The sequence below is a fragment of the Lissotriton vulgaris genome, chromosome 3_1 (assembly GCF_964263255.1).
Source record: "Lissotriton vulgaris chromosome 3_1, aLisVul1.2, whole genome shotgun sequence".
Classification (NCBI taxonomy): Eukaryota; Metazoa; Chordata; class Amphibia; order Caudata; family Salamandridae; genus Lissotriton; species Lissotriton vulgaris.
The window spans coordinates 420,866,958-421,011,136 of record NC_141689.1 but is presented as its reverse complement, the minus strand read 5'-3'; positions in this window follow the sequence as shown (position 1 = coordinate 421,011,136).

Genomic DNA, 144,179 nt, shown 5'->3' with positions numbered 1-144,179 from the left:
CTGTGGTTTTCAGTGATGCTGTGGTAGCGCATAGTGATGTTGTGGTGCCCCTGAGTGATGCTGTGGTGGTGCTGAGTGATGCTGTGTTGATGCAATAGATAGATAGAGTGTAATTATGTGGCGTGTAACTATGTGGCACTGAGTGGTGTTTGGAGTGTATGTTGCATTGAGTGCAGTGTAATTATGTGACGTGTAACTATGTGACACTGAGTGGTATTTGGAGTGTATGTTGCATTGAGTGTAGTGTAATTATGTGGCGTGCAATTATGTGGCACTGAGTGGTATTTGGAGTGTATGTTGCATTGAGTGCAGTGTAATTATGTGGCATGTAATTATGTGGCACTGAGTGGTATTTGGAGTGTATGTTGCGTTGAGCGCAGTGTAAATATGTAGCATATAATTATGTGGAACTGAGTGGTATTGATTGGAGTGTATGTTGTATTCAGTAGAGTGTAATTATGTGGTGTGTAATTATGTGGCACTGAGTGGTATTATTTGGAGTGTATGTTGCATTGAGTGCAGTGTAATTATGTGGCGTGTAATTATGGGGCACTGAGAGGTATTTGGAGTGTATGTTGCATTGAGTGCAGTGTAATTATGTGGGGGGTAATTATGTGGCATGTAATTATGTGGCACTGAGTGGTATTTGGAGTGTATGTTGTATTCAGTAGAGTGTAATTATGTGGCATGTAATTATGTGGCACTGAGTGGTATTTGGAGTGTATGTTGCATTGAGTGCAGTGTAAATATGTGGCGTGTAACTATGTGGCACTAAGTGGTATTTGGAGCATATGTTGCATTGAGTGCAGTGTAATTATGTGGGGGGTAATTATGTGGCACTGAGTTGTATTTGGAGTGTATGTTGCATGGAGTGCAGTGTAATTATGTGGCACCGAGTGGTATTTGGAGTGTATGTAGCATTGAGTGCAGTGTAATTATGTGGAGTGTAATTATGTGGCAATGAGTGGTATTTGGAGTGTATGTTGCATTTAGTGCAGTGTAACTGTGTCGTGTGTAATTATGTGGCACTCAGTGGTATTGTTTGGAGTGTATGTTGCATTGTAATTATGTAGCATATAATTATGTGGCACTGAGTGGTATTGTGTGGAGTGTGTGTTGCATTCAGTAGAGTAATTATGTGGTGTGTAATTATGTGGCACTGAGTGGTATTTGGAGTGTATGTTGCATTGAGCGCAGTGTAATTATGTAGCATATAATTATGTGGCACTGAGTGGTATTGTGTGGAGTGTATGTTGTATTCAGTAGAGTGTAATTGTTTGTGAGGGTGCAGAGTGTGTGAGGGTGCGGAGAGTGTGAGGGTGCGGAGAGTATGAGGGTGCAGAGAGTGTGAGGGTGCAGAAAGTGTGAGGGTGCAGAGAGTGTGAGCGTGCGGAGAGTGTGAGGGTGCAGAGCGTGTGAGGGTGCGGAGTGTGTGAAGAGGGAGCTGTTTTGAGGGCACTGGAGAGGAAGAGCAATAGTAGGTGTTTCTAGTGGAGATAGTACAGAGGAAGAGGAGAACAGGACTTTGTACTAAGAGTACCTTGTTTAGGGAGGGTATCAAGGAGGACGAGTTTCCAGCAAGGCCGGACTGTTGTTTTACCGGAGGCTGGCATGGTGTTGGCTGTTTATGAGGCTAGTGGGGGGCCGATTTTATTACTGGGGGCCGGGCTGGCCACATTTCCTGGTTGTTTTTTTTCCTCAGTGCAGTGTTGTGAGGTATATTAGTATCCCTAGGATAGACCACCCTAGCCATTCACTAACACGGTATGGCCATGTGTGCCTATAAGCCGTTGTTCATGCCTCGAAGACAATGTACAGCTGAATCGATTAAAACGCACTGGTGTAGCACTAGCAATGTGTTTACACAGACACACTTGGACGCATTATCAAACACACAGCTACAGAGACACATACAGACACACAACACAAGCACACATACAGACACATAACGCACACATACAGACACATAACACAAACATACAGATACACAACGCACAAATACAGACACGGTACACATTCAGACACACAGAGACATACAGCACACAGACACACATGTGCAAGTGAGTCAGGACCCGAGAGCCGTGCACGCCCGGCAGTGCCCGTGTGTGCTTTTGACTGGCGCTGGCTCCACTGCATAGCGCTACAAAACAGCGTGAACTGGCGGAAATTACAGAAAGCTGCTTCTAAAAATACATACACCTGAGTCAATAACACGAAGGGCAGCATGCCGGGAATAGAGACACGAGTCCGGCTGATGGTAGGGACAGTCGGGGGCAACTTGTAGGCACACGCGCCCGCGGCGGGAGCATAGAGGTGTCTGGTAGTGCGGCAGCACTCCGCCTTTTATCATTCCAAGGACAGTTACAGGACTTCCTATGATGCCTTGCAAATAACAGCGGGCCAATGTAAGCGCTTAACAGACCTACCACGGGGCGGGAAGTGAGGTATAGGGCATTAAATAGAGACACAAGTCTGGCTGATGGTAGGGACAGTGGAGGGTGGCTTGTAGGCTTGTCTCGGTCTCTCCCTGTAGGTGTGCGAGTGCGAGACCGCGGGCTCTTTTAAGCAAAACACATGTGCATCAGAGTGTCCATGGTGGAGTGGAGGGAGGAGGTTGAACAGAGCAGCAAATGCTGTGGGAGGAGGAGGGGGAAGTGTTGCTGCCTGAGAGTGCACAAATCCGCCTGAACATCGCAAACAATCACAACTCCTGTCGTGACCTGCCCCCGAAGCATATGTCAGCGCAAGCAGGTAGCAGATGGCTTCGGAAGTGGGCAAGAGGAAGACGACGGGGCAGATGGCGACAGATGTAGCTAAAGGAAAATAAAATAAAACAAGCATAACACTTCAGACTGTTTCAGGCCCTCAAAGCTACATGAATGGCTTGGTAGGCCAGCATTACTTGTTTAAAAGTACATTTAATTAACAAACAACTGCACTTGTGCTGACACAGGCTCAGGGAACGCCGTTCTTTATATGACACAGTCTGAAGGGATACCCTCCTTAAGATGACACAAGCTGAGGGGACCCGTGCTTCAAATGACACAGTCTGAAGGGATGCCCTCCTTAAGATGACACAGTATGAAGGGACTCTGTGCTTAGCAGGACGCAGTCTGAAGGGAAGCCGCCCTTAAGATGACACAGACCGAGGGGAGGCTGAGTTTATGCTGACACAGGCTGAGGGGACGCCGTGCTTCAGATAACACAGGGTGGGGCAATGGGCAGGGGAAAGAGCTTGAGCACCATGGGGTGAATAGAGGGGAGCCTGACACAGGCTCAGTTGGCAGTTGGTGCTGACTGGAACACAAGCAAGGGGCGGCATAGGACACACGCTGGAAGGGAGAAGTAAAGGGGTTGAAAGAGATGGGGGGGGAGAGAGAAACTAATGAGGGCCAATGAGGTATGTGCAGGTTTAAGGGGCCAGGAGATGAGAACTATGTGAAATGGATAGAAAGGGGCATAGGCTGAGCTGCGCAGGTGGGATGGAGAGAGGATCTGGACAAGCGGGGGAAGAGGAGGCAAGCTGGATTCGAAATATTGTAAAGAAGGGTGCCAGGGTATGAGGTGCTGAACAAGACAAAGGGTGGCAACTTTCCATGATCATTTCCCGGGACACTTTGGGAGTGTGTAGATACTTTACCTTTGTAGAGACACTTTCCATGTGTAGAGGCATCAGAAGATGTTTTCTGGGGAGCTGTCTGGATTATGAGTCACAGAGCTCATTTATGGGGTTTAATTCCACCAGTCCGTTATACAAAACATTCCCTTTTAAGAGATATAACTTGGCCGTCTGTTGAGCTTTTGAGCTTATCAAGGGTGATTACTGTGCCACACTACATTTGAGTTCCAAGCTCTTTACCGCTAATGTAATTAAATCAGGGGGTGGGGGAGCGGATCCCTTTGAAGCACGGCCTCGCGGCCGTCAAAGAAGTAAACAGCAGGGATGTAATTAGGGGGGAGGAGAAGTCGCGCTGGGGTGAATGCCTGAGGCCAAATCCGGATCGTAAAAGTCAGCTTTGTGGATGGGCGGCTATAGGTCTCTCTGCGAGACCTAAAAATGGCTTAGTACTGCCTGATAAATATCATGCAGACTTCTGCGCCTGGGAACGTCACAAAAAGTCACATTCCGGCGGCGCATAAAAATGAGGCCCTTGGTGCCTACAGCTTGTCTCTGCTCATTTAACTGGGTGTAGTTGGTAGTTGGGCTTTGTGTATTTCACCTAGACAGCCACACAAAATGGAAGAGTAAGTATGACTGAGTGGGCTATCGTGACAGGATGGGACAGAAGACCTGTACCCAGCTTCACTTACAACTGAATAGGCTGCGTCTCTTGTCCCCACACAAAGGGCTGCCTGCCTCCTGTAGTTATTCTTAAGCCAGTGAGGACAGGGCATGACATCTGTGCACTTCAAAGGCTTGTCTTTGAAGTATCTCCCACTTCAAAAGCACTACTTGGTATAAATACTGGACCTCAAACACCAGCACTTCAGTACACATCTGGAGCTGTGGATATTCTGCCAGAAAGATGGACTGCTGTGCTGGAGAAGGACTGTCACTCTGCTGGACTACTTCTGTGGAAGAACTGCTGCCCTGCTGTGCTGTCCTGCCCTGCTGCCCTCCTTGCCTGGGTGATAAGGACTGGACCTGCATCTCTTGACCCCAGAACCCAGAGTGATTCCACAAGCTAGTTGGCTGGCCTCCTGATCTGAAGCCTCAGTGACATAACAGACTTTCAACAACCTTGAATCTGCACCTGAACTCTTCCATCTGTGAGTCTACCCTGCCAAGAGGTGCCATCCCGTCCTGGGCTCTTGGAAGTGGGCCAACGGTGCTTAACGTGGAACCAATGTAACTTCTCTGTGGAGCTATTTATCCTCGAGCCGTACCAAGTGACCCCAAGGACTAAATGCCTGGCCTTCAAAATGAAGCCTCAGGGACATTATAGGCTTCTAACAACCTTGCATCTGCACCTTCTATCTGTGAGTCTACACTGTCAAGTGGTGCCACACAAGCCCTCGACCCTTGGAAGAGGAAGTGCTTAGCAGCGGAACTGATACATCTTCTTTGCTGAGGGGGCCATCCTCTAGCAGCAGTGGTGCAAAGCCAGCGCCATGCTGTGGGGTATTTACAACGTGACGCATCTAGGGAGATGCGTCACGTTGTAAAGCCCTGCACCACATGTGGGCGTTCCGGCGCATGGGGGGAGAGGCGTTCCGGCACAGGAACGCCTCCTAAAAGTGGCTGAGTGAAATCTACAAGATTTCACTCAGTCACTTTTACGGCCATGCTGCGTCAAAACCCTGCGCCTGCTTGAAGCAGGTGTAAGGATTGACGCAGCACGTTAGGCATAGGGGCACCCGAGCCTTGCTGGAGCTGCATCGCGCTTGCGACGCAACTCCAGCAATGTGTCACCTTAACAGCAGCAGATCCGTCACGCATCTGTTTATTCTTGCCCCATGGTGCACCGCATTGTAAATGCGGCGCATCCATGGTGGCGCAAGAGGTGTCTGCCGTGACTCACAATAACTGGCGCATCCCTGCTGATATGCATGGATGCGCCAGTTATTGTAAATCTGCCCCATGGTATTTAATACTCTTTTGGGAAAAAATATGGCAATTCACAGATCTGATTGTCGCACACATTTGTTAGGTAACAGAACATAAAATAATGAAGTGTGCCTATTTATATCAAACATATACAAATTGACTTCATAGTGGAAGACTATCTCCCTTGACCTTAAAGCTGCACCAGCTGCCTTTTCAAACTCTTGAAGAGAGTGTATGACCTGAATGTCGGGTGGATGGGTCTCCCAGTATAGGGGGCTTTCAAGGCAAAGGATCCAGTAGTGTGGGCACGGCAAGATAGATTTGCAATTGATAGGCGTTTATGACTGGCGGATCTTAAATTTGGAGTCAGAAAGGGCGCTAGGGAGCAGACCTTCAGTCACTATGACCTGCAGGGTCTTGTTCAGGCGATGGCAGGGCCTTTCTATGGCAAAAAGGGATTCCAGGAAGAATGAAGGAAAAGATAAGTCTTTAAAAGTAGTAAAGGCTGGAAAAGAAACATTGACAGTGCCCAAATCTGATACCTAGAGCTAAGTGTAAAATCAATTCATGAGCAGTGAGAATGCATCCGGGGCTGAATATGTTGTAAATGTTAATGAGCTATTAAAAGAAAGGCCCAGGGCGCGGTTACCAAACACATCCTGATATCTCATGTATGACTCTGAAGACATGGCAGCATAAATAGGGCGTGGCTTCTAGAGAACATACCTGTACTAGTGTGTCTCTCCTCCACCTTCCTCCCTTCACACCTAACAGAGGAGTCACAATGAGCCCTCCGCACCCTCCCCCCCCAGTATCCCCTGCCGTCTCTAAAGCTCAGCCAGCCAAATAAAGACTGGTGCAGTCTCACCACCACCAGCTGTTGGCAGGGTTGTGTTTTCCTTCCTCACAACTCACTCTGCTGGTGTGTTTGGGCTGCATTCGGTAATCGGTCACATGGCCTTACGCTTGGCCTTCAGCAAATTCTGAACGTAAAATATCACCTTTCTCCGAAGAGGTACTTCGAGGGCGGCCATGTTTGCTCTGGGCCTAGGTGCGGCCTGCTGCTGGGACCTTCTTTCGCAACGTTTTATTTGAAGTGATTCATTTCTAATTATTACGCTATCACCAAATCTGATCCCCGCCACACAAACTGGCTTCTCGCTGCACTACATCAGCCCTTATGAATACACCTGCGGCATTTACCAATACCGATGTCGCTCCTATTTTGCCGAACAATATAAAGCAAATATTGGCGATTAACAGCCTTGGCTATTGTAGTTTGAACAGGTGCGTGGTACACGCTCGGCACCGCGGCCCTCTCCAGGAGAGCGAGCCAAAACAAACTGAAACTTTTCACCAACACGAACTTTTCCTTTTCTTAAGAAGGTAAATGTCAAATGCAAACAGCTAGAAGCCGCAGATCAGCCGTAAGTGAATGTGTAGAAAAGATGGAAGCCGTTGCAAAGCACTATCATGCAATGTATTTTTAGGGTGAACCAGAAAACATATTGGGGCATATTTACATGTTCTGGCGCATCTCTGCAAATCAGCAGGGATGCGCGAGAACAGATGCGTCATGCAATCCCCTCCTTCCGCCACCACAGATGCGCCGCATTTACAATGCGGCGCACCATGGTGCAAGGAAGGGAAGATGCGTGACGCATCTCGTGGCGTATGGGCGGCGCATTGCTGGAGTCGTGACGCAAGCGTGACGCAACTCGCACAGGGGCCCCCTCATACTCAACGTGGTGCGTCACTCCTTACGCCTGCTTCAAGCAGGCGTAAGGATTTGACGCAGCAGCATCGTAAAACTGACTCAGTGAAATCTCGTAGATTTCACTCCGTCAGTTTTACGGGGTTTTTCTGCGAGGGAACGCCCACATGAAACCTGACGCAGGTTTCATGTGGCGCAGAGCTTTACAACGTAACGCATCTGCCTAGATGCGCCACGTTTGTAAATAAGTCGCAACGTGGCGCATTGTTTACGCCGCCGCTGCGTCACAAAAGTGACGCAGCGGCGGCGTAAAAGTGTCGCAAGGGGCTTGTAAATCTGCCCCATTATGCTCATAAACAATTTAATGATAATACAGATCGTTTCTATAGAGTCAATCGGGGATATTCTAGAGCATGTCAGACAGTTCTACGGTTACAGTAACTATTGTAGACCATGTTGAACTCTGAAGGTTACAGAAGTTCAAATGAGGCGCCCATGTGGGCCGGTAAGCAGGACTTTCAGAGGCAAGGAAAATGTGGGCGGGTTCCTAAAACGGGGCATAGCCAGAGAAGTGTTACTATGAATTATTTCCAAGAGGAGTGGCTGATGTAATTAAAGACGTGGCTTACCATGTCAACTAAAACCAAGGGGCATATTAGCAAGGGCCAGATCGGTGCTTTATCTGCACTTTTTGCTGATAAAGCGGCGATTTTCTTATCGTCCAATTACCAAGCTGTCGCTAACAGCAGTTAGCAACAGCTTCCAGGCGATAGCGACCGGTTTGGGGCCCGCTTTGCATGTCAGCGATATTTATCGCTAATGACATGCAAAGTGGGCGTACCCAAACTGGTAGCGACTGAAAGCAGTCGCTAACACAGCTATCGCCTATTAGCAATACCCGAAACGCGATAAAATAACGCGCGCTAACCGCGATTAGCGCCAGGATTTTACACCTGGTAAAAACCTGACTTAGCTATAATGGTCAATGGGAGGTAGATTCTACGGCTAAGTCCCCACCTGCCTATTAGCGAGATTTTCCTTAGCGATAGGATTCTTATCGCGGGAAATTTCACGTTAAAGATGGGATTTGCTGCTATCGCTGGAATATTTATCGCGTGGGGATAAACGTTGGTAATACTGCGTTATCTCCGCAATTATAGGAAGTTGTTGCTAATATGCACCTATGTTCTTCACAAACGTGACACCAAGAAGTGTTTGGGTGCCTCTCTGTGAACTTTCTGCAATTGTATTTAGACACATCACACATTCTCTTCGACACCACTTTCCACTGTAGTCTCTGTGAGACACTTACACCCTTTCTCTACCCACATCTTTCGTAAATCCTCCACCTGCACATTTCACAACTCATCTCCACCCTCTTTTCACTCTCCCCACCCAGTGGGACATACTTCCTTGCAGGTCCTACACTTCACCATCTTCTCATAATAAACTGTAAACACATTTTTTTTTCCTCCTGGCAATATTAGTTCTCTTTGTACCCCATTCACACTTACTGGAACAGAACATGTCATCATTGTCAGTTCAAGATGCTGACCCACTATACAAAGCCCTGCACACCGAAGGACAAGCATACATCAACAACAGAATGACCTTCCACCAACTGACCAGACACATGCGATTCGCCTCTTTCTTCCTCACATACACCCCAGATCCACGAGCAACCAGCAGAAGATGCTCCTTCTGTCACCTGGTGGCCAAAGCCTGGAACGACCTTCCCCTGCACCTTAGGAATGCCACATCGCTCTGGGGATTCAGGAAAGGACTCAAAACCTGGCTATTCGAATGAACAGAGAACTGAAAAGCAGCTAACAACGCCAGTGTCTTGAGGCCCTCTCGGGTGATTTCCTGAATGATTGATTGTTCTGTACGCTCTGCAGAGGGGCCAGCGATTGGAAAAACATGCATTCTGAGCACCGTCTGACTCAATGATAGGTGGGAGTACCTCCAGTGCCTTTAACCTCAGAGCTCTCAATCCAGTTTGCATTAGACAGAATACAAAATTAACGCCTTGAATGCTCATGACGAGCTGAGCTCATCATTAGCCACGGCGCTCCGGTGCTCATGACCAGCTCAGCTCGTCATGAGCCGTGGAACGCTCACATGCGGGGATAATTCCCCTGCTGTGCTGAGCATTCCACGGGAACGGGTGCGGCAGTGACGAGCTGAGCTCGTCATGAGCACAGGAGCGCTGTGTCTCATGATGAGCTCAGCTCGTTATGAGCATGTGAGCGCTGTGCGCGCCCCCCCCGTGCCCCCCAGCACAGCGGGGGAATATCCCCCGCAGCGAAGGGGTTAATATTGTGCATGAAACGAATACAGAAAAACGGAACCCCGGAAAAAGCAAATACCCTTGTGAAAGTAAAGTTAGTAACATTTGAGAAGTAATCAGGAGCTTTTAAACGGACATTGTCTACCTTATGCTTTTTACCGTCATGGTTTGAAACAGATATTGTCCATGACATTCAATGCTTAATTTGTAAGAGAATAAGGGCCAGGGCTCTCGTCAGGGGGCCATTGCAGCTTGCACCACACATTGCCACTGCTGCCAATGACAGCAACACAACAATTAACCAACTATTCCAGGCCCCAAAGCAGTAAGAATTAGTTGGGTAGCAGATAATAGAAATTTTAACAGTATATTGAAATAATAATTAATTGTTTTTGTGCTCATCTCTAAATTAGACAGTGCCACCTTGTGGCAGACTGTCACCAGCACTGGTGTTAACAAATAAGTGCCAGTGCCGAGCACCGGAAACCACCAGCTCAAATAAAGCACTGATGAAATCATGTTAATTTCTTAAAGGTCAAAAGAAGTCAACTGCATCTCTCTCCTTGGCATGAGCAGGAAGGTCAAACATTGACACTGGGTGTTGCGTCACCTTAGAAGACAAGCAGTTGAAAATGTGGCACATTTTCGGCTCCTTCTCAACTCGGTCATCTAGCTGAGGATTTTTTTTGTGGCTATGATACCACTGTGTCCTTCATGTGCCAGCTCGATGATATGATGATTCCCAAACCTCTCAGTATTACGCCTTCTTGAGTAATGGCTAACACTTCCTGCACATTTTTGAACTTTAAAAAAATTTAGCATCATCGGCAAGAGAATGGGTACTTCTACTTCATGATTGTGCAGCAGTAAGTTGTTTAACAATGATCATGTCCTTATCAGCATTGGTGGCAGCAATGATTTGTTCCACTGATAGAGCCGCTGGTGTGCTGGATCTCATGATAAAGTTGAGATATAATTCAGCTGTATTCGATGTCGAACTGTGATGATGTAGCAGCAATCCTGAAAAGTAATCTGCTTGGTTTTGATTCTTCCCTGGTTTGTGCATAATCTCATAGTCGTACTCTTGCAATCTAAACTCGCCTCTAGATGTGAGGGGGCATCTTACCATTTGGATTCCCAATTATTGTGAGTAACACGTGGTGATCTGTGATGACAGTGAAAAGTTTTGCGTAGAGGAAAACATGAAAATGCCCTCAAGTCCACACCAAAGTCAGACTCTCCTTCTCAGGCTGAGAGTAGGCAAGTTCTATCTCAGACAGCCTCCGCATAGGCCACAATGCGTATCTGAGCATTCGGATGGCCATTGTCTCTAGCTCCACTGGGCTTGCATCAACCATTATTTCAGTATGTAAATTGAGGTCGAAGTAATCCATTTCAGTTGAATTTTCAATCGCGTGCTTATTGACTCTGAAAATCCTGTCACATTCTGGAGACAATTGAATTGGTACATTTTGCTTTGTCAAGTCTCTTAATGGGGTGCTCACTGTGGCAAAGTAATAACTGACCCTGCCTAGAAAGGATCGTCGCATAACAACATCTTTGGAACGGCAAGTGGATGATAGTGCTTGCACATTGTCTGGGTCTTGAGTCATTCCTCTATCAGAGAATATGTGTCCAAAAAACTTGAGTTTGGTTTTGTGGAACTCATACTTTGCAACATTCATAGTAAATAAATGTAAATCCATATTTGTAAAGCACAAACTACTCACCCTTACGGATCTCAAGGCGCTGGGGGCCGTCGTGGAAATTAAGTGAGCTATTTCCAAGAGTCACATGGTGCTGAGTTGAGCTGACACCGGAGATCAAACCGTGAACCCTGTGCTCCGAAGTCAGCTGCCCTGGCCTCTGCACCACACCTCTCCACCCTGAGACCAGAATCAACAAGTAACTGGTACACTTGGTTAAGGGCTTACTCATGTTCTTCTTGTGTTCTCCCAAAAAACAGTATGTTGTCATTGTAATTAAAAACATGCATAGCATGTGGTATAACTAAGCAAATAACATCCTGAAATATCCCAGCAGCCAAGGATACTCCAAAACTGTCTCTTATATCTGAACACACCAACATGAGTCGAACATATAACTACACAGTGGCAACCAGGGCACAAGTCATAGTTACTAGAGATAACTATAACTGGTGAATAATATGTCATTTTGTCACTGAAGTTTTCCCCTAACTATAATGTTACATTAACTTCTTTTTATTATATATATGTGAGCAAGGGCAAATGCCTGAAACGTGTCGGATCTAGTGGCTTTGTTGTAATAAAAGAACTCATGCCAAATCTGCACGTTGGAGTTGCGTGATCTTTCTTTTCACTAGCGTGAGCGGCTGTGGTGAAGATTGCACTTTTGTGGATATATATATATATATACATATACATACATATATATATATATATATATATATATATATATATATATATATATATATATATATATATATATATATACATATATATATCCAAACCGTTTGGAAAGGCTTTATTTTCTAAAAACAGCTCCGGTAGCGGCGAATGCATTTTGGCTTGCGCCTTCCTCAGCGCCCAACACCGGTCATACTGAACACAGTGAGTTCTTCCCTGCTGCCTCTTGAATAGCTGGCGTGGGTCCGCTCCTCCTCCTTGCATTGTTGCTCAACTGTTGTAGTTCATTATTAATGCTCTGAACTGCAACTCCCAAGATGCCCCATTTAAACAGCAGCGCAGGTCGGTGATAATGGGGGGAGAGTTGATGTAGGCAGATTGCACTGCAGCGGGACCCCAATGTAGCAGGACACTGTGACACACTCCACTGTCCCGAGATTACAAAGTCTCTCCTCAGGTCCCCTCGTACCACCACAACCCCCAGTGTAGAAAGTCCAAACTGCAGGGGCTAAATGCGGGGCGCCAGTTGCCACGAGAGAGGTGCAATACCTCTACTGCTCTCGTTCTCCTACTGCAGGGGCGAGTACCGGACACATTCCTTGAAAGAAAGTACCAAATTGCCGTGAGGCATGCCAGAAGAGGTCCGTACCCAATTGCGTGGCGGGGACTTCTGAAATGCGCTACTGGCCAGCGCAAAATTGTCTCCAAACAAATCTCCCTCTCAAAGAAGAAGCAGGAGCCCAGAGGAGACCGTTTGGAAAGGCTTTATTTTCTAAAAATAGCTCCGGTAGCGACGAATGCATTTCGGCTTGCGCCTTCCTCAGCGCCCAACAGCGGCCAAACTGAACACAGTGAGTTCTTCCCTGCTGCCTCTTGAATAGCTGGTGTGGGTCCGCTCCTCCCCCTTGCATTGTTGCTCACCTGTTGTAGTTCATTATTAATGCTCTGAACTGCAACTCCCAAGATTCCCCTTTTAAACAGCAGCGCAGGTCGGTGATAATGGGGGGAGAGCTGATGTAGGCAGATTGCACTGCAGCGGGATTCCAATGTAGCAGGACACTGTGACACACTCCACTGTCCCGAGATTACAAAGTCTCTCCTCAGGTCTCCTCGTACCGCCACAACCCCTAGTGTAGAAAGTCCAAAATGCAGGGGCTAAATGCTTGGAGCAAGTTGCCACGAGAGAGGTGCAATACCTCTACTGCTCTTGTTCTCCTACTGCAGGGGGGAGTACCGGACACATTCCTTGAAAGTACCAAATTGCCGTGAGGCATGCCAGAAGAGGTCCGGACCCAATTGCGTGGCGGGGACTTCTGAAATGCGCTACTGGCCAGCGCAATATATATATATATATATATATAAAGCATATAACTCTGGGAAGTTCTCAAGTTTAGTTGGAGCATCTCCTCCTGTATACAGCACCCTAAAACACCAGCAACACTCGGAATCTGCTCACCTCAAATGTCTGGTTTTCTAGCAAAGATTTTAAGCAAAGGATTACCGCACTGCCATCCATGGTGAACTAGAAAGAGACTGAGGGGCAGATTTATGTTAACTGGCGCATCCCGAGGGATGCGCCAGTTAAGGTGCGCCACAGTGCGCCACAGCTACGCCACCCATGGTGCACCGCATTTATAATGCGGAGCACCATGGTGCAAAAACGGCACAGATGCGTGACGCATCTGTGCCGGAAACGTGGCGCATTGCTGGAGTTGTGTCGCAAGCGCGACGCAGCTCCAGCAAGGCTCGGGGCGCCCCATTCTACTAATGCTGCATCAAGACCTACGCCTGCTTCAAGCAGGCGCAGGGTTTTGACGCAGCATTGCCCTGAAAGTGACTGAGTGAAATCTCATAGATTTCACTCAGCCACTTTCAGGAGGCGTTCCTGCGCAGGAACGCCCCCCCCCCCCCCCCCCCCCTGCGCAGGAACGCCTCCTTATGGCGCAGTGCTTTACAACGTGACACATCTCCTAGATGCGTCACGTTGTAAATAGGGAGCATTGTTTGCGCCGCAGTTGCGTCAAATAAAGTGACGCAATTGCGGTGCAAAGAGGCGCAACGGCCTCATAAATCTGCCCCAAAGTATTTTGCCATTTCTACAGCAAACTCTTTAAGGGTAGGATTAGCACACTGGCATCCATGCCAACCTGTAAAATTACAAAAGTCTGTTACCACTCTAGGCAAAGTATTACAGCTTTGGGTTGGTAAAATACCATCTAAGCCAACCTGGAATTAATAAAAACTACTCCCGACACATGTTTTGTTATCGTTATAGCTCGTCAGAGAAGTTTAGCTTTGTCCAGCTACAAGGGAGCACCCAGTATAAGTAAAACCTTTCAATCTTAGAGTGCTGCATTAATTGGGCAAAACAGAAGCAGAGAACGCTGGGTAGTTCCCATGCTTTGGTGTAGAGCAAGCAAGGATGAGCACAGTGCCATCCATGCCGAACTTTAAAATTACAAAAGCCTTTTACCACTCCAGGCACAGTATTACAGTTTTGGATTGGGAAGATACCATCCAAACCAACCAGGAATAAATAAAAGCAACCCTGGCAAATGTTTCACTATCAGAATAGCTCTTCAGAGATGTATAGCTTTGGCCAGACACAAGGGAGCACTCAGTAGAACAATACCCTTTCAGACTAAGAGTGCCACATACATTATGCAAAAAAGAAGAGAAAGCTTGGTAGTTCCCTTGTTTAGTTGGAGAGCAGCTCCTGTATAATGCACCCTACAACACCAGCGACACTCTGAATCTGCTCACCTCAAATGTCAAACCTTTTTAAGCATAGGGGGGCATATTATCAAGGGGGTTTATCTCCGCTTTTTTGGCTTTAAAAACCAAGAAAGCGGAGATAAAATTATCTCCCTATTACCAAGCTGTAGCTAACATCAGTTAGCGACAGCTAATAGGAGATAGCGACCATCTTGGGCCCCGCTTTGCATGTCAGTGATATTTATCACTAATGACATGCAAAGTGGGCGTGCCAAGATGTTAGCGACTGGAAACAGTCGCTAACATCGCTATCTCCTATTACCAACGTTTGGAGATATTCGCGCTAAGCGCGAATATCTCCAAAAGCTAACACCTGCCCTAAGCAGTTCTTAGCCATGTTATCCAATGGGAGGTGGATAACATGGCTAAGAGCATTTGCTCGATAATGCATGAATATCGCTGACTTTTCAGCGATATTCATGCATTGCAGCCGTTTTTTATCGCATTTGCGATAAACCTTGCTAATAGCAAGGTTTATCTGCGATAAAAATCGCCGATGTGCGGCGATAATTTTTGTCTCTAAACAAGTTAGAGACAAAAATTATCGCTAGTTGTTGGTAATATGCCCCACGATTAGCACAGTGCCGTTCAGGCAGAGCTAGAAAGGGACAAAGGGGCATATTACCAACAACTAGCGATAATTTTTGTCTCTAACTTGTTTAGAGACAAAAATTATCGCCGCACATCGGCGATTTTTATCGCAGATAAACCTTGCTATTAACAAGGTTTATCGCAAATGCGATAAAAAACGGCCGAAATGCATGAATATCGCTGAAAAGTCAGCGATATTCATGCATTATCGAGCAAATGCTCTTAGCCATGTTATCCACCTCCCATTGGATAACATGGCTACGAACTGCTCAGGGCAGGTGTTAGCTTTTGGAGATATTCGGGCTTAGCGCTAATATCTCCAAAAGTTGGTAATAGGAGATAGCGATGTTAGGGACTGTTTCCTGTCGCTAACATCTTGGCACGCCCACTTTGCATGTCATTAGTGATAAATATCACTGACATGCAAAGCAAGGCCCAAGATGGTCGCTATCTCCTATTAGCTGTCACTAACTGGTGTTAGCGACAGCTTGGTAATAGGGAGATAATTTTATCTCCGCTTTCTTGGCTTTTAAAGCCAAAAAAGCGGAGATAACCCCCCTTGATAATATGCCCCTAAAGTGTTTTGCCATTCCTATAGCAAAGTCTTTAAGCATAGTATTAGCACAGTGTCATCCATGCTGAGCTGTAAAATTACAAAAGCCTTTTACTGGTCGCCACTGGGTAGTTATAGTTAAGTCAGCATTTCCATAGGAAATGCCTTTTTTTGTTTTGCTTATATCTTTAGCATTGTTTGACTAACCAACACAATTTTTTTAAAAATGCTCTGTTTTGTCTAGTTTGTTCATGGAAAGTGTTGGGGTGATCCATCAAGCGGGGGCCAGAAAAAAGGAGGTTCCAAAACACAAAATCCCCATGAATTTTATATAGACTTTTTGTCAGAAGCTATTTTAAAAAAAAACTGCTAAAATGAGTTATACCAAATTTGGCAGAAACCTAGGGGCATATTATCACGGACTGGGGTTAAAATTATCGCCATTTTATCGGCAGGGAATTGCCGATAAATACCCAAAATTGGGTTTGATAATACGCCCTTGTTAATTCCCATAGAAGCCCATATTCTGATGTTAACATGGGCTTCCATGGGAATTAACAAGGGCGTATTATCAAGCCCATTATCGCCGTTTTATCGGCAGTTTCCTGCCGATAAAACAGCGATAATTTTAACACCGGTCCTTGATAATATGCCCCCTAGATCTTGATTCACAGGTGTTTTTTGTTATTTGGTGCAAATCCGTTCAGTAGCTTTTGAGAAAGAAAACAAGTAACTTACCTGTAACAGTAGTTCTCCAGTATTGGTATATTTTATAGATTCAGATGCTTGAAGCATTTCCTGTCCCTGATTTGGCAGCTTTGTAGTAGAATGATCAACGTCCCAAGGATAGAACATGTTATTTCATACAACATGCCATGAGTGATGCAATATGTGAGCTCATAAGCAGTGCATGGCAGGGGCGCAAGATATAGTTAGCTCTGCTGACTATAACTGGTGAATTTCTGTGATTATTTTAGTTGAAAAAATTAGTGTTATAAATGACATATTCCCCTAACTATAAAGTTACTTTAACATTTATTTTTTCAGTGAATTTTTAGTTTTTTTTTAACATAAAGTACTATTTTATTACAGGGGTTCGTCACAGGACCTGGCCTGTGGCAAGTCCTGTGACTAACCCACCCGGAATCAGACAACCACCCACAGGCAGCCAACACCCCACACTCGGCATGGCCTTTTGTCATGTGCAGCATAGTGTTGGACTCAGGGCATTGCTTGCAGCCAGACTCTGCAGCATACTTTCCGGAACAGCAGCCCCCTCTGGGGCCAGCCAACCCCACACTAGTCACAGCGTTTGATCGTGCATGTCATGGGGTTGCGTGAACGTATGCCCGTTCTTCCATGTGGCCCCTCGACATATGCCTTCCAAAGGCACACCTGCAACCAGAGCAATCATTCATAAAATGACCCAGGTAGAATGCACTTTAACTTTGTCTGTCAGGAGTCTTCCACCGTTGCAGTGACAGAGCTGGACAGCTGCTGCTTGGCTTGGAAACTGGTAAACCCTTACCTGGAGTCCCATATGCTACTAGAAGTTAGTCTGTCTTCCTAAAGTGTTTAGTTCCATGCAGGTAGAATTTCATGCATCTTTTAACGTCTAATGCATGTAATAATCTATCAGCTGCTGTTTGTGGATTCAGCAAGAATGTCCTCTGGGCAATAGGTTAATTTAGATGAAAATCCAATGGGACTTTGTGAATGAATCTGGTATTGGTTCTGAGAACCACACAAGCGTCCTTGAAATGTAGGAAAGGCTCTTTAATTGTGAAGGCTTGTATTTCACTAACCCTCCTTGCTGATGCAAGGGCCAACAAAAAGGCAATTTTCCATATTAAAAACACTATCTGTGCTTTGTGGTTTGGTTTGAATGGAGCCTTCATCTCTGTGGAAGCTCTGTGTTGAGCTGCCAAGATGGAGGAGGTGCTTTAATTGGAGGAAATACTCTGAAAGGCTTTTTAGAAACTGTTTACTCACCCTATTAGACCACAAGGATGGTGAACCAGTGGATTGTCTGTATCTAGAGATTGCTGCTAAAGGCACTTTAATGGAAGCATGGACCAAACCTGACTTTGCTAAAGATACGAAATATGGGAAAACTTGTTCTGGCAGTACAGGGACAGGGTGAATATTAGAATTCTGGCACCATAAACAGAAATTTGTCAATTTTTGTATATACGTTTTATTCGTGGTAACAGCCTTGGATTTTACAAGAATATCTCTACAGTCTTGAGGGATGTTCATGTTCCCAAACTACTCATTGAGTGCAGGAGCCAGGCTGATAAGTGTATGAAGGTTGGGTCCAGATGAAGTACCTGGTTGTGATTCGTTGTTAGTATCTGGGGCATAGGTTTCAGCTATGGGAGTCTTTTCCGATAGGAGTTACGGCTCAGTGTTGTCTGGACCACTTTAGAGCCATTGTCCTTCTTGATGATAAAAGAGGCTTTAGATGAGTTATTTAAGGTGATAAACTGGGCAGAGCGCAAGGAGACTCCCTTTATACGATGTGCTGTAGAAACCCTGAATGAAGAACCCTTCTTGAGAAGTGTTCTAGAGGGTGCTGTCGCTTGTTTAACTGAAGTTTAGTTCCGTTTAAATGATGTCGATAAGTTATTGAAGTGAACGTTTCATGGGCTTTACAGGCTATGTGTAGTATACTATACTGCTTTACTATTGTACCATGGGACTCTCATTTCGACGATCGGGAATGTTTCAAGCATGTGAATGTATGAAAGATCCAATACTGGAAAATTGGGGTTTAAAAATAATTGTATAGCTGGTTGGGTGAGCTCGAGGGACTCCAGCAAGAGTCCCAAGGGAGCACCAGTTAAAAAATAGAGCATTCTGATTGGCCCAGGACGCTTTTTTTTCCCTTGGGCTTTCTTGCTCCCAGGGAAGTCAGACTCTTGTGGAAGCGAGCGCTCTAATTGGCTGCCAGCAACATGTGTCTGGCAGCCATTACTTGACTTGGGGACTTAGTCCCCTGTTACGCATTTAAAAATAAAATAATATCAATAGGGGCAGGGTAGGGATAACCTGCCCGTCTAGGCCCTGTGGGGGAAGACAGAGGTGGTTGTCACCCGTAAGGGTATTCAGCAATGAGCAGGTGAGTGTAGGCATGTGGTGAAGCTGGGCCTGAAAACAGGCAGTCTCAATGGTACTTCAAGAAGACTAATTGAATAGAAACGATTCAGCTTTTTGCGGAGTTCAGGAAGTGAGGAGATGGCCCTGATGTGTTAGGGGGTGTTGTTCCAGGATTTGGCAGCTTCGTAGTAGAATGCTCGACCTCCTGTCGATAGAACATGTCATTTCATACAACATGCCATGAGTAATGTAATATGTGAGCTCATAAGCAGTGCATGGCAGTGGCGGAAGTTATAGTTAGCTCAAAATTTACAGAAATTCAACAGTTATAGTTAGCTCTGCTAACTATAACTGTTGAATTTCTGTCAATTTTTTTTTTGTAAAATTTTTATTTTGCAGTGAACAGAGAAACAAAAAATAAAACATACTACACCGGGAGCACAGATAATCCCACACAGTGGGAAATAGAACAAATCAGGTCTAAGGCAGCGATACAATGCTAAAAGAAGGATCAGGCAGCAGGTCCGCACATTCGCAGGGAAGGAGTAGCTGTAGAAAGTGCCCCATAGGAGCAGATGTTTTACGAAATCAAATAGTCCCTTCAAGCATGTCTACTGCCAGTCCAAGAGGCACAAAAAAGGCATCGTCCGCTGAGAGAGGGTGCCCCGGTTGCAGCACCAAAAAGAAAGAAACACAACACCCCTTACCCCCCCCCCTTACCCCCGTGACGGCGACACACACACCCCCATTCATCCAGCATGCACACTAAAATTGAAAGAGATGCAAAGTCCTCATTGATGCTGGGCACACCGCCGAGGGTAAACCAGTGGACAGAAAGGACACCAAGGGACCCCATATGTGCTGAAAGTTTTTGTAATTGCCAAGGAAGATGTCCGCCATTCTCTCCAGACTCAGAAGTCTCCACAGTCTCGCATGCCAAAGGGAAATCGCCGGTGCCTCCCTCCGTTTCCAAGCTGCCGCCAATGTAAGCTTGGCTGCACCCAAACAGAGCCATAGAATCTTCTTATCCGCGCGTGTCTGGTGCTCAAGCCCGGGGTCCCGTAGGCCCAGGAGTACGAAAGCCAAGGAGTTGTCAATAGGGTAACGCAAAATATCCTTGATCTGAGAGAGAATCTCATCCCAGAATGGTCTGATGATTGGGCAATCCCACCAAATGTGGCGGAAGTCCCCCAGAAGGCCGCAGCCCCTCCAGCACCTATCTAAGGTAGCCGGGTAGATGCGATGAAGCCGGGCCGGGACCATATACCACTGCATGAGAGTTTTAAATGTGCCTCCCTCAGATGAATCGAGTGATTGAATTGAGTCAAATCCCTCCACAGTGCCGACCACTCCCCATCGGTAATTTCCCTCCCCACCATTCCCTCCCACTGCTCCATATAACGCGGCCTAGGGGACAAAGCAGATTGAAGCAGCAGGCGGTAGAGGAAGGAGATGGCTCCTTTCATGGTGGACGTCTTCAGCAAGAAGGCCTCGAATTCGGAAGGAGGTCGCGTAGCTGCCTCCCGCACCCCTGGTGACGTGGCCCAATGTAGTAATTGGATATGCCTGTAGTTGTCAGTTTGCGGTACCTGGTAATCCCGCATGCAGTTAGCGAAGGTCAGAGGATCAGAGCCGTGAAACAGATGAAGCAGCGCCCTGCATCCACCTTCTCTCCACGCGTCAAAGGGCCCCTCGTCTAGCGCCGGCGGGAAGGCCGGGTTGAAGTGTATGGGAGTGAACGGAGATGGGAAGGTTGTCCACCTCTCATCGCCTACCAAAGTGTCCCACACTTTCAACGTAGTACTCGTGGGAGTACTGAGGTACGCATTCACTGGGCGATCTCTCTTCGGCTTCCAGGCCAAGTCCCAGATGGACCGACCCGCCACGCTACGGTCCATGTGTAGCCAGTGTTTCTCAGAGAACTGCTGCGACCATTCCACCATGACCCTCAATTGAGCAGCTTTATAATATAAGTGCAGGTCAGGGAGACCTACCCCGCCTTCAGATCGCAGCCGGCGCGGAGTGCGAACGACAGGCGCGCCCGACCCCCCTGCCAGACAAATTTCAGGATCATCGTTTTGAGTTGCCGAAAGAAAGAGCTTTCTAGTGGGATCGGCAGGGCTTGGAAGAGATACAAGTATTTGGGGAGGAGAACCATTTTAAGTGCGTGCACCCTACCTAACCAGGACAGGAATTTAGGCTTCCATCTCTCCAAGTCTTCCCGCGTCTTAGCCAGCAGGGGTGGGAAGTTGGCCGCGAACAATCTACCCACCGTGGGAGTCAGGTGGACTCCCAGATAGAGTATCGAGCCCGAGGCCCAAGCTAACGGCGTCAATGGCTTCACCTGAGCAACATCGGCCTGCGACAAGGTCAGATTCAGAATGTAAGATTTGCCATAGTTAACCTTGAAGCCTGCCACTCCCTCAAATTCAAGCAAGATATCCCTGACGCAGGGTAGGGAACCAGCAGGGTCAGCCACCGAGAGCAGGATGTCGTCCGCGAATAGAAAAATCTTGTGTTGCTCACCCGTGAACGGAATGCCCTTCACTCCCTCATGTTCCCTCACAGCCATTGCCAGGGGCTCAATGCTGAGCGCGAATAGCAAGGGAGAGAGGGGACACCCCTGCCTGGTGCCCCGCGAGTGTGGAAAAAAGGCCGACACATGGCCGTTCACCGTCACCCTCGAGCGTGGGCTACAAAAGTTCGCCTGTACAATAGTAATGAATTTATCAGAAAAGCCAAATGCGCGCAATGTGTGAAACAAAAAGCCCCAATCCACTCGATCGAAGGCCTTCTCTGCGGCTAGGCCAACCAGTACAGCCGGGATGCGGAACCTGTCAGCCTTTTCGATAAGGTGAACCACTCTACGGGTGTTGTCGTGAGTCTGGCGGCCCTTAATAAAGCCGGACTGGTCCGGGTGTATGATCGCCGGAAGTAGGTCCTGGAGACGGCTGGCCAGAATTGCCGAGTAAAGTTTTGCATCTATGTTAAGTAAGGCAATGGGGCGGAACGAAGCACATTGCTCCGGGTCCTTCCCCGGCTTCGGCAGGACCGTAATCACCGCCTCCGCCATAGTCCCTGCGTTCACTCCGGATGTTGCCATATCATTAAAAAGGGTAACCAGAAAGTCACACAACTCAGTCGCATACGTCTTGTAGAAGACCGCCGTGTACCCGTCCGGACCCGGGGCCTTATGTAATTTCAAATTTTTGATGGCGGAGAGCACCTCCTCCCGCGTGATCGGCGCCTCCAGCACGTTGTTCCATTCACTAGAGATCTGAGGTAGCGGCAAACGCCGTAGAAACTCCTGTTGCGACGCAGCGTCCAGGACGTCGCCCTTGTATAGATCTGCGTAAAAGCGCCCAAAAATGTCCGCCTTTACCCCGTCGCGATGGTGTAGCACTCCTGCGGAGTCTCTAATCCCCCCTATGTATTCCCTCTCCCTCCTGTCCCGCAATTGTCGCGCCAAGTGTCTGCCGATCTTGTTGCCGCAAGAGTATGATTGACGCCCCAGTCGCAGGAGAGTGAGCTCGGCCCTATTGGCATAGTGTGCCTTCAACTTGCCCCGTACCGCCGTCAACGGGCGGAGGGTCACTCTCGAGGGGTTACTTTTGTGTGCCCGCTCGAGCCCGAGTACCTCAGCCTCCAGGGCCTCCCGTTCCTTCCTCCTCAAAGTGTTAAGCTGCGAGTTGAGACCCAGGCACGTGCCCCTGATCGTTGCTTTAAAGGCGTCCCACGTGGTCGCCAGTGAAGTGTCCGACGGAGGATTGAGATCAAAGAATTCGCGGACAGCAAGGCGCAACGCCTGGTTAGAGACATCGTCCCTGACTACCGACGCCGGAAAATACCATTTCCGACACGTATTGTCAGGCGGCGACCAGCGAAGATTGAGCACCAAGAGACTGTGGTCCGACACCGAGATCGGAAGAATGGCGGCATCCAGCACGTTCCCACGGAGGGACTGGCTAAGGAAAATGTAATCCAAGCGGGAGTAGGAGTGATGCACGTGTGAAAAGAATGTATAGTCCTTCGTGGAAGGATGAAAAAAACGCCAGCCATCAACTAGTCCCAGCTCCCCCACCCCATGCTGCGTGGACCCAGAAAATACCCCTGTACCCGCCCTGTGTCCCCCTGAGCTGTCCAGATCCCTGTCCCACACCAAATTGAAATCCCCCAACATGAACAAGTGCCCTTCTGCAAAGTCGCCCACCCTCACCAACAGGTCCTGCAAATACTTATTCTGGCCAGCATTGGGCAAATACACCACCACAAAAGTGCACAATCGCCCTTGTATAAGACCTTTAACCATGAGCCACCGGCCCTCCTTGTCGTGACGAATCTCCACAGGTTGAAAATGCAATGCAGCTCTGAAGAGGAGTGCCACGCCTCTGTGCTTCGTAGCCGCAGAAGACCTATAAATAATGGGATAAGCCCTATGGCGGAGCCTCATCTCATCCTTTCGTGCCAAGTGTGTTTCTTGCAGGCCAACAACATCAAGGTGGTGGTCCACTACATACTTCAAAACCTTCTGCCGCTTCTGTGGCGAATTCATGCCCTTAACGTTCCACGTCCCTATACTAATCGGCATAGCAAAGATAACCCCCAGGAACCGCTCTCAGTACGCCAAGTGTCTCCCTCCCCACAGCCAGGCCGGCCCACACAATAGCAATAACCAGCTGTCGCCAGCCCATCCGTGCACCAACATCCACAACTCCAATGTACACGCACACCCGCATCCACACTTCAAACGTCCCCCCAGGCCAACCGTCACGGGTCCCCCCCCAACATCCCGAACACCCCAACTCCCATCCCCGCCCCAACCGAGGCTCAACCAAAAGCAAGAGCAGCAACAAAAAACGAAATTCAAAAACAGTACTCATCATGTCCAGAAGGCCGAAGTCCGTAGGAGGCCTCCCGTCCAGGAAGCAGGCCGGAGGGACCAATACACTATCCCCCATGGCCATAGTCGAGGGTGTCTCCTCCAAAAGTACTTTCATATCCCCCAACCAGAAGGCCCGAGCCCCTCCGGCGCCGATCCATCAAGATGAGGAGGTCATGCCGCTCCGGAGCTCTGCTGCGAGTCGGCTAATGTGGCCGACGCCACCGATGCCACAGCGCTGCCCCGCTCTTGTAAGCTGGTAGAGAGGTCCGGTCGCTGTCGGGCCGGCGAAGCACCCACCCTCTGCCAAGAAGATGAACGGTGACGCCTCCGGGATGGAGAAGCAGTTGCGGCCTGTGAGGACGGCACATCCTCCAGGCCCAGGAGTTCCTTTGCTGCTTGAAGCGTGCGGAGTTGAGCAAGGCGATTCTGCCACCGGAAGATGATCCTAAATGGATGACCCCAGGAATAGGCGATGCCCCTTTCTCTCAGGAACGTGGCCACCGGGCGGAACTCCCGTCGCTTCTGCAGGGTAGAGGCCGCCAGATCCTGGTACAGTTGGGGACGGTGGTCCCGGAATTGTAGCGACGTGAGTGTTCTGGCCTTGCGGAGGATTCGCTCCTTAAGCTGGAAATCATGGACGCACACAAGAATATTGGGGGGGGGGCCCCGCCGCGCCGGGGCAGCCCTACCCTGTGCACTCTGTCCATCTGAATCTCCTTCGTGTCCTCTTCGTCCAGTATTTGAAGGAATAATTCCTGGACATATCCCCGCAAGTCCCCCGCCTCACCGTCCCATGGTACCGCCCGTATACGGATGTTGTTTCTACGGGAACGGTTTTCCAAGTCCTCCGTGTGCAACTGCAGGTCTAGGTTTTGCACGGTGAGGCGAATGATGTCCTGCTGCAGCAGGTGCACGTCTGTGGCTACACTCAGGTCACGGTCCTCCAGGGACGCCACCCTCTTGCCCAGGCCGTGAACATCCCTTCGCACCTCCCGCAAATCGGAGGCTAATTGCGCCCGGAGCTCGGAGATGTCCTCTTTAATGGAAGCAAAGAGCTCAGTCATGAAGGCTTTCGTCGCCGGCGCGTCGTCATCTGACTGCTTCGAGGATCCACTAGCTCCAGGGGACGCCGGTTGCTGGGAAGATTTCAGGGCACTATCCTTTCCCTGGGCCCGTTTGCGTTGTGCATTAGACATGGCGGCTCACAATGTCCAGTCCAAGCGCCACGTGGCCAAGCGACCGCGGCGCTCGGCCCAGGCCAGGGCGGGCGTCCACAACCCGAGAACCAGACTCCGCACTATAGTCCGCAGCTGTGTCGAGCTCCACGGCAGTACGGCGATACGAGACACTGTCCTCCACGTGCACAGGCGAGCAAGAGTCCAATGGCGATCATGCGCCGGTGCTGTCGATGGCTCCCAAGCTCCCTCCGGACTCCGCGTGGCTCGGGTCTCGCCGGGATCCGCACTGTGGGGGGCTTTGAACGCCGAGCCCCGCGTTTCCGCACACCTTGCAGGCCAGGGGCTCCTAGCACAGCTGCCGCCAGACCTTCCGGCCCGTTGACACAGAGCGTCCCTCCACCGTCTGCTCAAGTCTGCGTCTCCAGACGGGACTTCAGAGGCTCCGCCCTCCTCCTGCGCCGGGCGCCGAGATCAGGAAAGGCCGGGGTCGCACAGGCCGCAGAGTGCAATCGATCCCAAGGGCAATCTCGGGGTCTCACCGCTCCAACGACCACACCAAAGTAGACCGCTACGTGAGGCAGACCTCCCCACCACTTTTGAAGCGGGTTCGCTCCCTCAGGATCGTGCTATTAGAAGCTTTGTCGGATCAGCGCCGGAGCGGCTCGAAAAGGCGTCCTACTCCGCCGCCATCTTGGCCACGCCCCGAATTTCTGTGAATTTTTGAGTTAAAAACATTAGTGTTGTCATTGACATATTCCCCTAACTATAAAGTTACTTTAACGTTTGTTTTTTTCAGTGAATTTCTAGTTTTTTTTTAACATAAATACTATTTTATTTCAGGGTTGGTCACAGCGCCTGGCCTGTGGCCAAGCCCTGTGACTAACCCACCCGGAATCAGACAACCACCCACTGGCAGCCAACACCCCATGCTCGGCACAGCCTTTTATCATGCGCAGCATAGTGTTGGACTCAGGGCATTGCTCGCAGCTAGGCCCTGCGGCATACTTCCGGGACTGCAGCCACCCCCCCCCCCGGGCCAGCCAACCCCACACCAGTCTCAGTGTTTGGTCGTGTGTGGCATGGGGTTAGCTAGGTCCTGCATCCTACTCCCCGCAGGCAACAATTCCCCTGCTGCGCACAGATAATGGCTGTTAACAGCGGGGGGGTTGGCAAAAGGGCTTCATCCAGACATGACGAGAACTGTATGTTCCCAGACAAGACATTATGTCTATGTGCTTCACAAGTCTCATTTGCCACAATTTGGAGTATGAAGTGGTATCCAAAACGGTGAACACCCTAAATATTGATTCCAAAATATAGACTGCCCAAAATATCGAATCAAAAATATAGAGAGCCCAAAATATCGAATTACTAAAATATAGACAGCCCAGAATATCAAATTTAGGGTATGAAATATCGAATTCCATAATATCTCATTTAATATATTGATTTCCATGATATCAAATTTTTTTACTGTTATGTATGGTAGTATATGTATTAATATTATGTATTAATTTTGTAATGTATGTTTAATTTTTTTAAAGTAATGAATGTTATGTAATTTAATTTTTGCGTAATTTAATTTGGTAGCGGGTTGTGGGTTTATAGGGGAATACGGTGGGAAGTAATTTAATTATAGTACATTAAATAGTAATTTTTATTTTTATCTATTGATAAGTGATTGATAATTAATTTTTAATTGGTAATTTTTTTTTTAATCTGTAATTATTTTTTTATTAATTGGTAACTAATTTTTATTAATTAATTCATTGATAATTATGTTAATTGTATTTATAGGGGAATAGGGTGGGAAGTGATTTAATTGTAATAACGTTAAAAATTATTTTTATTTATATGTATTGATAATTTTTAATTGGTAATTAATTGTTATTAATTAGTAACTAACTTTTATTAATTAGTAATTACTTTTTGTAATTGGCAATTAATGTTTTGAATTGGTAATTAATTTTTATTAATTGGTAATTATTTTTAATTCTTTTTTTAATTGATATTGATAATTAATTCAATGTTATTTTATTTTAATATTAAATCATTACTTACCCTACTGTTGCACTCTCTGGAGTGGGAATAGTAATTTTTACCCCTACACTATCCAACGCTTTCCCTACTGTTGCCCTCACTGGATTGGGAATAGTAATTTTTACCCTCCCGCTATCCAACGCTTTCCCTACTGTTGAACTCTCTGGAGTGGGAATAGTAATTTTTACCCCCCCCGCTATCCTACGCTTTCCCTACTGTTGCACTCTTTAGAGTTGGAATAGTAATTTTTACCCCTACGCTATCCAACGTTTTCCCTACTGTTGCACTCAATGGAGCGGGAATAGTCACTTTTACCCTCCCGCTATCCAACGCTTTCCCTACTGTTGCACTCTCTGGAGTGGGAATAGTAATTTTTACCCCCCCCACTATCCTACGCTTTCCCTACTATTGCACTCTTTAGAGTGGGAATAGTAATTTTTACCCCTCCGCTATCCAACGTTTTCCTTACTGTTGCACTCACTGGAGTGGAAATAGTAATTTTTACCCCTCCGCTATCCAACGCTTTTCCTACTGTTGCACTCTCTGGAGTGGGGTTAGTTCTTTTTACCCGTCCGTTATCAAGGCCTTTCCCTACTGTTGCGCTCTTTGGAGTGGGAATAGTAATTTTTACCCTTACCCTATCCAAAGCTTTCCCTACTTTTGCACTCACTGGAGTGGGAATAGTAATTTTTACCCTCTCGCTATCCAACAAATTCTCTACTTCTTTTTACATTACATTTATTATTTTTATATTTTAAGATTTTTTACATTATTTTAGGCATGTTTTATTTAATTGTTTTTAATATTTAATTAATTTTATATTATTTTTAGTATATTTAAAAATGTGGATATTTTAGTTAACGTAGGGGCATATTACCAACGTTTAGCGATATTTATCGCTAACGAATTTTTTAACGCTAAGCATCGCCGGAAATTATCGCAGAGATAACTTGCTATTAGCAAGGTTTATCTCAGAAGTGATAAAAATCCTCACGTTAACTGCCAATTGAGAGATTATCGATGGAAAACCAACGATAATCTTTCGAAGTTTGGCGTTAGCTTGATGATTGGGGCTCACAAACTTAGCCATGATATCCACCTTCCAAAGGATATCATGGCTAAGTCAGGAAAACACCAGGTGTAAAAAAAGCAGTGCTAACCGCGGTTAGCGCTGCCTTTTTTTATCACTAACAGGGTTAGCGAAATCCTTGATAATAGGTGAAATGTCGCTTAACAACATTTCTCCTATTATTTTTCTCTGGAATGCCCCCTTTGCATCTCATTAGAGATGCAAGGGGAAGCGTAGAGAAAAAGGGTGCTAACATGCGAATTTGCGTGTTAGCACCCTGTTGCTGATAGGGAGATAATTTTATCTCCGCTTTCTTGACTTTTAAAGACAAAAAAGCGGAGATAATTCCCTTGATAATATGCCCCTATATTTTTAGCAATCTATGAGGCATATTACCAAGCAATAGTGATAATTATCGCTATTGCTTGGTTAGAGACAAAAATTTACCGCTGGGCTGCGGCGATTTTTATCGCAGATAAACCTTGGTATTACCAAGGTTTATTGCAAATGCGATAAAAATCGGCCGCAATGCATGAATATTGCTGAAAAGTCAGCGATATTCATGCATTACCGAGCTAATGCTCTTAGCCATGTTATCCACCTCCCATTGGATAACATGGCTAAGAACTGCTCAGGGCAGGTGTTAGCTTTTGGAGATATTCGCGCTTAGCGCGAATATCTCCAAAAGTCGGTAATAGGAGATAGCGATGTTAGCGACTGTTTCCAGTCGCTAACATCTTGGCACGCCCACTTTGCATGTCATTAGTGATAAATATCACTGACATGCAAAGTGGGTCCCAAGATGGTTGCTATCTCCTACTAGCTGTCGCTAACTGGTGTTAGCGACAGCTAGGTAATAGGAAGATCCTTTTATCTCCGCTTTCTTGGCTTTTAAAGCCAAAAAAGCAGAGATAAACCCCCTTGATAATATGCCCGTATATTTTGGATTCGATATTTTAGTACTTACCTGTTTGTAGATAGGCATTCTATATTTTGTCCTTCGATATTTTGGAGTCGATATTTTTTGCATTCTAGAATTTGTCCTTCGATATTAAGTCACTGAACCCTTCTAAATTTGTTAGCCTTAGTCTTCCATAAATTGAATACAGGCAAGAAGAGAGTAAATACTAATATTATATATGTATGTAAATCACTGTAAACTGCGTGCTAATTCACAAATGCATTAGTCAATCAATCATTCATTCATTCAAGAGTGTCATCTTTACGGCACCCCATTTAGTGTTTTGAACTCATACATATAAATTCTTGAGTCACAGCCTATATGTGTTTGTATTGACATTCTGTTCGTTTTGGGCACAATTCAGAATGCTTGACACTGGAGCAAATTCGGTGATGGCCAAAGTACCTCAGAGACAGCCCACAAATATAAAATCTTATACGTTAAAATTTGCACTGGACTCAAGATGCTTGTGCAGTACACATACCTATTTTTATAATGTTCGGGGCAAATCTTAGCGAGTGACGTCAACTTCGTCTCATGTAATGTAGAAAATGTCCACCCAAAATCTCATTTGCTCCTAATGAAAACCAAGTAAACCCAGCATATATTTTGAACATTTCTCTGTACCATGTTTCTACCATTTTGTTTCTGCCAGACTTGTTTCTGGACCTTGGACTTTGTCACAAAGAAAGAATTTGGGGGCATATTACCAACAACTAGCGATAATTATCGCTATGTTGGCTTAGCGGCAATATTTTTATCGCCGAGCTGCGGCGATCTTTATCGCTTAAGAACCTTGCTATTATCAAGGTTTATCTCCTAAGCGCTAAAAATCGTCCGGAATGCATGAATATCGCTGAAAAGTCAACGATATTCATGCATTACCGAGCTAATTCTCTTATCCATGTTATCCAACTACCATTGGATAACATGGCTACGAACTTCTCATGGCAGGTGTTAGCTTTTGGAGATAATCGCGCTTAGCGCGAATATCTCCAAAAGTTGGTAATAGGAGATAGCCATGTTAGCGGCTGTTTCCAGTCGCTAACATCTTGACACGCCCACTTTGCATGTCATTAGTGAAAAATATCACTGACATGCAAAGCGGGGCCCAAGATGGTCGCTATCTCCTACTAGCTGTCGCTAACTGGTGTTAGCGACAGCTAGGTAATAGGGAGATAATTTTATCTCCGCCTTCTTGGCTTTTAAAGCCAAAAAAGGAGAGATAAACCCCCTTGATAATATGCCCCTTGGAGGCATGTCTGACAGGGTGGATTTCAACGTGGAACGTGAGAAACTGGCCTAGCTGTCAATGTTCCAATAGTTCAGTCCTCAGTGATAAATACACCAGACAGAGTAACCTTGGCTCACATTTGCTAGCTTGATTTGAGTAATAGTGGAACCTTTGTAGAAGACAGTGGGTACATAACTCATGGGGGTTACACAAACCATCTGGGCGTTTTTTAAGACTAATTTATGCTTCTGCACTCCAAAATCTGTAGCAGTGTAATGAACGCCCAAACACATGCATATATTCTCATTGAAGCATCGCTATATACCATGGCCCTTATTTATGAGGACTTGCGTCAGTTTTGCGCCTAGTTGCGTCCCTTTTTGTGACGCACCAGCGGCGTACAAAGTGCGCCTTGTTGCGCCATATTTAAAATGTGACGCATCTAGGTAGATGCGTCACTTTTTAAACCCCTGCGCCACATTATACCTGCGTCAGGTATAATGTATGCAGAGGGGGCGTTCCCCCGCAAAAAAGCCTCGTAATAGTGACGCAGTGAAATCTATGAGATTTCACTGCGTCACTTTTAGGAGGCTGTTGCGTCAAAATCTTGCGCCTGCCTCACAGCAGGCGTAAGACTGATGCAAGCCCTTTCACATGGGGCTTTCCCCATGTGAAAGGACGCATTGCTGGAGTTTCGTCACTTTTGTGACACACTCCATAAATGCGTCACTTTTGCGCTTACAGATGCGTCAGAAATAGTGACGTATCTGTAAGTCCTTGCGACATGATGCGTCATACATTAAATATGACGCATCATTAATGTCTCAAGGAGTGCGCAGTGAAAAGTGACGCATCGCTGTTTTCACGCAGCGATGCGTCACTTTTCATAAATGAGGCCCAATATGTTTTCCAGGTTGAGAAAAAAAGAGGAACATATTAAGATGAATGTGCTTTGTAACCCTGAAACGGTGGATTGTGTTAGTGGAAAATCAGCCGATGTATGGTTAGACATAACAGCAGGAGGCAAGACGTGACCTCTCGGTCATGGTTCGCATTTGAAGCCGAGTATTCCCAGGTCGGGCACTTCAAAGAAGTGTAGCCAAGTGTTTGTCTTCGAGCCCTGAGCTTCTGCACGCTCCAGCCTACGCCTTGTATTGATCCTTCCACCGCCCCCATTGCTATTTCTAGTCAAACACACCGCCATAAGTGCGGTTTGCATGCGTGCCTTGCAGACCACCACCCCATATTATGTACATAGTAGCCAGATATTGTTATAGATTACGAGCCCTAGACGGACGCAGGCTCGTGACAGCAGCACAAATAGAACGGCAGTCTATGGAAGTGGACTTTCTGTATTTGTTTAAGGAAAGGTGTAGGCTGATATTTGTAGTACCTCTGTGTGGGCACTGCTTCAGTTACTGCCATGATTGATTTATGTAACCCACAGATTTATCAAGAATAAGAAGTAAATAGATAGAACAGGGAAGTGAGGTAAAAATGTAGGTATAAAATAATGACTCGAAAAATCAGTAATTTTTATTTATTTTATTTATTTATTTGGAATTTTATATAGCGCGTAGTTACCCTCGGGCATCCCAGCGCTTATCCAGGCAGCAACAATAGCCACTGAGCCAAAACAGTCACATCACATAGGGAATAGATGAGTTTTCAAAAACCTTTTCAAGATAGTTAATTACAAAAGGTATAAATAATTTGTAGTGAAATGTTCAGATGTCAAAAATACGAATTCTTAAAGCAAAAATTATATCAAGAGCCAAGTTACACTTGGCCGAGGTGCTATTCAGCACTATCCCACGTACTGTATGTAGCCTTGCTTCATTTGCTTTATAAAAAAGATCGAAAAATGTATACATTGGTTTTTGATAGCACAAAAGAGCACTCTCCACCATAATAAAGGAAAACAGCAAACCCGCGCAATAGTCAATATGGTGATAAATTATCACAGGTTTCAAATTAGCACCACCTGGGACCTACAAGCAACTGTGAACTTTATTTTCATTTATTACTCTCATCTAAAGCATTTAATTAGTTAAATTATATTTTCAAGTATTATCACACATTTATTTATTTATTCGTTTATAATGGATGCCTTAAAGTTAGGATTTTTCTCAGTTTAGCCGGAGTAGTAAAGTTAGACTTTACTACTCCTAAACTGAGAAAAATCCTAACTTTAAGACTTTCGGTATTCACAGAAGGCATTTTACTTTACTTTACTTTAGGACTCCTAACTTCTGTGAATACTGAAATGAGTAAGTGCCTTCTGTGAATACCAAAATGGTAGTAAGTTAAAGATTTTGTCTTAAGTTAGTTCTGTGAATCGGACCCTAAAACAGTGTCCACTATAGAAATATAAATGATCAAGAAAAAATTTCAAATTGATAGGAGAGAGAAATATCATCCGGTTAATACTGCTTGAAAGAAGGTGGCATGGCTTACAACTCACCCACATTTGGCCGTAAACACTCGCCCTGGATAGTCTAAAACAAGCCCCCTTCCTCTCTCCTTCTTCTGCTTTGTTGGTTTGTGCTACAGATTGTGGCAACATTTCTGAGGTTCTGATGCTGAACATGGCCAGACTCCCTGCTGTTAGACAGTTTTAAAGACGAGAAATAAGTGTGGCATGGAGGCTATGCACCAAACAATGGCCCTTATTTATGAGGCCTTGCGTCAGTTTTGCGCCGCCGGTGCGTCACTTTTTGTGATGCACCAGCGGCGTAAAATATGCGCCTTGTTGCGCCATATTTAAAAAGTGACGCATCTAGGTAGATGCGTCACTTTTTAAACCCCTGCGCCACATTATACCTGCGTCAGGTATAATGTATGCAGAGGGGGCGTTCCCCCGCAAAAAGCCTCGTAATAGTGACGCAGTGAAATCTATGAGATTTCACTGCGTCACTTTTAGGATGCTGTTGCGTCAAAATCTTGCGCCTGCCTCACAGCAGGCGTAAGACTGGCGCAAGCCCTTTCACATGGGGCTTTCCCCATGTGAAAGGACGCATTACTGGAGTTGCATCACTTTTGTGACACAGTCCAGCAATGCGTCACTTTTGCGCTTACACATACGTCAGAAATATTGACGTATCTGTAAGTCCTTGCGACATGATGCGTCATACATTAAATATGACGCATTATTGGTGTCACAAGGAGTGCGCAGTGAAAAGTGACGCATCGCTGTTTTCACGCAGCGATGCGTCACTTCTCATAAATGAGGCCCAATGTTACTTTGAGAAAACATCACATTGGGCTAGGAGAAATTTCTCACTTGTAACTCCAGTTCTCCAGAATTGGAATCTTTCATAGATTGCCAGACGCAAATCATTCCTCATTATTATAGTGGGAATCCCTGATAATTTTAAAGTAGCAATAAGCAGTATTAAAATGACAATAGACCCAGAAATAGGTTTTGTTTAGTAGAACATTCACCATATTTGAAACAACCCAGGCATCAGTCAATGTCAAGGAAATCCTGAGCCCTCTACTCCCCCTAGAGGCCAACATAGCTCAGATTTCATACCACTAGTGTGGATCATACTAAGGGGCATTGTTGTACAGTGCTTTGCTCCTTCCTTGGGCTAGCACTCTAGATCTCTCCTTGTGTTCTGGGTTCTGGAGTTCTCCTTCGCCCTGTTGGCAGTTGGAGCTCTGGTTGGACGGGGAGCTGACCTACTATCTCTGTGCTGCATTAAAGCTTTCATACAGCTTACCTGTTCCTGTGGTCTGCATCTTATTTACATCATTTGGCGACTTGGGCTGGCGAGATGTCCGACCATCGCTACCTTCTGAATGCTGCAGCCTAAGATGACTTTACAGAGAAGTAGCGTATCAACTCCCTCAAGAATCCACGTGTGATACACAGCGTGAATGTGGAGCGTTTCCTCCGTCTTCTCAGTGACTGCGACATCGTGGGAGATAGTTTTATGGACTTTCTTGCCGATTTTCATGTTCGTAGCGCAGTGGGTGACGTCATCTCTACCAACGTCTGGAGACTTTGGTGAGTCACATAGCAACGCGTCTCCTAGCAACAGACCGTAAGCAGCTACATCACCAGCCTACGTCTTCGAACAACCCAAGCGGCAACGTCACCGGGGCCAACTTCCTTTGTCCGGTGAGTCGCTTAGCAACACTATGTCACTGAGCGCATCTCCTATGCGCGTAGATTCACGTTGTGGCTGAAGCGGAACGTCTGACGTGTAACGTACACGCACGACGCCGTCGGCCATTTTGGCAGCATTACTTGTTATTATCCATTGTTACCTTGGTTACACGCCGGGGAACAGAAGAGCATCGCGCACACGATTGGAAGCAGAAAAGCATCGCTCTGGCGGCAGCGTCACTGAAACACACGCTGCAGCGTCACTGAAACGCATAAGCAGCGTTTTTGAAATAACGCGCATAACGTTTCTGAAACTTATTTATGTGTATAGACTCTCGCTTTGGTCATTGTTGAAAATTTCCATAGAAACGCTCGTGATGGAGCATTAAGCATCAGCTCTTCGCCACAGATCTTCTCCTGTAATAAGAGTAAGCGTTTACCTTCAACTCATTTTACTCTACTGTTTGGTGTACTTATTTCACGTTAAACTGTTGGTAATCATTAAAAGACATGGCTCAATCGATCAATGTTGCCCTTCCTCCTGAATTTTTGTCAGAGCCAGGCAATCCTCCTATAGCGTGGGAGGACTGGATAGTCATGTTCTATAATTATATTGAAGCTCTGGACGGAGAAGATTATTCACCTAAACGAAAAAAAGCACTGTTAATGACCACATTGGGTAAAGAGGGACAGCGCTTGTTCAGATATTTACCACAAGTACTACCTGCAGGATCACAAGCTGATTTTGATGAGTTTAAAGACGCTGTAACAAGATTAGAAACTCGTTTTGGTAAAGAGGAAAATCTCATCCTTCAGAGATACAAATTTTATAAAAATAAACAATTGGCTGAAGAGAGCATTGATGAGTTTGTAGCAAGACTGCGCGAGTTGTCTATCAAATGTAACTTTGGCCAGATGGCGGACGAATTAATTAGAGACCAATTAGTTGTCCAAGCCAACAATAGAAAAGTACAAGAACGTTTGTGGGCGGCGAAGAATCCAACGTTGAAAGATGCCATAGAACTTGCCAAAGTCGTGGAAGAAAGCGAAAAGTGTATGAGAGAACTACAAAAAAGGGGTTTGGAAACCAAAGTGGCTGAAATCTCTCTTAAGGGTACTTTTAGCGAAAATAGTGACGATGAAACCGCTGCCATTGCAATTGTTAGAAAGAAAGGCTATATTCTTCAGAAAAAGAATATACAACAGACATCTTTTAGTAAGAATAATCAAAAGATGTGTTCGAGGTGTGGTAGTTTTTCTCATTCTTCGGATGGGAAATTTTGTTTCGCAAACAACAAAGAGTGTCTACGTTGTGGTAAGACGGGACACTTTGCTAAAGTGTGTAGGAATAAGAATAATTCAAAAGCTACAGTTGTTAATGAATGTGATGATTTGAGACGTGATGTTAACAAAATCTTAGTCCTGACTGACACTGTGTGCGCGTGTGATAACCAGAGGGGTAATCCTTTTAAAGATGATTTTGTTATTGATGGGAAAGTCGTTACACTCATGGTTGATACCGGTTCCAAGTGGACCATAATTCCCACTTCATTGATGAAGAATGTGTGGGGAGAAAGAGCTTTGAAGACGTGCAACATTTTCCCGTCTGGTTACCAGGGTGAGAGGATTAACATGCTAGGTTTCTTTGAAGCTGAAATTGATTTCAAAGGCAGATCAGCTTATGGGAAAATATATATATCAGCAGATGGACCAGCAATCTTAGGCCGTCATCACCAATATGATCTGCACATTGTAGTAGATCCCAGGTCTGATAACCCTGTTTCCATTGTTGAGACCTCATCCTTGGAGGATATTTTGGCCAGATATAAAAATGTGTTTAGGGACCAGTTGGGTGAGCTTATCGGCTACTCTCATCGCATAATTCTTAAGGAGGGCAGTTCACCTGTGCAACACAAAGTAAGAAGGGTGCCCTTTGCTTTACGAGATGAAGTTAAGGCTACCCTTGAGGAAATGCTCCAAGGAGGTATCATTGAACCCATCGAAGCATCTCCTTGGATTTCGCCTGTCGTGATCTCGCAGAAACCGGACAACAAGATCAGGTTCTGTGTGGATCTTCGTTCCCTTAATAAGTGTGTTGTAGCCGACGTGTTTCCCCTACCAAACATCGGTGAATTGGTGTCAACCCTTAGAGGGGCAAGGTTCTTTAGTAAGTTGGACCTTAAACACGCCTACCATCAAATTTGTCTTGATGATAACTCAAAGCATTTAACTGCCTTTATCACCAGTGAAGGCACATTCCAATTCACTAGACTACCTTTTGGGCTAGTCTCAGCCGCTAGCGTATTCCGGAGACTTGTCTCTGAAGTTTTTAAGGGTCTTGATAAGGTGCTGTATTTTCAAGACGATATCTTGATTTATGGTAGTTCTCTACAGGAACACAACAAAATCTTACAAGATGTGTTACTTAGGGTAGATGAGGCTGGTTTAACTTTAAGAAAAGAGAAGTGTACCTTCCTATTGAAAGAGATAGAGTATTTAGGATTTTGTTTGTCAGAAGAAGGCATTAAACCCAAAAAGAACTTAATTGAAGCCATTGAGCTAGCACCCTCCCCAGTTGATAAGGATCAACTTCGGTCCTTTATGGGCTTGATCGAGTTTTACTCGAAATTTGTAAGGGATTTCTCTTCCAAGACTGCTTCCCTGAGATCCTTACTTAAAAAAGGTGTCAAGTTTTGTTGGACCACTGAACATGAATCCTGTTTTAAATTGATCAAAAGGGAACTCAAATCTGCAAATGTCCTCACCCCTTTTGACACTACTCGGTCCTCCATCCTGATGGTGGACGCCAGTGCCATTGGCCTGGGTGCAGTTCTCTTACAGAGACATGGTAGCGTTGAAAAAACAATTGCATTCGCGTCTAGGCCTTTGTCCACCTCTGAGTCAAACTACTCGGTAATAGAGCGTGAGGCTCTTGCCGCAGTCTGGGGAACGAGTTACTTTCGAACCTACTTGTGGGGTTACAAGTTTGTTTTACGTACCGACCACAAACCCCTTGTAAACGTTCTAGCTCCTGGTGGGGCTGGTAAGGGTTCCCCAAGGTTGGCGAGACTGGCTTCTCGTTTGCAGGACTATCAGTGCGAGATTGAATTTGTTCATGGGTGGAAGAATATCCAAGCGGATTGTCTGTCTAGGCTCCCTATTCCTTCCACTGGTTGTGGTTCTGAGATCAAGTCCGATGATCTTGCGGTTGCTGTAATGGAGGATGTCTTGTTGGTGGGTGGTGGTACATTTTCCCGTGATGAATGGTCCAAGGGCATGGAGGAGGATCTGACTTTGAAGGCTGTTATCAGTCTTGTTTCTAATGGTACAAGGAGGGAAAGTACTGTTAGTCCTTCCGTCAGACCCTTCATGAAAATTTTGGATGAACTTTCTTTAGAGGGAAAAGACGTTTTGATGCGAGGTGATCGTTTTGTTCCCCCTGATCTATTAAGAAGGAGAATTCTAGACTTGGCCCATGAGGGACACTTGGGTCAAAGTCTCACGCAACGCCGTGTCAAACAGAACTTTTGGTGGCCCTCTATTGATAACGATGCAGTAGATTGCGTTTTGAAGTGTAGTTTCTGTAGGGAGGGCGAGAAGCGCCTCAAAATTTTGGGCTCTCAGTCCACACATAAAATTGTCTTTGAGAATACTCCCTGGCATAGTGTCTGCATAGACTTCATAGGCCCCATGAGTGAGCTTCCTACAGATCACCGTTTTGCAATCGTTCTTATTGATTGTTTTTCAAAGTGGCTGTGTGTACAATTTGTAAAAGAGATCACTACTGATGCCACCATTAAGTTTTTGAAGGGCATTTTTATCAACGAAGGGTATCCTTCTGTCCTCATTTCAGACAATGGGACTCAACTCACGTCCTCGAAAATGACTTCTTTTGTTAATGATTGTGGCATCAGGCATCAGAAGACTAGTCTTTACAACCCACAGGGTAATGGCCTTTGTGAAAGGGTGAATCGCCTCATTAAGGGCGTGATTCAGATGTTTGTAGAGTCTGGCTGCTTTTCTGATGAGCGTGTCCAGGAACTGGTCTGGGCTTATCGCTCCACACCCCATAGGACTGGTGAAAAGTCTCCTTTTGAACTAATGCGTGGTCGCACACCAGTAAGTAAATTGACCCCTGCTTGGTTGAAGGGCTCTGGCAACGATATCCCCTTAATTCATGACGGCGCCCCCTTGCCCATCTCTGTGGGTGACCTGGTTAAGGTTAAGCCGGGCAGACTTGCTAAGGGTCTTAGCAAGTTTAGGGGTCCCTACAGAGTCAAGAAGGTTTTCCCTCACTTCATTGTTTTGGCCAATGGTGAAAGTTGGAATTACCGGAGGGTAGCACTCTACCAGAAACGTAAAGATTCTTCTTCTGATGACCTGTTTCCTGCCCAGGTGGATGGCTGTAATGGTTATTTACTGTCCTCTGGTGGTCCTTCTTCTCCCATCCCCTTGCCAGCTGGACGGGGGGAGGTGGGTGGTGGCGATGCCTCCACTTCTTTATGTACTTATCATAGTAGTTCTGTGGTTGATTCCGCTCCTACCTCTCTTGTTCCTCCTTCTGTACCTCGTACTCCTGCTTCTTCTTCCTCTTCCTTAGTTGATGTCTGTTTGAGGAGCCCTCGCTCCCGTCGCCCACCCATGTACTTGAATGACTATGTGCATTAGTGTTTCTTTCCTTTTTCCTGTGTTTTCTTTCCTTGCAAGGAGGGGAGATATGTTGTACAGTGCTTTGCTTCTTCCTTGGGCTAGCACTCTAGATCTCTCCTTGTGTTCTGGGTTCTGGAGTTCTCCTTCGCCCTGTTGGCAGTTGGAGCTCTGGTTGGACGGGGAGCTGACCTACTATCTCTGTGCTACATTAAAGCTTTCATACAGCTTACCTGTTCCTGTGGTCTGCATCTTATTTACATCAGGCTTATTCTCAAGGGCCGTGTTATTGGCACTTCATCGCAGTCAAAGTGGCGATAAATTTATCGCCCCATTCACAAGCGGCTGCTGACAGCCCATATCACCAGTTTACCTGCAATAGCAGCCGCTAAAAACAGCGCCACAGATGACCCTGGCAACTAACGCTAATGAGATGCAGAGTAGTTGTTCCTGTGCAAAAAGCCGCAACAACACCACACCGCAAAATTCTCAACAACCAGCCAGATCGATGATAAGAACCCAAAACAGGCGATAAGGCACGTTAGGAGCCGAAATTAACACCTGCTCTGACCTGGTGTAAAGCCGGATGACAGCCTGCACCAGAAAAGAGAGCCCAGCCCAGAGCCACAACTGAAGGCAAAAAGAAGCCATGGAGCTACTGATCATGCAGCTCGGAGCCTCAACAGGGCCACAACACCCACAGCCTCTGGTACCTTCCACCCGACAACTGCCAGAGTTGGAGGAGTCCCACAGCCAGCAATATCAAAGTTCCTCAAACCTGTCCTGGATGCCATTATCAGCTTAGTATCCCAGTACATATACTTCCCCCACACTGTGCAGGAACAGTTAGACACCAAGCAATGCTTCTACGCCATAGCTGGCTTCCCGCACGTGTTGCGGGCAATTGACTTCACACATGTCCTACTTGTGTCCCCTGCTGACACTGCACACAATTACCGCAACAGAAAGCACACGCATTCCATCAATGTGCAGGAAATAGTGGACTACCGGGGACTCTTCACCAATGTCGTCGCCAACTACCCGGGCGTACAACAGTACAGCATAGGGGTGTGGCTCCTCCACATATGGATCTGGGCGTGGTTAAGTTCAGGCCTTGCCAAAGCAGTTACTCATGCGTGTGTTTCTGTTGTAGTGTTTGTGCCACCCGTCCTGCAATGGACGATGTTATTATGTGGCATGCCCCCGAGTACCGGCTCGGCCGAAGGAGTACATGAGGGAGGGCATGCCCGCTCTGAGTCAAGGATCACACATGACAACTGTTGTGTGTGTTGCTATTAACCGCATCCCAAGTTCTGCCAACCATGAACTCTACATCTGTGTCAGCCCGGTCCTCACCATGGGCCTACACACACACACAGGCCAAGAGGCAGTACAATTTGGCCCACAAATGCACCAGGGGCATCGTGGAGTGCACGTTTGGAATGCTGAAGTCACATTTCAGGTGCCTGGACATCACAGGTAGAAGGCTCCTGTACAGCCCAGACATTGTGTGCAAGATGATTGTTGCATGTTGTGTATTGCACAACATATGTGTACGCAGCAATGCTCCATAGATACGAGTGCCAGAGGCACCGAACGATGATGATGTAGATGTGGCAGATGGACCACACCCCACTGCAGCCGCAGCAGGAATAGCCGATAGCAACACCATCATTGGCAATTTCTTCTCATGTTGACGTCACATTGTGATGGTCCTTAGCAATCATGGGACAGTATAATGAAATACCACAGGCACAGTATGTGCAAATAAATACATTCCAAGACACATTTCCTGCATGAATGTTCCTCTCTGTACAGGCACTTCACTCAGACAAGTGTGGGTGCGACATATAGTGCTGGCAATCTTGGGAATTGCTTAAAACAAACTAGGTTGCGGTCGCAATCCTCATTCAAAAAAGTTTAGTAATTGTAAGGTAGTACTCCTTCTTGAGTGCTGTTGAGTATCACCTCCTGATCCTGAGGTGTATACTGTAAATTTTGCGAACGCGTCCTCCAACAAGGAAAGGACGTACTCAATTAACACTCCTTGCGAACGTGTCACTTCTCTAAAATATTCATTAACTTAGTAATTTTCAAAAATGATTTATTCATCATATATTTCGATGGTATAATTTTAATCAATTTCATTCTTCATATGATTCATCTCATATGTACATGAAGAGTAACTGTAATCATCCAAATTCACAGAAACTCCAGGGACCCCAATGCATTTCGGGCACTGCCCTTCATCAGGGGACAATTCCTGCAAACTCGCAGTGAAAGCCGCCGTGTTTCACTTCGAAATAGCTTCATCATATGAAGAATGCAATGCAACGTGTAAAGGGGATCCCCGTAAGGAGAGAGGGTGTTGTGTCAATAGACCAACACTCAAGAATACAAACACTTTCAACAACTGAAACAAAACACCAAGAAAAACCGCAGAGTAGTCTTTCTCGGAGGGTACTGTTATTTATTTACAATACCTCACACTATTATTTTGCAAAAGATTTTTTTTTGTATATAACAAATAACGATAATGAATGGCCCAAAGAGAAAAAAAAAAAAAAAGGGGGTGAGGAAGGGAAGGGAAGTGCTCGAGGGAGTGTAAGGAATAAATGAACACAGTTGGAGATATAAGTGGACAATACTCAAATTAGCAAAACAATCAACAGTATTACAAATTATGAAAGGCCAAACATTCAAGGCATCAAATAATTCAATATTTCAAAAGGTAACTTTCAACGGACACACAGTCAGTACAGAGCTGTCGAGGATAGGTGCCGGAAGTATTAGAAAGAAACAGCGTCGACGTTTCGACCCCTATGTGTGGGCTGAATTCAGTCCTTAAGTGGGGTCTTCATCAGGACAGAAGTGAGGGAAGTCGGGGGGCAATCCATGGGTTTGTGGCTCAACAGAGCTCACGACGTGGAACAGCGGAAGACTGTGCGTGAGTCACCAGTCGATCGCGAGAGGAGTGGAACTCAGAAAAACTTAGCTCACAACAAGGAGGCAGTTAAATTTTCAAGGTAAAATTACGACCAATAACATCAGAAGCTGCAGACGTCTGGCTGGGTGTCAAACCCTGCATAAATCTTCGCTCACAGCAAGGAAGCAGTTCAATTTTCAAAGAAAAACTACGACCAGTATCATCAGAAGCTGCAGACGTCTGGCGCGGTGTCAAACCCTGCATAAATCTTCACACGAAGGAAAGAGACCAATTACTTTTCAGAGTCGGGTGAGGCCCTAGAACCGAGCATGCAGTGTAATCCGTTGGCTCCAGTTCAAGCAGCGGAGCATTAATCGCTCGTCTGCTCGACAGTCCTTCGTACAGAGACTCCGTGCGAACTGCTACGCGGAGCTGTTGAGGGGCGGGGCCATAAGGCAATACATTGATTTTTTTTTTCTCTTTGGGGCACTCATTATCGTTATTTGTTATATACAAAAAACATATTTTGCAAAATAATAGTGTGAGGTATTGTAAATAAATAACAGTACCCTCCGAGAAAGACTACTCTGCGGTTTTTCTTGGTGTTTTGTTTCAGTTGTTGAAAGTGTTTGTATTCTTGAGTGTTGGTCTATTGACACAACACCCTCTCTCCTTACGGGGATCCCCTTTACACGTACCAGATACCGCCCAGGTCCCCGTGACTATTTGGGTAAAACCCCCCTTTTTGTAATGTTCATTATCGTTTGGACATGGACATGGCACGTCTGTGTGCAGGGGGTGTTGATTGTCCCTCTGCAATGTGAGGAGGAGTAGGCCTGGGTAGTAAATTCCGTTCCGCACCCGGGATTAGCGGAATTGGGCTATTTTGCGGAATTGCCAAAATTTCCCCGATACGCGGCTTCGAGGATTTTTTTGCTTGTTTGCACTTTTAAAATGTGTGTTTGCGAGATATTTCTCCCCGAGCGTGCAAACAGCGGTTGCGAACAGGAACGGGCGGAACAAGCAATTCCATGTGTTCGCTGAAATTTTGCGCGCTTGCAGGGATTTTATACTGTTTTGCGGAGCTTTGCGGAGCTTTGCGTAGCGCGACTATGCAAATTCCTCCCACCCCTATGCGGTTCCACAGTGTGGTCCAAGTATATTTCCGCATTTGCTCAGGTTACATACAGAATGCATGTCAATGTACTTTGCGGCTGTTTGTGGGGAGATGCCTATCTGATGCGGGACAATGGTAATTCGTTCTACGTCACGGCAGTGGGGTTGTGCTCGTACATTGTCGTCTCAGCATTTTTTTACTCTGCTTTTATGGAGCATTTTCCCCCATGACGCGTGGGAATAGCAGGCCTTTTGCTGCTTATCTGTGATGTTTGTATCACAATTGGCCTCATCGCTACTATTTTTGTGTTGATGTTTCACACTTTTTCAGCGTCGCGTTGGTTTAACGCAGACATTTGATGCTTTCACGTAGGCCTATCGCATGGTACCGCCGTGTTGTGAATACGCCGTTAACATAGCGTTATTTTCCAGCGATAGGCTGCGATATACAATGTTGCATTAAGCTCAATTTGCAGTAATTATCACACGTTCTTGAGAATATCCCCCTAAGTGTACTTGGTGACTCTGACTGGAAAGGAGGTAGGGTTGTTTGTGAACTGGAATTACAAGTAAGTAACTCATTTCTTCACCAGCCCTGTATTCTTTATACATTCACATGCTTAAATTATGATAAAAAGCAGTATATCTAATTTCAAAATAAGTTGCCTAGGATTGCTTAGCCCACTAACTGGTTAGCTACTGCATGCAAGTCCAGGAAGTAGCGAGTGTTGAATGTATACTTGCTTTTCCAAGTAATTGCTCTACAGATATCCAGCGAAGAGTGCAGCTGTCGTGGACACACGTTTGATAAAATGCGCCTTCATATTACCACCATGGGATCTTTTGCTTTCTTGATGTGGAAAGTAATTCAGGCTGAGAGCCCTCCGCAAAATCTCCTGCTTGGACAGAGAGTGGGCCCTGAACAGAACCGAAAGAAATGAGTACTTGGCCAGATGAAACTATGGGGCATATTATCAAGGGGGTTTATCTCCGCTTCTTTGGCTTTAAAAGCCAAGAAAGCGGAGATAAAATTATCTCTCTATTACCTAGCTGTTGCTAACACCAGTTAGCGACAGCTAGTAGGAGCTAGCGACCATCTTGGGCCCCACTTTGCATGTCAGTGATATTTATCACTAATGACATGCAAAGTGGGCGTGCCAAGATGTTAGCGACTGGAAACAGTCGCTAACATCGCTATCTCCTATTACCAACTTTTGGAGATATTCGCGCTAAGCCCGAATATCTCCAAAAGCTAACACCTGCCCTGAGCAGTTCTTAGCCATGTTATCCAATGGGAGGTGGATAACATGGCTAAGAGAATTAGCTCGGTAATGCATGAATATCGCTGACTTTTCAGCGATATTCATGCATTGCGGACGATTTTTATCGCATTTGCGATAAACCTTGGGTATACCAAGGTTTATTTGCGATAAAAATCGCTGCAGCTCTGCGGTAAATTTTTGTCTCTAACCAAGCAATAGCGATAATTATCGCTATTGCTTGGTAATATGCCCCCCTATCTTTAGGTCTGCCCATATGATATTTGATGCATTTGTTTACTTCTAGTGAGTGCAGTGTGCTTCATTCGACATCGTAGGGTGCAGGAAGGAAAAATTAAGACTAACAGATTTGTTCAAAAATAAGTCCAAGGGTTCTTTGAGCATGATCTTTGGGTCGGTCCACAAAGTGACATTGTCTTTTATGAAATGCAACTATGGTTCTCTGGTTGTACCAAGGCCAATGTCAAGCAGAACCTAAGTTGTGGGACCATTATTTAATCTAAACATGATGCACCATCAAAGGCATCTCTTGTTTTTTTTTTGAATCCTTATGGTTCACATCTCAGTCCCAATCATATTTGTTTCAATTCAAGTGTTCTATTGTTCCTTTCAAAGCTCGGGGTCAGGATGTTCCTGTAAGTATCTTGGAAGAACAGACTTCCTTGCAGAAACACAGTCTCACTCTGTCATTAGATTACAGTGTGTCCTTCAAAGTTATTCCAAGTTGTATAAGGCTAAAGCATTCAACAACTTAACAAATAAGGCACCATGTTGATCTTCTGTCCTTCCACAGTTTTCCAAAATTGTAGCCAAGCGAAAGGCATACTGACTATCAGTATAAATGTCTACCATTAGTACTTTACTTAATTCAAGTGCTCTAGACAATTCAATAATCTTGCCAGCTTGTGCAGAACATTATGATATTTTACATCTCCAGTCTCAAGGGTAGTAATGGCTTATGCTACTGTTACTCTACAGTCTGATAGTTTGAAGTAAGAGCCATCTACCCACAGGGCTCTGTCTCTTTGCTGTAATGGGGTATAATTTCGATCTACTCTTCCTCTAGTTTGTTCCTCTGTTATGAATACACAGGGGCTGATTACAATGTCAGGTGGAGTTTCCTCCGCCCGACATCGTCTCGGTCAAGGGACCGACCGACACCTGGTCGGCGGTCCCAACCGACTAATTAGGATGCGACCAAACAGTGGGGCATATTACCAAGCAATAGCGATAATTATCGCTATTGCTTGGTTAGAGACAAAAATTTACTGCAGCGCTGCGGCGATTTTGACCGCAAATAAACCTTGGTATTACCAAGGTTTAACGCAAATGCGGTAAAAATCGCCGCAAAGCATGAATATCGCTGAAAAGTCAGCGATATTCATGCATTAGCGAGCTAATGCTCTTAGCCATGTTATCCACCTCCCATTGGATAACGTGGCTAAGAACTGCTCAGGGCAGGTGTTAGCTTTTGGAGATATTCCCGCTTAGCGCGAATATCTCCAAAAGTTGGTAATAGGAGATAGCGATGTTAGCGACTGTTTTCAGTCGCTACCATCTTGGCACGCCCACTTTGCATCTCATTAGTGATAAATATCACTGACATGCAAAGTGGGGCCCAAGATGGTCGCTATCTCCTACTAGCTGTTGCTAACTGGTGTTAGCGACAGCTAGGTAATAGGGCGATAATTTTATCTCCGCTTTCTTGGCTTTTAAAGCCAAAAAAGCGGAGATAAACCCCCTTGATAATATGCCCCACTGTTCGGTCGCATTCCTATACTTTATAATGGGAGCATGTATTCCGGCTATAAGCAGCCAGAATGCATGCTACCATTGTAAAAAACTGGTGCCTGACACTGGGTACAGGGATCAACAGGGGTTATCATGATGCCTCCTCATCCTCCAACCAGACGCCGTGCACCCAAGGGGGCCCTGCTGGGGCCCACAAAGTCGAATTCTGACACCCTTTCAGTGTCAGAAAGGCCGGCACAGAAAGGCTGCCGAAACCCAATATCGTAATCCCTAGGGCAGAAAGGGCCTCCCTTGGGATTACTGTCAGCATTCTGACTGGCGGACCAGCTCTTCGAGCCCGTCAGAAGCCAGTCGGAATGACAATTTGTATTCCTTTACGACTGCCTCCATCGTAATGAGGCGGTCAAAAAGGAATCCGACCAGCATATTACGATGCGGTCGGACAGGCTCCGACCAATGGTTTGAGCCTTTTCCGTCTGCATCATAATTGGCCCCACAGTTGCATGGAAATTCACAGTCAGATGTTGCCATTGGTATCAGTATGGCATAGACTGAATAGTGGCAACCAGGCTGGAGGGGTTGGGGTGAGGCAGGCATCACTTGCATCGGATGCCTCTCCCCCTTTTCCGCTAGCATGATGTTGTGAAACTTAGATGTTTTTTAAGAAAGATAGGGGTTGGGCAGAAAACAGGAGGGGTTGGGGGGAAGTCACAATTTGCCACATTAATTTTTTGCTTTATTGGTAAATATCTGCATGGAAAGAGGTTCTTCAATCTCATTCTGGTCCCTCTTGTTATGGGGAGCCTCTTTCAACTTCTGAAATAAATTATAATTATGCATACAACACTGTCACAATTCAGTAGCCATATCTAAAATGAGACAATTAAGTGCAACGGCTGTCATGGAGGACCGGAAATAAGAACCATCATATTTCTGAGGCCAGACAAGACCATGTGTCACACAGTGTTGATAGCCAGATACAACACTACATCAATTCTTCACAAGTATGAAGTATAGATGTAAAGAATATGCACTAGAAGTGTCTGGACTTTGAAAAGACCCACAGCCTTGGTATAGTTAACACAACAACCCTTTGGACACTGCTTGCAAAACACATTTTTCTACACTCAGTTACCATGCGAGCCCTTGGCAATGCACTGTCAGCGAAGCCTCTTGACCTGCGAGGTTTCGTGGGAAAACTTTCTGTCCTGTGCTACTCGCATTAAATGTTTCTACATCAAAATCATAAAAGCATGTCACTGTTTTACAGCCTCTCATGTGATCACATAACTTATTTACAACGTGGTGCCCTTCTACTTGCCAAAGTCTATACCCCCTATTATTGCAACATAAACATATACAACCTTCTTGTGCTCTGACAATCCCCTATGTGGTGACAACCTAAAATAAGAGCATACAGACAATAGCAACTATGTGGCCACTTCACATATTTACATCTTCATCCTATTGTAGGAGCATGTAAAACACTAATGGGCAAATTATCAAGAACGGCGTTAAAAATTATCGCTGGTTTAGCGGCAGAAAACTGCCGCTAAAGCAGCGATAATAGGCTTTACCTTGATGTGGCAAATGCCATTCAGTCAATTTCATATGATCCTGGTCAGTCCAGTGTCTTGGGGTCAGGCTGATTGGTCCCTTGAACTGCGGTACTTCTGTTCGGTTGGACTAGCCATTGTGGATCTCAGCAGTGCCTCCATTTGTAAAAGAATAATGGGGCATATTACCAAGGGCATTATCGCCGCATTAGCGGGACTTTTTCCTGCTAATGCGGCGATAATTGTATCGCCCTATTACCAAGCTGTCGCTAACACCAGTTAGCGACAGCTTGTAGGCGATAGCGGGCATTTAGGGGCCCACTTTGCATGTCAGCGATATTTATCGCTAATGATATGCAAAGTGGGCGTGCCAAGATGTTAGCGACTGAAAACAGTCTCTAACATCTCTAACTCCTACTAACAAGTTTTGCAAATATTTGCGCTAAGCGCGAATATCTCCAAAAGCTAACGCCTACTAAAAGCAGTTCTTAGCCATGTTATCCAATGGAAGGTGGATAACATGGCTAAGAGCATTGTCACGATAATGCATGACTATCGCTGATTTTTCAGCGATATTCATGCATTTCGCAGGATTTTTACTGCTTTTGAGATAAACCTTGATAATATCAAGGTATCTCAGCGGTAAAAATCCTCGGTGCTCAGTGATATTTTTTTCCCGCTAACCAAGCAATAGCGATAATTATCGCTATTGCTTGCCAAGCATTGCTATTGCTTGGTAATATGCCCCAATGTCTTTCCTAAAGAAATAAAAAATGCACAAGTTCAAGGTACAATTGTAGATATTTATTTGTAAGTTCGAATCGAGAGTCACGGAAAGACCAGTTCCCAAGTAAGGCTGCCTTTCGTAAAAATTCCTATGTCATATATACATTCTTGATTACATAAGTTAATATTACACAAGCTGACTCAATACCAAACCCAGACAGTGCGTGCAAGGTTCAAACTTATTGGCACAACATGCTCATCCCGGGACATCAGTTAAAACATCTACCTGACAGTACACATGAGTCACACAGATAACAGAAGAACAAGAGATGAGGGGGCATATTACCAAGCAATAGCGATAATTATCTGTGAGTATAAAAAGCCCTGAGTATACTTACTATAAGAAAGTGGTCTTTCACTCCCTGCTGGTGTGCATACATGTTTGCACACAAAAAGTACTACTGAGAAGCTACATATATACACCTTTTAGTTATTTTTTAAAATTTACCTCTAGAATATAGATTCATGTATAGTAAATGGTGAATTTGAACAGTACAATTAAATGTTCATTTTTAATGCATAAAGATGAACTACACCCTAAGATTGTGCGAAGTGGCATTTGCTGTTACAGAGTACACAAGAGTATTACTGTCCAAGAAACCCTGGAAAAAATGATGGCTGTAACTAATTGAAAGGGGAGTGACTGTACATCTTAGAGACGGAGGATCAACTTGCTTACTTAATTGAAATAATTTTCTTGCTGATGACCCAGTTAAATGCATACAGAAATATATCTACAAAAGGGTGGAAAGGACCATCACAACTCATTATTACATGAACTTAGGTGACGGGCACCGTTGTCTGCTTCGTATTTCGATGGGTTGTGGTAGCGAATCCTTGTTATTGATCGCTCGAGGCACCAGTATGTCAAGGTCTCCTGTCTTCCGGTTGCATAATATTAGTGTAACAAATGGTATACGTGCACAGAATTCAGCATGGATTTATTTGCATTATACAGAATGTGCACCTTGTGTCGGCGGACAAGCAACACCGTGACATTAACAAAGAAATCCGCTCACTTTGAAGTCAGAGAAAGAGAAGTAAATAGACACTCTAGGAAAACTGTGCCTGACATTTGTGTGACAAGATAATAACAAGATTTACAGGTCTGTTTACAGAAACAGAACTCTTAAAAGAATATTGAAAGAGACAACAAAAACCGAAAAAGCGAGTGAAAAAAAGCGCACTTGTGTGAAGCTCTCAAAACAAATTAACAAAGTAGGTCCTAAAATGGTCATAAAGTGGGAGCAGTGGATGGATTCTAGTACTTGGTCCATGCTGGCAGGGAGAGCTAAACACAAGAAGAGGCATGACTCATGCATGCCATGAACAAATGAGGGGAAAGAATATGAGAGCGATGATGGAGGCAGCTAATTGGAAGCCTTTGGGCAGGCTGAAGCTCACATATTGAATACAACAGTCTCTCTGAGACAGCACATTTCCTGTCTAGCCAGGACCTAACAAATGGTACTTCATTTAACAAATAAAATGACCAAAACAACAAAAATCCAAGAAGTAGAACTGGAGATATGAATTTTTAAAGAATAAACTGTAAAATAGCGCTTAGAAGTAATATTCGCTTACTTGCGATATCTGCTCATGTTGGATCAGGACAAAGTCAAAAGCTCAGGCCAATGGCAATGGAGTGCATGCCAAATACAGGGCCCAGTGAGGCCCGTTGAACAAAAGTACATTGATCCTAGTTTCTTCAATGTTGAAGATGTGGGCTGCAGCCAAAGCAATGCGTCGGTATCAATTCATGCAGTGAGAGCAATGCACCGGTCCTGAACTACACAGCAGCAACAATACATCTTCTCCGATGAGCTAAGAGATGCGATTTGGAGTTTTGTGTTCATCGTCAAAGATGCCATTGATGGAGATGTGGTGACCTTGTGCAGTGGTGGTTAAGAATGCGATGCATCCCGGCCAATTGGTGCAGGGAGGGCAATACACCAGTTCTGGTCTTGCAACAGAAGCAATGCGCTGGCTCCGTTCCACACAACAGGAGCATTGCGCCACTTCCAAGATATGCAACACAGTGATGCATCAATTCTGGTCCATGCAACGCTGCTTATGCACCGGTTTGACAGGTGATGCAAGTGTTTTGCTGAAGCAAGCACCTTAGGCATCACTTCCAAGGTTCCAGGACTGGTGTGCCAGTACTTGACTGGGAAGCCTCATAGATGGCAGAGTCCAGGTGCAGAATCAGGTAAGTTCGAAGTCTTTTATGTCCCTGAGACTTCAGTTTAGGAGGCCAGACAGTTAGCCCTTCGAGTCACTGTGGGTTCAAATGATGCATGTCCTGTCCTTCTCACCCAGCCAGGGGAGCACTAGACAGCAGGGCAGCACAGCAAGGCAGGAGTCCAGCAGAGAAGCAGTCGTTTAGCAGCACAGCAATCCTTCTTGCTGGTAGAGTCCTCACAGGTCCTGAAGTGTACTGAAGTCATGGTTTCAGAGGTCCAGTACTTACACCCAGTTAGGCCTTTGAAGTGGGGTAAACTTTAAAGACGGGTGTTTGGAGTGCACAGAGGTCCTTCTACCCTGCCCTGGCTCCAGACTCACTACAGAGGGGAATGCCGTCATTTGTATGGGGACAGGACATAGCCTACTCAGCTGTAATTGAGGTTGGGTCAAGCTCCTCCTACACATCCTCCCAGGATGGTCCATCAAGTCCCAACTCAGCTCCCTTTGTGTGTGGCTGTCAAGAGGGAATACACAAAGCCCAGATGTCACCCACCCCAGACTGATCAGAGACAGTAGCAGCTACCAAAGGGCTAAAGTAAGAAAATGGTAACTTTCTAAAGGGGCATTTCCCGAATTGTCACTTCACAATAAGTTAGGATTTTAAATTAGGATTACAGAGACACTAGACTTGAAAGTCTCATTTCTTCCCAATTGGAAATTACACTTATAATGTATAATAAGGTTATGCCAATGTTATCCTATGGGAGAGATAGACCTTGCAGTAGCGAAAAACGACTCTGGGAGTTTTTTACTACCAGGACATATAAAATCTTGAAAGTACATGTCCTGCCTTTAAAGCAGATTGTTTCCCTGCTCTCTGGGTTGTCCAGGGCCTTACCTTAGGTGTGACATATGTATAACAAGCATTTGGAATGCAATCAGTCTCACCTTTGGGACCGTATATGTATTTAGCTGTGCACCACATTAACCTGGTTGCTGAAACATCTACTGTTCTTTAACATGGAGGGAAAGTAAGCACCAAACTGCTGGACATGCCAGGTATGGGAACACACAGAGAGAGATATTGCCTTCAGTTGGAAATGGTATAGTCCAAAGCTCTATTTTTAATATAAAATCAGGGCCTTCGGTGGTGATATCACTGAAAATAAGATTTGATAAAAATATTATTATCTTCGGGTGCTTGTGGAAGACAATTTCTATGGACTGTAATCTAGAGAATGCTAAAGTGATTCTGGTATTTTACTGACCTCTGCTAGTCATTTTCTATTAAGAAAGTTAAATAGATACAGTTGCCAGAAAAATTAAATAAAAATAAAGTCCCTCAGCAGAAAGCAATTCTGGCAGTTTACTGACCTCTACTGGTCGTTTTCTATCGAGACAATTAAATAGAAGCAGTTGAACAAGCAGAAAGCAATTCTGGTATTTTACTGACCTCTACTGGTCGTTTTCCATCAAGACAGTTAAATAGAGGCAGTTGAACAGAAAAAAGTCCCTAAGCAGAAGCAGACAAGTCCTAGGGTTGATCTCCAGAGCCCACAAAATACATACACATACAAGTATATACTAAAGTATATACAAGAGGTCTCAAATGCTCGACCTAAAAAAACACAAATCATGTCAGTAAATAAACAGAGTTATTTTGTAGGTGTGTGCATGAGTAGTGCACTCCCCTACAAAATGACATGGGCAACAGCAACAAAGCCTTTTTTTATTCTTTAGCCAGGTTGCACAGCATCATGGATGATGTGCAGCAGTATTAAAAAACCCATGGCAGAGTCAACAGGCCCCAAATGTTAGACCTATTGGCTTTGCCAGTACTTGTTTGGTACGGCATTTGAGAAAGCTTTATTTGGGTCACCAGATTATTGTTAGTCCCACAAAATCAAACATAATATACATACATAGAGGATCTTTTGGTTATCGGTCTTCACTGATTGGTCTGTTAACTTGTCACTCACATTTTGCATATTTTCCCTATTGATTCCCTTCACCTTGAGTGCACAAAGCCATTCTTTGCATCCTCCTAAAAATAGCTCCTTTTGCTTTATTTGCAAAGCTGATTTGGTGTGCTTTTTATTTTATTAATTTTTATATGAACTTTAAACAACAACTATGTATTTTGCTAGCATTCTTTTTGAAAGTTTATGTTATAAAATATTTAACATTCTTTCATTGTGCTTCTAGCGATCTTAGGGGCATATTAGCAAGGGCACTATCGCCACTTTAGCTGGACTTTTTCCCAAGTAAAGCAGCGATAATTTTATCGCCCTATTAGCAAGCTGTCGCTAACAGCAGTTAGCGACAGCATCCAGGCGATAGCGACCGGTTTGGGGCCCACTTTGCATGTCAGCGACATTTATCGCTAATGACATGCAAAGAGGGTGTACCCAACCTGTTAGCGACTGAAAGCAGTCGCTAACACAGCTATCACCTATTAGCAAGGCAGGCTGTGCGATTAAAAAGTTGCGCTAAGCGCGATTATCGCCAGAACCTAACGCCTGCTCAGACCATGACTTAACCTGTATATCCAATGGGAGGTGGATATTCAGGTTAAGTCCTTATTAGAGTTAATGCCTGAATATCGCTGGATTTCCAGAGATATTCACGCATTGAGCCGCTATCACCGGATATTTTATCGCATTAGAGATAAACGTTGCTAATAGCATGTTATCTCTGCGATAATATCCGGCGATAGACAGCGATAAAAAAAAAATTCTAAGCGCATTTAGCAATAAATATCGCTATTTGTTGCTAATATGCCCCTTAGTACTTTGTTAGATGGTGATTTATTCTTGTCTCTTTCACAAATAATAATAAAGCGCATGGCACAGCTGAAAGGCTTCTTATTTAAAAAAACATTATAGGTAAAAGAAACGTACTGTTAAATGCTTTTTAAATGTAAACTTTGTATTATAAGCAGAAGGTGGCATTGTTCACATGACAACATATTTTCATGTTTCATTTTTTTGGTGTGGTATATGCTTGTAATATAAATAAAAAAATATCCTTCCCACAAACTGGCCAAGGCCAGACCTATTGGCTTTGCAAACGCTTGTTTTCAAAATGGCCTCCTGATCACTAAGCAATTATGGCACTTACAAATAAGATTGAATTATGACGTGAAAAATAACTTTTGTTTTATGTTTCATCTTTATTTCGGGATTCAACGGGATATATACTGCAAGAGGACAGGGTTTTTCCAAGGGTGCCATGGGCACTAATCCAAGCTAAAACTATGCAAAATTCAAGCAAAAAATTATCCGTGCCCTTCGTTAAGTAGAAACAACCCTGATCTGTGCCCCCCACGCCCTAGGCCTGGGCCTTGTTGTCATTGAACATAATGCACTTATACTAATTTCTCCACTAAAAAGAGAACAAACAATTGCACTAAGCACTCCACTTGAAGGTATTCATCGTCCCATGTCCCCCTGGCACATCCAATATTTTATATATCAAGCTGTCTTGACCTGAAATGTCGGTTGGCAAAAATAGCATATTGCACTCTTCTTAAAATATGATCATTTTCTGTCATGGTCATGGATGTTCCATTCTCCCCGGGTACATTACCCTCTAACTCTGTACACAGGGTACAGATAGCCAGGTATAAGTGGGCGGCACGTTTGAAGGTCAGTGTGGGTCTTCTAAAAGGTGCTTAAAGTAATAAGCGCCTTGGACCTGTCAATAAAGAGGCTTATTTTCAAAACTTACTACCCGGTTTTTCTTAAACCCCTATTAAAATTGTTGGGATACCCGAGATGTTCAGAGGCCCTGCATCATTTGCAACTATTGAAGACCCCAGGTATCTGCTGCAGGGTTCATTTCTTAACCCCTTCGATGCTCATGACGAGCTCAGCTCGTCATGAGGTACACCTCTTGTACACTCATGCACGAGCTGAGCTCGTCATGAACAATGGGAATAAATCGGGATCAGCTCAGGAGGGGAATACCATCAGCATTGATGGTGTTAAGCAGCAGTTAGAGTGAGAAATACCATGGTTAGATAAGTTTTTATGTTTTATTTCATGTGGATATCGTATTCTAACTGTATTTTATGCATTTTAGATATGTTGTTATATTTCAATGTGTGGTAGGATTGGCTGAATAAAGATTTCTTGAATGAATGGACCACACAGGATAAATATCATGAATTGGAAAGTATTACAGAGTTTGAAGCCACCTCCTGTGAGGCATTCCAACAGGTAGTTTAGTAGAATTAGATGGCTCTTGTGCAGGGACCACACAGAGATCCCCAAGTCAATACAATAGATTACTTTTAAATGCAGCTTTTCTGGACAACCTGGTTGTGGGGCTGAGGCTTCCATAGGGCAAGTCTCAGGCAAGGGAGCCATGTAGCCATAGCGTCAAATTAGTACAAAAGGCACAAAACATTTTCTGTGCAGGGTCACCACTCGATTAAGAAAAATGCTATTTTGCCTCGAGCGCTGCAAACATTTGCACTGCTCCTATCTGCATCATACACCATAGATTTTCTTTTAAAAATATGTGCTTCCCTTTTGCCCAAACATCAGTCTTTTGTAGCAGATATTAAACTGTTGCGCGTTTCAGAAATTGCGATTGGTTTTTACCAAGTCTACGTTCTAACTGATAAGTATTCACTTTGAGCCCTAGAAACCAGAAAGCCACCCCCATCCATTTCTTGTCAAAGAAAACAACGTATTTCTGCCTCATCCTCACCCTCTGTGAAGGTACGTTCTAAAATGAAATAAAACGGCATAGCCGTTGAACAGCAGAGGAAAGATGGCCCTGGTCCAGCCAGATGCAGAGCTCCACACAGCACATCCAAATGGGTTCCTCCCAATTTAGAAACAAGCATTTGCAATGCAATAGGACTCACATTTATGCAAGACCTATTGCATTGTAAACAGGAGTGCAGGAAGCGAGAAGGCACAAACGCGAGTGCAGGGGGAGAGGGGCTGAGAAGGCATGGACTGCGGGAGGGGAGGAGGCACAGAATGAAAAGAGTGCTGTCAGTAAAGGTGCCAGTAGCCGTGGAAGGACACAAATGACAACATTCTTGTCATTAAGGATGGATTAACAAGCCTACAACCAATTTGAAGGTAGAATTTAAGAGAGAAGCCGATGAAAAAGATGGGGGCGGAAAGTTGGCAGAGCTTCCACAAAGCTTCCAGCTATAGTGTATACTTCATGCCTCACAAAGCGCTGCAACGCTACGCGAGACCTAAAAAAGGAAGGTTTGGGACTAGCAAAAGGTTTATTTCGGCAGGTCAACATGGCAGTGTAAATCTGTGCACACGGGCTCTGCAGTGGCAGGCATTATTAAAGGGCTACTTTAGTGGTAGGCACAATCAGTGTTGAAGGTCCACTAGCAACATTTGAATTACGGGCCCTGGGTACAGGGGGGTACCACTTTACTAGGGACTTATTAGTAAGTTAAATATGCCTATTTTGGGATGAACCAATGTTACTATATTTAGGGGAGAGAGCACACTTTACCACTTGTTAGCACAGAGTCCTTAATCCAGCAAAGATGAGGCCAGAAAAATGGAGGAGATAGGCAAAAGGTTGGGGGAAAGACCACCATAAAGCTATCAGGTCTAACAACATATATTCCAATATATGTATTTGTGATTGCAGTACTCTTTCTCATTGGAGAATGTTGGACAGCATTCTGTCACAGAAAATGCAACACATCTCTGTGCTCCAATGAAATACAACAATGCGTAATGCATAAAAAAAATATATAAGACACACAACAATTTGTGAATAAAAAATAACATGTTTATACATACATTTTTAAATTCCTAATCCATAACATAGTCTCTAAACCACATAGGAACATGTCTGGTCGTACCCTGACCAGGACTAACCTGCTTAGAGATTCATTCTTCTTCAGCTTTCATGTCCCCACCATTTTCGTCGTTCTTCAGTAGAAAATTTGCCACTTTCACATCTTCTTATCATTCCATAATTTCCATCCCTAAACAATTCTGTGTAAGGATTCACTTTCTTCACTTGGAGAGGCATTTTTTCCAAAACATGACCTTGCGACTCCCTAGATTCTTCACTGCTCATTGTCCTTCTTCCCACATCCTTAGACAATACGATCTGGCTCTTCTTCCTCTCATGACATCAAAAGACACCTTACCTGTTACACTATTAGGCGTAGGGCAATATGCCCACACCAATTTTCTCACAGCACTCCTCCATTGACCACATTGGCATAAGGCCAATTGGAAACCCACCTTGGCATTTCTATTCCACCTCCTGAGCAGGCCATTGCTTAGGGGATAATAAACAGATGATCTTATTTGCTCAACCTGTTCACTCTTAAAAAATCCTTCATGGCTTGCAAAACAAATTGTACACCATTATCTGTCACTATATTTTCCGGTATGCCCCCTCTCTCTCCCACAACTCCTCCAGAAACATAATCACATCTTGAGTAGTCACTTGATCCATGAAGTGAACCTCAGGCCACCTTAAATGATAGTCACTAACCACATTATCGTACGTGGAGGAAAAACAGTATAAGGATCAGAAATGTCCAGACCAATTTTCTTCCATGGGGCATCTATTTTTCACTCTCAACTGATAGATACGCCACTATTTTTTATAATTTATCACTCAAGTCCTTTAAGTCATCTTTTAGCCCCGATGAAATATTGCTGCCCTCTTCTCTTCAGGCCAATTAGTTTCAAAGACTCAACAGTTAAACTGAGTGAGGAAAGAGAACAGGCTCTTGTTTCCTTGTCTCAGTTCTAGCAATGCTCGATCAGCAGATCCAGTAATTGTCCCGCGATCGAAGATCTTCTTTAATTCGGCCATGAAATTCCTCCAATGGTAAAGCAGGGGTTGCCATTATGTACTAAGGGGACTGCCAACTGTGCTGTCTCCACCCAGGTACACAATTAGAAAGGCTATTAGAGATTGTGCATTGGGAAATGCATTGGGTCTAACTAGGAAATGGAGTTGAACCTGGGTCAAGAACATTTGGAACTTAGGGGGATATTCACAATGACAGACGATAACTATCGCCAAAGTCATATATCGGCAGAAAAGTTAGCGCCACCTAACCCTGAATATTATCACCATGACAGCAGGGTATTATCAAGCCCATGCTACATGGCGATAACAACAGTAAATAGCGTAGAAAACACCTGAAAAACAACATTGCAATGGCTATATTTATTCCTGCCTTAGCTGGCGATACCTGTGGATCGGCACATCACCGCCAGAAAACTCCCGTCTTAACCCAGGCGATTTTGCATTGAGAACATACCCCTACAAATATTAGGATGTGAGGGTTAGGATGTAAAGTGAATAACAAATGCAGGTTAAATGTTGGTTCATTTAACATTTGACAGGCAGCCTAAAAGACTGTTGTGTCAAAAGATGCCCTTTCCTCAACCACTGTACCCCCACTCTATTTAAAGACCCTGCCAGCCAGCACCTACAAGTGATAGATGAAATGTATTCATGGTTGAATGCTGAGGGCTTGGCAGGTTTTTAAAAAAAAGATGTATATTTCACTTTACAGCAACAAACACCTAAAGCAGCTGTTTCTGAAAAGTGGACTAGTTATGCACCAATGAGCACTGCATTGTTGGTTTACTCCTTCTGGTCTGCCCTGGCTGGCATTGTGAATTAAATTAGCAACAGAAGGCAAATATGGCGGGGGTGGGGGGATACCATGCATAAGGTACCATGCATAAGACAGTCATTTCCAAAAATTGGCAAATCTAAAGTGTACTCCATAATGATATAGCACAACTTATTCTGAAAAAGATACTTTTTTTACAGTACAAGTGACCTGGGACTTGGCATTTAATATGCGGTATTCAAATTGTGGGGAACGCTCACCTAGTGGAGGAATGGTGGAATGTTCAGGGCAGGACAAGTTTCCAAGATATCTTTTCATAGGAGGAGGTTCTAAGAAGCTAAGTTGCTAACTCTCCAGTTAAATTTGGTGACAGGAAGCACCCCAGTTGCAGGCCCATTTTCCCGCCCTCTCTCTCCAAATAAATTATGTAGCAGGGAGCTCCAAGCAGAAGGATCGAGCTGCGACTTTAAGGCAATTACAAACTCCAGGTCTGAAGGCCGCCAGCAGGCCACGCCTATTAAACCTAAAGTTTTGTCTCCCGTCATGGATGTAGCCTCTTTGGGGTATCTTTTAGTATTTAATGGCCATGCAGATTACGTGGAAGCAAACTTTCTGTACATGATTTTCTTAGCTAGACCATCGACGTCCTTCACACGCTTGTACTCGGTCTCACTCTCCCATTGAACTTGGAGAGGAGTGTCCGTTAGCAACCGTGCCATTGACACTTTCACATATTCAGGGGAAGGGCAAGATGCTCCCTGGTAACATGTTTCTCCCTAGTCCCGCCTACATTCATTAGCAGAGAAGGTGGGCATGTTGTGTTTTCCTAGCCAACTTACGACACAGGGGAAGTGATTTTAGGCTCACTGTCCACCAGTCCACCAGCCATCTCACTGGCCAGGCAATCCTGAGTGGGTGTTCTTCATGATGGTGGAGGTATCTTTGTTAGTTGCGGTTTTCCATGTGGTGATGGTCGGTTGCTTGTCGGTGGTGGGGGGGGGGGGGGGTTGTTGACTGGAGTCTGTTTGCTGTAGTTTTCAGAGAGGGCACTGATTTGTATGTGGAAGTAGGAGCTGAGCTTGTTGCAGAGGTACTGAGAAGTAGGTGAGTTGTTTTATGGGGTGGTGGAGGTGTGCGGGCTTCCTTGTTTGCAGTGCAAGCTGCAATACAGCCTGCATGTAGAAATTGCTCACCGCTCCGGCCCCTGGCTGCATGACTTGTCCAGTTGCAAATTAGCAGTCACACTGCTGTATCGCAGCATTGTGATTGACGCAGGGGAGCAAGAGCTAGGAAGACACTGGGCACGACTTTGAGGTAAGACTTCCCTCATTACAATATTAATGACACCCGCTCACACACATACCTGCGTCCAGGCACCATCCAGTATTATTTCCGGCTTTTACCACCTCACAGCTGTCCATCACCCCCCACCCCCCCAGCACTTCTCATTTGCGGATGCTGTGTGCACATGCACAGTGGGACGAACACTCGTTTGTCAAAGGGGCATAGGTAATTACAAAGCATTACATGACATTGCATTCCATTCCAATGGATACTTATACTAGGCACATTGCAACAGTAGGTTAGATGTTGCATTACGGACACATGAACATCACTATTCCAACTCCAGTTAGTGCAACCCTAAACTAACCTTTGCCCCACAATCACAAATGTGAACCCAGGAATTCCTTTCTGAGCCCCCCTTACACACCCAACACTCTAAATTGATCCAAATTCACACCCAAAATGTCATATTTCACCCCCAAAAAAAACCCAATTTTCATAACACAGAAAAATACCCATATTTTACCCTATAAACACCCTAAATATCATATTTTACCCTATTAGACACAACACAAAATTCATATTTTACACCATAAGACACACCACAAAATTCATATTTTACATCTCGAACACATATCCACCCATAATAATTTAAATTACACCATTACTGACCTCACAATACGTTGTAATGAAATGCAATGTGAAGACACCTGCATTGTTGAAGTTGCGTTGGTGATGATGTACTGCCTGTGTTGCACTGGTTGGCTCCCATGGCAAAGGCAACTCATAGGCTAGCCCGTTTGCATCCGTCTGCCCCAGGACCGAACTCAGCACCAAGGAGCATTCTTGGACACTCCACCACTACGGCGCCAGCACCCTCCTCTCCATCAACCCTGGATGCCACATCGCCTGCCAGGACCAACATCTGCTCCGAACTGGAAATCGCCATAGCGATCACTGATGGCTGCATTATCACCCGCAAGGAGCAGCACGCCCTTTGAGAACAAAGCATTGCCATCACCTACAGAGGCACACTCCGACTGACCATGCACTCTATTGACCCAAGGGTGATCATGGATCACCTCAACTCCCATATACGGACAAAGGCCAAGCACATCCACTGTAGCACACTCATGTTCAGGACCCCAAGACATTAGACCCCCATTCTCAAATACCATTGTTGGCCTCATTGTACCCCAGGATCTCCCATCCACCGACAACATCCTGCTCTGTTATCTCAAGTTCCACCTGGACAACTCTAGTGACCAGGACACCACCGCCTTTTGGGGAAGGTCACTAACATCAGATGCAAGCAGCAACTCACATCAACAGGCCACATAGTAGGACACACAGTCGAACACGTCACCGCCGCAAGCGGGAGCTTCAACTTCAGCAAAAACACCAGATTCTCCTGGACCAAAAGTCATTGGATACATCACGTCTTCACCTTGCTCACCGGACGCCAATGCCATCATCGCAACCCCTCGCAGCTGGATCATGGCCACCGTTGGACGTCTCGTCAACTCTCCTAGCACCAACACTTCGCCACTGCTTCCAAACTATGACACCGCAGTGCACAACCAACACTGATGGATCTCCAACAGCGTCGACATTTGGGAACCCCTAATGAACTGCACTGTGTCAGTACCTTCCGCCTGCCAGATGGCAGGCATGAGGGTGACGCAGTGCCATAGGGATAGGCTGGCCCCATGCACTGCTGGAATTGCGTCATGGTTGTGACACAACTGCAGCGAAGCGTGACTTTAGTGCTGACAGATACGTCAGGATTCCTTACGTAACTGTCATTACTTACGTCATAGAGTGCTGTCCAGTGAGTACAGCGCATCCATGTTGTTGCAACAAGGGCGTAGTGAGAAGTGTTGCAACGCGGTCTTGTCGCAGCGCTACAACACTTTTCATGTGTGGGGCACAGAAATGCTCATAATCTTATTGATGGTGCTCAGTCCTGCCCTGTAATTCTGTGGCAGGGCAGCGCAGCAACATTGCTTGCAGTGCGGTCCAGCAACAACACCTGCTGAAATGAGGCCCCAATGGTTATCTCCAATTTAAGACCAGATATTTTCTGGTCCTAAAAAACTTTCTCTAGTTGCAGTTATAGCCACATTTTTTGGTCATCTTAAATAAACGATTCCCCTTGTGAATAGGGAAATCTTGGTTTAACATCAGATTTTGCAAGGTAACGCCTCCCTTGCATATCATTAGCGATAAAGTTGCGATATTGCAAAAGGTCCATTTCACCTTAAAGCTGTCGCTAACTGCTGTCAGCAACAGCTTGTGAATATATCGATACAAATATCGCTGCTTTACCAGCAGAAAAATGCAGCTAAAACGGCCATATTGCCTTGTGAATATGCCCCTTAGTGTGATCCCCTGTGAGGTGATCAGGTGGGACCAAAGGGACGGGTGTCAGGACTGTGATTGATACTACAGGCTGCCTGGTATCAGGAGGGGTCACTCTAGTGTGTGATGCCAATGACTCCCCTATCTGACCCTGTAACTGTGCCACTTGACTAGCTAACACCACAGTTTCAACTTGAGCTGTGGCGATGTCTTTCTGTACCAAAGTCAACATACAGTAGACATCATCTATGTACGACATTATGAAGGTACTGCCAGGGAGGAACAAATACCTTTGAGCTCATGATTCTGTCAGGAGAGTGTAAGTAAGTAAGTAAGTAAGTTTTTATTGTTTGATTAATTAAAATCATTACAAACCCCCCCAATGTCCTTAAAACGTATAAAAAATGTCATTACTTTTATAAATACACCTAATTTTGACATGGTTCAACAATTATATAAAAGGATATTGTACTTTTCATTAAAAACTTGTGAGGGGCTACAAAAATTTAGTCAGGAGAGTGTTCTTCAGGAGCAGGACCCTTCAGTGCCAACCTTCTGGCAGCACCAACTCTGTTATTAAGTACACCAGAGGTTTGTAATGGCCGGACGAGGGGAAGGGTTTTGGGAAATGTACAGCTGAGAGGGAGATTTGGAACAGCGATGACCAAGGATTAATACAGTGGTGTTATATACAGGTAAAATACAACAAATCAATGTTACATAAATAGTGTATGTGACTTGAAACCCTTTTACCTGGATGGGGATGTAAAAGTGTTGCTTCACACCCTGGACAGACTGTTAGGCATTGGAGTTGTTGAGCATTAAGAATCTTTCACCCCTTTGGTTGTAATTGTCATAGACTGTTGCAGGACTCAAGAGTTATTCATAGTCTATTCTTACCCATATTCAAGAGTTTGTTTCCAGAATTTTTTTGTGTTATGTTTCACTCCTTTTAGGCCCTTTTTAGTGTGTGCCTTTTCTGGCAGCTTGTGCAGATTCAGAAGTATCAAGAAATTCATTCACTAGCACAATGTCTTCTCTTTAGCACTCCTAAAAATCAAGTCTGACTTCCCAGTGAGAGCGTCTCAGAATTTCTTTCAGGATTGTTTGATGCTCAACATTCACTTTAGAGTATTGTTCAATTAAAGATCTGTACAATTATACATTCAAAGTGCATTAGCAATAAACTGAAAGTAAATCAGGGATACCATCTGACTTTTGACTGCCACATAAAGCCTTTCGAGGTTTTAGCTCTTTAAACCTTCTTTTGCATGAAATTTGATTGTACAAGATAAAATACTCAAGTCCTACCACAATTCAGTAGACTTGGAATCCATGTGAAACGGCCTCTGCCAGGATCGGGTTGCGCTAACCACGAGTGCACAGGCAAGGATTGGGCCTGTTTAAATAGACGGCCGCATCAACATAACCCAAAATCGCGGCCATGTTGCTGGACTAGAATCGAGCTGTGGAACAACTAGAATGCAAACAGTGATGATGGTTCAGGCTAATCTTAGGTGCTACGCAAGGTGCCAGTATCATGTAAGATATCATAATATATATGAGCAGCGCATAAGTTCTGGCGCCAAGTGGTTAACATAGCATAGAAATCACACTCACCAAGCAACAAGGGCTAAGTTAACACCGAAGGTTCCAATCTGCAATGTCACAATTTGGATTTAATTTAACATCATATGCCGCCGACACACAGATCGTGGTAGCAGCACTTAAAGACCAAGCATCCCCTGCAATGCATGAGGGAAATTAGCAGCTGGATGGGCAAGCATTGTCTCAAACTTAATTCGAACAAAACCGACGTGGTGATCTTTGGTAATCTTCAGCCAAGATCGGGCAGACTCTGGTGGACTGCCGAGATCAGAGAGTTACCAACTCCTGTAGAAAAGGCAAAAAATCTTGGGGTCCTGATTGACAATAAACTTACTTTTTCTAAGCAAACAAATACTACTGTTTCAGCCTCCTTCTATCTGATTAGGAAATTGAAGAGGGTTCTTCCCTATATCCTCTTCGATTCCAGCAGGACAGTTGTAACTGCACTGCTAATATCAAAGCTAGACTATTGTAACAGTCTCTATTTGAATATGCAGAAAGCAAAACCAGAAAAAACTACAGATGGTGCAAAATGCAGCTGCAAGGCTCCTATTAAACCTGCCAAAGCACAAATCAGTTTCTAAAGAAATCCGGAAACGCCACTGGCTTCCTGTGGCACAGCGCATCAAGTTTACGACATTGTGTCTAGCCTACAGGGCAGGGAATTATTAGCCAAAAAGAGTTCCAATTCTTTAATATGAAGTCTCCCAGAATGCCTGTAATTTACACCTTACCCAAGGTGCATAAGTCCATCACTAACCCACCGGGCAGACCCATTGTGTCCGGCTGCGGGTCAATTCTCGAGCCCCTGGGTCAGTAGGGTCAGTACGTGAATTTCTTTATCAAAGATTTTGTACCCTTAACCCAGTGTTAGGTTAGGGATAGTATGGCCATGATGAACCTAATTGAGGAAACACCTTTCTCAGTGGGTGACCAATTATTGTGTAAAATGGACGTAGAGTCCTTGTACACGAACATTCCACAGACGGCCGCTCTTTTAGTCATCCGTGATATTCTTGAAACTAGACCAAGACCCCACCGAGTTCCATGTTGGAAATCTGTTTGACCAAAAACTTTTTTTCATTTGACCAGCAATATTTTCAATAGGTCAAGAGAACTTCAATGGGGGCTATTTTTGCCCCCAATCTGGCGATACTTTTTATGGACAAAATTGAGACTGGCACCATACTTACACCATCCAACCCATTTTCGTCTGCCATCTCCATTTGGAGAAGATATATCGACGATATTTTTTTAATTTGGAATAGCGATTGTGACAGTCTCAATCAGTTTGTCCACTGGCTCAATAACAACTGTTGTGGGCTCACATTTACTAGTACGATTGATAGCCAGTCCATTCCCTTCCTTGATCTTACCATCTGTCAATGTGACAGTCTATTACACACACAATTATATCATAAACCCACGGAAAGGAATACGTTGTTATGCTACAACAGTAACCATCTGAGAGCACTGAGGAATTCTCTGCCTTACTCTCAATTTTTACGTATCAGACGTAATTGTTTTGCCAAACAGAACTACTTCAGTGAAGCAGCAGTCCTATCTAATAAACTGACAAACAGGGGGTATCCAAGCAGACTGGTCAGAAGAGCAGTTAAACGGGCATGGTACTGCCCAAGGGAGGTTCTCCTCTGTCCCAAAGAAAAGGAATCCAATCCAAGGATAGTATGTGTCACCACGTTCTCACCTGCCTCAAATGCTGTAAAAAAAGAGTATAATTAAGCATTGGCCTCTTCTCAATGCAGGGTCCCTACATATTGACCGTCCTTTATTTGCTTTTAAGAAAAGCATGAATCTTAAGGACCATTTGGTTAGGGCAGCCCTCCCAAGTCCACCCACACGTGACACAATAGATTCATTGTGGACCCAAACACCCCTTGTAGGGCATGCCAAATGCGGATCATGTAATTTCTGTGATTTAACCATTGAGGGAAAATCCTTTGTATTCAATAATGTCACTGTTAACTGCAAGAGTTTTACCAACTGTAATAGCAGCGATGTAATTTACTTGATTCACTGTCCCTGTCAACTTGTATATGTGGGACAAACCAGGCAGAAGATTAAAACAAGGATAGGCCAACACCGTAGCCGGATCCGATGCAAGACCCCCAACGCTCCTCTGGTGGACCACTTTACGGATAAAGGACATTGTGACAATGATCTTAAGTGGACCGTCCTTAAATCTGTTAAATTGCCACCCCGTGGAGGAGACATCGGGCATCTACTCAACAGAGAAGAACTTAAAATGATTTTGCTAATGGACAGCATTAAGAATGGACTGAATGGTAATGAGGATTGGACCTCCCTCCTTTAGATTTTGTACCATTTGTATACTATCGAGAGTCTGTTTAAACTGGGAATTATGTTATGGGAAAATTTTAATATGTTACCCTTTTAATGTCACTAGCATGACTAGCTGTAATTAACTTTATGGTAATTTTTCCTTGTCCTTATTCACCCAAATTCACGGTTATTCAGCACTTTAATTACTAAGTCCATTCACTTCCCCTCACTGCACCTTTTATACACTCCATTCCAAGATGGCCGCCGCAATGGGCATTTTCTACCCTTCCCAAAATGGCCACCACAACTTGTCTGTTCCTATCACCAGTCCCCGCCGCGTTGGCCGCTTGTATATGTGTGAAGCAAGCGTTGCTTCTGTCGTCTGACCAGTGCGATTCGGCCCTGCAGACGGTTGTGGCAGTCCCCAGTGAACCTCCTGGTAAGCACGCTATTCAAACCACTAACTCATCCCTGTTAGCCCCCGCGTCCAACGCACGCTGATCCATAACCCGTGGCTGGTTGATTCTTACAGGTGCCTTGCTTCCCCTATCACTCGTTCAGGAAATCGGATGTGCCCTCCGGACGTCTCCTAAATTCCCTAACTGGAATTTTGGCATCATCGGTAAGCGTTGCATGAGTTAATTACCTTGTACTATGTAACCCCGCGACCAGTCATACGGATCTATAACCCATGGTTGGTTTGATTCTCATAGGTACCTCATTGTAGGTTCCCCCTTCACTCGTTCCGGTAATCGGATTTGACCTCCGGACGGTTCCTTTATTCTCGAATTGAAATTGTACCGATAAGCGCCACATGAGTTTTTTCACCCTGTATTATGTAATCCCTGTGACCAGACATACGGTTCCCTTACCCGTGCCTGGCTTTCACGTACAGGTGCCTCAATTCAAGACCTCCAACCACGGTTGCCACACTGCAGTCCTCCACCAAAATCTCTCCCCCCATCCTGCCAGAATTGGGTAAGAGTTCCGCCTTCTATGCACTAGTTTTCTCCCCGGTTCCACTCCGTAGTTCATTTTATGTCCTTTTAATAGTGCTCCCGATCTGGACCCCCAATACGTTCCGTAGCGCACCGGCTACAGTCAGCAACTGTGTTAATCGTCACAGTGCTCTATAGGTAAGCCCGGCTTCCAACTCCACTTGCACTATGTTATGCACAACCTTGGATGTAAGGGTCCTTACGTATTGGTTACTAGGTACTTATACGTGACTATTCTGGTCCAGGACATCGTCCAATTATTGCTATGTAGTTCCTGTTCCCCTCCATGCAATCCCATATGAAGTCATAATTGGCACAACCCCTTGGCTTCTTAGTGCATGGAAAATTCTATCTACACAGTTGTCATTCCCCACCCGTAAATCACATATGGTTTAGTGTGACACATGCGCAGTGTATGATTGGCACTTACTCTGGGTAATCACCCACACGTGTGCAGGCTCTCTCCTTAAGCATGGCGTGTATACTGCAATTGCTCTTAGCTCTTGATTTAGATAGGATCGAAACGCCGTCGACAGTATATGTAGTTTAAACATGAGTTCACTATTATGTGGCATAATTTTGTGTTTTTTCTACATGAGTCAAGCTAAATCAATTTTTCCAATTCTGTAGCTGCTCACAATGTTAATTGCCTGAGAAACTCCTTACCCTTGTACATTGTTTTATTGTTTGTCTAGCCTTGTTGGATACAGGATTGTGTCCCACTGTATTTATGTTTGTTTGACATAATTTTCATCTTCTTATTGATTAAATCTGAGGGCCGGCTGGACTTCTCTTTTAATCATAGTGCATATTGTGGCCTATAATTATTTGACTCCGTAAATTCCTCTGTAAGGACCGTTGTTAATTGTTGAACTTGTTAAATACGGAGCCCGTATTTTTGGAAAGCATCTTCTCTTGGTAGCATCCTGGCAGCCAGTTACGTTCAACTGGCGCCAGGCTTATGATGGTTCAGAGGATCTGCACTTCTAGTTGGGGAGGCCGAAGCATTGGCCACGGCATGGCAAAACTATGGGATTTGCTTCCTATGGACATTAGAGCTGCAAACTCACTTGCCTCATTTAGCTAAGGCCTTAAAACATGGCTATTGCAGATCTAATTCCCCTCCGGGCTTACGTTCAGGTTCAGCGCTAAGACACCTCTGGGTATTCGTGCGCTTAATAAGTTATATTAAGATTAACATTAACAGCTGCATCCATAGATGCCAATGACTGCCACTATGTATTCCACTAATGTCTGTCTGCCACTAGTCCAAGTCAACAAAGCAGCAGTACTGTGCCAGGGCACTGCCACATGTGGGGTGCCTGAGGACTACGGCTGAAAGTTTGTGACAGAACAAGACATGCAGTCTCCCACTGTCCTGTCTACATCATGATCCAAACTTCGCCACCAATATTCACTCTCTGCTTAGTCACACCATTCTACTATGTCCCTCATGAGCCAACAATAAAATGTGACTCCCCAATGCCTCCTGCACCACCAACAATTCCCCTCTCAATAATATGTCACCCACCACAAACAACTCCGCATTACTTTTCGGAAGGACTCAGCTCCATTTCAATATTTACTTTGGCTCGCCACCCCTCCGATATGTACTTCATGACCTCCTTTCTTACAAACTGTACCCATTTTTCATGTGATATTCGCCAATCAGTTAGAACACATCCATTTGCCACACACCACTCTCTTTCACCAACGCCACCTTCTTCATGGGCATCCGCTGACGGACAGTTAGCCACAACATTTTTCGCGCCTGGAACATACTCCATCCTATAGGAAAACTGTAGCATCCTTAGAACCCAACACAAAATTCTAGATAAAACTTGCATGTGCCCTTAATGGTGAAGGCATCCGCCAAATGATGATGGCCAGTGCAAATTACAAAATCAGTTCCCCACACAAACCTTCTAAAATAATTAACACCCCACCAACATGCCAAAGCCACTCTCTTAAGCATGAAATATGTCAGTTCCGCACCCCTCAATGGTCTTGATGCATAAACAATAGTGACTTCAGTGCCATCTCTAAGTTTCAGCAACACTGCACCCAAACCCACACCACACATATTCAGTGCAGACAATGTTCTTATACCGCATATCAAAAGATTAAAAAGTTGGCACAGACATTATATCCATTTTTAACTTCACAAACTGTCTTTCACAAACTGTGCACCAATCAAACTTGACAGTTTTTAACATTAACTTGCTGTTTTATCTGCAAACATGTGAATAAATCTTGAATAATATATGGCCAATCCCAAAAATGATTGTAACTAATCTTTGTTATGAGGCGATGGAGCATCCTCAAAGACCTTTACTAGCTTTAGTTTTGGAGACACACCATTTTTGTCCATCCAATGTCCAAGATACTCAACCTCATTCACCCCAATTCTATGCTTCTCCAATTGGATGGTCAATTCACTCTACTACAAAATTATCAACGGTGATAATAATACTTTATCATATTCTTCCTCACTCTCACTGAAAAACAAAATATCGTCATGGAAATATGTTATGTTGCTTTACTTCCTCAACAATATATCTGAAACTGATTCCAAACCACTATGGCATATGTCTGAACATGTAGGCTTGTTCAGGAGTGACAGAAGAAGTCAGATATCTGGATTCAGAATCAGGATGGAAAGGAATTTGATGATATGCTGACAATAAATCCAACATCAATTTTTTTTATCTCTTTGAATGTCGTCAGCATACTGATGACAATTCCAACATCGATTTTATTTACCTCCTTTGATTGTCTTCAGCATATCACTTATGTTGGGCAGTGGATGCCTATCCTCCCAAATGGATTAGGATCACACAGATCCACACACAACCATAAATCTCCATTAGGTTTTTTTGCCAACACCACTGGGGCCAACCATTTGGAAGATGATATTTCTTTGATGATATCTTCCTTACACAAACCCTGCAGTTTCTTCCGCAAAGGCTACCTCATGACCAACAGCACACTACATGGTTTGCGCACCTTGGGACAAATTCCTTCCTTCAACACAATCCTGTGTGCAAACTCTTTGAGCAAACCCAACTCACTTCTAAACATGCTCAGGAATATTTCCTCCCAAAAATTATTACCTAACATATTTACATCAGATAATGCTCCTAACATTTGATTGGGATGATTGGAGCCTGCATTTGTTTGTAAGTCTCTTTGTTGTACCATCCCAGTAAATATGGCCCATGATATGGTGATATATAGTTTGAAATGTGTTTTAACCCTTGGAACTTCACAAGAACCTCAAGGTACTCTTCTCCTATCAATGTGTAATGAGCACCTGAATCAGCCATCACCTGCACCTCCACCAATCATGATAGTGCTAAAAGGATGATATTCATTCTAGGAAACTCCAACTTCACTGATCTGTAATAAAAATTCCTCAACAAGACCCTCAGCTATGTAAGTGTGAAATGTTTTGTAACAGGGAATAATACTGTCTTAAATGTCTTTGCTTTGCCCAGTTAACAAGGTAACACGGAATATACAACTTATGTTTATATATATATATACCACCTGCTTCCCTGCAGCACCATTGATTTAGTGGTGCTTTAAAATAGTGACTAACAGTCGGTACTACAAAGAGATCCTTTATTTCTAATATTTCCAGTACTCTAGGGTTCTTTCCTTTGTTGTTGTGGGAGCTTTTATGCTCACATGTTGCACATTGCAGATGTTTTATGTATGTAATCAGTTTCCAGGCAACGCTTTTCTGTCAGCAAACTCCTGCTGCACGTTACATGTCATACAGCTATCACACACCAACTAGGGAGCCACAGATACCAGCGCATGCCACCCAAACTTTGTACTTGCTGGAAGGACACACATCAAGAAGCTGATTCTGGTCATGTACAGGCTCCAAAATCACATCAAACTTCACCAAGGCAACAACAGGGAAGAAGTCCCTCGTACCGCAACACAGCCGTAAGCAGAGGGCACACCAGATTCTCCCTTCAAACAGAAAGCAGACATCAGCAGCACGCTAGACAGTACACTCAAAAAACTTGCCGAAGTCCACGATTTGGCCAAATCAACTAAAAAAACTACTGATGCCATACAACTCGTGCTAGCGGCATGTAGAGCAGACATCCACACGGCTAACAACAGACTATCTACAGTTGAGCAGAGAGTGAGTGATATAGAAGACAAATCATAGCTTGCGAGCAAGACAAGGGTAAATATTGCCAAAGCAACAACAGACCTACAAAAACAAGCAGCTGATTTCGAACATCGGCAAAGAAAGGGGGATATAAGAATTCTTGGCATACCAGAAGGAGAAGAAGACAAAGCGGGTTACTGTGTTGCCATGCTACAAGACCTCATCCCAAAAATAACAAACCTCAAATTCGAAAACCCTTTCGAGCTGGACAAAGCCTACAGGGTACCGGCATACAAACAAGGCAATAGACAAACACCAAGACCAATAATATGCAAACCCTTATGTTCACACCAAACAGAGGCCATCTTCGGAGTTGCGAGGAAAAACCCGAACCTGCAATGGGGCGGCAGCAAGATCATCTTCACGCAAGACTACTCTAAAACTACAGTAGACATCAGAAAGGGCTTCCTGTCGCAGAGAGACAAACTAAGGAAAAAAAACATCACCTTCTCTTTTGTTGGCCTGGCAAGGTTCAGAGTAAACAACAACGGAAAACGATAATCTTCAATGACCCAACAGAACTATCGCGATAGTTGTCAACAACCGAACCACATGAAATGGAAATGGCGACTATAACATCGAAAAGAAGAGCGTCACAGGACAACAAAGCAGAATAGACTCACAGAAAGAACATAAAAGGAGTGGCTTAATACAAAGAAATAACATGAAACCGAGCACAACCAGCAACATATCTACCTCAAACAAAGCAACGTATCTACCTCATATAAAGTCAATACAAGATTACCGTAAACTGAAGAACAAACGATCAATAGAGAACTCGAGAACACAATCAAAAACATGCGCCAGCACAAGACATTGAGCAGAAAGCGATCTTCCCAGGAATAAACATATCCTTTCAACGATGGCGCTAAAGGGAGATCTTATCCAACTAAAACTATACAACTTCAAAAGGGGGTTGTATGGGACCCAAAGGATGCTGTAACGAGAACAATAAACAGACTATACTAAGTCCCGGGGGGCGAGGGGCAGAGGACCTTGCTGTTGCACGCTTTGATTTGATTATAAAATTTATAGAGCGTGCGAATGCCCTGGGGCCTCTTGGCGCTTGTCTGATGTGTGACTAAAGGCTGTAGTGGAGCGATGGAAAAGTTACTGAGCAGTGAAAAGCCATGTCTTTAATTCCTTTCTGAACAGTAGCAGCAATGGGATTTTTTTTATAGATAGTGGAATTTGGTTCCATGTCTTTGCTGCATGCAACAAGAAGCTTCTCCTCCCCATCTGAGCTGTTTGACTCTGGGGGTTTTAATCAGCTTTGCTTTGCCTGACCTAAGATTCCTGGTTGGTTTGTATTGTCTGAGGTTGGTTTTCAGAAATTGGGAGCCTATCCCTTGGGAGGCCTTGTACGCCAGGCAGGCCGATTTGAAATTTTACCCTTTTTTCCATATTGAGCCAGTGGAGGTTTTTGAGTCTGTGAGCCACCGGCTCAGACCTGGGGATGTCCAGAACTAACCTGACCGCAGCGTTTTGAAGGCGCTGTAGTTTTGCCATCAGTTGGTTTTGTAGCCCGGCATACAGTGCGTTCCCGTAGTCTAGCCTAGATAAAGCCAGCATGGTTACCAGTGTTTTGCGCATTTCTACGGGAACAAATGGTGATAGTTTTTTTATTAATTTCAGGACATACCACACAGATGGTGAGATTTTATTGATCTGGTCGTGAAAGGTTAATTTAGAATCAAATACAAAGCCCAGATTCCTAACTTTGTCTACCGGTGAAGGGCAGTTGCCCAGACTGTCTAGCCACCACTTGTGAGACCAGGTGTTGGGTTCCACCCCTAGCAGCATTACCTTGGTTTTCTCACCATTCAGATTTAGGCAGTTTTGTTGCATCCACATGTTGACTTGTTCCATGCAGTTGCGGAACTTGTCAGCCGTTTCGTCTGTATTATGGGAGATTGACACCACTATTTGGGTGTCGTCTGCGTAGGACACAGGGAGAAATCCATAATTTCTGATGATGGTAGCTAGAGGGGCAACATAATCATTGAATAGGGTGGGGCTCAGGGAGATTTAAAGGACTTGGAAGTGTAGTCCCCTAAATTGACTGAGAAAGTTCTCTCCTTCAGATAGGATGAGAGCAGTGCCAGTGCTGATTCGTGTAGTCCAACTCCAGCTAGACGGGTCAGGAGTATGTCAGGATTCACGGTGTCGAAGGCTGCTGACAGATCTAAAAGAATCAAGGCAGCATTCCCCCCTGCATCGACAACACTCCTGAGCTCCTTTGCTGCCATGATAAGAGCGGTCTCAGTCCTGTGTTCCTCTCTGAACCTGTACTGTGAATAGTCTAACGCCTGGGTAGATCTGAGGAATCCCGCTAGCTGTATATTCAAGTTTTTTTCCAGAACTTTTGCCTGAAAAGGTATTCTAGATATAGGCCTAAAGTTTGCTGGGTTTTGAGAATCCAGGCTTGGTTTCTTTAGTAGTGGCAGGACCGATGTGGCTTTCCACGCATCCGGGAAGCAATTTGCCAGTAATATTTTTGAGAAGAACCGGTGAAGCTGTTCACTAAGCAGCTCTGGGAACAGGTGTAGTACTTTAGGTGGGCATGGGTCTGATAGACCGCCTGATTTAGTTGTCATTATTATTTGGCAAATTTGTTCCACTGAGTGGGTGGTAAACCGAAAATCTGGATTTGTGGACTCTGTGTTTTTATTGGTTGTGCTATTTGTCTCGATTGGCAGGGGATTCTGATTGTTGGCTATCGCAACTGACTCATATACTGATTTTACCTTGTCAATAAAGAATTGGCCTAGCGTGTTACATAGTTTGGTGCTGCCTTCTAATTGTTTGTTTGATGCAAGGGTGGATAGTTTTGTGACTGTCGCAAACAATTCTTTAGTGGAGTTTTTGGCCTCATTTATTTTCTTTATGAAATAAGCAGATTTTTCTGCGATTATCAATTTTTTGTAGGTCGCCAAGGTCTCGCAGTAGGTTTCCTTAGTAGCTGCTTCATAGTTTGTTCTCTATTTCCTTCCCGCTCTCCTGCAGACCTGCTTTTGGAGCCTCAAACTTTCGGAGTACCATGGTTGTGATCTGTTGATCCTCCTTGATTTAGACATTTTTTCGGGGGCTGCCACCGATTTAATCCAAGTGTTGACTTGGTCTATGGCTTTGTTAATCTCTCTGTCTAAATCCGGGATGGTCGCATTAAGGTGTTTTTGTAGTTGGGGGATGTTAATTTTTGCCCAGTCTTGGTAAGTGCGGCATCTTTCTAGGGTATTTTTGATAGTTCAATTGTCAATGTGAATTATATAATTTTATGGTCAGACCAGGGGACCGGAATAATTTCCATTATTTTGACATTATCATTGGAGGAGAAAATCCCATCCAACGTATGACCGGCCATATGTGTGTCCTGCTGGACTATTTGTGTCAGGGAGCAGTTGGCCATTGTCTCCGTGATCAATCTTGTGTTTTTGTCTGTGCCATTTTCTAGATAAATATTAAAATCTCCCAAATATAGTGTAGTCCGCCCCCCTTATGCTTGATTCTAAGAAGGGGCTGAGTAATTGTGTCACGGGGCTTTTTGCCGATGGCGGCCTATAAAGGAGTAGGCCTTTAAATGTGTAGTTTTTTGTGATAGCAATCTTGAATGAAAGGGTCTCGCAATCTGGACTGCTGCCTGAAGCTGAGCTTCTAACCTGACAGTCTTCCTTGACAATTACCGCTAACCCTCCCCCTTGTTTTCCTTTCCTATATGCCCGGGTTATCACATAACCCTTGGGGAGAGCCAAACCGAGCTCTATGTCAGAGGCATCGTTTGCCCATGTCTCTGTGATAAATAGCAGATCTAAGTCTTGATGTTCATTTAGGTTTGCTATTTCAGTTTTATGTTTCACTAAAGACCTAGCCTTAATTAAAGCTGCTTTGGCCACCTTAATTTCCACCTTCTCGGCGTGTGGACTGTCTCGGGTGAGGTTTTTTATCAGCAAGTAGCTGAAAGGAGCAGCACAGCTCGGACAGTGCTTTGTTTCATCCAGTGAGATTAGGATAGGGCAAAGTGGCTTATGCCTCATGGCCAGTATTTCAGTGCTGCTATAAGTTAGCCTCAGACTGGCCGGGCTTACCTCAGTTTGCGCAGCACAACACTTTAGAAGGGGGGAGGGATGGGAGGGGAGGGAAGGGTAAGAGGAGGGGGAGTTCATTTATGTCTGTTTTGTTATGTCCGTCACATTTGTCAATATCCAGAACCTAAACGAATCCTTAGACAGAAAACACGATCCATCCAGCAGCACACCAGCCATTAGGAAGATCCGACACACTATGCACTCACAAGCTGGGAACACCGCGACCGATACTCTACCACAATGAGTAGCAAGGACACACTACAGCCCGACCTAAAGGTTATATCTCTGAACGTCAAGGGCCTAAACCATCCAGTAAAACTGCCTAGCGAAAATGAAAGGAGATATCATCCTCTTGCAAGAAACTAAACTATCATTAGAAGACGCAAATAAGATTAAAGCGCGATGGATAGGCCAGCTAGCCTGCTCTCCAGCTGTAGGGAAAAAGAGAGGAGTAGTCACCAAAGGGAATTCTAAGTCCAAAATAACAATTGAAAGTGTAGAACAAGATGAGGAAGGCAGACTTCTGTGCACTCAACTCAAAAGAGGAGAAGAAACAATATCGGTAACCAACATTTATGCACCAAACATAGATGACACAACATTCTGGGAGGGGGTAACCAGGAAATTGGAAAAAAAACAAACAAACAACTTGAATATCGTAGCAGGAGATTTCAATCTAGTCCTAGACCACACCCTAGACAGACAGTCAAGCTCCCAGATGAGCCCACTTGCCTCCTACAACTGTCACGTCTACTGGCTCCTCGAGGTCGGAACGATGCTCAAATGGGGTCCACCTCCTGACATCCCTGTACTCTGACTAGCTGTAAACATCCAGAGCACAAAGGTAGTCAAGCGAGGGATAGGTAGGGGTAGGAGCAGCAGGGAAGGGACACCTGTAACAAAAAAGGACACGCGTTAGTACACACCTCTTTTCTAGCTATGCTCCTGTACTGTTAAGTAGATTCAAAACAATACCTGATAATGCTCAGGAGATGACCCCTTCCTTCCTAGGAGATCCCTCTCTCCTCTGAAGAAGAACTGATCTGAGAGAGAGAGAAGAGCGATACCTGTATTACTCCTATAACAACTTCTCCATCAGCCCCTTGTCTTCTCCACCACACAGATATCATATGTACCAGAAATACACTTGCAAGTTTTTTGAAATAAGACTGGGTTCATTAACCTCTCAGTTCTCCGTGTAAAACAATGGTCTCTTCCCCATAGTCTTCTACAAAATATTGAGCTCCCTCAATGATTGGCCACAGAGCAAACCCCCAGTATGCTCTGGAAAACGAAATGTCTACTGGTAGATAACAAGGATAGCTTTACTGGCAGGTCCCGAGAAATGACCTCCCCTCAGATCACTTCTCTGAAGGCTTTCTAAGTACATGAAATGAATGAAACTTATATAGCGCACGACTTACCCTGGGGCATCTCAGCGCTTGCTTAGGGAACCCGTCCTGGTATTCCCCTGTGAGATAACCCTGGCAGGGTACCCACAAGGTGAAAGCCAGGCATCCCACCGCGAGGGGCCGTTGTGGAGATTAAGCAAGCTATTGCCCAGAGTCGCAGAGTGTGAACCCGTGAGTTGAGAAGGCACCGGAGCGAGAATTAACGAGTCCGTGGAATTTCGAGCCCAAGACCCGCCGAGGCGGGGAATTGAACCCTGGTTCCGGGCCGAACTCAAGCTCCAGGTCTGCCGCCTCTAACCCCTGAGCCACACTTCTCCACACTTCTACATCCAATGCACCAATCATTCTAAGAGTCCCAGGAGGGGGCAATCCGGCGTCTCCTGACTCTACAGTCCCAAAAGCCCCACCCTTACATGCTGATTACTTGATGCGTCCGGGGAGTGGGAAATCCGGCATCTCCCAGACCTGATTCTCAAGTGGGACCCAATTACTAGGTTACCTCGGTATTACACTCAGCCGAGTGTAATGCGTAAGTTTCTAGGTGAGGACGCGGAGGGGGCAATCCTGCCCCTCCAAGCGCCTCACCGCTACAAAAGATGGTCAAAGCCGTGAGGACGCGGAGGGTGCAATCCTGCGTCTCCAAGCGCCTCACAACGACCTCAACGGCAATACCAGCCGGTATTCGCTTAAGGCATGCCAGCTCATCCGAGCAAGCACCCAACTAGCTCCGCAGCCACGAAGCAGGAACGGCTCCACGAAGCCAACAAAGAACTCCGCAGTGATTCCGCAGGGACAGGGCGTCCGCACCCAGCAGACAACCGAAGACGAATCACGTGCGCTGATCTCTGTCTCCCATAGTGCTGTATGCCTTTTGGGTCTGTCCCCTTGCCGCTAGGCATTATGGGAGATGTAGTCCTCCCTCAATCCATTTGGCAGGCACCTTTGTCAGACCCTGACAACAACATCCTGAAAAATATCTGCAACAGATTTGAGCTATGAGACCCATGGAGACTACAGCACCCAGACACCAGAGACTACACCTTCTACTCCAATCCGCACAACACATACAGCAGAATCGACTACATTCTCATATCAAAGTCGTACACGCACCTGATAGAACACACAGATATCGCAGCAAGAACGGTCTCAGACCACTCTTGCATCAGTCTACATCTAACAGGCCTGTCGGAGGGACTGAATGCAACCATCAGAGGGAGCCTTATAGAAATCAAGGCCAGGAGGGACAGAGAAACTAGAAAAGGACATAAAACAACTAGAAACCCAACACATAGACAACACCTCAAACTCAGAACTCCTTCTAACACTTACAGGGAAGAAATATGAATTTAACAGAATTCTCAGTGAGATGGCGGGACTGTGGATAAGAAAGTATAAACAGATCAACCTTTGCGAAGCAAACAAGGCAGGGAAAATACTAGCGTTGTACCTCAAACGCAAGCAGAGACAGCACTGCATATCCAATATCACAGACCAGCATAACAAAACACATACCTGCCACAAAGAAATCCTACATACTTTTGAAGACTTCTACAAAGAGCTATACACGAAAGACAACAGCATTGACAAGGCAGGCACCACAGACTACCTCAAAAGACTTAACCTACCCAAGTTACTGGAAGAGGAAGCGAAAACACTAGGCCAGGACTTCAAAGAGACCGAGATAGCTATAGCCATAAACTCACTAAAAGACAACAAAGCACTAGGACCAGACGGCTACACAGCACCCTTTTACAAAAAGTTCAAAGAGCTTCTCATCCCAGTCCTGACCAGAACTTTCAACCACTGCACAGAGGAGGGGACAATAACAGAAACAATGGCACAAGCTGACATAATTGTCACTCCAAAAGAGGGTAAGGACCCGCAATGGCCCAGAAACTTCCGCCCCATATCGCTAATTAACCTTGACTGCAAAATATACGCAAAATTACTAGCCACTAAACTAAACAAGTTGTTACCCCAGCTGATCGGTAACACGCAAGTAGTGTACATGAAATCTCGCATGTCGCATGACAACACCAGACTCCTATGCCAAGTCATAGAACACTCCTCAAACTCACTCCGCCCAGCCGTCGCAATAACACTAGATGCCGAAAAGGGGTTCGACAGGGTTTCATGGCACTTCCTTGAGAAATGCTTGCAAGCGTACAACGTAGGGGACGAGTACATGAAAAAAGTCATGGCGTTATACAAAAAGCTGATAGCGAAAACAGCCATAAATGGCGGGTCATCGGCCCCTTTTGAACTAGAGAGAGGAACGAGACAGGGGTGTCCACTATCCCCGCTACTGTTTCTACTAGCACTAGAACCTCTGATCACAGACACCCTAGCAAACAGAGACATGACAGGGATAACAATAAACAACACAACAGCCACGATCGCCTCCTACGCAAACGATCTACTTATATTAACAAGCAACCTAGCCCACTCCATACCAGCACTCAAGGGTACAATCAAAACATATGCCAAACACTCAGGCTACAAACTCAACAAGGACAAATCGGATTGTATGCCACTCAAAATACACACAACCAAGGAAGTAATAGGTAATGCAGGAGTAGCTTGGCAACCAAAGGCTGTCAAATACCTGGGCATCCAATTTAAAAGAATCCCAAGAGGTACACTAGAACTGAACGAGATGCTCAGGCTGAGAAAGATAAAAAAACTGGATCACTGACAGAACATCAACAGTCAAAATATCGAGAGGATAAAATATTGAGGTAAAAATATCGAATGCAAGAATATCGACTTCCTATCTTCAAACAGGTAAGTACAAAAATATCAACTCCAAAATATCGAGTGTAAAAAATATGACTGTCAAAATATCGAATTTTTTAAATGTCTTAAAAGTAAATTAAAAGTAATATAATAATAAATTAAACTAATGTAAACATATTTAAAATACTTAAATAAACGAAAAATTGAGAAATAATTAATGTAACTAAAAAAAATATATTTTTTAATACATATATATATATATATATACATATTATTTACAAAACATACACAATATTTTTTACGTGGGATAGCAAAAGGGTTAAATTTACTGTAACAACTCCAGTGAGTGCAACAGTCGAGAAACCATTGGATAGCGTTGGGGTAAAAATTACTATTCCCACTCCAGTGAGTGCAACAGTAGGGAAAGCATTGGATAGCGTAGGGGTAAAAATTACTATTCCCACTCCAGAGAGTGCAACAGTAGGGAAAGCGTTGGATAGCGTAGGGGTAAAAATTACTATTCCCACTCCAGCGAGTGCAACAGTAGGGAAAGCGTTGGATAGCGTAGGGGTAAAAAATACTATTCCCACTCCAGAGAGTGCAACAGTAGGGAAAGCATTGGATAGCGTAGGGGTAAAAATTACTATTCCCAATCCAGAGAGTGCAACAGTAGGGAAAGCGTTGGATAGCGTAGGGGTAAAAATTACTATTCCTACTCCAAAGAGTGCAACAGTAGGGAAAGCGTTGGATAGCGTAGGGATAAAAATTACTATTCCCACTCCAGTGAGTGCAACAGTAGGGAAAGCGCTGGATAGCGTTGGAAGCGTCGGACACCGACCCCAGGACCACACTTAGAGGCACCCTCATCTACAGACCACCAGGAACCCGCACACAATTCAACGAAGGCATCTCCGACTTCATCAGCCCACATGCCCTCTCTTCCGAGAACTACATCCTACTGGGAGACCTCAACTTCCACCTGGAAAATAAAAACGACAACAACACCACCACCCTTCTGGACAACCTGGCCAATCTCGGACTCAAACAACTTGTTGACACCCCCACCCACCTTGCCAGACACACGCTCGTCCCTATCTTCACCTCCAGCAAACACATCTCCTTCGATGACACCACAGCTCTCCATTGGACAGACCACAACTGCGTTCACTTCAGCTACAAAAAGACCACGACCCACAACCCCCCACAACCTATTCCTCGAAGAAACTGGAACAAAATCACCACCGACCAACTCTTCAAATCGCTAAACCAAAACCCTCCTGCCATATCATCGGACCCAAACCAAGTGGCCACCAAACTCACACAATGGATCACCCACAGCGCTGACGTATTAGCACCCTTGAAAAACCATCATATCAAACAAGGTAGCAAAAAGTCCCCCTTGTTCAACGATGACCTTAAGAAATCCAAGAAGCTATGCCGTACCCTCGAGAAAACCTGGAGAAAAAACCCAACCTCTGACAGCCTGACCACCTTCAAGGACGCTACCCGCAAACACCACCAATTGATCCGATCCACCAAGAAATCAGCATTCAAGGATTAACTCGACAACAACGCCCACAACAGCGAGGAACTATTCAACATCATCAAAGAATTTACCAACCCCACCGCCGGCACCAACAACATCATTCCCTCCCAAGACCTCTGCGACTCTTTATCCTCTTTCTTCCACAACAAAATCGCTGACATACATAACAGCTTTGAAAACCAGTCCGATGTACAGCCCACCCCACCCACCTCCGAACGAAAACATCACTCTGACAACCTTTTCGCCTGGAACCCAATCACCACTGAAGACACCATCCGCCTGATGAACTCCATTCACTCAGGATCGCCAACCGACCCATGTCCCCACCACATCTTCAATAAAGCAGACTCCATCATCGCACCCCATCTCCGCGATGTCATCAACTGTTCCTTCAAATCCGCTACCTTCCCGGAAAGCTGGAAACATGCTGAACTCAGCGCCCTTCTGAAAAAACCCACAGCAGACCCCTCTGAACTTAAGAACTACCGCCCCATCTCACTCCTCCCATTCTCTGCCAAATTCATCGAGAAAGCCATCAATAGTCAGCTCACCGCCTTCCTTGAATCCAACAATTTCCTCGACCCTTCACAGTCTGGCTTCCGAGCCAAACACATCACTGAAACCGCCCTCATCGCAGCTACAGATGACATCTGAACGCTACTGGACAACGGAGAAACAGTTGCCCTCATCCTACTCGACCTCTCCGCCGCCTACGACACAGTATGTCATAGCACACTCATACAACGCCTCAACAACATCGGAATACAAGGATAAGCTTTGGATTGGATCATTTAGTTCCTCGCCGGAAGAACCCAGAGAGTCCGCCTCCCCCAATTCAAATCAGAGGCCACCAAAGTCATCTGCGGTGTACCACAAGGATCTTCACTCAGCCCTACCCTCTTCAACGTATACATGAGTCCCCTCGCATCCATAGCGCACCAACACAACCTCAACATCATCTCCTACGCAGATGACACCCAGCTGATCCTCTCCCTCACCAAAGACCCAAACACCGCCAAAACCAATCTACACAAAGGCATGAAAGAAGTAGCCAAATGGATGAAGAACAGCCGTTTAAAACTTAACTCGGACAAAACGGAAGTCCTCATCTTAGGATCATCCCCCTCATCCTGGGACGACTCATGGTGGCCACCGGCCCTGGGTACAGCACCCATACCTACAGATCACGCAGGTAACCTGGGCTTCATCCTAGACTCCTCCCTCTCGATGACCAGACAAGTCAACGCTGTCTCCTCTTCATGCTTCAACATCCTACGCATGCTCAAAACAAATCTTCCGCTGGATCCCCACCGAAACAAGAAAGACAGTCACCCACGCACTGGTCACCAGCCGACTGGATTATGGAAATACCCTTTACGCCGGGACCACAGCCAAACTACAGAAAAAACTCCAACGCATCCAAAACGCCTCAGCCAGACTCATACTGGACATTCACCGTCATGCTCACATTTCCGGTCACCTGAAGGATCTCCACTGGCTCCCCGTCAACAAGAGAATAACGTTCCGTCTCCTCACCCACGCACACAAGGCCCTCTACTACCTAGGACCCGAATGCCTCAACACACGACTGTCCTTCTACACACCCACCCGCCAACTACGATCATCCAATCAAGCCCTCGCCGCAATTCCGCGCATCCACACATCCACCATAGGAGGAAGATCCTTCTCCTACTTAGCGGCCAAAACCTGGAATTCTCTCCCCACTCACCTCCGACTTACACAGAACCACCTCTCCTTCAGAAAGCAACTAAAAACCTGGCTATTCGATAAGTAATGCACCCACCCTCCCTCAAGCGCCTTGAGACCCTCTGGGTGAGTAGTGCGCTATACAAATTCCTGAACTTGAACTTGAACAGTGAGTGCAACAGCAGGGAAAGCGTTGGATAGCGTAGGGGTAAAAGTTACTATTCCCACTCCAGCGAGTCCAACAGTAGGGAAAACATTGGATAGCGTAGGGGTAAAAATTACTATTACCACTCCAGAGAGTGCAACAGTATGAAAAGCGTTGGATAGCATAGGGGTAAAAATTACTATTCCCACTCCAGTTAGTGCAACAGTAGGGAAAGCGTTGGATAGCGTAGGGGTTTAAATTACTATTCCAACTCCAGTGAGTGTAACAGTAGGGTAAGTGTTGGAAAGCGTAGAGGTAAAATTTACTATTCCAACTCCAGAGAGTGTAACAGTAGGGAATACATTGGATAGCGTAGGGGTTTAAATTACTATTCCAACTCCAGTGAGTGTAACAGTAGGGTAAGCGTTGGATAGCGTAGGGGTAAAAATTACTATTCCCACTCCAGAGAGTGCAACAGTAGGGAAAGCGTTGGATAGAGTAGGGGTTTAATTTACTATTCCAACTCCAGTGAGTGCAACAGTAGGTTAAGCGTTGGATAGCATAGCGTTAAAATTACTATTCCCACTCCATAGAGTGCAACAGTAGTGAAAGCGTTGGATAGCGTAGGGGTAAAAATTACTATTCCCACTCCAGTGAGTGCAATAGTAGGGAAAGCGTTGGATAGTGTAGGGGTAAAAATTACTATTCCAACTCCAGTGAGTGCAACAGTAAGGAAAGCGTTGGATAGTGTAAGGCTAAAATTACTATTCCAACTACAGTGAGTGCAATAGTCGGGCAAGTAAATACTTCTTATTTAAATATAAATAATATAAATAGTAAAACTAATTACAAATTAATTAAAATATTTTACAATTGTGTAAAATATATTAAATAATAAATTTAAAATACAAATAAAAATTATTTAATTATCAAAATTACCTATTAATACTAATTATTTTCCTATTAATAATGAAATAATTAACAATTTAAACGTATTTTGAAAAATTAGCTCAATAAATGTTTTATCAAAACATGTAATTACTTACAATTAAATTACTTCACAATCTATTCCCTAAAAACACACAACCCACTACAGAAATAATTTAATAAAAGTAATATACTTATCAATTAATCAATTACAATAAATTACAAATTATATTCTATTTAATTACAAATTAATAATTAATTTACAATTAATTCTAAATAAATACCAATAATTAAAATAACATTTTTAATTAATTATATTAAATTACTTGCTACCCTATTCCCCTATAAACCCACAACCCACTACAGAAAATAAATTACTAAAATTAACATATTTATCAATTAATCAATTCCATTTAATTACCAATTATATTTTAATTAATTGCCAATTAATAATTAATTAACAATTAATTATAAATAAATACCCAGAAATTAAATTACATATTTAATTAATTATAATAAAATTACTTCCCAACCTATTCCCCTATAAACCCACAACCCGCTACAGATAATAAATTACTAAAAATAAAATATTTATAAATTAATCAATTAAAAGTAATTAGTAATTATATTTTAATTACCAATTAATAATAATTTAACAATTAATTCTAAATAAATACCAATAATTAAAATAACATATTTAATTAATTGTAATTAAATTACTTTCCACCCTATTCCCCTATAAACCCACAACCCGTTACAATAAATAAATTACTAAAATTAAAATATTTATCAATTAATCAATTAAAATTAATTAGCAATTATATTTTAATTAATTCCAAATTAATAATAATTTAACAATTCTAAATAAATACCAATAAATAAAATAACATATTTAATTAATTATAATAAAATTACTTCCCACCCTATTCCCCTATAAACCCACAACACGCTACAGAATTATATTACACAAAAATTAAATATTAATATTAACTTACCTTAAATTCGACATTTTTGTTGTCTATATTCTGTCTAGTCGATATTATGTCCATTCTATATTTTTGATTCGATATTTTTGCTATTCTAGTCGATATTAATTTTTTCTAGTCGATATTTTTGTAGTCTATATTATGTCTAGTCGATATTATGTCTATTTCTATATTTTTAACTCAATATTATGTCTAGGCGAAATCAAAAACTCGATATTTTGACTAGTTACCAAAAAAACTACTAGACACGTGGTCACCCAAGTTCATCACATGGTTGGGTCGAATAGATGGTAACACCTATAATCAACTACCTGGCAGACATGCTACCCCTGCCCCTGAAAGAAGACTTCCACAAGAAAATAGACCTAATGATAAACAAATTTATATGGAGAGGGAAAAAAGCTTGAATAGGCCTCCGTAAGCTGAGGCTGGGGAAAAAATTGGGAGGACTCAACCTTGCTGACCTGAAAACGTTCCAACTAGCATTCATAGCCAGACAAGGGATGCACTCCCTACACAAAAATACACGCCAACATGGCTAGCCATAGAGGAAGCCATGCTGAACAACACCGAGCCACTCACACTGCTAACATCGAACAAACAAGCACTCAAAAACAACCAGATCCTAAAGTTCACGAAACAGGCGCTACTGAGGATAGACCGCAACCTAGAAATCAGCATCAAAAGCTCGCAGTGGGAGACACTCTGGTCTAACTACAAGATTAAATATAGATGAAAAACATTAGACATGAGTACATGGGAGAAGCGAGGAATCCAGCTCAGCACAAGTAGAAACGGAAGGAACGCCATACACTTTCAACAACTTGAAAAATAAACACAACCTACCGGATACAGAACTCTATAATTTCCTATCTATCAGAACAGCCTTAACGAAATCAAAACTATATAGACAAGCCCCATCTATCTTCCAGTTCATGGAAAACATAAACAAGACAGGGCACCAAGTCTCACTTCTATACAAGCTACTCCGACCAGTCAAACCCAAACTTAACGACAAAAAAAGGCCTACTGGGAAACCCAGACTAAATCCAAACTGACAGAACAGGAACTACAAACACTGTGGGCTTCCCCATCTAAAAATATGATATCCCCAGTATTAGCACAGACCAAATTCTGGCTACTTCATCATGCTTATTGGACACCAGCTCGCCTGGCCTCTATAGGTCTAAAGGACAACGACACCTGCTGGAACTGAGGAATACAGAAAGTGGACCTAGAACACCTCATCTTCAGTTGCACAAAAGTCCCAAATTTCTGGAAACAGGTGCTAGACTTCACAAACAAAACGCTGGGCTGCAGCCTTAGACAAACATTCGCCACAATAGTCACAGCACATATCTCACCGGACGTCCCCACTCAGGAAGAAACCTCCTTGACTCCCTCCTCACTTCAGCAACTAAGATAGTACTCACGAACTGGAAGGACACCGCCAAGGCCACATTCAAAGGGTGGCTAATCTGGGTGATCTTCCTCAGAGGAGCAGACTACATCACTCTCAGAAACACAACAGGAAGACACTCTTACAGAGAGATGTGGTCTAAACTAGATAAATTCATAGACTCCTTCAAACCACCATAGACAAAGCATAACCCAACCTCCAATCGGGACGTACTTTTCTGTCACAAACAACCACCACCACTTTATGTTGTTCGTTTTATGTTTCGTGTTCTAACTAGAAACCTGTCAGAGGCGAGAATAAGTGTTACATGTTACTCGTGAGCCAGTCCTTCTGGACGTACAATGTCGTACCGTCGAACTCACCACAAAAAACCCAAAGCTATGATTAACCAAAGAAATACAAGTCTTTATGTTTGTCATTATATGTGACCTGTAAATACCAATACATTTTTTTTAAATTCCTCAACAAGACCCTCGGCTATGTAAGTGTGAAATGTTTTGTAACAGGATATAATACTGTCTTAAATGTCTTTGCTTTGCCCAGTTAACAAGGTAACAAGGAATATACAACTTATGTTTATATATGTACCATCTGCTTCCCTGCAGCACCATTGATTTAGTGGTGCTTTAAAATAGTGACTAACAGTCGGTACTACAAAGAGATCCTTTATTTCTAATATTTCCAGTACTCTAGGGCTCTTTCCTTTGTTGTTGTGGGAGCTTTTATGCTCACATGTTGCACATTGCAGATGTTTTATGTATGTAATCAGTTTCCAGGCAACGCTTTTCTGTCAGAAAACTCCTGCTGCAAGTGACATGTAACACAGTTATCACACACCAACTAGGGAGCCACAGATACCAGCGCATGCCACCCAAACTTTGTACTTGCTGGAAGGACACACATCAAGAAGCTGATTCTGGTCATGTACAGGCTCCAATATCACATCAAACTTCACCAAGGCAACAACAGGGCAGAAGTCCCGGGTACCGCAACACAGTCTTCTCCCACCACTGCTGCCAGCTCCACGCAGCTGCTCTTCTCTTTGCCTCTGTCTCTTTGTGTAGGAATGTGGCTCTGCATATACTGGACCAAAGTAAGGTACAGTGTGTACAGAGTCCACAGTCCCCAGAGGTTTGGCAGAGGCTAAAGTTAGATATAACCTTAGGGGCAGATTTATGAGTTCTGGCGCATCTCTGCAAATCAGCAGGGATGCCCCAGAATTGATGCGTCATGCAATTCCCTCCTTGCGGCACCACAGATGCGCCACATTTAGAATGCGGCGCACCATGGTGCAAGGAAGGGCAGATGCGTGACGCATCTTGTGGTATTAGGGCGGCGCATTGCTGGAGTAGCGTCGCAAGTGCGACGCAACTCCTGCAATGTACAGAGGCCACCCATACACAACGTGGTGCATTACTGGATCATATAAGCAACATGATCACAACTTCATTCCGGGAAGGGAATGTCCTGAGAAATTGGAAATCTGCCCAGGTAATACCACTAAAAAAGAAACCGAACATTCCAATCACTCAGCTTCAAAATCTGCGGCCAATTTCCCTTCTCCCTTTCTGTGCTAAGATCATAGAAAAGGTGGCCAATCTCCAACTCATGGAGTTTTTGGAGAAAGAATCACTCCTCCACCCTTCCCAATCAGGGTTTAGATCAGGCCACTCAACGGAATCAGCCGTTCTGTATTCCACGGAACAGATTCGGAAATTGGTAGATGAGGGAGAGACAGCAGCGCTGGTCCTATTGGACCTAAGTGCAGCATTTGATACCGTGCTGCACTCTACGCTGCTGTCTCGGCTCTCAGACATGGGAGTAAAAGATTCTGCTCTCACCTGGTTCCAGTCATACCTCACTGACAGAACTTTCCAACTTCATTGCCCACCCTTTAAGTCATCACCTCGCAGCGTTAGCCATGGGGTTCCACAGGGCTCTAGTCTGAGCCCTACCTTATTTAACATCTACATGGAACCCCTGGCACACATTGCGGAGGAATTTGGGGTGGGCATTGTCAGCTATGCTGACGACACCCAGTTGGTGTTCAAAATAACGCCAGACAGTAGAGACTTAGCCTCCAACTTCTCTAACTGTATGTTAAGGATAGCGACGTGGATGAACGCCAACTGCCTCCGTTTAAACGGAGATAAAACAGAGGTACTGATAGTAGGGAAGGATACTTCTGTCTGGTCACATGCATGGTGGCCTAGCGAGTTGGGAGAACTACCTGTGCCTGTAGAGAAGGTGAAGAATCTCGGAGTCATGCTTGACGCCGATCTCTCAGGCAGAGCCCAGGTAAACAAAGTGACAAGCAAATGCTACAGCACCCTAAAAGTACTGCGTAAAGTACTAGACCTTCTTCCGAACGAAGCGAGAAAGACCATAGTCCATGCCCTAATATCCCCCCATTTGGACTATGGTAATGCTCTCCTACTTGGTCTTAATCAAAAGAGTCTGCACCAGTTACAATGCATACAGAACTCGGCAGCACGACTGGTGCTCGGTCTCCCTCGGAGAGCATCCACTAAAAATGCGCTTGCCAAGCTTCACTGGCTCCCTGTTAAAGAGAGAATTATATTTAAAACTCTCTGCTATGCACATCGCATTGCCCAAAACAAAGGCCCTAGCTATCTGAGAGGCCTCATCACCATCCATAGGCCGATCAAAGACCTTAGATCAGCGGGCATGATGCTATTTAAAATCCCCCGCATCACTAAAGCTAAAATGGGAGGAAAATCCTTCCATTATTTAGCCACCAAGCTCTGGAATGCCTTGCCAATCCAGCTGCGGATGGAGCCATCTGAAACAAGGTTCAGAGCCAGACTTAAAACTCATCTATTTCCCAAAAATTAACTCCGTTCGCCCGACTCATGGTCTTTCTTGATGGTTTGCATTTGCAGTCAGCGCGGGGACACACAGTTTTGTGCAGCCAGGCGCTTAATAAATGCTTATTATTATTATTATTATTATTACTCCTTACGCCTGCTTCAAGCAGGCGCAAAGATTTGACCCAGCAGCGCCGTAAAACTGACTCAGTGAAATCTTGTAGATTTCACTGCGTCAGTTTTACAGGTTTTTTTTTGCTACGAGGGAACGCCCTCCCTGGGACAGAACACCCACATGAAACCTGACGCAGGTTTCATGTGGCGCAGGGCTTTACAACGTGATGCATCTGCCGAGATGCGTCACGTTGTAAATAGGTCGCAGGGATGCACCACGTTTCCGTGCCGTTGCGTGACGCAACGGCGGCGTAAACGTGGCGCAAGTCTGACATAAATCTGCCCCTTACTCTCTAAAGTGGTAGCTTGGTCGAGCAGTAAGGCAGTATCAGAGGACAGTGTAAAGCATTTGTTGTACACAGTCAGAAAATGGTCTCACACACTCAAGAACTGAACTCCAGGCCAATTGTTTTGTAACAAAATATATAGTTGTTTTATTTTAGAACCAACAAGGCATCAAAATATACTTTCTCAGAATGAGTTACTTTAGTTAAATACTTTTCAAATAGGCAATAGACTTTTTGATTACAATAGTTACAGTTGTCGCAATAGGCAACACAATTTCAAACACAATGCAACATTGAGCTCAATGGAAATTTCTTGTTAAATGCAATTAATTACTTTGTAGATTACTTTTCTAACCACGGGACTGGATCCTAGATTCAGTCCTGCGACATTTCCTGTAAACAGTTAAGTCCAAGCGTTTTGGTTACAGTACTGATTTTTAAGGAATATTATTGTATTTTAAAAGTTATGTTATAGATGATTTGTAGCACGCACTAATACTTTGGAGTGTCCTGGCGCGTAGGTAGGTTGAGGCTGTGAAAAAAGAATGAGAGTGATTAAGCATGATGGTTGAAAAGATGAGTTTTGAGCAATTTCTTAAAGATGCAGAGGTCCTGTGTATGACGCAGACTGTCCCTGAGGTTGTTCCAGAGATTAGGGACTTTGGCTGAAAGAGACTGGCCCCCCGTCCTAGCGTGACGGAAGCGTGGCGTGACCATCTGACGATGAGAGGCCGAGCATAGTGTGCGGCTGGGTTTATTAAAAGCAAAACGCTTCCTAAGGTAAGAGGGTCCCTGGTCGTGCAATGCTTTATGAGCTACGGTGAGGACCTTGAACTGAACATTCTGGGCCACGGGGAGCCAGTGCAGATCATGGAGATGTGCTCTCACACTAGATCTTTTAGAGATATTGAACAAGAGCCTGTCCATCGCATTGTGAATCAGCTGAAGTTTATTCAGCAGATAACCGGGAATGCCGATGAAAAGGGCGTTGGCGTAATCCAGCCGAGAGAGGATAAGGGCCCGAGTGACCATTTCCTTGGCTGTCATTGGAAGCAAAGGAAATAATTTTCTCAGGGACTTCAGGGTGGCAAAACAGATGCCTATAAGTTTATTTATGTGCTCGGAGATCTTCTCCGAACCACACCCCTAGGTTCTTTGCTGGGCCCCCCTCAAAGGAAGGGCGTGGAGAGTCTGGGGGCCATAAGGCTTCTCTAAAGAGCGGGGGAAACTGACCATACAGCAGTACCTCGGATTTCTCCTCATTACACTTGAGTTGGGCCCGTGCCAGCCAAGTGAATACAGCTGAAAGGCATCTTTGAGCGATGCCTTAATCTAAATCAGGGCCATTCCAGGTGAATAAAAGTTGGGTGTCGTCGGCGTATGCCATGATTTTCGCACCCAACTCCTCAGCCAGAAAGATCTGGGGGGCAAATAGACATTAAAGAGCAGAGGTCTCAGGGTCGAGCCCTGCGAGACTCCGGTAGTTAGCTTCCTGTCGGTGGATGAAGAAGGGAGCATCCAGACCTGCTGGGAGCGTTCGTTCAGAAAGGATTTGAGCCAGGCCCACACAGAACCTGAAATGCCAATGGAAGATAGGCGGGCAAGAAGGAGCTGATGAGGCACCTTATCGAATGTGGCAGAGAGGTAAAGCAAAATCAAGGCCGCTCTGCCGCCCCCGTCCAGGCACTCTCTGATGGCCTCCACCATTTCAACCAGCGCAGTTTCAGTGCTATAGGCTGACCTGAACCCTGATTGAGCAGGATGAAGGTCCCCCATTGTTTCAACATAAGTCTCGAGCTGGCGGAAGACCACCTTTTCACACACTTTGGCCAAGGCTGGCAGTAAGGAAAACGGGCGGTAGTTGGAGAGGACGGAGGGGTCTGCAGTGGTTTTTTTTAGAAGAGGAAGAAGTTTAGCCTGTTTCCATTTGTCCAGAACCATGGCCGACTGAAGGGAGTGATTGATGATGGCAGCGACCTCCAAATGCACTTTCTCTGCCACTTCCGCTAGAATTCTTGCTGGGCACGGGTCCGATGGGGAGCCTGATTTGAGCGATTTCAGAATGGCAAGAATATCGGATCCCTTGGCAGGCGTGAACTGAGTAAACCCTGGACTGGGGAGCTTGGATGGTAAGGGGGTAGTGGCAGAAGGGAGCAGCTGGATCCCCAAGGAAGGGCCCAAAATAGATAGCTCTTCACACCACTGGGTAGAAACTGGAAGTGTCTTTTTTCCGCACCGGGAGAAATAAAACTGCTGACTATAGTGAAGATCCCCTTACTATTATTGTTGGCTTTTGCAATCCGCTCAGCATACCAGATGCTCTTAGCTCTCTTTACCGCTGCATAGTAGTCTCTTTGAGCCGCGCGGAGTGCAGATTTAGCATTGGGACAATACTCCAGCCGCCATTGGCGTTCTAGTTTTTAGAGCCTAGTTTCAGCTCTTTTAGATTAGGGGAAAACCAGGAACTGGAAGGGGAGGACCTGAGAGATCTGCAGGCCAGTGGGTGAGAGGAGGAGTCAATCCCCAGGCTGATCCAGGCATTAAAACAATCCACTGCCCCTCCAAGGTCAGACGCAGGTGCCGGATAGGAAAGTGCCAGTGACTCTGAAAGCGCAGGAATATCGATCTTCCGGGGGGGGGGGGGGGGGGGGGGGCAGAGGGTTTTCCCGAGTCCCATGAGAACCTAATAAAAAAGTGGTCGGTCCATGTAACTGGGAGTGGGTCTGTGGCCGTGATATTAAAGTTAGAGCACACCAGATCGATCAAATGCCCCCCTGTATGTGACGGCATCTTAACCCACTGAGTCATCTGAGTCAAGTCAATCTAGCAGGAATAGGGAATCCGGGGCTGCTGGTACATCAAGATGATTGTTAATCACCCAGAAGGAGAAATTTAGAAAAGCGAAGAGCACGTGAGGTGACGGCCTCACTTAGAGATCTCAAGAAAGCCCCTGGAGGGCGATACACCAGCGTGCCCCCCATCGTAAAATGTGGAGAAAGGACATTTGGAAACTTTTTGACATGGAATCACAAATGTTATCTTATGGGAGGAAATTCACTGAGCGGGTAAGTAACGTTCTCGTTACTTTTTCTTACTCAGTGTTGGATCCTGGATCCAGCACTTGTGTATCTCCTGTAAACAATTGAAAGAATGCGTTTAAGTCATACAGGCGATTTTTAAGGAATATTTGTAGTTTTTGAAAATCGACACTTAGAAACTTTTCTGGTAAAAAGCTGTGGGCATATTACCAACAACTAGCGATAATTATGCTATGTTGGCTTAGCGGCAATATTTTTATCGCAGAGCAGCGGCGATTTTTATTGCTTAGGAACCTTGCTATTATCAAGGTTTATCTCCTAAGCAATAAAAATCGGCCGAAATGCATGAATATCGTTGAAAAGTCAGCGATATTCATGCATTACCGAGCTAATGCTCTTAGCCATGTTATCCACCTACCATTGGATAACATGGCTAAGAACTGTTCAGGGGCAGGTGTTAGCTTTTGGAGATAATCGCGCTTAGCGCGAATATCTCCAAAAGTTGGTAATAGGAGATAGCGATGTTAGCGACTGTTTCCAGTCGCTAACATCTTGGCACGCCCACTTTGCATGTCATTAGTGATAAATATCACTGGCATGCAAAGCGGGGCCCAAGATGGTCGCTATCTCCGACTAGCTGTCGCTAACTGGTGTTAGCGACAGCTAGGTAATAGGGAGATCATTTTATCTCCGCTTTCTTGGCTTTTAAAGCCAAAAAAGCGGAGATAAACCCCCTTGATAATATGCCCCCTGATTCCTATGGAAGGAAATTCAAGTTACTGGTAAGTACGGTTAAAATTACTTTTCAGGGTCAGTGCTGGCTAAAAGATGCAGCACTGGGCTCTCTCCTGATAACAAGTGAGTAAATCATAATTCCTTGTTCGGCTGATTTTAGATGAATATTTAAAAGTTTCCAAACTCCACACTTAGAAGAATTTTCGAGTGAAACCAGTCAATGTTACCCTATGGAAGAAAAGTCAGTTATCGGCTTTTGGGTAAGTCCTCGACTGGCAGAGTTAAGGTCTGGGCAAAGACTCAGGGGTCTTCCAGGGGTCAGGTAGGTACAGTTGGTACACCCTCAGTGCATAGGTGCAGCCGGGCTGCAGAGAGAGTTAGGCCCAATGTTAGCCTATGGGCAGCAGTGGGCCTTTGGTTGGAGGTGGCTGGCAAGCAGGCCACAAGGCTATTGGAGCTGGGCTCCTGGTTACTTGCTCAGGGCAAATGGGGAAGTAGATTAGGATCAAGGTTGCACTGCCAGGGGCACTCGGGCGGCTGGGTGCAGGGTGCTTTTGAGCCGTCAGGCGCTCAATGTTATTCAATGAAGAACTTGGAAGATGAACAAAGGCTGCAGGCTCAGGGATGGAGATTCTTCAGGAACGACCGACACTTCGAGGGGTAAGTTGGGATCTTGGAGGATAGGTAGGCACCCCATAGTTAGGTACAGGGGGCCGTGCGGCGCCGGGTGCAGGGATGCCTTTAGACATCGGGAAATCTTACCCTCTGCTGGTCCAGGTTTGAGGGGTCCCTGGTTGTGAGGCTGAAGGCGTCATCAGGGTCATCGAGGAGGGTCTTGGGCACTGGATTTCAGGTCACAATCGCCGGGGGGACGTCCTTAGGGTCTTTGTTCAGTCAGGCACAGGCCGGGCTCGGCGGGTGCAGAGTGTGCCGGATTCGGGGTTCCTGGCTGGCACCATGGGTGTTGCTTGTTTGAGCAGAACCACTGCTCATGGGAGTCCCAGTCTCTAGATGAGCAAGGCAGGCAGGTCCTCCGGGGATTTTCAGGTTGCTGTCCGCAGGAGACGCTGGGATTTAGCAGGAGCAGGTTCAAGGATCACCAGGCCGGGTAGGGTGGGGCCAAGTCAGTTGTTGTCGTCTATTTGTAAGCAGCTGCACAGCAGGTCATCCTTCTTGTTGTTCTTCTTCTTGTTTTGAAATCGGGATCTGAGGAAGGAAGGTTCAGGATGCCCCTAAATACTAAATTTAGGGGCATTACAGGTGGGGTATGGGCAGGGACCAATGGGTCCCTGTCCTCGGGTGAGTATACCCCCTATCCTGCTCCTTTCCTTTGGGAGGGGGCAGGAGCCTATCTCTGATTGGGCAAGGCTCCCCATGGTTGGAGCCCGGAGTTGTGCTTCACCTCGTCTCCCCATCCTGAGGTGTGGGGTTGGCAGAGGATGGCACACACCCTTTCCTCACTTAGGGTTTCCCGCCTGTCTTCCTGTCAGAGTGGAATCAGAACCTGTGGGGGCCAGTTGCTGAGTACAGCAAGTGGTCTGGAGAAGCTCACAAAGGCAGCATGCCTTTGAAGCTTCCCCTGCCCATCCTGGGGGAGGAGACCTAGCACTAAGCATGAGCGGATTTTGCGGATTGGCAATCCGCGAATTTGCGGATTTGCAAACTCGCAATCCGCAAAATCCGCGAATTCCCGCGAATTTGCGGATTTTTTTTTTTTTTTGTGTTCGCCCGTGTTTCTGCCAGTTCGCGAGGGTTTTTACAATTTCGCAATTTGCGAACTTACCTGTCGGGTCGCAAGTTTTGCGAACTTGTTGTTTCTACGTGTCCAACCTGTTTGGGACACTCTTCTTCATCACTGCCACTCTCTGTCACCACTGCCACTCTCTGACTACTCATGCCACCCTCTGGCCCACCCATGCCACCCTCTGTTTCATCACCACACCCTCTGGTTGTCCAGTGTACATTATTTTTGGCAAAGCAAAGCACACCTTCCCTGCCTCAAGTGACCTGAATTAATTTGGGGCTGATTAATGTGTCACAGAATATTTTTTTAGCTGGCACCTGCTTCCTTAGTGCGCCCTGATTAGTGATCTTTTGCACTTGCTAAGTGCTTTCATTGTTGCAAAATTAGTTACAACACCTGCCCTGCCCCAACTGACAATAATGAATTAGGGGCTGATTAATGGATTTTAACTTCCAGCCTGGCTCCTGCTTGTCTCCCTTAGCTGTAATTCAGGACCTTTGTGGCATATGTGTAACTATTCTGAGGTTCAGAGCAGGGTCACATAATAGTTGCAACTGGCAACTGAACTCTGGAGGGGCCCCTCAGGAAGCACTACAGGAAATGGCTACTAATGATGAGCCTGAACTTTTGAACCTGGTAAGTAGTTACTTTCAGTTTTGCTAAAATCGTATTTCTGCAATTTCGCACTTATTCGCGGGGCGCGAACTCACGCGAACAGTGCGAGCAGTGCGAGCAAAATCCGCTGCTCGCGGATTTGCGGATTTTTCAGGAAATTCGCAAATCTCGCGGATTGCGGATTTCCCGAAAATCCGCAAAATCCGCGAGCGGAACGGATTTTCCGCCCATGCCTACCTAGCACCTCGCGCAGGATGTGCATTGTTGCAGGCCAAGGAGAGCGGAGTGCTCTCTACCCAGGGGTCCAGCAACATGTCTGCTGTGTGGCAGCCTAGGCAGCCTCTCAGACCTGACGTGGAATGTAGGTTAGGTTTCAGGGGGCATCTCAAAGATGTCCTCTGTAGTGCATTTTACATTAAATCCCACACTGGCATCAGTGTGGGTTTAATGTGATGAAAAGTTTGATATCAAACTTCCCAGTCTTCAGCCATCATGGTGCTGGAGTTCGTAATGACAACCACCCAGCACAATATACTGTTAATGGCATCTCTGCACTAACAGTGCAATGGAATGGCCCTGGGTACTGTAGGGGCACAGGGCTCATGCTGCAGTTCCCTCATCACTGGTGTAGTGCAACCAACTAGAGAGGTGACTGATGTATGCCAGGGCAGTGTGTTTGTGGGCATGGCACACAGGGATGTGTTGCAACACACATTATTTCCCTCAGGAGTAACGTCTCCAATTAGGCACACCTCTTGTAATTTCAAAATATTTTCAAAAAAGTTCTTTCAAAAAGTTTCAATCTCCGGTGTTTTTTATTCTTTCATCATTTTTATACTATTTAATTCATAGTATTTCATATCATCACAATTCAATTTCAAATGATTCTGCCCAATGCATTTCGGGCTAAGGTCCTTCTTCAGGAGTCTTGACTTCTGAAAGCATATTAAATGTATTTACTTTAAGCACCAACTCAAACATTACATCATGTCAGATTTAAAAAAGGGAAAACTCAAGAGCACTCCAAGTACTATCTTAAACAACCCAATACATGCACATTGTGATTTACCGATATTTGAATATACGATGATATATAGTGTACTGGTGGTTTTTCACAATGATCATCTGTGCAAAAACTGTGCTCATGGTTAGAAAACACTAGCGCCCCGATGTGTTATAAGTGCACTCGACCGAGGTTTTTACTAAGTGAATACACGACTTGAGTGAATCACAAATAATCTGACCTGTTGTCCACGAGGTGTGTCAAAATATACGGATATTCGAGATCCTGTATCAAAAAAAAGGTGTTCGGCGGTTATGCAACATGTGCAACCACAGGGATGTGTGCCATGTCGACTCTTTGTTTAGTTCTGCACTCATTCATACAGCTACTCACACACCCAATTATTTATCTATAAAATCACACACCCACTCACCCACCCATTCAGCCTCTCAACTCAGCCACTTACTCACCGCTAGAAGCCGTCATTTACTCAGTAACACAACCACCTATATATCCATTCAAACAGCCAAACAAGCACTCCTTTATTCACCCATGAAGCTATTCACACAGACACTCACTTCCCAATACAGTCGCTCACACAGGAACTCACTAAATAGAACACCTACTCAAACAGCCACTCACTCACCCATACAGCCACTTACACATCCTGTTACGTACTCATATAGCCATTCACTTACCATACAGTCACTACAAACTCACTTACACACTGAAGGAGCCACTTACGCTGTCACTCGCCCACCCATACATCCACTGACACACCCACTCACTTACCAATACAGCCACTCACACAGCATCTCACTCACCCAGACAGCAACTTACACAACCACTTATATACCCATATAGCCACTTACACACCCATACACATAAGGATATGTACAGTCACACAGCCACTCACATGATATATATCACTTATTGGTAGTACACCTAGTATACTGATTTAAGTTTTGTAATTCCTTAGTATAAATGTTTAACAATCATAAACTCTTACAAAATACACTCACTAGATGATGTCATCAGTGATGTCATTTGAAATGTCATCAGTGATGTCACTGACCATTTCATGAGTGATGTAATATGTGAGGTCATAAGCAGTGCATTGCAGGGGGAATACATTTTAGTTAGCTCAGGTAACTATAACTGCTGAATTTCACTGATTTTGTCTAAGTAAAATCTGACCATAACTATAACCTACCTGTAACCTTTGTATTTTTTCTGTGAATATATTTGCATATATTCACACATTCAATATATTCCCTGGAAAAACAATAGTTAAAGTGACGTTATAGTTTGGTAAGTAGGCTTCTTAGACCTTAGCTTATGTTATAAAAAAAACTGAAATTCACTGATGTTAAATATAGGTTTTGGAATGAGACATGAACTAACATTAAAAACCAAAAACACTGAAAAATGCCAATATTTGGGTCCCTTGCTTGCTGATTCACTTGAAAAGCTACCCTGGCTGATGAAGAGTGATACCACCCGAACCTGGTCCCAGGATGATTGTTTCAGGTCCAAAGAGGACCTGGCTTGGCTGTTTGGAATGACTGTTCCCTTGAGGAGCATGGTCAAGGCTTATTTGCATACAGCTGGGTACCAATTGGGTGGTGTAGTGAGCATAAGAACAATGGTTTTAACACAAATCTCTTGACTGGGGGTGAATGTTTGATTTATTCAGCATTCCGTCCAACATTTTTTGCTGCACCATTTTTCACCATAACTGGGATGAGTATGCCCAGACTTGGGTCTCTTGCTCGCTGTGTCACTGGATTCAAGCTAGTCTGGCTGATGTGGGGTGATACTCCCGAAACCGGTCCTAGAATGCTTGTTTCTTGGCCCGTGACCAAAATGACACAAACACAAAGACGGTCGCACACGTGAAAGAATACTGATCACGCCATTTGAATTAACCAAGACCACTAAGTAAAAGTGATCTTTCCAAGCACTGGATAATAGGCCTACTTTGAAACACTAGGCAACCATCAATATCACCATTATATAGATGGAATTATAACATCCTTACAGAGATGGAGGACATATGACATTCTAAGTGCATGATTAGACTGGACCTCGACTAATCAGAGACCCTTTCCCCAGATAAGAACATATTATTAGGGAAACATGATTTCCTGATAGTATACCTAATTGATGACCCCTATCTGGAGGATAAATCATCTCTTTTGTACCTGAGACAATCCTACGTTAAACAATGTATAGAACCCCCAGGCCACTATACAGATGTAAAGAAATGTCTATTTGGTCCTGAAGAACGTGATATAAAATAGTTTTTTCACCGAAACGTGCGTAGACCATCTATTACACATCTGGGACTCCTACCCAAGAATCAGACGAAAGAAGAATGAATCAGTAACAACTGAACATACTTTTGAATGCTAAATTTGATATCTCAAAATTATGTTAGACAGTAACAACTAGTAGAATCCCGCCTATAGATGTGTATTTTATTGTCACATTTTGTGTGGTATGGTTGATAGTATGTTTGATGAGAATGAGAGGTGAGAATGGAGGTCTGATGTTTTTTTATGGGGGTTAACACAACTGAGAGATTTCATCCTCTAATAGTCAATCAAATATAAATGTTTATATGAATTTGTCTGTATTTGTAAATGTTTTTATGATCACATGAGTTCAAAAATGTACAAAAAAAACAAATAAGCATAAATGTTTTGATAAATAATAAAACTAAGAGAAAAATTGTATGTGAATAGATTTTGTTCATGGGGAAATGTCATTTTGTGAGTGATCACCATTGTTTTTAAGAGGTTGTTCCATATTTGTCTGGTCCAGGGAGGACCCAGCTTGGTAGTTCGATCTGGACTATTTCCATAAGAAGCAGGGCCAAGACTGATTTGCTTATGGCTGGGTACAAACTGGGGTGGTGTAGTTAGCAAAAGAACGATGTATTTAACCCAGATCTCTTGACTAGTGGTGAATGTTTGATTTATTCAGTATTCCATCCATCATTTGTTTGCAGCAGCATTTTTCGCCCTAAGTGAGAATGAGTATGCTCAGACGTGGGTCCCTTCCTTTTCTGTGCCACTGGTTTCAAGCTAGCCTGGCTGATTAGGCGGAATATGCCGACACTTGTACCAGGTTGCTGGTTTCCGGTCCAGGGACAACCTAGCTCGGCAATGTGGGCTGGATTGTTTCCTTGAGGAGCAGGGTCAAGACTGATTTGCATATGGCTTGGTACAAGCTGGGGTGGCATAGTGAGCAAAAGAACAATGGATTGAACCCAGATCTCTTGTTTGGGGGTGAATGTTTGATTTATTCGGTATTTTGTCCATCATTTGTTGCTGCAGTATTTTTCGCACTAAGTTGGATTGGTATGCCTAGACGTGGGTCCCTTGCTCGCTGTGCCATGTATTCAAACTAGTCTGGCTGATGAGGGGTCATATCCCGAAACTGATCCCAGTATGCTTGTTTCCGGTCCAGGGAGGACCCGGCTTGGTAGTTTGGGCTGGACTATTTTCATGAGGAGCAGGGTCAAGACAGATTTGCATATGGCTGGGTACACACTGGGGTGGCGTAGTGGGAAAAAGAACGATGAATTTAACCCAGATCTATTGACTGGGGGTGAAAGTTTGATTCATTCAGCATTCCATCCGACATTAATTGCTGCAACAATAACTTAACCAAGGCTTGGAAACGGGCATTGGATAACATGAGCAGAGACTGTAGTATGGTAATAAAACCCTTTGGCAAAGGGGACAATAAGGTTTTTTGGGATGTGAATAAATATCTGAAGAAAGCTAACAGGCAACTTACTCTCTCAGGGAGCTACAATAGAGCCATGTATTCATATCATAAACAGATCACTGGACTTTCACACTTCACTATATAATGGGAGTGAAAAGGGACTCCTGAGCCTACACGGTTATCTATGTTTGCATGTTTGAGTGTTTCTATCTGCTACCAGAAATACGTAAAGATGGAGTTAAACCGCCAGGTAGACCAAGTAATTCGGCCAACAAGAGTCTTTTGGAAAACACCTATATATATATTTGGAACACTTCCTTCTCCCTTGTGTACTGAACTTATGGTCTTATTGCTAAGACAGTACAGATTTCATTAACAAAGCTGCGGAAATCCCTTGGAAATCTAGTTATACCTTAGTTACCATAAATGTGTTTTGGCTGGCTCAGAAGCGGTCGCTCCCCTGGCATTGGTATCGTAGCACTTCTCTGCTTGTGATTTTAAATCAGTGTTTGCACTCTGCTAACATCGCAGCGCTCGCTCCCCTGGCATTGGTATCGTAGCGCTTCTCTGCTTGTGATTTTAAATCAGTGTTTGCACTCTGCTAACATCGTAGCGCTCGCTCCCCTGGCATTGGTATCGTAGCGCTTCTCTGCTTGTGATTTTAAATTAGTGATTGCACTCTGGTAACATCGTAGCGCTTCACTGCTCCTGGCTGCCCACTTTGCATATTGTGATCGGTGATTGTATTGCTCGTAGCGCTGACTGCAAAGCTAGCATTGTGTACACTAGCAAAGCCCTGCTTGTGTTGTTTTCGTCGTCGCTTTCTGCTGCCACCATTTTGTTGTTCTGCCTTTCAGCCCCTCTCTCCACCCCGCTCCCGCCTCCCAGCTGACCCCACCTCCCACGGATAGTACAGGAAGGACCCGCCTAACCCTGCGCTGTGACCGTCCTGGCTGGCTCAGAAGCGGTCCCTCCCCTGGCATTGGTATCGTAGCGCTTCTCTGCTTGTGATTTTAAATCAGTGTTTGCACTCTGCTAACATCACAGTGCTCGCTCCCCTGGCATTGGTATCGTAGCGCTTCTCTGCTTGTGATTTTAAATCAGTGTTTGCACTCTGCTAACATCGTAGCGCTCGCTCCCCTGGCATTGGTATCGTAGCGCTTCTCTGCTTGTGATTTTAAATTAGTGATTGCACTCTGGTAACATCGTGGCGCTTCACTGCTCCTGGCTGCCCACTTTGCATATTGTGATCGGTAATTGTATTGCTCGTAGCGCTGACTGCAAAGCTAGCATTGTGTACATTAGCAAAGCCCTGCTTGTGTTGTTTTCGTCGTCGCTTTCTGCTGCCACCATTTTGTTGTTCTGCCTCCCAGCCCCCCTCTCCACCCCGCTCCCACCTCCCAGCTGACCCCACCTCGCCCCTCCCCCTCCACTATCCATATATGACAGATGACTTTGCGTGCAGCGTTCACGCGCAGCGATCACGCCCCATGCGTGCCGAAGGTGCGCCAAAGGTAAGCAGTCTGCGCCCGTCCGCGCCTGGACCGCGCCCAGCGCCAGACCCCCTGGTCCACGCAAACCCCACTCGACCCGCATAACGTATGACGCCGCCACCCTCGTAGCCCTTAACCCCGGACGCACACCGCAATGCTACGAAGCTGCCCCAGGACGTACCCACGGTCCCTTCACCTGCCACTCCTGCATATTTACCAGCATCAAGACCCATACCACATCCACTAACCCCAAAAACAGCTCCGACTCTAACCACCTGAAGTGCATCCTGCTAAACACCCGCTCGGTCCACAGACACGCCTCTGAACTCTGGGATCTACTGGACACTACATCTCCGGACGTCGCCTTCCTTACTGAAACATGGATGAATGCATCATCAACACCCAACATCGCCATAGCCATCCCGGACAACTACAAGATCATCCGAAAAGACAGCACCGTCCAAACAGGAGGAGGCATCCCCATCGTCCATAAGAACACCATCAAAATCACGACCAGCTCCGACGATATGCTTACAACCGCCGAACACCTCCACTTCCAGAACCACACCGACCCTAGGACCACACTCAGAGGCACCCTCATCTACAGGCCTCCAGGAACCCGTAAACAATTCAGCGAATCCATCACCGACTTCATCACTCCACATGCCCTCGCCTCCGAGAACTACATTCTACTGGGAGACCTCAACTTCCACCTGGAAAAGAAAAACGACAGCAACACCACCACCCTTCTGGACAACCTGGCCAATCTCGGCCTCAAACAACTTGTTGACACCCCCACCCATGTAGCCGGACATACGCTCGACCCAATCTTCACCTCCAGCAAACACATCTCATTTGATCACACCACAGCTCTCCATTGGACGGACCACAATTGTGTTCACTTCAGCTACAAAACCATCTCGACCCACAACCCCCCACAACCTATTCCCCGAAGAAAATGGAACAAAGTCACCACCGACCAACTCCTCACATCGCTCAACCTAAACCCACCCGCCCTCTCTTCGGATCCAAACCAAGCGGCCATCAAATTCAAACAATGGATCACTCACAGCGCTGACGAATTAGCACCCTTGGAAAACCATCACACCAAACAAGACAGCAAAAAGGCCCCCTGGTTCAACGATGACCTTAAGAAATCCAAGAAGCTATGCCGTACTCTCGAGAAAACATGGAGAAAAAACCCAACTAACGACAACATGACCACCTTCAAGGCAGCCACCCGCAAACACCACCAGCTGATTCGATCCACCAAGAAATCAGCATTCAAGAACCGACTCAACAACAATGCCCATAACAGCAAGGAACTATTCAACATCGTCAAAGAATTCACCAACCCCACCGCAGCCTCAAACGACATCACTCCCTCCCAAGACCTCTGCGATTCGCTATCCTCCTTCTTCTACAACAAAATTGCAGACATACATAACAGTTTCGAAAACAGCTCCAACGAACAATGCTCTCCACCCCCCTCAGAACCCAAACCACCCTCTAACAACCTCAGCGCCTGGAACCCAATCACCACTGAAGACACCATCCACCTAATGAACTCCATCCATTCTGGCTCGCCAACAGACCCATGCCGCCACCACATCTTCAACAAAGCTGACTCCATCATCGCACCCCATCTCCGTGATGTCATCAACTGCTCCTTCAACTCTGCTACCTTCCCAGAAAGCTGGAAACATGCCGAAATCAGCGCCCTCCTGAAGAAACCCACTGCAGACACCTCTGAACTTAAAAACTACCTCCCCATATCCCTCCTCCCATTCTCGGCCAAAGTCATTGAGAAAGCCGTCAATAGCCAGCTCGCCGCCTTCCTTGAATCCAACAACTCCCTCGATCCCTCACAGTCCGGCTTTCGAGCCAAACACAGCACTGAAACCGCCCTCATCGCAGCAACAGACGACGTCCGAACACTACTGGACAACGGAGAAACAGTGGCTCTCATTCTACTGGACCTCTCCGCCGCCTTCGACACTGTCTGTCACAGCACCCTCATACAACGCCTCAGCAACATCGGCATAAAAGAAAAAGCCTTGGACTGGATCATCTCGTTCCTAGCTGGGAGAACTCAGAGAGTCCGACTTCCCCCGTTCAAATCAGAAGCCACCGAAGTCATCTGCGGTGTACCACAACGTGTACATGAGTCCACTCGCTTCCATCGCACGTCAACACAACCTTAACATCATCTCCTACGCTGACGACACCCAGCTGATCCTTTCCCTCACCAAAGACCCCAACACCGCCAAAAGGAATCTTCACGAAGGCATGAAAGAAGTAGCCGTATGGATGAAAAACAGCTGCCTAAAACTTAACTCAGACAAAACGGAAGTGCTCATCCTAGGTTCATCCCCCTCTGTCTGGGATGACTCCTGGTGGCCTTCGGATCTGGGCTCAGCACCCATACCCACAGACCACGCATGTAACCTTAGCTTCATCCTAGACTCCTCACTCTCGATGACCAAACAAGTCAACGCCGTCTCATCCTCCTGCTTCAACGTACTTCGTATGCTCAAAAAAATCTTCCATTGGATCCCTGCCGAAACAAGAAAGACTGTCACCCACGCACTGGTTACGAGTCGACTAGACTACGGAAACACCCTCTACGCCGGAATTACAGCCAAATTACAGAAAAAACTCCAACGCATCCAAAACGCATCAGCGAGACTCATTTTGGACATCCCTCGCCAAGATCACATTACCGGCCACCTGAAAGACCTCCACTGGCTTCCCGTCAACAAGAGAATAACATTCCGTCTCCTCACCCACGCACACAAGGCCCTCTACAAACTAGGGCCCGAATGCCTCAACACTTGACTATCCTTCTACACACCCACCCGCCAACTAAGATCCTCCAATCAAGGCCTCGCCGCAGTTCCGCGTATCCAAAGATCCACGATGGGAGGTAGATCCTTCTCCTACTTGGCGGCCAAGACCTGGAACTCACTCCCCACTCACGTCCGCCTTACACAGAAGCACATCTCCTTCAGAAAAGAACTTAAAACCTGGCTATTCGATAAATAATAATCCCCCCCCCCCCCCCCCCCAAGCGCCTTGAGACCCTCTGGGTGAGTAGCGCGCTATATAAATTCTTGAACTTGAACTTGAACACAATTTGGGAGTACAAGTATGCAGGCACTATTTCAGGGACTGACAATCTACATGTATGCCCACCCTATGATGTTACGTAAGATGCTGCATTTCTGCTTAGAAAACATGTGCTGTTAGAAATTGGGTTTCTGATTGGTGAAGGTATGTATCCTGTCCAAGCAGAAGCCACAATTCTGGTTAGGGTAAGCTAGATACACACTAAACGATAACCTGTGCTCACCCTCTGATAGCTTGGCACAGAGCAGTCAGGCTTATAAGGCAACACACTCACACAGTAACATAATGAATACACCACAAAAAGACCCCACAAAGGTGTATGCAAATGGATTAATATATTATATACAAAACAAGATCAAAATGACAAACATCCAATATATAGAGAGGGAGATATTACATTTTAAAGGAATAAATGCATAAAAGTGCTTAGAAGCATGTAGCGCTAAAAGGTTACTTTAGATCGCGCTGGACAGGGGTAAATTCAAAGTTTGGGCTGACTGTGATGGAGTGCAGACCGGCTACAGGACCCATTCAGCCTCCAGTGAACAAAGTACCTTCCCTGGACGCAAACAGCGAGATGCTTCACAATTCTCCACGCAGTGAAGGTGATGTGTCATTTCTGAAGACGGGTGCCAGAGTAGAGATGCCAAGAGATGCACCGCATTCGAGGGTAAATGTCTATATCACCAAGTTGCAGCAGCAGCGTTACTCTGTCTGATGTGTCCATCTCTGGGGGCAAAGTGCTGGTTCCGAAGCAATGTGCCAATTTTACTCCTGCAACCGGGCAACACGCCTGTTCTGCTACATGCAAACAGGAGATGCATCAAACTCTGTTTTGCATGTATCTGCCCCACTTCCAGTGAGCCAAGCACTGGATCAGGGGTAGAGACTTTGCTTTCCCGGAGTCTCAAGCAACAGGAGGCAAGCCAACAAGGCCTTGGAGATCATTTGGAGGGAAGGCAGAGTCCAGCTCTCCTTCAGCAGAGTCAGTGAACAGTAGGCAGCAGGGCAACACAAGAGAAAAACAGGACTTCCAAGGCTGCAGTCCAAAGATGAGTCCTTTAAGTAGTTTCTGACAGAGGTTTAGTCCAAGAGCCATAGGATCTGATTTGATGGGGTCGGAGACCCAGTACTTATACTCAAAAATGTCTTTGAAGTGAGGGGTGACTTCAAAGCAGATCTCCGAAGTGCACAGGTTCCCGTTTCAGCCCAGTCCTGTCTGTCAGGCTACCTATGGGACGTAATTCTGCCCTTTCTGTTAGGACAAGACACTACCTATTCAAGTGAAGTGCTAGCCCCTCCCTTCCATCCTGCCCAAGCAAGGCCATCAGAATACAGATGTATGTAGATGGGTACTCAGACACACCTATCCTTCCTGTGTTGTGGCTGTCTAGAGGGAATGCACAAAGAAGAGCTATCACTCACTCCTGGGGCCTCATTTATGAAAAGTGACGCATTGCTGCGTGAAAACAGCGATGCGTCACTTTTCACTGCGCACTCCTTGCGACACCAATGATGCGTCATATTTAATGTATGACGCATCATGTCGCAAGGACCTACAGATACGTCAGTATTACTGACGCATCTGTAAGCGCAAAAGTGACGCATTGCTGGAGTGTGTCACAAAAGTGACGCAACTCCAGCAATGCGTCCTTTCACATGGGGAAAGCCCCATGTGAAAGGGCTTACGTCAGTCTTGCGCCTGCTGTGAGGCAGGCGCAAGATTTTGACGCAACAGCATCCTAAAAGTGACGCAGTGAAATCTCATAGATTTCACTGCGTCACTATTACGAGGCTTTTTGCGGGGGGAACGCCCCCTTTGCATACAATATACCTGACGCAGGTATAATGTGGCGCAGGGGTGTAAAAAGTGACGGATCTACCTAGATGCGTCACTTTTTAAATATGGCGCAACAAGGCGCATTTTGTACGCCGCTGGTGCATCAAAAAAAGTGACGCACCGGCGGCGCAAAACTGACGCAAGGCCTCGTAAATAAGGCCCCAGGTGTGTATTGGAGACAAGCTGTCAGGCACACAGAGCAGTAGGTGCAGAGAAATGTCCCCTTTCTGAAAGTGGCAGTTCCAAAATAGTAATGTTAGATGCAACTTCATCAGTAAGTAGGATTTATCATTACCATTCATAAGATATGAAACATGGAAAAGCTACTCCTCTCTGATCAGGAATTACAGCTTGAAAGTGTTTTAAGGAATTCCCTATGCTAACCTATGAGAGGAGTAGGCCTCCCAGTAGTGACAAACAAAATAGGCTGTTTGTCACTACAAGTACATGCAAAACATAAACGTACATGTCCTACCTTTTACTTACATAGCACCCTGCCCTTAGGACTAAAAGGGGCCTACCTTAAGGTGACTTATGTGTAATGAAAAGGGAGTTTAAGGCTTGACAAGTGATTTTAAATGCCAAGTCGAAGTGTCAGTAAACTGCACACACATTCACTTCAGTGGCAGACCTGAGACAGGTTTTTAGGCTACTTCTGTGGGAGGCACAAGCTGTGCTGCAGCCCTCTAGTAGCATTTAACTTACAGGCCCTAGGTATATGGTATACCACCTTACAAAGGACTTAGAAATAAATTAAATAGGTCAATCAGGTATACGCCAATTACACATATGTTTAGAGAAGAACCACATGCACTTTTGCACTGATTAGCAGTGGTCAAGTGCTCAGAGTCCTAAGTATAACAAAAAGATTCATCAAAACGTGGAGGCAAAAAGCAAAAGAATTTGGGGGAAGACCACCCTAAGGCTGACAGGTCTAACACGTGGTATAAATAACCTATTGGGAGAGCAATGGGCAGTTCCTTTTAGCCCACTTATGCAGGGATCTTTATAGGCTGGTGGGAGGAACAATATGTGTGGACTGATAATAAACCTCACCTGACCAACATATTGGTCTGTGGAATGCCATATAGACACTCATTTAATTATCTGGAGTGGTTCCAATATGAAGCTGCATGAATTTTTGAGTTACATCTTTATGAATAATTTGAATCCCAAATTCACATACATGATCCAGAAAACCCAAATAGACTTTCTCATGCGGTCAGGTACTGCTGCCTGATAAATACCACGCAGGCTTCTGCGCTATGGAACTTCATGAAAAGTGAAGTTCAGATGGCGCAAGGGGCCTCATAAATGAGGCCCCAAGTACACAGTTATCTGAGTATATAAACTAGGGATGGGTGGCTAACTTAATTTGTAAAAAAATTAAGTGCCAGGGCCCTTCTCGGGGGCCCACAGCTGCTGCACCACTCATTGCCCCAGCCAGTGCTGTCAATGACAGAACCAACACAAGTACTAACCATCGCACTGCTACTAGTGTGACAATTCAATTTATCCCAAGCCATCTCGGGCTATACTAAAGGTGTGAACGATAGATGGTATTCATTTTTAATATATATTGACTTATTAAACACTGTTGTTGTGCTTGTCTCAAACTTTTACGGACAGAGCCACCATGTGGTGGATGTAGTAATGTGCCTTTAATAGATTGTAGAGTTTGGAATGCTTTGTTGACTCTATTCTGGTGATGTTAAAATAGAATGTATAGGACAGACACGGTGTAGCAGCGGACGTGCTCACATCTCATCATCTACGCTGTCAGAGGTTGTCAATAAACTACTTTAATGAATTCATTTGGCAAATATCTGTTTACAGTGGACTGTCACTAGAGCCGGTGCTGACCATTACATGTCTGTGCCGAGCACCGGAAACCACCAGCTCAAATTAAGAACTGAAGTGTTCTTTAGGTGTGGTAAAGGCAAGAGGACTCATTTATGAGACCTTGCGTCAGTTTTGCGCTTCTGATGTGTCACTTTTTGGGACGCATCGGCGGCGTAAAACATGCCTCCTGTTGCGCACTATTTACAAAGTGATGCATCTAAGCAGATGCGTCACTTTGTAAACCCCTGCGCTACATTATACCTGCGTCAGGTATAATGTGTGCAGGGGGGGCGTTCCCCCGCAAAAAGCCTGGTAGAAGTGACCTGAATGTTACTCTTAGTTGTTGTTACCTAACCTGTACTCTCTAAATGGTGAACCATAGCAAAAGGTTTATGCGGTCCTCACATGGCACCATTTTTGGGTAAATTGACTCAAATGTCATGTGTTACAGATAGGTACACATTTTCGAGGCATTTTCTTGACTCTATAGTACTGCTATTGCGCAATCTGACGATGCAATAACTGTGGCATTGAAGAGTGGAGAGAGAGGCTACTCCAGAACATACCAGTATTCTCAATTACGTAAGCGCTGGCTATCTACTCCTCAGCCCACTTACTCTCCGTCCCCGTTCATGGGGGCTTGGAGGGTGCCCATGTCCTCTTTTCAGAAATTATACACATGTCTGACATTTATATCAAGGAGCATAGAGGAAGTCTTAAATATTATTGTAATGGGTAGTCAACCGGTTGCCTACCTTTCTCGATCTACACATCTTTCCAGTGTGTGGATGAAGACAATAATCCATGTTAAGTAATGTGTGCCTGTGGTTCCATAGTGCGGACCCAAGGATTGAGTAAGGGCCCTGAAGTGCAGGGGAAACGAATTCCAGGGTGGTTCGTTTTTTTGTTTTTCAACAACAACTTCCTTCGTTCGGAGTTTATTTTATGTAAAACAAAAAAGTTTGCCATGAAAGGCTTTAGAAATCGGGGTCGGGAGGTGGGAATCTCTAAATATGGCGATCAGTTTTCTGACAGATGAGTGGATGCCATAACCTCGGCTGACCTGATGGGCCCTTTGTTGATCACACTTTTCATAGCAGTTATCAGTCAAGCGCTGCTCATACCAACAGGCTATATCCGTCACGCTTTTCATTGGTCGTGGAGGTGCAGCTGCTGCTGGCCCATAAAACCATCAGATAAAAGCAGGTAAGAACAAAGCAGATAGAATATACGGGTTAGTCGAAACCCTGTAAGTAACTTTTTTTGTATGACTTCTATAGGAGGCCCTTAGTATAAACACATAATCCCAGATAGTCACTGAGATGACTTTACAGCAGTGGAACAAATACACGTTTCCATAACTGTGATACCACTCAACAAAAGAAAGTTGCAGGGGCGGCTTAGCCTGTTTAACCCGCCTCTCTGGTACGTCCAGAGATTCCAGGGTGAATGTTGATCCAGTATCTTTCGCTGGGCTCCAAAGGCATGAAGAAAGCAGTTTAATGCCATCGAAAATCCCACCATCATCTCCCATATGTACGCGCTCAATCTGGGATCACACAGGCACAAGAGCATGGTGGACTGTGGGGTCTACTGAAACCTCCTCCTCAGTGGCTCAGAATGATGAGTGAGGAGGAGTACACAGCCCTCTCACCCGCTCTCTAAAGGACAGTGGGGAGCTGGGAGCCGAGGAGCAATGGAGGGACAAGGCGAGGGAGGTGGAACAGATGTGGCGGAACTCTAGGGGCCTCATTTATGAGGCTGTGCGTCACTTTTACGCCGCCGGTGCGTCACTTTTTGTGACGCACCAGTGGCGTAAAAAATGCGCCTTATTGCGCCATATTTACAAAATGACTCATCTAGGTAGATGCGTCACTTTGTAAACCCCTGCACCACATTATACCTGCGCCAGGTATAATGTATGCGGGGGGCGTTTTGACGCAAGAAAGGGTCATAGAAGTGACGCAGTGAAATCCATAAGATTTCACTGCGCCACTTCTAGGACACAAATGCGTCAATTTCTTACGCCTGCCTCACAGCAGGCGTAAGACTGAGGCAGGCACTTTCACATGGGGCTTGCCCCATGTGAAAGGACACATTGCTGGAGTTGCGTCACTTTTGTGACACACTCCAGCAATGCGTCACTTTTGCGCCTTACAGATACATCAGAAATACTGACGTATCTGTAACTCCTTGCGCCATGATGCGTCATACTGTAAATATGACGCATCATTGGTGTTGCAAGGAGGGCGCAGTGAAAAGTGACGCATCGCTGTTTTCACGCAGCGATGTGTCACTTGTCATAAATGAGGCCCTAGGTATTTTTCAAATAATTATGGAAGTGTAGGAAGCTACCAATGCCTGGAAGGATGGAGCGGTAGTAGGACATTGTGGGGCTATCATCAACAACTAGCGATATTTATCACTAAAAGAGCTTAGCGATATTTTTTTTATTGCGTGCATCGCCGGATTTTATTGCAGAGATAACGTGCTATTAGCAAAGTTTATCTCAAATGCGATAAATTATCCGGCGAGAGCGGCGAAATGCATGAATATCGCTGGGAATCCAGCGATATTCAGGCATCATCGCTAATGGGGACTTAACCTGAATCTCCACCTCCCATTGGATATACAGATTAGGAAGTGGTCTGAGCAGGCGTTAGGTTTTAGCGATAATCGGGCTTAGCGTGATTTCTTTTATCGCTTCGCCTGCCTTGCTAATAGGCAATAGCTGTGTTAGCGACTGTTTTCAGTCGCTAACAGTTTGGGTACGCCCACTTTGCATGTCATTAGCGATAAATATCGCTAACATGCAAAGCGGGCCCCAAACCTGTAGCTATCGCCTAAAAGCTGTCGCTAACTGCTGTTAGCGACAGCTTGCTAATAGGGCGATAAAAATATCGCCACTTTAGGGGGGAAAAAAGTCTACCGGGTATATCGCTGGTTTCATACGCCTGCATTTTTCCCGACTTAGCCATATGTGTCATGGGAGGTGGATCATAATGCTAAGTCCACATCTCCCTATCTACAACGTTTTCCCTAACGCTTTTTGTTATCGCTGGTAAACCTGCGATATTGCCGCTTATCGGCCCTATTGCCGGGATTTCTATCGACTCAGCAATGCGCGTGGTTAATAGTGCGCTGAGCGGGCGATAGAATCCGGCGATAGACGGCGTTAGATTTGGGCACACTAAACGCGGCCAGTGATAATTATCGCTGCCGCTTGATGATATGCCCCATCATTTGCTTGAGGACAAAGGTAGCCATTTCAAGCACCTAAAGTTGAAGAATCTAGGACAGTGTAACCTTAAACAATTTAATATGAACAAAACTCTCACATTGTGTTAAAATATGAATATTATTATTGAAAACCATAAAATGAGCCTGACCAAACTCATGTGACAGGCACCCCCCTTGAAAAGGGCACAGCCCTGGGTGAGACTGCGTATTTAATGTTTGTTATAGCTTTGTCTCACTGCTCTTCTGAAATGATGCCAAGGCAAATCTTAGCTATGCAAACACTACTATTTTTAACGAGGGAGAAGCGAACAGGTTACAGTACAGAATTTTTCCACATGTTTATATCTTAAAATGTTGGAAAGTGTCACTTTGTGGCGGTATGAAGCAACAGGGACAGATTTCATTCAGCCTCGATTATTTTCGTTGAGTTTCTGTCTCATTAAGAAAAATAATTACCGAGTGGCTACGAGGTCAAAATGAATAAAATCCCCCGCGTGAACCTTGGTGCCTGTTTGGCCTGGTTTCACGTGGGATTGAAGGGAGCAGGTAGAGCCGAAAATAGGAGTGAGTGGGAGAAGGAATTCAATTGTAAACCCGCGGCATCAAAGAAACCTTTTTCTAAAGCAAAAAAAAAAAAAATAACCTTATCACAGACAAATCTTCAGAAGTTCGTCAGCATGGTATTGTTCCTAATCAGTGCTTTACGTTTGCCGAGTTACTTGGTGGAGTAGTTTTACGATATTGCAAACAGTCACGCACATTCCGAGTTCTTTTAATTTTCTATTTTTAATTCCATAATGTTTTGATCCTAGACTGTGAATGTTGCTGGAGTCAAACTAGTACCAAGCTTTGGAATTTAAAATATCCATATAGTGACATTACTTTATTTTACACTGTAAATCCTTATGTAATGCTGAATAGGGTCCTGATCTTCACACTTTGAAAAAATGCATCATGAAGCACAGACCAAAGACAGAATTGTCAAAATATATGTTATGTCGCGATTTAAAGCTCGAGCAACTTATTCATGACCCCAAAGGGCAGCTTTGGAAATAGCAAGATGTCAGAGCGAGCCTGATGTTAAACTTCTTGGCAGGATGTAATCTTATAGACAGGTTGGGTATATCCACTTCTCAACCTCAAATATGGAAAATGTTGGGTTGACATACACCCAATCTCCACCTAGCCAAATCAAAGCAACTCTGGTGAAGGACACCTACCACATCTAAGGTTGGCAGTAGATAAGATGAGTACGAGCTAGGAGCTCTATGGCTAAAAGGCCAAATACAGCCCCAAAAATCCAAACACCAAAACCTTTGTACCCTATCCTCCTCAGTTTCTTTGAACATGGTCATAAAGATGTCCTCTATGTAACTAGGAACTCTGGTGAACATGTGACTGTATAATGCAGAGCATAGCTGATACAAGAGCTGATCCCAACACACAAATAAATGCAGTACCATATACATGCAAAAGTGGGATGTATGCCCTTACAACGCAAGGAAATGTCACGCATACTTTTACCACACATTTTTTACAATGCATACCTTTACCACACATATGCCTTAACCACGCATATGCCTTTACAACGCAGGTAACTAAAACTAAGGAAAGTCCCAAAAAATGTATATATATATATACATATCTATTTATTACCTACTGGCGGTCGCTAGTAGGTAGTTATATAGTTAGGACCTATTTTACATTTGAAATCTGTAACATTCTATTTGGAATAACTTTTGCGCTGGTTGACGAATCTTTGCGAAATTTTTAAAACTAAAGGCCAGCTCCGTTCCGTTCCTATCCTGAAAGTCTCGGGGCGATTCGTGGAGCGGAGGCCGAGAAAAAAGGGAGGTCCCAAAACATGTTTTCCCCATGCAATTTTCCATAGGAACCGTTCATCGCGGCTACAACCCGAACTGCTGAACAGAATTACACCAAATTTGGCAAAGAGGTAGTCTTTGGTTCAGACTCATGCCTTTTGCTTAAATGGTGTAAATCGGTTCAGTAGTTCCTGAGAAAATCACAATTAAATGCATATATATCTATGGCCGCGGTGGATCCGCGCACCCTTTGCGCACCCTGCCGGGCACAAGCTGTATTCTACTTGGCTATCAACACTCCAAATCAGGAAGTGTTGGCAGCCATCTTGTGCCTCGGTAGAACCAAGGCACAAGAAACCTATAAAAAAACACGCAAACCGCTAAAAGGGGGCAGGGTAGAAACACCCTGACCCCCTAGGCCTGTTCAGGGGGTCCCACAAGGACCCCAAAGGCCCCAAAAATGTTTTTGTTTTTTCAAATAGGCAAAATCCGCTGATCAAAAAAAAAACAAAGCGGGGGCTCCTGCCCTTTAATGCTAATTAGCACCCAGGGGCCAAATCCCGGGGGCATAATGAAAAAAGTGTAGGGGGCCCAATCCCCCCACACTGCCCCAGGGACCGACATCCCTGGGGCTTTAACATAATTTAGGCAGGGGGTCTTACGGCCCCCCCACAGCCCTGGGGACTGCCACCCCCGGGGCTTCTTTAAATTGGGTGGAGGTTCTTAGGCCCCCCCCAGCTCCGGGGACCCCCACCCCCAGGGCTTCTTAAAATTCAGTGGGGGGCTCTCAGGCCACCCCAGCCCCGGGGACCGTCACCCCCGGGGCTTCTGGCAATTTGTTGGAGGAGGCTCTTAGGCCCCCCAGCCCTGGGGACCGCCACCCCCGGGGGTTTAAAAAATGAATGATTATTTAAGCAGAGAAATCCTGAATGATTGCTTAGAAAGGGATAAATGTATGAGAATACCATGGCTCAATTATGTAAAGAGTACCTTAGAGGCCCTTGGCTACAGGAACCTCTTCACCAACCCTGTAGCAATTGTATCCCAGCACAAGGTGTTAGTAAAAAAAGCTTTTTTAGAGCAAAAAGCACAACAGAGAGCTGAGGCTGAAAGGCTCAAAAAGACAGTGAGGGCTCACTACCTGGTTAAGAGCGTCGAGGGAATGGAGCCATATCTGTACCTCATGCATAATGCTCAGGACAGATTTCTGATGTGTCGCTTCAGATTAAACTTACTTCCATACTTATTGGCATCACCAGCAGGGTTTTTAAAAACAATTGAGCAGAAGGGAACCTGCGGCTGCGACAATAGGTCTCCGCAGGATTCCCTTCACTTTGTACTACTGTGCCCTTTTTATTCCATGCCTAGGCGTAGATTTCTAGTGAAAATTTTAAAACAAGCCAACCTGGAACATGCTAAAGAGGCCCTAACTTACCTACAGAAAGCATCCAACCCTTTAACATTGTGCTGCATAATGAATTTTATTAAAGTGGCGGTCCGTTTAAGGGTAACCAGAGGAGAGGAATGATGCCTAAAAATTGTTATTCATCTTTTTTAAAGTGTCAAAATCCCCTTTCCCTTCTTTTTGCAATGTGTAAAAATAATTATTACAATTGGGATCCTGAAAATGATTTAATGAATTTTTTTACTCATGTATCTATGTATGTGCTTTTATGGTGATTTTTAATCATCGAATAAAGATTCCTTGAATTGAATTGAATTGAATGATTATTATTATTATTGTGTCACTTATAAAGTGCGCAGCTACCCCAACGGGTGTTCCGGGGCTCAATGATTAACAACTAGTCCCAACAGACAAAAGTTTATAGGCAAAAGAGGTAAGTTTTCAACGCCCGACGAAATTCTGGTTCAGATTTAATCGAGCGTAGGCCTAAAGGCAGTTTATTCCAACGTTGGGCAGCTCCTAACTCGAATGTTTTCCCTCCAGCACGAGATTTTTTAAATCTTGGGATGGCCAATAAGTGTTTAGAGTTAGAGCGAAGAGCTCTGCTGTTACAGTAAGGGCGGAGAATGGGTCTGAGATGGGCAGACCCCTTGCCCTGAGTAGACCGGTGGGCTAATATCATAGCTTTGAACTCAATTTGTTTATTCATAGGCAGCCAATGCAATTCGCGGAGGTAAGGAGAAATGTGCTGCCTGCGTGATAGACCTCCAATCAGACGAGCTGCAGCATTCTGGACCGTTTGAAGTTTATGGCAGAGGCCAGAGGATAAACCTAAGTAGAGTCCATTCGCATAATCCAGATGCGAGATAATGAGAGCATGAACAATCGTCTTTCTATTGGCACTGGGCAGGTAATTTATGAGTTTTTTTTTAGCGTTTTAATCTCAGTAAAACATGCTGCCGAGACTGATTGAACCTGGGACCCTAGAGACAGCTGTTGATCCCAACGGACTCCTAGATTTCTAACCGAATCCTTCGGTATCGGGGCTTGGCTAAGATCTTTCGGCCACCAGATATTGGAGTCAAGAGGGGATGACTGATTAAAAAAGAGCACTTCAGTTTTTGCTGCGTTCAGTCTCAGATGATTAAGATCCATCCAATTAGCAATGTCTCTGATACAAGATTTGAGAGGGTCAAAGGTGGAAGAGGATGGCTTCTCAAAGGTAAAAAGCAGCTGAATGTCGTCAGCGTATGACGTGGTTTTAATACCAGACGTAGAAATCATATCAGCTAGCGGGGCAAAGTAGACATTAAAAAGAAGAGGACTTAATGAGGAGCCCTGGGGGACACCCCATTTCAATGGTCTGGGAGTGGAAATGAAGGGGGGAGGTGTGAACACATTGCGTACAATTAGTTAAAAAGGAACCTATCCACTTAAGGACCTTGCCCTGTATTCCTAGTTTCCTCAGTCTGTCCAGTAATATGGGGTGAGAGACGGTATCGAATGCCGCTGATAAATCCAGCAGCACCAACACTGCCCTCAAACCCTGGTCCAATGTCCATCGGACAGAGTCTGCCATCTCAATTAAGGCCAACTCCGTGCTGTAGCCTTTACGGAAGCCGTCCTGAGAATCATGGAAAAGGTCATGGCTCTCGATGAAGCCCGCAATTAGTTGATGGGCTAGTCGCTCCAAGATTTTAGCTGGAGCGGGAAGAAGCGATATCGGCCAAGAGTTAGCCGTATTATCAGGATCTGAATTGGCCTTTTTTAGAATCGGCACTAGGGAAGCATGCTTCCATACTTCCGGATAGATGCCTAAGTTTAAAGAAGAGTTCCATATAGGTTGAAGTAAGGATTGAGGAAAGAAGCTAACGTTTTATACTGTTTTATCGGCCGATTGGCCACCCGGGGCACCTGATCTCCATCGGAGTAGTTCCCTAAGAGAGGACTCCTCGGGTATTTCGGTGAACTCAGAGAGGGTAGGACCATGAATGTACACATGACGGGGGCTCATGGACCCCTGTGGCCCCGGGGACCGCCACCCCCCGGCTTTATTTAAAAAAAAATACCTTGTGGTGGGGCTCAAGCCCCCCTACATGCCCTGGGGACCGCCACCTCCCCGCGTACTTACATTTCAAATTGTGGGATCCATGACAGACCCCCAGCCCCGGGGACCACCACCATCTGGGGCTTTGCAAAATGTGGAAGGGCCCCCTCCTGTAGCCTTGTCGAGGCCTTGGGGACCGCCACCCCCTAGGGCCGGCTCCTGCAGTGGCCCTGGGTGCAACTTAAAATGTGCCACAGGGCGTGTTTGCACACATGTCACCTCAGGCCCGCCCCCTTCCTTCACCATTGTGCAAACATGCCCTGTGGTGCGTTTTAAGCTGAGGAATTAATTCCTCTTCAATCTTGAGGGTCCCTGGGGGCAACTAGCCCACCAGGAACCTCCAGTATGCGCCAGGGCGCTGCGTTGCAGAGAGCTGTTCTGAGGCCACACCCCTTTTTACACCTCTCTGCAACGCAGCTCCGTGGCGCTTACTGGAGGTACCTGGTGGGCTAGTTGGATCCCAGGGGACCTCAGGATTCTGAAGCTAGTGCTGCATCTTTTAGCCCAGCACTGACCCTGAAAAGTAATTCTAACCGTACTTACCAGTAACTTTTATTTCTTTTCATAGGAATCCATTGTTTGGTTTTCACCAGAAAAGATTCTAAGTGTTGATTTTCACAAACTACAAATATTCCTTAAAAATCACCTGTATATGACTTAAACGCATTCTTTCAATTGTTTACAGGAGATGCACCAGTACTGGATCCAGGATCCACCACTGAGTAAGAAAAAGTAACGATAACACTACTTAACTGCTAAGTGAATTTCCTCCCGTAGGATAACATTGGTGATTCTATGAGAAAAAGTTTCTAAGTGTCAACTTTTAATATAGAATAATATTCCTTAAAAATCACTACTGTAACCAAAACGCTTTTACTCAACTGTTTACAGGAGATGTCACAGGACTGAATCTAGGATCCAGTCCTGTGGTTAGAAAAGTAATCCATAAAGTAACTAATTGCATTTAACTAGAAATCCCCATTGAGCTCAATGTTGCATTGTGTTTGAAATTGTGTTGCCCATTGCAACACCTGAAACTACTGTACTTAAAAGTCTATTGCCTAATTGCAAAGTATTTAAACTAAAGTAATTCATTCTGAGTAAGTATATTTTGTAATGTAATGTATAATGTAATTATAATGTAATTTAAAAAATAAAATATCCAAAAATAAATACTTAAAATTTTTTTTGTAAATCAGTATCAAAAAAATAAATATAACAATTAATACATTTAAAAATTGTCATTTACAAAACCTTTGAAATTCACTTAAATAACCATAGGTTTCAGACATGTTATAGTTAGGAATTAGCATTTAAAAAATCTTTGAAATTCACAGAAAAAAACCATAGGTTTCAGACATTATAGTTAGGAATTAGCATTTAGAAAACGTTAGAAATTCACAAAAAAACCCATAGGTTTTAGGGGTGTTGCAGTTAGCTGGACATATCACTCGTACAAAACCATTGAAATTCCTCCATTATTGTTAGTTCTGCTAACTATAACTCGCGCGCCCGCAATCCACTGCTGATGATGTCACGTAATCCATATTACATCATTCATGACATGGTCAGTGACATTACTGATGACATCACTGATGACATCTCAAATGACATCAACCTATGGTTTTTTCAGTGACCTTGCTCACCGGAAAGCCTTTCCTGTGAGCAAGGTCTCCGTAGAGACCGAAACGCGTAAGGTGTTGCTGGCTTGCTGTGAAATAATGAAATAAATGGAACAAATCTTCAGAAAACGTGTGGTTTAATTGGTAAACCCGAGAGTGCATGAAGGAAAACTTCCCGCATGGGAAAACGGAATTGATATATATATATCTTACGCTACATCGGCAGCACAATCAAAGAACTCAAACTGAGAATTCTGGAACACCTCCGGGCAATCGAGAAAGTTGACATCACATATCCGGTTGCCCGGCACTTTGCCGAGGAACATGGCAAAGATCGTACCAAACTCCAATTTTTTGGATTGGATGTTGTTCTACCCAATATACGAGGAGGGGATCGGCTTAGAAGACTCCATAGGTTGGAATCGAGATACATTGTAGACCTTTATGTTATGTTATGTTATGTTATGTATCCACTAAACACCCGAGAGGACTCAATAGCGGAGAGGAATTGTCATGCCACTTAGGCAAATGATATCACAACTATTATAGGCTCTCCGGAGAATGATCTGTGGAATGCTGTCTCTTAAGAACTATGAACTGTATGATTGCCTTTTATAAATCTTGCATTTCTTTTTACTCAGTTTGGAGTTTTTGAGGGTAGCTCCCTGCACTATTTACCATCTGTGCAGTATTTGCAGGATTTTGGACATGTACATATGTATATACAGACAAAGTCTGGAATGAAGAGAAAGGGATTTTGTTCGCTAATCATTTCCATCATGGATAAAGAATACGAATGATGATGCTACATGAGTATGCACTATTTCCTTTGTAAGTTGACTTGGGAATTTATTTATCGATCAGATGGAAATCATTCAGATAACATATCTTGTATAATACATTTGGTCATTAAGATGCTATCTGTTGATAAACTTGATGAATTCTGAGAACTCTTGATAATCCTGACAACTTCAACAATTCTGAAATTCTGTGATACATGTCATGATATATTATTTTTGATGAACTGCATTGTTATTTCTGTTATTTTTGGTATAAGTTTGTTAATCATGTTTTGACATTTTGTACATAGGACACTAGCCGATCCACGGCTTTATTGTAGCGTCATAATTTATGGACATTATATAAATTATACCCCTGTAAATGGGTAAAACACCATTCAAAAATGGCGCCCGTAGTGGTGCAAAGGGTTGAAGTCCTATGTCGCTGTCAATGATTGTAAAACAACTTTAAAAACTTGCTGTTTACATGTCACGAGTGACACACTGACGAAGGCTTACGCCGAAATGCGTTTGTGCTTTCCCTTTTCCCCACAATAAATCATCACCGTGATATCTCTGAGTCTATGAGTGCTGCTTCTTTTCTTTCAAATGAAGAAAGGTTTTGAGCGTCATATATATATATATATATATATATATATATATGAAAAAAGCAGTCCCTCTTGTGAAAGAAAGGCAGAAACCTCAGCGGGGTAAGGCAAAACAATTTATTCCCAATTTGATGGCGTATGCATTTCGGCCGGTGTGGCCTCTTCAGCGCCTGCGGTGGTGAAAACGGGAGTCCTACCGCTCTGCAGTTTAAAGTGCACCCCTCCGCACCGGATAGGTGAGAATGACAGCTCCGCCCCTCAGCCTAAGTATCACAGGTGTTAGTGTTAAGGGTCCGAGGCAATCAAAGGACTCCAATGCCCAGGATGCAACAGTGGCTCCTAGGTAAGTAATGCTGGGGGACGGTTTGTGGAATAGCTGTGGGAGTGGATCTCTGCAAAGCGTTACCCGCAAAAGGAAACAGACAGTCTTGCCTCGGGTCCCCAGGACCTCCAAAACCTTTAGTCCAAGCACAAGTGTAGCGTGAGCGGGAGGTGCATACAACCCGCCCTGGCTGGGAACAATGTCTCGCTGTATCGCTGCAGCAACTCGGACCGCCGGCGGGTCTGGAGAAAACAGGAACATGTGGAAACACGCAATGCCGAAGCAGACTCCAGAATCTCCAGGCCACTTATGTTGGGGGGGCTCCTGAAACGCGCCTCTGGAAAAACGCGTGACATATGAAAAAAGCAGTCCCTCTTGTGAAAGAAAGGCAGGAACCTCAGCGGGGTAAGGCAAAACAATTTATTCCCAATTTGATGGCGTATGCATTTCGGCCGGTGTGGCCTCTTCAGCGCCTGCGGTGGTGAAAACGGGAGTCCTACCGCTCTGCAGTTTAAAGTGCACCCCTCCGCACCGGATAGGTGAGAATGACAGCTCCGCCCCTCAGCCTAAGTATCACAGGTGTTAGTGTTAAGGGTCCGAGGCAATCAAAGGACTCCAATACATATATATATATATACTAGCAGCCCGTCCCGACGTTGTCCGGGAGCAAAAGGCTGCTTCAGGGCCCCCGCCCACCCCGCAGAAGAGTTGTCTGTGCAAGTCCTGGCCCTGTTCAACTGATTTAGCCCACTTGTGTTATTTTTTTAATTCGTATGTATTGTTTTCCGCGTTTTATGTTGTCCGCATGTGAGGAAAGTGTCGTGTCACCTGTTTAATGTTTTTTTTTCTTTCGAAGGCTCTTTCCGTGTGTTCATTTTTGTATCCCTTCAAAGAAGTTTCTCTTTCGTTTTGTCAATTGTGTGGTGAAGTCCTGGCAGTACTCGAGTGATTATGGGCAGTTGTGTTATTTTCGTTATTCGTATGTCTTATTGTAAGCGTTTTATCTTGTCCGCAAGATGTGAGGAAAGTCTTGTGAATGCGCAGTCGATTGTGTTTCTCCGTTAAGAAATGTCGGCTTTTTTTGTTCGTGTTTACCCCCCTGTGACGTCGTTGGTCAATGGCCAATGGTTAAAGACTTTTTTGTTTGGTAAGCCAAAGTCGTGTGTGTTTTCTTTAGTGGGTTGTGATTGGTGTAGTATGCGATTAATCCTGCCCCCTGTGTGGCGTCATTTGACACTCCTCGTCGATGGAAGGCCCGCCCGGTTTTTAATGCAAAGGCGTTAATGTTGTCTGGGTAACTGCAACAAATGTGTGTATATTTCTTACAGTGCGCACCACTGCTGTTTTTGTATATTGGTGTTACCGCGCTGTATGTGTGAATTTAAATTCATTGAAAGCGCATTTCCGTTGTATGTGTTGGGATTTGCAAATGTTAGAAATTCATTGAAAGCGCATTTCCGCTCTATGTCTGCATATTGTGGAGAAGCGTGGCTCAGTGGTTAGAGGCGGCAGACCCAGAAGCTGAGATCGGTCGTGGACCAGGGTTCGATTCCCCGCCTCGGCGGGTCTCGGGCTCAAAAATTCCACGGAGTCGACAATTCTCGCTCTGGTGCCTACTCGACTCACGGGGTCACACTCTGCGACTCTGGTCAATAGCTTGCTTAATCTCCACTACGGCCCCTCGCGGCGGGATGCCTGGCTTTCACCTTGTGGATACCCGGCCGGGGTATCTCACAGGGGAATACCAGGACGGGTTCCCTAAGCAAGCGCCTTGAGGCCCCTGGGTTAAAGTGCGCTATATAAATCGAAACACATTTACATTTACATATTGTGCGTTCTAAATTCAGTGAAAGCGCATTTCCGCTCTATGTGTGCATATGTAAGTGTGTTGTGAAGTCGCTTGGCCTATGTTTGTTATTTGCACTTGGCACGCCCTGTAAACACCCATATTTGTTGTTTGAGACACCCACGGCCACGACCACGCCCCCAAGGGACTACTTTACCACTTTTGGCGTTTTTGCTTTGTTAATGTATATGGTGTACATATCTATAGCCTATGTCCTTCTGCCACATCTCCCCTTTCAAATGGTGTATTGGGTGTAGTGATTTGTGCATTACTTTTGTAGTTTACCAGGCTCAAAGGTTTGTGTCCTCTCTTTATAATAGTAGTGTGTATATATATATATATATATATATATATATATTCACACACAAAAAGGCTCCTACTGCAACCCTTCGCCTTCGTGGGTGTGGCTCGAGCCGGCGGAGCAGCCGGAAATCAATATTCCAAAGTAACGGCGTTCCTCACGAGCACTCGGGTAAAGGACAACACAACAATCCACAAGGTATCCAAGACAATAGATTTATTCCTTCATAAATCTCGTGATGCGTTTCGCACTCCAGAGAGTGCTTGATCACACAACTTGCACCAAGTTATACACATTATTTATGTTGGTTACACATCACTAAACATTTTAATTATGTATTGAACAATTTATTTTAGAAGGCGTGAAGAATAATTACCAGCAGAACGGGTAATGGCAACGGGTAAGGTTCTAGTTTGACGTGTATCCGAATGAAATGGAAAATCGGTATGAAATGGAAAAACGGTATAGAGATCACCGTTCTGCTGGTAATTATTCTTCACGCCTTCTAAAATAAATTGTTCAATACATAATTTTGAACATAGGAATATTGCAACATAAATTGTATAGAAGCACTGTTGTGATTACTAACAAGAGTGACTCACTAGGGGATTGAGAATAACCAAACCAGCACTGTATTATTACAATGATACATGAGGTTTTCACCATTTCAACATGGCAACCAAACTAATCTTGTTTGTAGGACCCACTGACACTACTAGTCCATTGTTGATGTTTAGTGATGTGTAACCAACATAAATAATGTGTATAACTTGGTGCAAGTTGTGTGATCAAGCACTCTCTGGAGTGCGAAACGCGTCACGAGATTTATGAAGGAATAAATCTATCGTCTTGGATACCTTGTGGATTGTTGTGTTGTCCTTTACCCGAGTGCTCGTGAGGAACGCCGTTACTTTGGAATATATATATATATATGTATATATATATATATATATATATATCCGAAAAGAACTCTCCACACCACCTCCAGCTACGTTTAGCCAGCGAAGAAGGAGCACAGACCACACAAGTTGGCAAGATGTCTTACGATTTATTTTCTTATCGCCAAGTTTCACAGGATGACGCGTTTTGGGCTGTAAAAGCACTTGATCACATAACGGCTCCAGCAAACACATCACTTTTTTAAATGCTTGACTGTGCACACCCCTTACACCATGTGACATAGTCACGTGATAAATAATAGTGAGGAAATACTATGTACAAATCAGATCTTTGATCTTAATGAAACTTGATGTACATGGAAAAACGAGTTTAGAAAAAATCATCAATTATTGAGTTCTTTCGTTTTTTCAAATGCTGTTAGTGACATAAAGCATATTCCTGTTTAAATACATGAATATAAAAACATTACAGATTTTGTTTATAATAACTGTATAAATACAATTAATTGAAGATTATGAGATTTACGTTTTTGTTATTCAAACATTGCCTGTAACAAATAACGCGAAATTTGTATACCATGTAAAATACAAATTTACATTTCAAATCTCTGTCTTCAATCCTAAACGTTAATTCATCAAGGCTATGATATCCGTATCTGATAAAAGTGCAAATCTTAAGAAAGTGAATAGTGCTTATCTGTGCAAAAAATTGCTGTGCAAAATTTGTGTTGTGCAAAGAAGCTTAGTGTGGAAATAGCTGTTGTAATGTGCAAAAAACCGCATGATAAATAACCTCTAATCATCATATATTCAACAACAATGAATCCTTATAAATAGGATAAAACATTGTTTTAAAATATATACATCGTGTTATAAAATTTTATCATTTGGTGAATCAATACAAAACAGAGTAAAAAAATTCATTATACCCAAAATTGCTCTGATTTGATTATTTACAATATTTATATTTTTACAGACCTGATTGAAAAATAATGTCAAAAAAACACAATTTATCTTAAATACTCATATGTATAGTCTGTTATTACCTTCTATTGTCACAATCATGAAATTAGGGAACCTATGTTTCATGCGGATATGTACAAATGTTGACCCAATGCCAGCAAATCAAAAATTGTACTGCTTAATCCATTATCAAAAGTTAAAACCAAGTATTAAATCAGCGTTGTATCAAAAAATATATGTCAAGATTTATTTCATTTAAAAAAAGTTGTGCATTTCCTCCGTGTTGTTTAACCCATTCTGCCATTTGCTGTCAAATTCAAGTATCATCTTAGTTTCTAATTGAGGCAATTGCACATTATTACAGCTTTGAATTGGTAAAATATCAACTCAAGCCAACCTGAAATGAGTAAAAGCAACCCCTGACACAGTGTTTCGCTCTAATTAGAGCTCTTCAGAAAGATATAGCTTTGCCCAGACACAAGGGAGCACCCAGTATTAAGTCAAAACAAAACCCTTTCAGGCATAGAGTGACGCATAAATTATGCAAAAAAGAAGGAGAGAACACTGGGTAGTTCTCAAGTTTAGGTGGAAAGCAGCTCCTGTTAGAGCACTCTCTACACCAGCTACACTCTAAATCTGCTCACCTCAAATGTCTGTTTTTCTATCAAAGTTTTTAAGTATAGGATTGGACTGCTGACAAGCTATTTTTTGCCCAAGATGTAACCGATAATGTAACGGTTAACAGCACAGTGTGTATTACAGAAGAGATTAAAACCCAGACAATGTTCAATACCCTTGAGAAACTGTACAAAAAGGAGCTTAATAAATGGTGGGAGGCAGAAAGCCTGCAACGGTATATTGATGTAAAAAGAGTTCCTCGAGGACTGAGGATATTTACAATCCCCACCTATGAGGATCCAGACTTTGAAATGCTTGAAGAATGGTCTGACAATTCCGCATCCTGTTCATTAACTATGATGCGGATCTTGGTCAAGTACGCCATCAAAGACAGAGCCAAAATCTTGGCAGAAATCGACAAGATAACAGAAGAACTGAGTACTCTAGTAACAAAGGAGACACTGGAGGAATTTGTAAAAAATTTGACTGTCAAGATGGATAAACTTGAAAAAGAGATAACGGCGAAAAAGCAAAGAAAATTCCTGAGAGATTTCAAAGATTATCAGTCTGGTCGCACTCTTACATTCCACAGAAAATAGACCACCTCTTTGAAAAAAATAAAGGAGGACTTAAAATCAAGCAACCTTCACTGCCTGTGGTGGAAATAAGTGAAAGCGACATATCAGACGACAACTTATCTGATGCCTCAATGTCTGCCCTCAACCAAGAGTTCACACCGGATCCTCAAAGAATACAGAAGAATTTTTTGTTACAGTTTCAAATGATCAACCAAACAAGAACAGAAGGCCACGAGCAGGCCGCCCAAAGGGGCAGAGGCAGAGGAAACAGTGGAAAAACGAGAGGAACCGCAAAGCAAAAGCAAGGCGCAAGAAACGTGGAGAGCGCCCCCATGGGAGTGGAAACACGGGGCAGCAAACAACAGAAAACACAATGACTGTGATCAATCTCTCCCAGCGTCCACTGTCTAGAGATGAGCAGGATGTTCTCTCTCTGGGCCTTTCCTTTTGCCCAACCAGCAACATGAATTTTGCGCGTACCAGAATTGATCTGTTCCTCTTCTCGAGGAAGTTGAAACTCAAGAAGTGGTTTAATACCAGACCCGGAAGAAACAAGACGAACAGAGTACGGGACACTGTGAGTAATTTGAATATTGAGGACATAATGATGGGGAATATGTTACTCAATGATACCCAAGATGCTGAAGAGAATCCTAATTGGGAGGAATGGGGGACTAATACTGATGTTAATCCAGGAAGTGACTTTAAACCCAAGTCAACATTTTTGCCCAATGTTCAATGTGAAGCCATTGATCTCTTTGAGAAAGGTGTCCTAGCGGACTTGAAAAAACTTAGACCCCAAAAAAAACCTTTTTGTCGGAAGAACTTAACACAAGTGCAAATTCAAGCGATTGACAATCTTAAAGCAGATGAGGATATTGTCATTCGCCAATCCGATAAGGGGGGCAATGTGGTGGTTTTAGATAAAAAGAAATATCTAGCAGAGGGCAGCCGCCAACTACAGGATACCTCGTGCTATGCCAAATCAGATATGGCTGAGGTACTGCACTCCAATGTTACATACAGAGAAATGCTAGTGGAGTGGAGAGAAAAGGGCTTACTTGAGCGGGAAGAATTTTACTATCTTTACTGTCCACATCCCCGGATCTCAGTTCTCTACCTTCTGCACAAGCTCCACAAGAACCGGTCAGACCCCCCAGGAAGACCCATTGTGTCTTCCATGGGCTCTCTTTTGGAAAATACGTCAAGATTTATTGACTATATTCTAAGACCGTATGTTCTGTCATTACCATCCTATCTAAGAGACAGTACCCACTTTCTGACCAGTATCAATGGCATACATTGGGAGGACAATTTCATTCTAATCACCCTGGACGTTGGTAGCTTGTATACCAGCATCAAGCACCAACTAGGATTGAATGCCATAAAACACTTCTTCAAGACCCGTTCCATCTCTATGGTAGATCATTCCAATATGATTATTGGGATGATTGAATTTTGCCTGAAAAATAATTTTTTGTTTTTGATGGGGGCATCTATAGACAGTCACAGGGCACCGCGATGGGCACCTGCTTCGCCCCCAGCTACGCGAACCGCTTCATGGGCTGGTAGGAGGAGCAGGTAGCCGCACGCATGGAGGAATTCGACACCAAGGTTGCCCTGTGGCTGCGCTATATCGATGACATTTTTATTATTTGGAATGGCTCAGAACAAACTGCCATTGATTTTGTCAGGAAACTCAACGATAATGATTTAAATCTGGTCTTTACTGCCAATTATAGCAACAAAGAGATCGAGTTTCTGGATATAGCTGTTAACATCAATGGTCCCATCATTGAAACTACACTACATCGCAAAAAAACAGCAGGCAACAGCATACTCAGGGCTAATAGTTCACCCCCCCCGCAAATTGATACAAAGTATCCCCTATGGGGAACTACTGAGGGCCAAGAGGAACTGCAGTACCATTGAATCCTTTGAAATAGAGAAACAGGTAATGTGTGGCAGATTCACTGAACATGGGTATAGCAGTAAAACCATCTTGACTGCATGTGAGAGGGTGGAGAAGGTTTCTAGGAATGATTTGCTTTACCCTGTTAAAGAACCAGACACCACCAATACTGTCAGGTTCATTACCACTTACTGTGGCCAAGCAACAGACATAAGGGATATATTCAACAAACACTGGCATGTGTTGTTGAATGACGAACATCTCAAATCTGACCTTGCTAGTAATCCTCAGATTACGTTCAGAAAGAGCAGATCGCTAAAAGATGAGCTGAGTCACAATCATGCCACACACACCAGGAACATTACCTCCACAACCAGAATTGGATTCAGATGTTGTAACAAGTGCAAAGTGTGCAGAGGGAGTGTCAACTGTGATAAATTGGTGGTTCCCCACACAGGGAAGGAATTCCATATAAGAAAACATCTGACTTGTGATACTACGTATTGTATATACATTTTGATATGTCCTTGCAATAAGTGGTATGTGGGGAGCAGCAAACACACAGCCAAGAAAAGAATCTTGGAACATCTGCGAGCCATTAGAAATAAAACCAAGACATACCCTGTAGCTCGCCACTTCCAGACACACCACTATAGTGACAAAACCAAACTTCGCATGGTGGTGATTGACAGAGTAGACCTGGGGGTGAGAGGGGGTAACTGTGAACTTTCTTTGAGAAAACTTGAATCGACCTACATCATCGATTTCGAATGTACTGTACCCATGGTACTTAATGTCAATGAAGAACTGGCAATACATCTTCATTAAGTATTATTTCAATTGGCATGATAGCTTGTTAGTGCTGACTTTCAGTAATTTTAACTTTTCTTTCCTTGCAGGCACTTAGAAATTGTTCTGCAGACTATGTTTATTATGTGAGAAGAACCCGTTTTGGAAAAGGCACGGGACATCCTTAATATTATGCCCACTGGGGCTAGGAGAACTGTGACATTATTACATGACTTTGCTTGCAATGCCCACTGGGGCGAGAACTTTTGACATTCATATTTTGGAATCGCCCACTGGGGCGTTGTGCCTTTCACCAACTTGTATAATAAAGCTGATACTGTTTAATATTCTTTTATTCTAAAAGTATATAAGCTTTGTTTTGGTTCTTTACAACCTGTGTTTGTGTCAGAATGTCGATTCAAACTGCATCTAATGACATGCTAAGATGGCTGACACACTCACCTAGATTCCAGGTGTACCTGCATAGTAGTCTTTTGTTTATGTTTACACTTGTTTGTGGATTTAAATGGCATTTTTGTGGCGAGATGGTAAGCGTGATCAAGGCTTAACCGCCGAAACGCGTTGTTGTTGCCAATAAATCTTTATTGAAATTGCACAGAAAAGGTGTCCGGGCGATCAATTTGTAGTGAACTGATTTTTGAAGTCTATTATTGGGGACTGCCGGTGCCCCGCTCGGACCGCCCGCTGACAGCGCTCCTCTATTTCCGGCATTCGTGAAAAGAATATATATATATATATATATATATATATATATATATATATATATATATATATATATATATATATATTTCTTTTTTCTTGGGGGACAGATCCCCAAACCCTCTCACTTAAAAGAATAATTTACTCTAAAATTAGCCTCACCACCCCTTGACCCTACCCTAAATTCTAAAAATACTTTTACCACCCTAAACCCCTCCAGCCTAAAAATCCCTTTATTACCATATGCCCTTACCTACCCTTAAACCATAAAAATACCCTTACCCCAATACCCCTACCCACCCTAAACCCTAAAAATACCCTTACCATCCAATACGCTTAACCACCCCAAAATCATAAAAACACCCTTATCACCCAATACCCTTACCCACACCTAAACCCTAAATATACCCTTACCAACCAATACCGTTACCCAACCCTAAACCCTAAAGACACCCTTACCACCCAATACCCTGACCCATTCCTAAACCATAAAAACACCCTTACCACTCAATACCCTTACCCATCCTTAAACCCTAAATACCTTTGCCTTGCTATACCCCTACCCATCCCTAAACCCCTACCCAACCCTAAACCCTTAAATGTATGTGTATGTATACATATACATAGGTGGCAGTGCCTGGGGATGTGGGGTGGTCTGTATGCCCCATTATTTGCAATTAATGCCCCGGGGAGGTGGTGGCCCCCGGGGCTGTGGGAGAGTGTCTACCCGGCCCCCACATTATTTACAAGTCAAGCCTCTGGGAGGTGGCAGTTCACGGGGCTGGGAGTCCAAGAGTCCCCCCATTTATAAAAAAAATAATCCCCAGGGAGGTGGTGGTATGTATACATGTTACCTACTGGGGATCGCCAGTAGGTAGGTATAGTTAGAACCTAGTTTCCATACGAAAATAGTTTTCTGCTTTGCCAATAACTTTGGCGTTGTTTGACGAATCCTACAAAAATTTTCAAAACTAGTTTGATGCTCAATTCAGCTGCTGCCTTGAAACTTTCGGAGTGATCCGTCAAGCGCTGGCCGAGAAAAAGAGCAGTCTATAAACACATTTTCCCCGTTTTAACTTCCATAGGATCTTTAGACTCGGCTACAGTCCAAACTGCTGAACGGAATTACATTAAATTTGGCAGGAAGGTAGATGTTGGTTCAGGGAAGTGCTTTTTGGTGATTAGGTATAAATCCGCATAGTAGTTGCGGAGTTATTTAAAGGTTGTTCAGATATACAACTGGGGATGCAAAGGGTTTGCAAACCCTCCCCGATCTCATGGTGAGATCTGATTGGCTTCCAACACTTCAGACCAGGAAATGTTGGCAGCTGTCTTGTGACTCAGTTGAACCGAGTCAGAGCAAAACATTTTTAAAAAAAGAAAAAGGGGCAGGGTAGAAACACCTTGACCCCTAAGCGTCTTGGGAGTGTGGGGGTGTCCCACAGGGGCCCCGCAGGACCAAAAAAGCATTTTTCAACGGTAGTCATGCTAGATCCTCAAATCCTGCCCAAAAGTTTTTAAAAAATGAAGCGCAGCTCCCACACTTTGGGGCAGATTTATGAGGCCCTTGCTCCACGTTTACGCCGCTGTTGCGTCACGCAAGGCGGCGTAAACGTGGCGCATCCCTACGAACGATTTACAACGTGACGCATCTAGGCAGATGCGTCACGTTGTAAAGCCCTGCGCGGCTTGTGGGCGTTCCGGCGCAGGGTGGGCGTTCCGGGGCAGGTGCGCCTCACAAAAGTGGCTGAGTGAAATCTATGAGATTTCACTCAGTCACTTTTAAGCCAATGCTGCGTCAAAAGCCTGCGCCTGCTTGAAGCAGGCGTAGGTCTTGACGCAGCATTGTTAAAATGGGGCACCCCCAAGCCTTGCTGGAGCTGCGTCGCGCTTGCGACGCAACTCCAGCAATGCGCCACATTTCCGGCACAGATGCGTCACGCATCTGTGCCGTTTTTGCACCATGGTGCGCCGCATTATAAATGCGGCGCACCATGGCTGGCGGAGCTGTGCCGCACTGTGGCGCATGTTAACTGGCGCATCCCTGGGGATGCGCCATTTAACATAAATCTGCCCCTATGTTGCTAATTGGCCCCTGGGTGGGCCAGGTCCTGGGGGCATTTGGATATTATTGTAGCCTCTCCTTCTGGGGCTGACTAATGCTCTGGGAACCACCACCTCCTTGGGCTTATTTTTTTATAAATGGAGGGACTCTTGGACCCCCAGCCCCAGGAACTGCCACCTCCCAGGGGCTTCACTTGTAAATAATGTGGGGGCTGGGTAGACACTCTCCCACAGCCCTGAGGGCCACCACCTCACCGGGGCATTAATTGCAAATAATGGGGCACACAGACCACCCCACAGCCCCAGGCACTGCCACCTACCCCGGGTTTTTGTCCTTTTGTCCTATTGAATGCAGGGGAGCCGAGCGCCCCCTCGCAGCCCTGGGACATAGCTGTTTGCAATACACCTGGCTATATATATAATACATTTTTTTGTGTAATTCATTTTATTAAACAGTTTGAACATGTATCACATCAAATAATTATGAGCAAGCGACTACACCAGTTCAATATTTCCAACCATTAACATCACAAAACGGGTCACATTTACCGTATTGGCTAAATCAAGGGGTTTCAAGAGTTTCAGTATTAGTCCGGTGAGAAGGCAGAGCACAAATATCGCCTCTGCACCGATTCCACGCTCCCCACACTGAGGTTCCGTGAGAATCGTAATGAAGTTTTTGACTTGTTCGAATATGGACGAGTTTGGTATCTATGAGCCGCAAATGACGAGTTTAGTGGGTGTACGCGTTTTCGCTACACTACTTTGCACCGTTCGTCTTATTCGTGGGTTTCTCCATCTGAACCCACGGGTTCCATTTTAGATACGGCATCCATTTTGTTTCTTGCCCTCAATTAGTCAGCGAACGGACACTGTCCGCTTCGTGACCCTGGGATTCCCAAGCTCTTGCGGAAGACACATGTTCCTTTGAGGGTGTCTTTATGACGAGGGGGATGACACTGCAAAGGCAGATGGCTCCGCTCGAGGATCATCTTGCCGTGCCGGTCTATTGTTTCAGCCGTGCATGCATTATGGACAAATCCTTTGATCCTGAAATCCTGCTTCCGATATTGTCCCCTACACTCTTTTTCAATCTGTTGTCTATCTTTGTCTTCCTTGCACCTGTTTCTGTCTCTTTTCTTAACTCGTTTACAGCCAGAATGGAATGTACTTAATGGTGGGATAGCGTACTTTTACAGTTGGTAACCGGCGATGCTACTGTAATTATGTTCCGGGCTCCTGAAAACATGAAAGCAACCCTTTTGAAGTTTACTGTGGGAACTGAGTTGTAACCTTTTGTTCGCCATGTTGTGCTATGACAAAAATATGTATAAAAGGAGCGATCCACTGTTGCAATTCGAAGCAGTCTCTCAGAACCTACACATTGTGTATGTAGGAGAGTAGGGTCTGCAATCCTATGATCACCCGGACTTTTTGCTTTTGTTTCACTGGTTTACGACTTTCTCGGGCTGTGGGCCTGCTAATCAGACCCACAGCCTAGCTGTTCTCTCACTAAATTGATGTGTGTACCTTAGGTGCATTACCCAATTGGAACTGGGCCACCCTGTCAGACCCTGTAACTCAGGGCATCGGTGTACCCAGGGCCTACCAGGGGCTGAAGCATGTATTATGCCACCCCAGGATGGCCATCTAAATCTGACACAACTGGCTGCACGACAGCTGGGGCAACGTGGCGTACTCGCCCGTTGCTGTAGGTATAGTATCCCTATATCTAACCCGAAAATGGACACCCGAGTTCCTATCAGTCACTCCTATGGCAGGCCTTGACAATCCTGAAGGCAGAGTGCGTGGAATTGTGTGAATTGGGCTCTGGCACGAGCCGAGCCCGGTTGCAGCTTGCGGAACCAAGACCCAATGGCTGTTCCATGATAACGCGTACCATATCAGTAACTTCGGTATGGCGTTATCAAGACATGTCGAGTAAGGTGTCATACGAATTGGGATGCTGCCCCCTCACCAATGCTGGCGACGAGGTTAGCCTTCCGCCCTTCTAGAGGGACACGACATGTACGTAACTGTGAACCCCGGTTAAAGTTAACTGAAGCCTCAGCTCCACAAAATGGACGCTGCCACCACAGACACGAGTCTGACCTCCTGCTGCTGGGAGTCCTTCCAGCGAGGAGAGCTTGGACAAAGGGTTTCCTGTCCGGGGCGGTGTTCGCACCATCCCAGACAGGGTTTTGTGTATCCTGGGTAGGCAGGGCTTTACAGGAAGGTGACTGCAGAGTGGCACCCCGGTGCTCACTACGCATCTGCCAGCTAGAACCAGTTCCAGGGGCGCAGCCCCTGACCTGGGGAAAGTCCGGCAGGGGAGAGGGGTGTAACTACCCCCCTTCCTGGTCCCACCCCTAGGGCAGGACCTAGTCATGTACCCACCCCTTTCTTTAGGATAAAGGCCGGAGCGGGGACCCTTCCAAATTAGATCATCTTTGAATCAAGAATACTTTCTACGAAAGGATTTCGAGACTCTTCTTAAGATTTCTCCCTTGTGGCTAAGGAGTAGTCACCCTGCATCCGCAGGCACCATCTAAGAACTCTGCGGTTTGCTGCAAGTCCTTCCTCAGGAATCCGACGACCCAGCTCGACGAGAACCGGCTTCCCTGGCACCTCTGACCTCTACCCACATCGTCAGCTCAGCTGAGATCTGTGGGTGCGACGAGACCTCGAGGGACCGGCCATCATCAAAACCTGCACGCTTTCTTAACCAGCACGACCACCGAAGGAATCCTCTGGTGAGTGCTCTGGGGTCCGAGAAGCCCCGACCCTGAGCAGCTCCAGCACCGAAGTGCAGTCTCCCAGCATCTCCACGATCTGCGTGGGGCCCTTCTGCTTTGCTGTTCAGCACGTTGTCCGATCACTAGCCGCTGGCTTGTGACTCTTTGACGACGAACGACAATCAACGTTGCTGGTCTGGTTGCTCCAGACTAGCCTTTTGCTCCTTTTTACGAGAGGAGCACCCCGGACCCTCCTGGTCCACTCAAGACGCAATTTTAGGCCCACCACGTGGCACTGAAATCTGCCAAGGCTTGTTGCCCCAATCCTGGGCCCAGCGACGCCGACAGCATCAACCTTCGTGGGACAGCTCGCACCTCCATCCTGGTCGCCGACAACGCCTCCTGGTCCGTGAGACTGCAGAGCCTAGCGTCGCCCACTCACCTAGTCGAGGTGACGATCATCCGGTGCCCTCCTGGTACCCTCTGACTACTGGCTAGTAGTACGAACTTGGTCCCCTCTGCTTTCAGGTATCATCGACCTCTGATCCAAGCTTGGATCTCTACGAACTATTCTTCACTGGTCGCCGGCCAGCAACTCCTTCCTTCCGGCTCCTGGCTCGTCAGCGAAGACCCCCGACGCCTGTAAGACTTGTGCAGCCACAGCCCTTGTGGCTAGGTAACTTCGGCATTTCGGTGCCCGCATAGCCTCCTTACTTAAGTCCCTCGCTTCCGACTTGCCTTATCGGGTCCGCCCGAGACCACTAAACTTTCCGTGCCCTCGGGCACTTGTATTAATTGTGCACTTGAAGTATTTTCCTAAGAGTTTTGTTCTGTGCTTAGTACCCTGTCCTCATAAAGAGTCCAGGGCTGTTGTGATTCTAATAAATACACTGTTTATTTTCATAACACTTGTGTGGTGTCCTTTCACTTGGTGGTCAAGGGGTATGTGATGGTATAACAGCTGGCTTAACACGCCCTCTAGAGTTTAGCCCGAAGACTGCTCGTATCCACGCTACTAGGATAGCTGGTCTAAGGTTGACTTACAACCAATCACCATAAGGGTCGTTTGGATCGATGCATAGTGGTCACTAGAATAGTGAACACTGCATATCGGGCCAACTTCTCACATTGGTGAGCAGCGGTTGGGATTTGAGCTTGCTGTTGTTCTACCACGCGTATCCTAAGAATATCTTGTGAAAGATCGCATAAGTACTCCAGGTACATATAACTTAGCTTAGAATACTCTGAGTACTACTGAACCAGCTGTTGTAGCTCCTCAAGGCTTAGCACACCTTGGCTACAACTCTTAGCAAGGGATCAGTAGGTAAACATATAGTGGAGGTAGGTGCATCACTTACACCACACTAGAAGCAGCATGTCCGACAAAGGAGGAAACTCTGAGTCTCCCCTTGTGTCAGTCGACCTTCCACAGGTCACGTCCAGATATGCTGCACTTAGCTTCCAAGAGATGCGACAGCTCTGTACATCTCGGAAGTTAAAACAGGGTTCAAACCCTACAACTCCGTTTCTGATTGGTCCCTTGGAGACTTATGATGCTAGGCGGGCGGGTAACACCGACCCTTCTCATCCAGAAGAGAGTATGCCCCCCCTCGAGGGAACCCGAGGTGACCCTGACCTTATCCATCTCTCCGCAGAAGGTGAAGAGGAGGATGAGGAGCCAGAGACATCTGGGGACGAGGCAGACAAAGGTCCAGTAGTGGTTAGCCAGCTAACTAGGGACAACTTAAGCCGGCACGAGAATGGTACTAGGAGACCCCTGGGGCCCCTCTCAGGCCAGCTTAACATTGGGAGTGGACGAGTTAGGTCTCTATCGAGAGGCTCTAACAGATCCATTCAAACCAATGGCTCTCAAGGCTCTGCTCGAAGAGGGATGACATCCCCTCAGAGGAGAGTGTACGAAGCGAAGGAGCGGGAAGCCAATCTGCGGATCGAAAGGGAAGAACTTGCCCTAGCCAAAGAAAGACTCGCCTTTGCTAGAGAGCAAGAATTGAGTGGGACAATTCCCACTGGTGGCAGCATTCCCCCACGGGAAAACAGGAGTTTAGACACTAGACACCTGAGTAAGATAGTGCCCCCCTTTAAGCAAGGGGACGACATCCACAAATGGATTACTGCTATGGAGCGGGCCTGCACTGTCCAGTGCGTCCCCCAGAGTCAGTGGGCAGCTATCTTGTGGCTCTCCTTTGAGGGTAAAGGTAGAGACAAGCTCCTCACTACTAGAGTCGAGGATGCTAACAATTACCAGATCCTGAAGAACACACTGATTGATGGGTTCGGCCTAACCACTGAGCAGTACAGGTTGCTGTTCAGGGATACCCAGAAAACTCAGTCTCAGGATTGGTCTGATTTCGTTGATTGTGCCACTAAGGCTTTGGAGGGCTGGTTGCTGGGCAGTAAGGTTACTGATTACACAGGATTGTATAATTTGATCATGCGGGAACAAATTTTAAACAATTGTCAGAACCAGTTGTTGCATCAGCACCTTGTCGACTCGGATCTGACCTCTCCCCAAGAATTGGGAAAGAAGGCAGACAGATGGGTCAGAACAAGGGTTAAGCAAAACCAGGGCTAGAACCAGGGTGGTCAGAAGAAAGCAGACCAGAAGGGTAAAGATTCGAAAGGGGAACAAAATGACCAGAAGTCTTCGACAGGTCCCCAACAACCCAAAGAGGGGGGGTCAGGCTTCCCAGAAAAAGAAGAATCAAGAAGGCCAATCGAAAAGGTGGTGCCAATACTGTAAAAGTAAAACTCACTGGTTTAGTGAGTGCACCAAGAAAGGAGGGCAGACTCCTGCTACTGCAGCCCCTAAGGCACCTGTGCCCCCTAGTACAGCCAGCAGTAGTAGTGCGCCTCCCAAGGGACTAGTTGGGTTAACCTTGGGTTCTGAGGGGTGTGACAACTTAGTTGGCACACTCACTCAGGCTGTCCTTGTCTGTACGGGGGATGTGGATATATCCCCTGATGTCAGTCCCAATACTTTGGGCAAATACCGACAGACGCCTTTGATCAATGGCAGAATGGCTCAGGCCTATAGGGACACGGGTGCCAGTGTCACCATGGTGACGCCTAACTTTGTGGACCCTGGACAGATCATGCCAGGTACATATTTCCTGGTGACCAATGCCAGCAACGTCACTACCAGTCATAGTATGGCGATTGTTGCTTTCTCCTGGGGAGGGGTAAATGGCCAGAAAAAGGTTGTTGTTAGTTCAGACCTCCCAGTGGATTGTTTGTTGGGCAATAATTTGGAGTCATCGCAATGGTCAGAAGTGGAGCACCGGACTCACATGGAGATGTTAGGCTTGCCAGCACATGTGCTTGCTGTGACCAGGTCACAGGTCAGACGATGCCCCACTGAACAGGTGACGGATCCTGGAACAACGGACCGAACACCTCCCAAGAAGAAGAGCAGTCGGGTTAAGGCAGCGCCTTCCCCCTTGCCCCAGGTCGAGGATCAGGTCTCAGAGGAGGCTGACCTCCAGGAATCGCGGGAAACTGAACCTAAAGAACTCGAACTTGATCAAGTTGAGTTTCTGGGCTCAGGGGGACCCACACGAGAAGACCTGGGGAAGGACCAGTTAGACTGCCCTTCCCTTGAACCCCTCAGACAGCAGGCTGCTGCTGAGGCTGCTGGGAACGCCACAGGTACCCACAAGGTATACTGGGAAGATGGACTCCTGTACACTGAGGCAAGAGACCCCAAGCCTGGCATGACCAGGAGGCTGGTTATCCCCTTGTCTCAGCATGGTTTCCTCCTTACCTTGGCCCACGAGATTCCCTTAGCAGGACACTTAGGCCAGACGAAGACGTGGGACAGGCTTGTCTCACACTTTCACTGGCCTCACATGAACGAAGATACCAAGGAGTTTTGTCGCTCCTGTGTCACTTGCCAAGCCAGTGGTAAGTCAGGTGGCACAACAAAGGCCCCCCTTATACCAATGCCTGTGGTGGGGGTGCCCTTTGAACGAGTGGGGATTGACATTGTCGGTCCAATGGAACCCCCAACAGCCTCAGGGCACAAGTTTATACTGGTGGTAGTGGATCATGCCACCAGGTATCCTGAAGCTATTCCCCTCAGGACCACTACAGCCCCTGTGGTGGCAAGAGCCCTAGTTGGAGTATTCTCCAGAGTGGGCTTCCCTAAGGAGGTCGTCTCTGACAGAGGTGCAAACTTCATGTCGAGCTACTTGACTGCTATGTGGAAGGAATGTGGTGTCAACTACAAGTTCACTACACCCTATCATCCTCAATGCAATGGGCTTGTTGAGCGGTTCAACAGGACCCTGAAAGGGATGATTCATGGACTACCTGAAAAGCTCCGGCGTAGATGGGACGTCCTGATTCCCTGCCTTTTGTTCGCTTATAGAGAAGTCCCACAGAAGGGGGTTGGCTACAGCCCTTTTGAACTTTTGTACGGACATCCTGTAAGAGGACCCCTGTGTTTGGTGAAGGAAGGATGGGAGAGACCTCTCAAAAAGCCTGCAACCAGCATAGTGGACTATGTGCTTGGCCTCCGCTCCCGGATGGCTGAGTACATGGAGAAGGCATCCGAAAACCTTAAGGCCAGCCAAGAACTCCAAAAAGCTTGGCATGACCAAAAGGCTGTCTTGACTGTTTATCAGCCCGGACAGAAGGTGTGGGTGTTGGAGCCAGTGGCCCCAGCAGCACTCAAGGACAAATGGTCCGGGCCCTACACCATCCTGGAGAAAAAGGGAGAGGTCACCTACCTGGTAGTCCTTGAAACTCCCCGGAGCCCCCATCGGGTGCTCCACGTCAACAGGCTCAAAGCATATGTCGACAGGAAGGACATGAGCTTGCTCATGGCCATAGATGAGGGAGAGGAGGAAGAGAGTGACCCTCTCCCAGACCTGCTCACTCAGAATCCTGACGATGGATCGGTAGACGGTGTTGTCTTTTGTGGCAGCCTCTCCGAACGTCAACAGGAGAATTGTAAACAGGTTCTTCAATCCTTCCGGCATATGTTCTCTCTAACACCCAGTCAGACCAATTGGTGTACCCATGAGGTTGACACTGGTGACAGCTTGCCCGTCAAGAGTAAAATCTACAGGCAGCCCGATCACGTTAGAGACTGCATCAAAACTGAAGTGCAGAAAATGTTGGAGTTGGGAGTCATTGAACCCTCGGATAGCCCGTGGGCTAGTCCCGTAGTTCTAGTGCCGAAACCTCACACCCCGGGCGGTAAGAAGGAGATGAGGTTCTGCGTAGACTACAGGGGTCTCAATGCAGTCACTAAGACTGACACCCACCCAATACCAAGGGCAGACGAGCTTATAGATAGATTGGCTTCTGCCAACTACTTAAGTACGTTTGACCTGACAGCTGGGTATTGGCAAATCAGGTTAGCTGAGGACGCCAAGCCTAAGACAGCATTTTCTACCCCTGGTGGGCATTATCAGTTCGTGGTGATGCCCTTTGGTTTGAAAAATGCACCTGCCACCTTCCAACGGTTGGTGAATCACGTTCTCACTGGGCTGGATGACTTCTGTGCGGCGTATCTTGACGATATTACTGTCTTTAGCTCCACCTGGGAGGATCACCTGGTCCACCTGCGGAAAGCGTTAGAGGCTCTGCAAGCAGCAGGTCTCACTATCAAGGCTACCAAGTGCCAGATAGGGCAGACACAGGTTGTATACTTGGGCCACCTTGTCGGTGGAGGCCAAGTTCAACCACTGGAGCGCAAGATACAGTCAATCAGGGACTGGGCTCCAACCACCCAGACTCAGGTTCGAGCTTTCTTGGGCCTGACTGGTTACTACCGAAAGTTCGTCAGAAATTACGGGTCGATTGTGACTCCGCTTAATGAACTGACGAGTAAGAAAATGCCAAAAAGGTTCAGTGGACAGCGAGCTGTCAAAAAGCATTCGATGACCTAAAACAGGCCATGTGCACGGCACCTATCCTCAAGAGTCCAGACTACTCCAAACCATTCATTGTCCAAACAGATGCTTCTGAGTTGGGTGTGGGAGCTGTTCTATCTCAACTGAATTTTGATGGTAATGACCAGCCCATTGCTTTTATAAGCAGACGGCTGACCCCCAGAGAGAAAAATTGGTCAGCTATAGAGAGGGAGGCCTTCGCTGTGGTGTGGGCCCTGAAGAAACTGAGGCCATACTTGTTTGGCACTCATTTCAAGATTCAGACCGACCATAAGCCCCTCCTATGGCTAAATCAGATGAAGGGTGAAAACCCCAAACTGCTTAGGTGGTCCATTTCCCTACAGGGGATGGACTTCACAGTGGAGCATAGACCTGGCACTGATCATGGCAATGCAGATGGGCTCTCCAGGTATTTCCACTTAGAACAAGAAGACTCACCTGGTCAAGGTTAGTTTATTGTCCCAACGTTTGGGGGGGGGGGTCATGTAGGAGAGTAGGGTCTGCAATCCTATGATCACCCGGACTTTTTGCTTTTGTTTCACTGGTTTACGACTTTCTCGGGCTGTGGGCCTGCTAATCAGACCCACAGCCTAGCTGTTCTCTCACTAAATTGATGTGTGTACCTTAGGTGCATTACCCAATTGGAACTGGGCCACCCTGTCAGACCCTGTAACTCAGGGCATCGGTGTACCCAGGGCCTACCAGGGGCTGAAGCATGTATTATGCCACCCCAGGATGGCCATCTAAATCTGACACAACTGGCTGCACGACAGCTGGGGCAACGTGGCGTACTCGCCCATTGCTGTAGGTATAGTATCCCTATATCTAACCCGAAAATGGACACCCGAGTTCCTATCAGTCACTCCTATGGCAGGCCTTGACAATCCTGAAGGCAGAGTGCGTGGAATCGTGTGAATTGGGCTCTGGCACGAGCCGAGCCCGGTTGCAGCTTGCGGAACCAAGACCCAATGGCTGTTCCATGATAACGCGTACCATATCAGTAACTTCGGTATGGCGTTATCAAGACATGTCGAGTAAGGTGTCATACGAATCGGGATGCTGCCCCCTCACTAATGCTGGCAACGAGGTTAGCCTTCCGCCCTTCTAGAGGGACACGACATGTACGTAACTGTGAACCCCGGTTAAAGTTAACAGAAGCCTCAGCTCCACAAAATGGACGCTGCCACCACAGACACGAGTCTGACCTCCTGCTGCTGGGAGTCCTTCCAGCGAGGAGAGCTTGGACAAAATGTTTCCTGTCTGGGGCGGTGTTCGCACCATCCCAGACAGGGTTTTGTGTATCCTGGGTAGGCAGGGCTTTACAGGAAGGTGACTGCGGAGTGGCACCCCGGTGCTCACTACGCATCTGCCAGCTAGAACCAGTTCCAGGGGCGCAGCCCCTGACCTGGGGAAAGTCCGGCAGGGGAGAGGGGTGTAACTACCCCCCTTCCTGGTCCCACCCCTAGGGCAGGACCTAGTCATGTACCCACCCCTTTCTTTAGGATAAAGGCCGGAGCGGGGACCCTTCCAAATTAGATCATCTTTGAATCAAGAATACTTTCTACGAAAGGACTTCGAGACTCTTCTTAAGATTTCTCCCTTGTGGCTAAGGAGTAGTCACCCTGCATCCACAGGCACCATCTAAGAACTCTGCGGTTTGCTGCAAGTCCTTCCTCAGGAATCCGACGACCCAGCTCGACGAGAACCGGCTTCCCTGGCACCTCTGACCTCAAAAACCTGCACGCTTTCTTAACCAGCACGACCACCGAAGGAATCCTCTGGTGAGTGCTCTGGGGTCCGAGAAGCCCCGACCCTGAGCAGCTCCAGCACCGAAGTGCAGTCTCCCAGCATCTCCACGATCTGCGTGGGGCCCTTCTGCTTTGCTGTTCAGCACATTGTCCGATCACTAGCCGCTGGCTTGTGACTCTTTGACGACGAACGACAATCAACGTTGCTGGTCTGGTTGCTCCAGACTAGCCTTTTGCTCCTTTTTACGAGAGGAGCACCCCGGACCCTCCTGGTCCACTCAAGACGCCATTTTAGGCCCACCACGTGGCCCTGAAATCTGCCAAGGCTTGTTGCCCCAATCCTGGGCCCAATCCTGGGCCCAGCGACGCCGACAGCATCAACCTTCGTGGGACAGCTCGCACCTCCATCCTGGTCGCCGACAACGCCTCCTGGTCCGTGAGACTGCAGAGCCTAGCGTCGCCCAATCACATAGTCGAGGTGACGATCATCCGGTGCCCTCCTGGTACCCTCTGACTACTGGCTAGTAGTACGAACTTGGTCCCCTCTGCTTTCAGGTATCATCGACCTCTGATCCAAGCTTGGATCTCTACGAACTATTCTTCACTGGTCGTCGGCCAGCAACTCCTTCCTTCCGGCTCGTCAGCGAAGACCCCTGACGCCTGTAAGACTTGTGCAGCCGCAGCCCTTGCGGCTAGGTAACTTCGGCATTTCGGTGCCCGCATAGCCTCCTTACTTAAGGGTCCCGAGCCCCTCGCTTCCGACTTGCCTTATCGGGTCCGCCCGAGACCACTAAACTTTCCGTGCCCTCGGGCACTTGTATTAATTGTGCACTTGAAGTATTTTCCTAAGAGTTTTTTTCTGTGCTTAGTACCCTGTCTTCATAAAGAGTCCAGGGCTGTTGTGATTCTAATAAATACACTGTTTATTTTCATAACACTTGTGTGGTGTCCTTTCACTTGGTGGTCAAGGGGTATGTGATGGTATAACAGCTTGCTTAACACGCCCTCTAGAGTTTAGCCCGAAGACTGCTCGTATCCACGCTACTAGGATAGCTGGTCTAAGGTTGACTTACAACCAATCACCATAAGGGTCGTTTGGACCGATGCATAGTGGTCACTAGAATAGTGAACACTGCATATCGGGCCAACTTCTCACAGTGTACTTCTTGCGATCTCTGTATCCCTGCAGTAAATAAACGCTGATCTTTGACGCCGAAGGAAGTGTCCCGTGTCTCTGTGATTTGTACGCCGGAACAGGAAACCCACGAAGGTTTCAGGTGTTGTCCCCTGGCACTGCTGGGCCTTAGAATAGCCCAGTCCTTCAGTTGGCGCCCAACGTAGGGCGACATCAGCGGTACCGGTCCAAAGCCCGACGATCGTGAGGAACTTCGTGTGAAATCTCCGAGGGAAGGTGCACCCCGCTTCATCGATCCCGTTGTCGAAATAAGTGGTCCGAAGACTTTTCCCACGAAGATTCCCGCCTCCTGACGGCTGTGACGGACTGATGCCCTGACTGTCGACCTGTTTTGGCGCCTGGCGTAGTCCTTTGTACGACGAGACGATAGACGGGCCTTCCTGGTGACGCCATTGTTCTTTCAGTTAAGTATTCGTGGGTCGCTCCCAGAATCCTTGGTCGTTGTTGTTGAAACTTGGTTGTTTGCATGGTTCCATTGCATTTGTGGTTCTTAGTTGTTGTTTCTTAGTTGTTGGGTTTTTATTTGACGATTGCAATTGCCAAAAACCGAGGGTCTTTGATTTTTTGCGAGGACATCGTAATTCGATAACCCTTGAAGTTTGTAAACTCGGTTAGTGTGCACGATGCCTGGCCGTAGTACTTTGTTTGGTTTCCTTAAATGTTGCGGTACGGATTCCCGGTTGGAGGACTCATGTCCGATACCTCCAGTTGGAACTCTATAGTCGACACGGAGTGGGTCCTATCGTATATAATGAATATTGGATCCGTTACACTAAAGATGATGGTGTCCTTAGTTGGCCACCCCATGGTAGTTTCGAAACTGCAATTTTGGACAATCTCGAAGCAAAATTGTTTAAAAAGAAAGCTAGGCCGGCCATGTTTGATTCCTTTCGGTTATGGCGCAAAGAGGCCAAGCAGAAAGAAATCAAACAGATTAAGAAAAATAAGAGGGAAGGTATTATTACGGTGATGCGAAATGCAGAACAGTATCAGCGAGACAAAGACGAGACGGAAAAGGAAGTTTTTGCTAGACTGCATCATATGGCGGTGGATAAATGTTATCCGGTTTTACCGTCGAGTTCTGATAAGAAGGGAGAAGAAGCGGTAGAGGACCCTTTGCTGTTCTATCTACTGAAATCACCACCTCCATACGCACTGGATACTACAGCCCCTGTGGTTCCTCCTGTCCCTCAACCGTTGGTCCTGTCCTTCTGAATCCTCTTGTTCCTCAAGTTGTTCCTACTCCCTTACCTGCCCTTCTTCCTACTGCTCCACTGCCTATACCTTCTCAGTCTATTGTTCCTGCTACTTCTGCTATCTTGGCTACTCCTACTGCTCCTACGTTCAGTCCTCATGTTGTTGCCCCTGTACTTCTCTCCTCTTCTCCTTCTGTCCGTAGTCGCATACCTAATGCTGTTGCTAATCTTTACTCTCCATTTGGACCGATCCTTGGGTCCGATGTTTCTGACGTCTCTCAGAGACGAAGTCAAATTCCTGGTGGTAGGGAGAGTGAGACGTTAGTGAA